Source organism: Chanos chanos, chromosome 4 (genome assembly GCF_902362185.1).
Source record: "Chanos chanos chromosome 4, fChaCha1.1, whole genome shotgun sequence".
In the NCBI taxonomy this organism is placed as follows: Eukaryota; Metazoa; Chordata; class Actinopteri; order Gonorynchiformes; family Chanidae; genus Chanos; species Chanos chanos.
This window is the reverse complement of record NC_044498.1, coordinates 8850460-8992976: the sequence shown is the minus strand read 5'-3', so window position 1 is coordinate 8992976 and position 142517 is coordinate 8850460. Positions and strand designations below refer to the sequence as shown.

Genomic DNA, 142517 nt, shown 5'->3' with positions numbered 1-142517 from the left:
CACAATCATCCATTTATTTAGCACTTGATAAAGGTGAACAAAGACAATTGTGTAACATGAAAAACACAGGTAATGACCTGTGTTTAAAGTAGCGTAACGTTGCAGAAAAAATGTTGAAATTGTTTAAACTGCAGAAAAAAAATATTTCTTTTGATCCTGATACACTCTCTCAAAGACACAAGATCACACCCACTATTTGCTCTTTGTCTGTTATTTGTGGAATGTAAATGGATACTTTAGAGAAAAAAATTCTTTGGGATAATTTCTTTGGGATAGTTTTAAAACATTATATTTGTTGGGTTAATTCTAGAGTGTACTGCTTTCAAAATGCTCTTATTCTTACCTTGATAATACACACTTTCACAATAACAACATCAAAACAATCAGTAAACCAGGCATGCCACCATATGTCAAAGTCAGTGTCTTGGTGTTAAGGATTGTAGCGACTGATTGTGACTTTTCATGTACCTTAAAATGAGGTTTAATATTCAAAGCTATTTCAAAATAAACAGCTGCTCCCAGACCATAAACATCATAAGCATGATGAATTGTGCTGTGAGAGTCCATAAAGCAGTGTGAAACACAATGCTGAGCACCGCCAACACACAAGTGAGATTAAAACCCATTGTGTTTGGTAATCCACGGGCTGAATTTAAGTTGTTTAACATTAATCATTTGCAGAGGTGTGCTGGTTATTATTATATTTTGTTTTGTCATTATTTCATTAAAATAGCACATTACGTTGGGAAATATTTTCTCTGCGTATTGGAATAGTTGTGCAAACGATATGCACTGCTATGAAAAAATGCTGCATTGATTTTGAATAGGTTTGAAGTGTAACTTATGTCATTGTAAGGCTGGTGCGGTTGTGTGATTTGCTCTGTCCTGTAAGATGTATTGACAAATTTATTGATTTATTGATGAGACATGGAGTTTTGAGTACTATGGCATATCGTCATATCAACACAGTAATGACAAGTTAGCACAGAAGCAAATATTTCCTTCGTGAAGAGGAGAAAAACTAACTGGTCTCTGTTATGAGTCAAAACCGTGATATCGTATATCCGTTTGAATTCACGGCAATGCACAACTAGTTCAAAACTAGGAGCTCCCTGAAGCAAAGGAAAAGGTGGGGGGAAAAACTAGACATTCAGGTTCCCTTTCTGTTAACTCTGGGAACCAAAAATATTGATTTTAGAAATTTCCAGATGATTAAAAGCTTGTCCTTATAAAAGGTTGCCAAAATCTTTTTTAAGCTGTGTACAAGCGCATGAACACACACATAAACACATACACACAACACTAAATCTTTGCACTTAAAGGAATAATGCAGATGGGGACACAAAACACTGTTCCAAAAACTCTGGTCCAAAGATCTTTTCGTCATTATTTTGCCTTTGATAAGACCACAAAATCGCTTTTGGCTCATGTAATGAAAACATACACAAAAGTCATACAGCATGAACATTTACTTACCGGAAACATAGACTAGACTAGACAAGACTAGACTAGATGGACTAGACTAGTCTAGGCTATGTTGTTTCCTGCAGGTAAGTGCTCAACAGAATAGAACAGAATCTGGAGTAAAATCACTTTAACTGTATACTGAGATTCACAATGTGATAACAAGGACACACACACACACACACACAAACAGACACCATATGTTGGCCACTGGATTGACAGCTCAGATGCAAATAGTTCAAAACATATCTAACCACATTCTTGCCTTTTTGATCTGGCGCAAAGGGAGAAAAGGACCTGTTCCTTACCTTTTTTGGCTTGAGGTCCATAGGCGTGATGGTGGACACGTCCACTATGGGCTTAGGCCTCTTCAGAGTTTCGATTAGACTCTGCCACTGAGGGGGCAAACCCACGAAACATCCCCGTTCATGGTCAAACGACGTGTGGACTCTGTGGACAAAATTCCTTGGAGCTGAGATCTCCGGTCTTCTCTTTTTTTTCTTCCTCTGGAACATTCTGAGGCTTGGAAAGATGAGGGATCGAGGAAGACATAAGGTTGTTCTGTTACAACAAGGCGTCCCGAACATCTTTACACCATTAGCCACAACAAGAGGACATGTGGACAGCAGCAACTTAAAACACCTCAGCAGCAAACAATATTTGTTTTCTTCCAGGAAGGAGAAAACAAAAACAAACAAAAAACAAAACCAAATGCTGTAATGGGAATGTGACCGCCCACATGAGCCTGTAGTTCTGCGCTCTTCTGCAGGGCCAGAAGGGCAGGGCAAGGCCCTCATGCCACACCCTCTCCACAGACACTCCTTCACCCTGAGGCAGGTCAAAGTAACTCTTTTTTTTTTTTTTCTTAGCAAGCTACCCGTTTGTCACCACCTCTAAGTGTCTTCAGTGAAGCAAAGCAAAGCAATGAACGGCATGTCCCACGTATGCATGTCATTCAAGACCCGGGAGCACAGAGCTTAATGTGGACGCGAGGGAATAACATTGGAGATCTATGCAGCTTCTCTGTGTGGGGGGTACTCCCCGTGTCGGGTGATCAATTAAAGTGGAAACACCACCAGGGCTTATTCGATAGACTATAAATAAACGAGTGGAACGGAGAGTCCATGAATAGCTGATGGAACACTGTGAACATAGGCTGCCATTTGGGGCAAATCAATCCGCTTTGTCCTTATTTTTGAGTTCGCTGATTTTGTTACTGCATTGGACATGCAACACATAACAGCAATTAGCATTATATTTCAATGGCAGATATAGAGCGGTAAACAAAGTGCTCATTTACAGAAAGTGCCAGTGTTTAAATTTATCGCACGATGATAGAAATGCTGTATTTTGTTCGTGTCCAAACCGTTCTGTTCCTTTTATAACCATATCATTAAAACATTTATATTACCCTGCAAAGATGAAAGGTGATTACCCACACACTACTAAATAATACTGTAGTTGACTATAGTGACATCTTTGCAATATACAAATGCCTACACAAACTCAAGAGAGTGATTGTTCTTATGAAGCTCAACGCATAGTTGGTTTGTTTAAGATTACATCAAAAATAGCCCAAAAATCCTCAGAGCCACTGAAAGGCTGAGACAGGAAAAAATACCCAGTAGCAAACATTAAATAGTTAACACTAAGTGAATTGCTGAAGGAAATGAGACATTATATGGTCATATCCGGGTTGGAATGTCAAGTTACAATGAGTCATGAATGGTGGTCTCAGTGAAAGAGTGTGTCTGGGTAGGTTTTTATGTTCAATCCTGCATTAACACTGAAAAGCTTACAAGCTTTGCAAAAAATCCTTCCACAAATTGAAAAAAAAAAAATGAAACAACTAGCCCTGACAGCTTTTATTCTAGCTGTAAGATATCACCCAACCATATTCAATGAATGAAATGAATGAATTAAAACAAAACAAACAAACAAACAATCAAAAAACAAAATCCGTATTCTCCATCTTATTCAGGTTTCGATTAGCTCTTCTCTTGTAGTCCAGAAAAGTTATCGAGTTTGTTTTTTTCTGAGAAACGTAGAGGAAGGAGAATGGCAATACTCCTCAGTTAAATTTTAAATATTATTTAGATACCCATCTCATGGATATAGCGAAAATATGTTAATGCACAAACTCCGAGTTCCTCTACTATTTACATAGACATGTTTGAACAGCGTATCATGTGGCATGGGCATGAATAAGTCTGGCAAGACAGTCTTTACCTGTGTTTCTCCGGTATCCAGGAGACGTTCTGATAGTTTGATAGAGTTCCTCCAATCTGTGATGGTCTAACCAGTCTCTAAACCACACACTACGAGAGAAGACAATACACACATATTTATCTCACTCATTTATCGTGAAGTTCTCACTGTTCCTTACCTCTGTCTTGTTGTCTTCCGGTTTTATTGTTTAACAAGGGAGTGGAGCGATGAATATATGTACTCAGCATTACAATTTGGTTAGGCGTCTGTGTGCACAATTAAATGTTTGCATGAATAAACGTCTGTGAGACAGCATGCACATTTGAAAGTAAACGGCATGCACAAATGCTAAAATTACTTCTTTATCCCATTCATCTTAAAAATAGGATTCATTAATGACTCATGAACAATTATAATAACTATTATAACAATGCTATTTTAGTACATTACTCAGTAAAGCACGCAAGTCACTTTTTCCTACATCAAAACAACATATCTGCAGGTTCAGCAAGCCATGTTGCCATTCTCCAAAATGTGCATATTGTTGTGTGTGTGCCATTCACACAGGAGGAATAAACAGATGCAAGTGTATTTTTCGTAAAGTAGTATTGCACTGAAGGGGGTGGCTGATACTTTTTATGACTATGATGTGTATAACCCCCGCCAGGTTTCGGGAACTTGTGAAATCTCCTTTACATGCCATGACTTGATTATAGACATAACCTTAAATAACTTGGCAAATGCTCACTCCTGCTCACTTCACTTAGGAGGAAAAAGAAACAAAGACCTATATTAATTAACTGTTTGAGTTGTATGTAGTCCAAGGCCTCTCTAAACTGTTAAAAACAAGTTTATTGCTAGATAAAAAAAAATCACATGAGAAGAGCAGAGGTGTTAAGATAACGATATATATTATGTTTTGAATCTGAGTGTTGCAACACATGAGTCACACTCGCACACACACGCGCGCGTGCACACACATACACACAGGGGAGAATGATGACACATAATCTGGAGAAACGCCCTGGCTCTAAAACTAGTTTTTATGAGGAATATACTGTGCTACAGTGGCCAAACTGGTTCAATAACTGAATAAAACAAGGAGGGAATCCATGTCATGCTCTTTGTGCTGTGTAACGGTTGGTAACTCTAGTAGCGCCGGCGCTGTGGTCTTTTCCCACAGGATTCAGCTTAGAATCAGGCTCCTCTCTGCTGTCTGTGACTAAATTCATCTTCCTCATCTTATCGACCTTGTCTCAACTGCTTTTCAGTTATGTTTTGTTGTTAGGTGGTCTGAAATCACACAGAGTTTGGAGGTTCACTTGTGTAAAAGCAAAAATCAGTTCACAGCTACCAGCAAAACTCTGCCTTTAAAGTATACTTGAAACATTTAATCATATGTGCTTGGCCTCAGTAGACACTATGCCTGGGTGTTACTGTACTGTCTTCAGATACAAGTAAGCACTGGGCTATGTTACAGCAAATATAGGCTAAATCTTTACATTTAACCCAGTTTCACTCTCCTGTTTGTGTGCATTTGAAACAACACCGTTGACCTATATATTTACCTCTCAGAGAGAAGGTATGACCTGCATAGGCATGTTTAACATGGATTAATAAGGAGGCAGATAAATTAAGAAACAATTTCATAAAGGTTGCAATCGTAATGCTTTGTATTAGTAATAGGGTAGACAGGCCAAACAAACTGTAGGATAAGGATAAGGATTCCTGAGAATTCCAAGGAAGATTTTTACAGGAGAGAATTCCTTGCAGTCGCTGAGGCAGAGCTGTACAAAAGAACAAATTGCTACATGTTTTATAACTAACGCTCGGTTTTCAAAAGGAAGTAAATCAATGCGGGGGAATTTTGTAGCTTTGTCTGGACAAACAAAATCTCAGCCTTACCTGTCACTAACATCACCTTGTTGTTAAGTCACACATAGAGCACAGTGATAAACTGGGACAACGTGGACCCATCTCAGAGAAAAAGTCTAATCCTCTAAATTCCCGACTCAGAAATTCCTTTGTCTTAATTCCAGTTCACCAAAGTAACTTGGTTATTTTTTGTTCCAGAAATTTAGTTTCATCTTCAAAAGTAACTGATTTTTTTAATGATTCCCTCGGAATAGCTGTACAGAGATATCAGCAAATAGAATAGATGGTTGGAGCCTTACAAATGCCTTAAAACAAGTTCTTCATTAACTAGTTACAACTTACAAAGGTCTGAGAGATTTCGGCTATTACAGGAAGAGCACTCAAGCACTCCTTTTGACTACATGGTCTTGACTGCATTCATTCTAGTCATTCTCTGTGTGCTATATCTCTTTTTGTTTCCCTCCCGTTCAACCCCTCCCCCATTACCTTTCTCCTTCCGCCCACTCCTGAACGATTCTCTTTAGAGGAGGGGGGAGCTGGTACACCTTACCTTTAGTCTGGTGGCGTGGTATCCAGATAAAGCTTAATAGGAACTCAAACCATAGTTACTGTTACTAATACCGAGTTTCTCTGTATCATAGTCTCTGTCTATGTCTGAAGACAGACACACATTCACACACACACACACACTCACACACGCACATGCAGCTGGTGGCTGCAGCACCGCGTCGACAAGCCACACAGTGCAAGCTGCCACATGTTTGAATGATTTGGGTGCGTTCTTCCCTAGAGGCTCTTGAATATCTGGTAGTCGCTTAAAGAGTGATTCACAGCTGCAGACAGGCAGAGATCTGGTTTATTCTTTTTTGAAATATATAGTTGTTTAATATGCGATCCACTTCAAACCCAAGAGTATTACAAATGTGAATATTGGTGTACTGTGCGACATACTTTCCCTATGCCTAATTTTAATCTTTATTTTCTTTAAAGCTCTCTCTGTCTTTGTGTCTTATTCCATTACATTCATTTTTAATGAACGCATTTTTTTTGATGGCAGGGAACAGAATGAACTGGTTCCCTCAGTGTCTTGGCATCTGGACGCTCCCAACAGTAAACACCTCAGCGGCTGAGCGATTGCCAGGAAAACCACAAGCATGAGGACACGAAGAATTTTTCAAAGTATTACTTCAGACCCGCCGTTCCCTACAAACAAGACCCCGTGGCAAAGAGGACATATCACTTGATTATGAAAAAAAAAGATCAAAATGGGGATTTTGCCAAGTCTCTGTTGCCTGGATCTCCAGGTAAAATATGATACCTTGAAGGGAAGACCTCTACAACATGTCGTATTCTGAATACAGCATGTGTAGTACTAGAAGTACTCTGTTGGGGGCACTATAGTACAATGCCTGGAGGTGCAATAGGAGAGCAGTTACTTCTTAAATACAAAAGGAGATATTGTTAATCTGTTAACTGAGGCTGTTGAGAGTAAATTATGTCATTGAGGAAAAATATGTCATTACAGGGCATGTAGAAAAATTTTTAATGATTCTGATACATACCTTGATCATGTGCAGAAACAGAACATTATGCGGGCTTGACAGAGAGATAAGCCATCTCAGAAATCATCTTATAGAAATATTTGAGGAATGTATTATGAGAAAGCTGCAGGCCAGTTTTTCTCATGACATAACATGCAACTTGCATACAAAAATCCGTTAGACAGGATGTATTTGCTATTCCCTTGCAGGAGTAGTTGCTGAGGACCCCAAGAGGTGAGTAGGATAATTGTACACTGCATAATCATGTCAAAATGGCAATGTAATGTATTCACCACAAAAAAGTATTTCATTGTAACTGGTATTTAGCAAAATATTTTGTGGCATTGAACATCAAACCTCCATATAGTGTTAGTCAATAAACTCAAAAACCAGAGATGTTCACAAGTTTTTGAGCTTGTCAAGTTTGAAATCTTTGAACTTCAGACTAAGTCGGGTCTGAAGTCTCTCACTGTTAAGTCCAATTTAAGTGGTACATCTTCGGTCACAAGTCCAAGTCAAGTCTCAAGTCCCCAGACTGGTTCAGCCTAAACGTCAGTATCGTTTAAAGAGACTTCCTAGTTAACGTATTAGATTTAATAATAAATGAGAGTATATAGAAACCAGGAGTATTTGACTTCGAGTAGGTACTTCAGCATCTACAGCACTAACGGGTCATGTGACTGAAGTGTGCCTCGAGTCTGGCTTGCATATGTGGCTCTTTGTCTCTGTCACGATCCAGCAAAATCAGTTGGTTTAAGCCACACTAGTACATTCTACCACAGACGGCTATGTGCATGATTACTTATGAATTTATTCATTTGTTTATTTTCTTTATTCTGTATAGCTATTTTGTTAGACAGCAGTCTCACCTACAACAGATTGCTCAGATTACTGAAATATAGCAAACCAATCAAAACGAATTTCTTTGGTGAGTGCACCAATGCATTTGGACAGGAACAGTCCTTGGCATTCAGCATGAAGATCTGCTTGATGTCAGATCTTCTTAAGCAAGTTATTTTGAATGAGTAAATCAAACTGTTATTATTATTATTATTTTTTTTTTTTTTTTTGCAGTTTTACATGCTGAGTTCATTTTCTCTCAAATCTTGGCACAGATCAGTGGGATTAGTTGCAAACTACTGATGCAAATGCTCCTTTTACAAGACAGCGATAGCAAAGCTAACTATTTAGGCCAACCATATGGAGAGTACAAGATCATAAAATTGGCAGACATGCCTGAAGCCACAGCTTACGCATAGCTACTGGTCACTGCTACAGTGCTATGGGCAATATGCATTTCCATTTCATTAATAAACTGCCTGGAAGATATGTCAGCAAAACGCCAACTAATTTTTGCAAAACAGTAATACTTTGTCATGTTTTGTTGGCTTCAAATACCGTCTATTCCCTCACTTTCCAGAAAATCAGACTTAAAACCCAACATTTGCTATAAGTGTAAACACAAGTGGCTATATAGAAAGTGTTCATGAACAAAAGTTTTGGATAGATTTACCAGGGGCAGGGGATGCCCCGTAACACAGAATAAAGAAATTCTCAGACAAAAATGCGAAGTCAGTTCTCCAACAGGGTGTCTATTGTGTGGATATGAGGGAAAATTAAATCACGCATAAGGGGAAAATGAAGTGAGTTTCCTTCCGCTGGCTGAGTTTTCTAAACTGGGCAAATCCAGGAGGAGGCAGCATCCTCTGGCTCTGAATCTGCACGCGACACAGAGGGGAAAAAAAGCAAAAGAAAGAAATGCTCCGTCCTCACATCAGGCTGTCCCCTCTGTTATGGTCACTAAAGAAAAAAAAATGACATCTATATAAATATGTTAAATATATAAACTGTTAAAAGTAAAAACAAAAAGCAGCTGTGTTCATTCATATACACATATACTAATACACATACTCATATACATGCTCATATATACCCACCCATATAGCTGCATACATACCTACATTCTTAAAGGAACCCTGGGTTTGATGCACAGCCATAAAACAACTTACAATTATTTTTCTACAAACCAAACCTCCTCCATGTCTCAGCTATAAAAGCCTATCAAAGGCCTTCTCTTCGTCAAGGGTCAGGCAGACTGTTTGTCGTGTTTCTGCTGAATAATCTCTGATTATAGTGCATGTGACTTTATCAGTGTATAATCTGTTATTAGTAAATCTTGTTAGATCCGTATTAAATACAGTTGGGACAATCTGTGCCAGTCTGTCGGCCATTATCAATGTTATTAGTTTTTGATTTACATTTAAGGGTAATACAGGCCTGTATGACAAACAGTCAGCTTGACCTTTACCCTTTTTGTTCTTTGATTAAAACGCACCCACATACTTGAGATTTTGATATTTTTTTCTTTATGAAGTAACTGGTTGTATTAGTTTTCCAGTCTAATCAGTGATCTTCTCCATAAAACAATGAATAAATGACTTCCCTATTTTCAACTACAGTCACTTTTTCACTTTGCTTCTTTTTTTTTTTTACGTTTTATGTGTGAATAACTTAAAAATCTCAGTGTTACCGAGGTAAAGCTTTTGTTTTATGATTGCCAGAACTTTTTCTACTTTATTTACAGTGTCTGATGATGCCCTCGTTTGCTGTATACTTCATAATGCTTTAATTCCTCCTTCACTTTTATGTTCATTCTGCAACTGCCGACTTTTTTGGTTTATCCTTTTCAGGTTTATTCCTTTTTCTTCTTTTTCTCCCTAGTTTTTGTTCAAAAGAGGAAGGTAAGATTATCTTTCCTCAGATCAAAGCCTTAAACCACTCTCATAAAGTAATTGGAAAGATATCCTCACCTCCGCTGAGTTCAAAACTTAACAATATTCTGTTTGAATCTTAATCTCACAAATGGGAATCATTTAATCTCCAAAAGCTTCTCCTTTTCTCAGTTCAGTAGTTATAACCACTGACTCTGGAGTATGATTTGATATTATAATTGCGAATTTCATATCTGTTCTGTAACTATACTTATGTGATAAAGTTCTCACTTCACTTCGGAGACTATGGACTAAGCTGTGATGGAATCCATAAATATATGTCTTTGACCAGCTGAATAGAGGACAAACCTGTGTAAATGAGAACCTGATTGCGTACTGCAAGTCTGATGTTCCCACTCTTTTAACTGAACTCAGCAGCTATGCAAGTCTGACGTTCCCACTCTTTTAAGTGACAGCTGTCATCAGGAACTCAGCAGCTAAGCGCTGTCCATGTCCTGGCCAGTGACTTGATGGCACCAAGAACTGGAGTGAGAGGGGATACACGGAGGAACTACCTCTAAGTCACGATATTGAGACTCTGCATGTACGTGTAGGGCCACGTGCACGTGTGTCCGCAAGTATATGAATGCATTTGTGGACCCATACCAGTGTATCTACGTGTATGTGTGTGTGTGTGTGTGTGTGTGTGTGTGTGTGTGTGTTTGCGTGTGAATGTTACACCTCTGTCCAGTCTGTCCTCAGGAGTCTCTGAGTTGTGGCAGAGCCAGTAGAGGGCACAGGAGATGTGGCAGGGCTCCCAGTGAACAGCACTAGTGAACAGGATCTCAGTAGACATCAGGCTGGGACACTGGGCCCATACATGGGTTCAGTACTGTGACTGCAGCTGCTGCTCTGGCATCTGAAACAGGGCTGGGTATGACAGAACAGACAGTTTGCCACATTTTGCTCTCTTTGTATATTTTGCTCTCTTATAATATTTGCTAAATTTTATGCTTACAAGCTTTTTAAAAAAAAATTTCTTTTTTAGAGAGGAGTAGTGTTAACAAAATAACTCTACAATAAGAGTCCCACTGCTGCATCTAACAGCATGTATGAGGTTCCATTTTCTGTATTTAAATTGGTAGGTGCAGCAGGTATCATCTAAATTAGTAATCAGTCTCATAAAATTACCACAATGATTAAACTAAAATTTTACCTCAGGGTGAGTTCAAATTCTCTCATGTCTCCAGCATGGCCACTGCATTTGTGCACTCCGGGTTACGAACGGAGACAAGAAACCTCTTGCCTGTCAGTTCTCTCCTCAAGTGTAACAAGAATCAACAAAATATTGAGAAACACAGAGTGAGCGATTCAGCAGGCTGACAGCCCATAGAGACAATCAGACAACTCCTCAGCATCTGGATAGGAGCCTGTGGTTCTAATGGTAGGGCAGGGACAACAAACAAGGTTTGTCAGGAAGTCTAGGCGGTTTTCATGACTGGTTTGTATGATCGGTTTGGATGAAGAGATTATGGATTACGATTAAAACACAATCCAAAGAAGGAAAATTAAACATGAATATAATTTAGGGTTAATCACAGAGAAACATATTCATATTTACTGTCTTTCAGTGCCAGCTCTCTAAGATTAGAATGGAGAAATAGCAGGACTGGTGCCCTCTATACACAGGAACACTCTATAAGATTATAAACATGCTGAGTGTTGAATGGAGGAGACAAAATACACTCACATACAGCCACACATGCAGAGTTCAAGGTTACTCCATACATTACATTGACTCTATGAGACCTTAGGAGCATGTCAAGCCCTGACTGAAGATAGGAAAAGAGAACTGAACAGTCACAGTGACACATATTGTACAGAAGCATTGTTTGGATGTACTGTTTTGTACAGATTGGCTGCTTTTTATTTTATACCTGCCAAAAGCACATGTACAGCATGTAATGAAACTCAAATATGTCTTGCAACCTCTCACATGGTCATGTCAAATCATTACCGAAAAATAAATAAAAAGATAAAGATAACAAAACAAGGTCTGAAATGATATTTCACAGGTTCTTCTTTTTCTTCTTTTTTTTTCATCTGCATTTCTTTTTTTGTACTGCGCCATTCCTAACCCTGTGGCAATTCTCCTACTGGAGGACTCAGAGGGGTGCAGGGCATCTTCTGGGGGAGTATTTCTGAAATCCTTCTCTCAGCTTTAAGGAGTTCTAAGTCCACAGAGCCACAGCATAGAGCAGACTTCCTCTGAAATGTGGAGGACAACCTGCAGAGACAATCAGAGAGCACCTTAGTGTCTGGGTTGGACCACCTGGGAGATATGATGATGGCTGAGTTCCTGAGCCATCTGAATAAAATGATTTACACCACTAGAGGTCACTAGTCACTCAATGGCTTACCCGCGTACCAGCGCAGCCTACAATGTTGCTAGCACATATAATCTTTCATTTTGCAATCCTGTTCACATATTGATTTGCTGATGTCAGGAAGGTCACATTGGTTTTTGTCATGTTAACAAACCACAACTTTTATTAATTTATGATTGTGATTTGCAATGCGTACTCTGTAATTTGTAATTCAAAATGTACTGCGTTCTCGTGTTCACTCAAGATAAAATAATTTGGAGGACTGCATAATGGTAATGAGGGAAGCGGCACTAATGTTTCACCAACAACTGGAAGCAACTACAGTCTTGAGAAGACTGCAGAAATAGCTTTAAATAGTTGACATGAATACTGACCAAGCCTCTGAATTTGTTTCTCTCTGCATGTTTGTGTGAAGCCCAGTGGGGGGCAGTACTTATCCAACATTGAAACCAAGTTCACTGTAAGTCTGACTTGTCTCTCCTCTATTCTTACTTTATTCAGTACAATTATACTGCCGTACCATCTTCTTACCGTTGAGCTGAGCTGTACTGGTGGATCTGATCACCTGGGGAACTATTCACAGCGAGATATTTGATGAAAATGACAAGGGACTCATGGAGCTCTCTGAAACATAGGGGAACAAGCTTAACCACCTGGACCACTTTGTGCTTTTGTTGTTGCTGTTGTTGTTGTTCCTCTTGTTGTTGTCGTTGTAGTTGTTGTTGTTTTTGTTCTTCTTCTTCTTCTGTTTCTTCTTCTCTCTCTCTTTCTCCTTCTTCTGGATCAGTTCTACACTGACACAGATGATTCAACAGTTAATTATCAAGTGCTGGATCAGTTGAGTTGTATGTTCTTGAATAGGGCTAAAACAAATATGTAGTGTACCTAAGAGCCGGGCTGAGAATCACTGGCAAACACAATAACTCAACTCCTCAATTAAATCTTCCCAGAATTCTCTGCTTTTTGTATTGACTTTATTACAACAAGTCTTGAACCACAACTGCCAGCATCTTGGCTTTAGTGCCCTCTTGGATATAGACCTATACTTTGTGTCAAAGGTGTTGGAGGTCCTACACTTTGAGGTATACCAAAAAAGACATTTCATCATCTGTAAATATGCCATTTGCAAACATTTGTTTGTAATTGACAGTGATAATGGAGTTGTCAGAAACATCTGTCTAACTGCCAGAGAGGTAAACTCTCAAAAGTCTTATTAACAGTGTTGGTACTTAATGTAGGTGTCTACCTGAGCTGTGAGGTCTTTCTAGAAAGAAATCCTTTTCTTGGCATAATCTAAACTGGTGTAAAGATGTTACATTTAAATACTTGGGGCATCAGTTTACGCTCAACACGTCAAGAGAGTGAAGAAGGTTATAATTTTGTGATTTTACAAAGTTTTTTTCATGTTCAGTTATGGAATGTTGATTCAAATTTGGGTATATCACCTGTATAGCATCCTCACATTGCTCCTTAATAATGTGTTGAATTTGGCTCTGGAGGGAGTTTAATACATCTCTTCTCTTTCTGGACAGCCTCCACCGCCTCCGTCACCCTGAGAGTGGCTAATGACTCATTAGTAAGGTTTGAAATTAAAGCCTTAAGGGTGCAGGCAAAAATGTGTGTGACATGAAGCGTGTAAGAAAGTAGTTTGTAAAATATTATCTCAGAATTAGAATATAAGAATAGAGTTAGGCGTTATTGTAAGGGTTTGCGTGGAAACGGCGTAATATGAAATGCCACGCACGTGAGTTCTCTTGATTTTACGGTCATATGGATGCAGTGCCAGTGCTTCAGAGGTATTTTGATTATTTTGAGAACTGTTTTAGAGCCCAGACTCTGTGCATTCACAAGGTTTGATTAGAAAGCCAAACAACTGATTGCAAGACTATTTCTCCAGTAAAGTGCATGTGAAGCAGAACCCACAGAAGGACCATGTCTTTGAGCAGTATGAAAGCCATAAATTGTGCGTTCGGCTCTCATACTGTGATAAAGCTATGGGGCACTAGATTAGAGCGCATTTGGGCAATCATGCCCCTGGGTTGAGTAGTATAAGGAAAGGATCCATTTTACCATGTGCTTGGCAACATTCGACGTCCATATGACTTTTTTACATCCTATATGAGATAGCATGTTCTATGTTCCATTTTGTTAAAATAATTCATTCCAACAGCTCTCCCTTTTGGATGGATAACATATCACATTAATAAGGTGTTAGAAATGGCATTTAGTAATTATGTATAAGCTCATGGGGAAAGTTTCATCAGGCTGAAGCTTGGATATGATCTGTGGGTTTATAAACACACAGTATAAAAAGTACCAAGAAGCATTGTCATGCAGATTAGTGGATTGATTAACACAGGGTGCAATTTACATATGATTACTGAAGGATTGCTTTGATGTTTTTATGAGAGCAACAGAAGATGCAAATCGGCTCACTAATCGTACATATAATGCAGGATTGAGTCAGCATGAATTTGGAGCCAGTGCTGTAGCACCAACACGACAGTAGGTTGTACTTTGGTTTCTGAGAGGATTTTACCACTCAAATGTGACACTTTGTTATTTTTTTTCCACTATCACCTGGATGGAACAAGGCAGAGCCTGATCCTTGATTTTCCTCCAATCCCTTTGCTCCAGAAGCTGCTAGAAACGACTGTGAAATTCTTTCGGCCATTTCAGTCCTGCCCTACACCTGGAACCATTTCACTCCCCTAAATAAATCACAGAGATGATGTTATGATGATGTCACAGTTGTTGATGGATTTTCAGATGAGGTGTCAGATATAGTCTACTATATCACTGTAGAAGATTGCTGTGCAATGCATCATTTGTAAATATTTGTTTTAGGAATGCAGAACGTTAGTTAATTACTATGACATTCTGAATTTTTCCTGTGTAAAATTTTCCAGAGATCCAAAACAGCAAGTTCAAAGGTTAGAGAGGCGAGACTGGTACCGAAAGGTTACCGGTTCAAGCCCCAGAACCGGCAGGAAAATGCGGGCAGGGGCGGTGAATAAACAGTGTTTTCCCCTCCCACAATATACACGGCTGAGGTGCCCTTGAGCAAGGCACCTGACCCCCGAACGCTCCCCGGGCGCTGCACTGCGGCTGCCCACTGCTCTGGGTGTGTGTGTGTGTGTGTCTGTGTGTGTGTGTGTGTGTGTGTGTGTGTGAGTGTGTGCTTGCATGTTCATCATCACTACCTTGGATGGGACAAATGCAGAGGTCAAATTTCCCCATTGTGTGGACAAATAAAGTAAACTTACTTAATTTACATTTGTGGTGGATGACATGACACTATCTGATGTTAACCAAAATTATATGGCCTTAATGACGAGGTTAAATATTTTTGTCAGTAACTTTCTATATCACCAACAGGAAAAGTAGCGCTGCCTTTTTTCTGGGCTCTTTTTGTTGAAGGAGAAAAAAAGAACTGGAACCAGGATATCAGACTGCTTGAGTCCATCTCTTTAATTTGGTTCCAGTTCCACATGGTTGTGAAAAAAAAACAGAACTGGGCTCTTCACTTCAGCTAACCGCACTTTGCTATGTATAAAACTAGTCTTTCTCAGGCCATCCAGACTCTTTCTTGCAATCTCTCTGCAAACTCTGACAAAATGTGTATTTGTATAGTGTCATCCCATTATATATTGCCCTTTTTGTGTGCTCATGTGTTTCATTTTTGTTTAAAATGTATTTGTTTTTTGGTTTTGTTTTTTTGCCCTTGAAAATTCATAATATTTCCCCTTTCAGTCATATTTCTACTCATTTAGTGATGTATATGGTGAAAATGATTCCTTTTCAAGCCTCTTTGTATTAGCCCATTTTTTCCTCTTCAATTGTTTTTTTTTTTTTTTTTTTTTTTAGAGGTGTGCCTTACTCCCAGTACTGAACACACGGCTGATGTAAGAACCCTGATGCCCTGCAGGCTTTACAGCGTGTCTTACATGGCTTATAAAATGATTCTGGAGAATTTCCCTGAGCTGAGAGCCTATGTCTGCACTATGGTCAGAGAACACTTTGCTCAACCCTCTGCCAGCAGCCATTGTGAGCCTCCCAAAAGCTGCAGAATTTCTGTTGTGTCCCATAGCAACTCTTCTCATCTGTTTAGATTAAGAGCATTTTAATAGAGGATGTGTTGCTTGTGCTATTTGTTTGTGTCGTCTTCATAATAAATGCAGTCAAGTATTTGTTATGCATTTATTCAAATCTCATTTGAAAATACATTAGGGAACTGTCTCGATTTTTTCAGGTCAATGTGCTTCATAGGCTGTGGTTTTTTTTTTGTTTTGTTTTTTTTTGTCTCTGTTATTTTCAGGCAGCTCCAAGACAGAGAACAAGGATGAAGAGGGAGAAGAACTCCTCTAGAAATTGTGGAATCCGGTTTCCACAGAAACACAGAGTTAGCCCGTTGCAATCATGAGAATTTTATGTCCATATCAAGCTCTGGAAACAATGAAGGAGCTGTTTCTCACAGCAACGTTTGAAAGACTTAATCATTACAAGCCCTACAGCAGTGTTTCATCAACATGTCTTGTATCCTTGGAAACAACAACCTTTCGAGGAAAAATGGCTCAGCAGTTTTGAGCTTTGGGACAGAGCTGCCAAACCCGTTTGTGGTTTCACAACCACTTCTTCTAGTCTGTTATGAGCTGTTCATTCCTTACATATTTGTTGCTTGTGTTTGAGCTCATTCAACCTTTGGTATAATGACAGCAGTAACACCCTCACTTTCAGGTTATTTTTTTTTTTGTAAATGCATGCTCCATCTCCAGCTTTCTGGAGTAGCTAGGGATATACTGAACTGATCACTTTTGTTTATCTAAGCATTAATAAGCAAGCTTCAAGGTAACTGCTGGGTTAAATTGCAATTATGCAGTTGACCGAATGCTCAGGTCAGACCTTGAGTCCTCAATAAGTCCTTGGGAGGACCTTCCTATTACACATATTTAATCTGTTCCACCATTAGCTTATCTGATCATTCTGATCTACGGCTTGATGATCAAACGAGTCAGTTTAATCATCAGTCACAGAGTCTGTTGTAGAGATGAACAAATATGTTGAAATGCTGGGGGTTGAAACACGGTGTGTTGGTAGCAGTGATTTGTGACTTTAATGTCAAAGTATAAACTACACTTGCACTCCTTGAATATTTAATGGCAAAACATACGGAATTTGGTTTTACAAGCATAATTCATTTTGGAAAAATTGGTGTAACTTATGTAAATTATACAATGGTTAATGGTCCACTGTGCTTTGAACGGAGCCTGTATCAGATACGCCGCGGAGAATCAAAACATTCTCTTTGTAGGTACCCGTCTTATCTTTTTCACAGTCTCACAGTAGCAACCTGTTTGAACTCCCTCTATAATTTACAGCTTACCTGGAGGAGGCTTGGGGGAGAGAAAGGGACAGAACGCTTGCCCTGCCAAGCCTCCCCAAACAACCATGAAAACACATGTACTCTTTGGTGTTGCAGAAAAATGCTTAACAAAGATCTGTCTGGCAGTACAACACTGACCCGTGGTCTTATAAATCATTTATCTAAAGCAGGCGAGGAGAAAAGCCCATTTCAGAAGGTGCCAGAACAACTTAACCTGTGTCTCGACCTACCACTCAGCTGATTAAATGATTGATGGGAATTGCTAATAGATAGAAAGATACTGTCTGAAGAGTGCTTGGAACAATGGTATGCTAGCAATACAGTTGTCATGGAGGTGCATCTGAGCCAAATGCAATTGACCTACCGTATTGTGAGAAATACCTTCCTCTGCTTTGTCAAATCACGTCCCAAATCATATCTAATATCTGTTAACGTAACTATACAGAGAACAGAAAGAAAAAACAAAAACAAAAACAAAAGCAAAAACAAAAACAAATGGAATCCATCTACTCCTTACCAAGAATTCAGTGCATGTGTACAGGTTAAAGGTACATTTCAAGAAGATGTGGATAAAAAAAATCAACCACTATTTTGTCATACTGGTCCATTTCCACCTTTTTTTTGGTCCCATATCTCTCTCTTTTTTTTTTTTTTTTAGACTGTCTGTGATCGGTTTAATTGCCCCGCTCCATCTGTGCAGAGTGAAGAGAAGAAAAGAACAGATTGACCCCATTTTGTGCCTGGCTTGAAGGTCACATTTATGGAAATCATGCTTTGTGGTCAGGTAGGTTTTTAATTAGGATTTGAATAGATTGGGTTTAAATCAGCCAAGTATGATGTCACACTGTGTGTAACACCGATTGCCAGGCAACCATTCGTTAACACATTAAGGCAGCTGCCAGTAAGGAAGGACAAGTTATTACGAAGTAATGAATTACTAATGGTGCAAGTAATTCAGTGATTATACTCTTCTGTCTCTGTTATGTGCTGAATTTTAAGTAGGAGAAGGAAATGGAATTTAAAAAAATACATATATAACAGAGCATATATAGCTTGAGTTAAAAAGGCTTACACCATAATTGCATTTTCCACTTGTTTGCCAAAATTTTGATTTCTTTAAGATGGACTCAATATTTGCACAATATTGTTAATTAGTTCAAAAAGCTTCATATATTTTTTTTGACGTACGACGGTAAGAAGTTGCAGATTTTACGAAAGGTTCTTTCTTAAAAGGGAAGGGGGGGTGGTCAAACGCACTTAATGATTTTACATTTGAAATTGTCTTTTTTCACATCTGCCTTCCAAGGTAATGAATAAGGTTTGGCTGATCAATTGTTGAGTTCTGCCAACAGCGAAATAATCAGCATGTAATCATTCTGTTGTGATAACAGTTTGCCAGGTTCATTCAGCGAGAAATGGTACCCCAGTGGTTTGGAGGCAGTCAATGTTTTGAACCACTTGTAATTTTGACTAATGGAGAAAAAGCCCCCAAGTACCTCAGTGTTTCGACTAATAACATCATATCACAAATACCATATGGGCCCCTAACCTAATCACTTTTGCAAATAAATATCTGCACGGTACATAGCATTGTAGTATCCTGTTGAGTGAATTGCATTGTTAGGCCACAAAGAATGTGAGAATATATCAGAAATGCTGATACTTAAAAATCAATTATTTCTAATTCAAGCACAATTGAATCTTTGTTACATCCTCTACCAGAGCGTCAATGTCACCAGATTTTTTTATTTAAAGAAAAAAAAAATGTCACAGCTGTCTTGTTCCTCAAAAATTGCTCACCTGCATTTTAAGGACCCTTTACAGCATGCCTTTAGTCAGTCACTCCTAGACAGAAATATCCATATCCTTTGCTTTTAATACATATTTTATTTCGCAAAATTGCTTTATCTTAAAATAAATAGACAGTTACTTTCCACCTATCTTGAGAAATTGCATTCGGTTTTTTTTTTCCCTCCCCATTTTTGAAAGGCCTCAGAAATGCCTTCATGCAAATGGAGGTCCAATAGAATATAATTGCTCCTGTGTGATAATTACGCTGGGAAAACTAATGATTTCCCTCTGCCAAGGTTAGGCGAGGTTTAATTAGGAAAAAATGCAATCAGCGTCACTCTTCGCACTCTGGCTGCTGTCTGGACTTGTGCCAGCTCAAAGGCTCATCTGAGCGAGTTTGTTCATCAAAGGCCAGCCGCCACCTTGGGCTGCCACGAGGGTGTTTGAAGTGAGGCGACACAGGGAAGTGGTTTGAGAACAGAAAGGTCAACATGATCAGCATCAAAGGATGGTACTTGTGACAGATCAGAATTAACAGAGCCTACCTGGAAATAGCTGACAGGTTGCCTCAGTTAAAGAACATTACAAAAATATGTGGGCGCCGTTTGTATTTGTTTATCATCTGAGATTGGGTGTAAATATTCTAATGCCAAGGATGATTACCTTGGATCCTAGGTTAAAGTTTGCCAAGATTGACCTTGCTTGTGCTTGAACGACATCTTATGTGAAGAGGACTTTACAAAAGTCTAAAGTCGTGAGCAGGGGTCTGAGATAGAAGGAACAAGATCTGTACCTTATTAAGTTGTGTACGTGGTTTATGAGGCCACAGGTGCGATGGGTGAAGTTGAACTGATCATAGTAAGATGTCGCAAATTCCTTATTGGCTTACCTTTTTATGCCTACCAAAATCACCATCAGTTCACAGTTTTGCTTTTGACTCTCTCTACTTCACATGCATAGGTACCTCCCATGTGTGAAAATTGTTTATCTTTTTCAAAATGTGCATGCCATATTTTATCTCACAAATACCATGCATCTTTGCACAACCTGTTTCTTTTCTCTCTTTCTTTTTTTTTTTGGAAATATGGGAATCTGTTCTTCATTGCTCCATTCTTTATTCTGCATCATGTTTTGAACGGGTAGAGAAATGTATATACACAATCCACTTTACGCTTTACTATAATCTACAGACATTTCTTCCATTTGCCCTCCTTAGGGTAACCCAGCAACTTATCTTCACCCCTCTAAACCTATCAAATTTATCGCTCTTATTTGTTCAACCTTGAAATTGAAAGCCTGTCAGTCATGTTTTCAGATATATCCAGAAAAAGGTGTGTTCACAAGAAGTACTTTGCTCAGGGATTCTTAGAGGAGAGCAATTTTGCAACGATGGGATAAAGCTTGCAGTGTCAGTACTTTGCTCTGAAGCTGTGCTTTAGCTGCTCTTGTGGGTTTTGTGTCTGACCCACTTTCTGTGCTTGGCTTGACTGGGCTGCCGCCACTGCTGCTAGGGGAGGTCCCTTAATAAAGGAGATGACTTGCACAGGCCAATTCGTTCTCCAAACTGTTAATGTATCTCTCTCTCTCTCTGTTACATACACACACACCCTCTTATGCACTCACATGCCTATTCCAAGCCCTCTTATGTGGTTTCAGAGTCCTAGTAGTGACATCATATAAAATTGAAATCCATGTACTATGCATGTGAGTGCACAGAAAAAATCCAGACCCTGGGGCTGAAATTTATAGTCACATGTTTTATTAGTTTGTGTTAAATACTGTGAACAAATGTATTTTTAAAAGCTTTGCCCCGATGTCAGATTCATGTTTGTGATATTATTTACACTGCTCACTGCTTTTTGATCTTCCCTACAAAGCCCACAAGGGGGCTACATTTGTGGTCACTGGGTGAAGATGATGTTGATGATGATGAAAATGATGATTACAGACACACCACGTACCCATGGGAAAGACAAGGTTAACGACAGAGTAACGGAAGATATATGGGGACAGGTACTAAACCACTACATCATAGTTTTGTCTAGGCAAGGTATTGTAGCTTCCAGTTTAAAAAGGGGGCTTCTGGTGATTCAGTGATTTACCTTGTCTTATTATGTGCACTGTCCACGAAACGTTTTGTGCTCATGTTTCTGGATGCTTGGAGCTGCAAAGCACTGATGCGCGATGGACTTCAAGAAAAGATGATCTGGACATCGGAATTTCACGTAAATTCCGATTCAGAATCTTGTTGTAATTTTATCATGCTAATAAATAAAGTGTAAAGTGGTATATAATTTGCCATTTACAAGCAAGGGTAAAGTGTGCCTGAATAAAGCTATAAAAGAAACGTTGTAAAAAAAACCCACATACGTCTGTTCTTGGCTTGACATTTGAGGCAAGTTTGGCTCGCATTCAAATTGTAAAATTCGAAGGGCAAATCGATACATTTAACAATAACTAAGATTAGAAAAATTGTGTTGATAATTCTTTTGTGGAATCCAGTCCGGGTTTTCCCTGAGAGGCACAGTGAGCTGGATAGATGGTGGAGCTCTCGATAATGCCATGCCATTCTGGGTAGAAGGGGCTTCAATTTACCACTATCCGGGTTTATAGTGAGAGAAAAAGTTTCTTTTTTCACACGTGAAAACTTTCATGCGACAAAAACAATGAATGATATTTAACTATACTGTATGATAAGACTAACTAGTTTAGAAAGCATATTGCTCTGAACGCAAACTCAAATCGCCCACTCACTGTCTCTTATCTTTTTTGCAAGCCTGCCCCGCAAGCCTATTGGATTTTTGCCTGAAATGTTAACATGATCATGGCCGCTGAGGTGGCAACGGCTCGAAGCACAAATCACAAAAATACATCGAATATACCCAACAGTTTGAACCAAGACTTAAAATCTGTGAGGGCTGGAGGAGTAATTGATCATGGATCTGGGCTTGGGGCAGCAGAAGATGGGAGAGCGCAAACACTATGAATAATGTAGATCGCCATCACCATGAACTAAACCACACAAGCATAGCTCGCTCCTCATCCAAGAGCAACAATTTTAATTCCGTTGAAACGGAATGTGGAAATCAGTCTGCGTCCTTCTCGACTTCAAATACGAGTGTGGCTTCGAGCATGGAAACAGGTTTGCTGGCGAATCATAAACTGAAAAATGTTGGAAGCGGAGATCCCCCTCCTTCGTCTCACCATCACACACCTCCACAGCAGCAACAGTCGCAACCATTCAATCAATTCCAACAGCATCACCACCGTCAAATCCAAAATAACACCAATAACCAGCAGCCTGTACAAGGAGACTTTGCGAATCGACAGCATGGTGGTAAAGAGAATATTTTGGGTAACCAAGTCGAACGCCATCAGCAATCGCTGAATAAAAGTAACGAGGAAGATCAGCCGTGCAAAGCAGGGGGGGATCGGATGGGCAGCAGGTACGACCACGCCAACTTAGGACCGACGAGTAACAACAACAACAACAACACCGCCAACAACAACCAGTCTCAAGGTGGGAACAGTTCAGTTTCTGAGTTTAATAATTATTATGGGAATGGAAGAGGAGGGCCTTGCTTTGATCAACATGGCGGACAACAAAGCCCTGGGACGGCTATAATGCATTCGGCACAGAACAACATGGATCAAGTACAAAACTCCCACGAAGGGTACCACAACAGTCCGTATAACCACTATCCGAACTACCGACCTGGATACGGTGGCACTGGATATGGTATGATGAGTCCATCACGACAAGGGAACATGATGGGCCCTGGTAGCAATTCGGCTGCAGCTGCTACTCATGGCAAATCTGCCATGGCTGCTGCCTCTGCTTCTGGGGGTGGTGGAAATGTTGGGGGATTTCAGAGATTTCCAGGTCAAAGTCAGCAGCATCCTTCTGGAGCTACCCCGACTTTAAACCAGCTTCTGACATCTCCGAGTCCTATGATGCGAGGTTATGGCGGTGGCTACCAAGATTACAATAATCCCACCGCACAACAACAATCAAGCATGGGTCTAAGTAAAGACATGAGCTCCCAATACAGCCCTGCGACTCATGTTTGGGGAGGACAACAAAGAAATCACCCAGCAATGAGCCCTGGGAACAACGGACAAGGAAGCATCAGAGGCCAGGTATACATGTTTGATCTTACACTCGTTTGTGCCAAAACTATCTTTGCTGAAGCGTCTCTCTGAACTCCATTGCTTGGTTAGCTGGCTAGCTAACTAGCTAGCCAGTTGTCAGTAAGTGGCCTTGTGTTAGCTATCGTAGCTTAGCGCCTCTTCTGTAGCCGCAGTAATGCTAATAGGAGCTGTAATGTTATTTAGGTTCGTTGCACAGTTCGCTTTCAGACTATATACTGATGTCCAGTTACTTTATAATAAACATATCTCGTCTTGTGTAACCACTCTTTTCAGATGTAGACTATGGGACCGTTGTCTCTTAATTAAGATATCGCCAATTTGTATACAGAAATGGGCTCTCCGGCCTTACTTTGCCCAAGGTGACTTAGCCGCTAGGATAGCTAACGTAAGGTAACCTAGGATAAAATCAAGGATATTGCTATCGTTAGCTTTGCGTTGATCAAAACAAAAGTGTTTAATTCTTGCTGGTGAGCTGTTACACTCTGCGTTATTAATCACGAGTCAGAAATAGTCGTTGCTGAGCCCAAAGGGTTGACTTATGTGTAGTCTGGGATATGGAAAAAATATTTTGTAAGAGACTACAATAATATATGATTTCTATGGGGATAGATGCCATGTCTGTCAAACTGGCATCTGGCACCATCTTGACATGGCTAACTAGCTAACTGTTAGCTGGCTAGCTAACTCGGGTGCTATAAAATTCATGGAACGTTCTAGCACTAGACTGCAGCTACGGCTAGCTAACATTAGCTCGCTAGATTGCAAAATTTAACATTAGCAACCATTTTATGTAACCTGTACGTTTTCGAACAAATCATGTGTTATTCATATATTTATTGGACGTCAAGATTTAAAGGTTATTGTCTTATGCAAGCTAAAAGTCAGCCATACATAGCATTCACTTTCCTAACTAACACGCGCTAACTAATTCTAAAATCACGTAACGCTAGCTAGGACAGCTGTTAACATTTTCTTAGCGGTAACTAGGAGACAGGAAGGGTGGCACTGACAGTTAGCTCTGCCAGCTAGCAACGTTCACTGCACAAAGTAGTCCTGCAACGATAGCTATTCGTGTTGAAGCCATTGCACCGTGTTTATGTTCACGTAGCTAGCTAATTTAATATCGCAATTAAAGTTAAGAAGTAATGTTGGTTTGTTTACTTGCTGTGTAGAAATCAGTGTTTGTGGATGGGTTTAGTTGGATTTATGTCCGGTTTTCACTTTTAATTTAGTAATGTCTAAACTTGTGATTAGTGACTTTTAATGCTAAGCAAATGAGAGTAACAATGGGGAATGGGAAACACATTGTGAATTGTGAAACTGTTGATTTTCATAGGCATGCTCATCTGAATTTATATTTGACTAGAATAGATGTAGATTTAAAATTAGATTCAGTTCACTTTTTTCATTTGGAGACTGTGAAGCAGGCCTTGTGAAGTAATTCACAAAAAACGATTGACTTATTCCAAAGCAAATGTGTTTAAATATGTGAATCTAGTTGACTAACATTAGGAAACACAGATTTTGAAAGAATCAGTCCTATTTTTTAAGCTCTTTTAACAGTTTGTAATTGTGTAACAGTATATACTAATATACAGCAGGCTAGAATATGAGAAATCAAAGCATTCTATGTTAATTTAAATTTCATTTAATACCAACATATCTCTCTTTCTTGTGGTGTTAGTTTCAGTCAGAGTATGATAAATATGAAACATTAATGCAGGCTATAGTAACCAGCTGCAGCAAATGTACTTTACAGTGCAGATGTCACTCTTTATGATTTAAATTGATGTTTCAAATTCTACATTCGCCTTATTAGACATCGAGGCTAGGTTCAGTGACAACACTCTCTTGCGCTCTCTGTTTGTCTTGTGGCATTATTGGTGATCTTATACTTTTTGGCAGGGAGCCCTTTCTAGTCTCACCTCTGTGGGTGAGCAGCCATGACCTTCACACATGCAGATTAGCCATGTGCTGACTTTTAACGTCAGCTATCTCAGTGGGAAATGTCAAGCATTTGTGCTCCAATGCCCAGGGTATTCCCTGGGCCTGCCCAACCACAACCTGAGTTAAGGAGGGGCCAAGATACTGGATAACTTTGAATGAGTGGAAGAAATGTGTTTTCCCCTCTTTTTATTTCAAATTTGCATTTTATCATTGTATAATTGTCTGATTATGAAGTGAGGTGATTTATAAGAAGACTGGGGACATCTTGAACATTACCCAAGATAGCTAAATCTGCAGTGTTGTCAAATCTGCCAAAAAATAATGTGATGATGGGATTCGCTGTTCTTACGGTCTCCAAGTTTATTTGTGGTGTCTATTAAATGAATTGTGATATCTAGATTGTAAATTGCCACAGTGAAAATGGCAGTTTAACTTGTTTTTCCTTTTTTTTTTTTGGCCTCCTCATTGCTGCTGATAATGTTGTTGTGAATGAAGCATTTACATTCATAATACTAATCTCATCGTTAACTTGTAATGGAATTATGTGTATTTTCTCATTTTTGGAATTTATGTGTGTGGGGTTTTTTTTTTTTTTCAGCGCTAATGTTTTTTTCCCTTCTCAATGTGCACATTATCATTATTGCCGTTTTTTTTTTGTGATTTTTTTTTTCTCAGTTTAAGCCTAATAGGATTGGAAAAAAATAGAGTTGAGCTCCTGCATTTTGCCAACGCATGTTGCTAAGGTTGGCATGCACTAACATGAAGCTGTGATTAGATATCCTTATATAGAACCACTGTGTAGTAGCTGCTCAAACACAGGAAATGTTGTGTCAGTTAACTACAGTGAGCATTCAGCTATTTGTTTCTATTCTAGAGGTCAGTTAAGGACTTTTTTTCATGATTTTTTTCCTCTCGTCATAGAGCTTGAATAGGCAGCTTAGTTTCTTAAGTGGCCGAAAAAAAAGGCTATATTTCAAAGAAAATGACATTCTTTGATGATGAATTGCTGTTATGCCGTTCTGCAGTGATGCAGCCCCAGTAGGAAATTTCATTTGAATGGTGGTCATAGGTTTTGAGCAGGATAGGTTCATTATGTGGAAGAGGAGGGCTGTCATTTGCACAACTGCTGCATTTTGGAGAAGTCAAATCCTCCACCCTCCATCAGATGGAGGGAATCATGTGGCACCATGTCCTGGAATCACAGAGCGAGAATTAGTCTAAGTTACTGTCACTTGATGTTAGTGATGAGCCCCCCCCCCCCCCCCTTGCACTGTCTATTAAAGCACTGTTCTGTCCGATATGTGTTGTTAATCGGTGCAGAATAAATGGTTGATATGGAGCAAAAAATGTCTCTCTTTAAAAAAAAAAAAGTTTTTTGTAGCAGAGTCTGCCCCCCTAATCTACGCAGCTTTGCTCAATGTGGCGTTTGAGAGGGTTTGTGTATGGCTCTTCTCAGCCTCAGTCACATCTGCTGAACATCCAGTGTTGGCCGCGCTTGCTGGCAGATTGCACTTGGCCTACATTCTTTGGCTCAAAGCAACTGAGTTTACAGTGATTTTTTTTCTAACCCCCCCCCCCCCATTCTTTTTCATTTCACTGGGTAGCTTTATCAAGAATGATAGAAGCATGCCAAGATTCTGTTAAACTGTCAGATGTTTCTTATGACTACACTTCCCTCTAGCCTTCAGTCTGTCCCCCCCCCCACCCCCCCACCCCCCACCCCTCTATCTTCCGTGTAGACCCTCAAGACTTATTTCCCCAATGTTCTTTGTCTGAACGTTGAAAGCACCTCGAGTTTGTCAGGATTGGAATTAGTATAGCTGGACAACTAGAATACTTAGGGTACTGCAGTGATATGCTATTCATTTGTACCGTAGACTTCACCTTTGTGGCTTTATAGATGTTTTTGCATGTTTTTGTTGACCAAGGTTTAATAGGACCCTCTTGTCAGGTGTTGCATGGAGACACCGGCTCTACTATGGCTAATGGTCTTGGTAAGATATTCTGTCATTCACACTTGGCTAAAGCTCTCTCCTTGGTTTCTTGAAGATGAATAAAACTGTCTTGTTTGCTTCTGCTGGGTGTGATGCTTGTTTTGTGCCCTCTGTGGGCTCGAAAACAGAAAACAACTTCCTTGAACACTTGATTTGTGTCTTTGAAAAGGGGAGATTTTATTCAGCATTGGGAACTTGAGAGATCTAAACAGTTTTCTTCAAACACAAACAGAAAGAAGTTTTTTTTTCAAATGAACATGTCTGTTCAGACGTATTGTGAATGTTAAGTCAGTGCAATAGTATGAGTGTGTGTGTGTGTGTATGTATGTGTGTGTGTGTGTTCGAGAAAATTGTAGACTGTCAGGATTTGACTGCTCGTTTTGAGTGGCCTCCCAGGCTTTCTCGATTGCTCACATTTTGTGTAAGTGCTGCTTCAATTGGACTGAATTTGGCAGTGACGTGAGAAGATTAGCTTGGATAGCTCCTGCTCTTTTTTGGCAAAGCCAAGTCACTTGGGAGTAACCTGACTCCACCATCAGTGGATGGCATATTGCCCTGTGTTTCTCTATGTGCTGACCTGTACCTATGATTACCATCCTCAGTCCCAGAGTAGGGTGAGGATGAATGGATTCATCATGAGGAGAATGAATCACAAATGTGAAAAAGCGTCACCTCAGAGTGTGCCGTGTAGATAAGTACCTCCAACTCTTCACACAGGTTGCACCCATGGATGCCATGACGATGAAACGCTCTCAGCTCTATGGAATGGGCAGCAGCCCTTATTCTCAGCAGCAGCCAGGTGGGGCTTACCCTGGCCAGCCGTACGGATCGCCTGCTCCTCATCGCTACCCTATGGGAATGCAGGGGCGGGGCCAAGTGAGCATGGGAGGAATGCAATATCCTCAGCAGCAGGTATGTGTGATCATGGTTTAGGTTTATTCATGGTTTTACGTGATGCATCGTTTACAAAAAGTGATTAATGCACGATTTTGTAAAAACAAACAAAAAAAAGAATTCCATTCAAATTAAACCCAGTTCAGCAAGTTTTATATCTTTTTATAATCTTAATTCTGTCGTCTTAAGGGTTTTTTTGCTGTTGTTTTACTTTGAGACGGTTGATGTTTGTCACAGACGTTCTCACCTCTAAACTACTTCGGCAAATGTTCTCTGTGGAGTAGCCACTAGATCCCGGCGTCTGTACTTCTGACTCATCTGTGATTTGAATAGAAATGGCACCAACAGTCCTCTCTCTACTGGCCCCAGACTGAATACCAGAGGGAGAGGGGACTTCTCACTGCTCTGTAGCAGAATAGAAGTCGATTAGCTTTACAAAACTGTTAACTCTGGTCTGCTAATGACATAGCTGTGTTCTGGCCCTCACAGTGAAACCACCGTGCTCGCTCAGTACAACAAAGAGGTTGACATGATGTGTGCCTGTTGGAATAGGCAGGAAGGCAGGGCAGAGTAGGCCTATTCTGGGTGCAGGCTGCGTTGCTATATTTAGCCTTGACTGCTGGTTGGGGTTTTAATGCCTTTCTTGAGGCTGCCTAGCAATCTCTAGTGGGCCACGGGTTGCAGCTGACATATAACGCATGTACAAAAACGCCAACGTTAACCAAACGCACACGCCGTAGAAACACACAAAATACGGAAAGAGCTTTGGATGTCATTTTTTGGCAGTCTCTGATTATAATCAGCTTGACCAAACTGACGAAGTTGTCGAGATTTAATCGGATCTTCACCATTTTTTCCACCGTTTTTACGTTTTACTCTGCAAGAAAATATGTCTGTTATGGAAAAAAAAGGAATAAAAAAAATTGAGACTACTTCAGCATTTTCCTGCTTCTTTGGTTAGACACACACACACACACACACACAAGCCTGGATTTGATGCCTCACTACATATATGAGAATTTTTTTCCCCCGACAGGGTGACAGACTTTATTATGGCCATGCAACCTGATCTCATTGCAATTCACTACCACTCATATATTGGTGTTAGAAATTTAGAGAGCGTTGAGGGCACAGCCATATTCAGTGACAAAACCACTCCTATCACTGCCATCAGTCCTTGAGCCCCACAGTCTCTCTTGATGTGTTTGGCTGATTTCTGGTGAAAACATTGTTATTACAACATTGCCAGCCCGCCTGCTGGTTCTATTCACTTTCATGGTGTTATTTCCCGGGGGCCTCAGACGCTGCCTTTTTTAAAGTGAGAGATCAGAATCTGCGCTAACACCCTCTCCCCATGGCGCAGAGGAATGGGGGAGAACGAAAGTATTGACCCGAGGACAACGTCGTCACAGAGTGACCATCACGTAATTAGACCATTACATGGTAGTGTGTTTGTGTAATCTTTCACCCCCCGAGAGAGCATAATGTGTCCACGTTTGGTGTTATTCACTCTCTCTCTCTCTCTCTCTCTCTCTCTCTCTCCTTCGACCAAGAGGCATCTGGTAATGACTTTTTATTTGCCGGGGGAGGCTCTCAATAGCCTGAGGACAGTGTTTTTATAACCTCACCTGAAATTGGATGCTTCGGCTATACTGATAGGAAAGGGACACTGCTGTGTTAGTTATATTGATTTTTTTTTAACGCGGAGTGATTGTACACACCTGGCCCAAGAAAAGGTGAGAGAGAGAGAGAGCAGGTGAAATTAAAAGAGGTACAGGAAGTTGATTGCGGTAGAAAGTAAGGAATGACATTGTGGAGTATCCCTTAACCAACTGTGATGTGTTCCTGTTGTCTAATCGTATTCTTTTTCCATTCTGTTTGTTAATTTAAAAAAAAAAAACGGCGGCAGAGATGCTAGCACTCGCGTCCTGCCGCCGTTACATTATTCAGAGTATCATCGTTTGTGACGCTCGCTGTGAAGTAGCTGCATATTTTTAGAACTTCCACGTGGACCCAGATAAAAAGTTACACACGCGGGTACAATGCATGTAAAAGTTAACAGAAATCTGAAGAAGGAAGTGGATGGATAGCACGAGACATTTAAAGCGTGCGGCAAAGGGCGGCCCAGGGAGATGTTTGGACTGCCGTGGGATTTTAATTTCATACGATTGTCTGTGATTGGTCTGCTTTGGACGTGAAATCGCGCTGGCCGGGACACGAGATCGCTCCGCGTCGTCCCTGTTGCCGTGCTATAGTGTTGACGTGAGCCGGTGCGGTATTTGTGTGTGCAGGTGGATGCATAACATGAACCTGGCAGGCGGCCGCCCTTTTCTCCTAACCCGCGGTGCGAAGGCTTAGACAGCCACCGCCTCCATGCTGTCACAATCAGCCTCCAGTCATCAACCCCCTAAGGAGCTGCCATTACCCTACGCTGCTGTTCTCCCCCACCCCTCCCCCCCACCGGCATTGCCTGACCAGTCCGCTGCCCTTAAGTCTTGCCCATAAAGCACTGACAAGCACTCAGGCAGAAAACAGCTTTTGAGAGGTGGACCAAATACGCTGAAAAAGTGATTGCACTCTTACAGTCACAGCTGGACGTGGCAGCGACCGAATCCGGTTTCTTTTTTTTTTTTTCCCCTTTGTTTGTTTGTTTGTTTGTTTCAGTCTCCCATTGAATCGCCAAATACGATCCTCTCTTCCTGTGCTGTTTTCTTGACTTAAGCTGCACGAAACATTCAAAGACCTGCTGATTCTTGTGGGGTCTGGTTGTTTCTTTTACTTTGTATATTTCTTCTGAGGACCTTAACAGCTTTTTGTAAGTCAGCTAAGCCACCATTAAGCTAAGAGTGGTTTCTTGTATTCCAGTACAGCATAATTTACCTAATAACTTTACTCGGGTGTTATCAGGAGTGAAGCTGCTCACTACAGTACGTTCAGAACCTCTCTGTGAAGGAATCACAGAGTTCTGCCCTCATGCTACTCAGGTTTCTTGTTGCAAGTTACTGTGGCCTCTGGAAATTTTCAAGCCACATGTGAATAGTTCAGGAAATTACTTTATATCAAATAAATACGTCTGAGGAATATTTCTTGAACAACAGTGGGACTGGAAAAATAAATCAAGACTTTCAGCATAAATGAAATAAAGTCACTCCAGTTAGCTGGTTATGTATACACTCACACACTCACACACACACACACACACACACACACACACACACACACGAAAGTGAATCTTTCAGCTTGTCAGTTTTTACACATGTGAAGTGTGTGCATGCTTTGATAAATATAACAGAATATAAGAAAAAGAATCGCGGTGCTGCTTCTTAACTGGCTGTGTCATTATCGCGTCTTTAATCTCACAGCAGTTCAGTGGCTTGAACTCTATGTCCACAGTCATAGCACTTTCAATCAGTTTTGCACAGAGGACTGGTCAGAAATCCCCCCCTCCCCTTTCTCCAGCTCTTAAGTGTCTTATTCATGTTCGAGGAGGAAGCACAGACTGCTGACTACGGGACTGAGAGTCGTGGTGATCTGGGATTTCCACACCATGTTTCACAGAGCTGTGAGAATCAGGCTCGTCCTCGGATGACCATGAATACACCCCCCACCCCCCCCACCCCGCACCGGTGCCAAATACCTACTTACTGCACATCCAGCGTTGAGAGGGCCTTGGAAAACACTAGCGTTTTAACCCAGATCCGAATTCTGTGTTAGGAGGTGTGACTTCAGAGAGCAGCTGATGCATCTATTGATGCAATAAACACGTGTAGTGAGAAGTGGAGAGGGGGGGAAAAAAAAAAAAGCATCATCATCATTGCTGGTGTTTTTGTTTGCTATTTGGCCAGAGTTCCTAATGTAAATTGCTCCAGATGAGGCAAGGGGATGTGCCAACAACAGCTGTTCCACGAGAAAAAAAAAAAAAAGTGTTACGTAAGACTGTTACAACGACAGCTTGCACTGATTGGAAGGAGGGGCAAAACACTCAGCATTAGGATGTCAACAACATGCCATAAGGGACAGACTCATCACCTCTCATTGTGAAATTAGTCAGTCTGGAAGGTGGAGCTCTGTTGGAAAGCTCTCTTTTGTACTCCCTTCCCGGTAACGGCAGCACCTGATTTTAATATCGTTGGCCATCAGAGAGAAGCCAGATTCAACCGAATGTATTACTCATGGGTAGCGAGTCAATGCCAGCTACTTACCAAATGATGCATAGCACATGTCTTGGAACGGTAGCTTTAGCCGTTGTCACCCCTTCGGATAACAGAGCCCCGTCTCGTTAACGTTGGCTGCCCTAAGAGCGTATAACTTTCTGAGTGACATTTTGAAACCGCTCTCTCTCACTCACTCTCCTTTTCTCCTCGCCTCTCTCAGCAGATGCCAGGCCAGTATGGTCAGCAGGGCATGGGGGGTTATTGCCAGCCAGGCCAGCCTCCCTATTTTAGCCCCCCGCAGCAACAGCAGCAGCAGCAGCAGCAGCAGCAGCAGCAGCAGCAGCAGCAGCCGCCTGCCGCCCCCACCCAGAGTCACTACATGCAGCCGCGTCCTCCCCCCCAGCAGGTAAGGCCACGCATTTCTCCACACCTGTCAAGGCCGGCCAGAGTTTCGAAGAGTGACACCAAGAAGTCTGTTTGGTAGCATTTAAGTGAAGAAGGTTTTTGGAAGTCGGCTTGTTTGTGGCTCGTATTGATTTAATTAAGTAGAGGTGTCCGTGTCAAGTGACTGTGAATGAACCACAGATACACGTAAGGATGAAGAAATACCCTTGATGAACACACGGGTCCTGTAAATAGATTTATAGCAGAAAAACCCAGCTCTCGCTCTCTTTCTCTCTCTCTCACTCTTTCTTTCTTTCTTTCTTTCTTTCTCTGACACACCCATACACACATTGAGTGGTGATTGCTGAAGTAATAAGAAATGGACCTTGAGTGAAACTCTCCAGGGGGAGCATGAGAGCAATATCAGAGTGGAGAACACACTGTGGCTCTTCTGTTCATATTGCTAAGGTTCTGTTTATTCCCTCACCCTTTAAGGTATTATTTTCATTTTCTCTCAGATGACACCGAATGCTTTTATTTGTTCCCACCAACTCCTGATGAAAGTTAGTAACGGAAAAGAACTGCAGACCAAAAGATGGGTACTTTCAGCAGTAGTTTGAGATACGCTGTCAGTTGTTATGGTGATACCGGGACCCTGACAAGTAGGACCTTGAGTTGGTAGCTTGCTGAAGGACACTGCGATCCAACACATATATATACGTACGCGCACGCACACACACACACACACACACACACACACACAAACCACTAAATCAAAGATGCAGCCTCTGTCAGAGGACAAGAAAGCAGAGGATCAGTGACTGCTCTCTGTGTGAGTCCCAAACTGCCGCTCTCTCTCTTCTCTCGCCTGCTTTCCAGCATCATCAATTAGCGTGGTGTACCGTCCGTGAAAGGCGCTACGTGCTGACCCACCAAAGCGCGTCGGAGCTGCAGACTGAAAGCGTGGGGGTAAAAGTTAGTTCCAGATAACATTATGAACTCTCTCTCTCTCTCTCTCGCTCGCTCGCTCGCTCTCTGAGGAACAGCATCCTCTGTAGGAGGGGGAAGAGAGGAAAAAAAACTCTCCTCTGCCAAGGTCCAAACAGTGCGTGACTGCAGGGGATATAAATGCAGCCGTCCAACTAGCCAAGGCTCCTTTTCATCTTGCCCCTAGAGGTTTAGGGGGACGTAACATTTAGTTGGAGGGATGTTGTTGGCCTCAGACGTTGTTCAGAGCCATGAAAATATGTTCTGTTACCCCTTTTTTATGGGTTTTTTTTTTTTCTTTTATGAAAGATAAGGAAGGTGATGAAGGAATTCATTGAGTCTCTGATTAACGCTGTCTTAATATTTTCTTGGATCGTTCATTAGCACACCCACCCAACACATGCACATTTTAGTCACAATGTAGTCATAAATTAGAGGCTTTTAAGGCCCAGAAAATCTGTGTTTTCAAGGAGAGGGACATTTTGTGGAGGAAAAAAAAATACTGGGAAAATTTAAATTTGGTTCTTCCACTGCTCCTGAAGGAAGAACATTGAACTGAAAAACAACTGATCAATATGTCCACTTACATGAACACTGTGTGTGTGTGTGTGTGTGTGTGTGATCTTTTACTATCCAGACAGCAAAAGCTTTCTTTTTGCACTTATTTTTTGCAAAGTTCAGCACGTGTAAGCTTCTGTTCTAGTGTTTTTGAAGTTGCACCGATGCCTTTCGTACTTTGCGATTTGTGGTGAGGCTTAATGTTGAGACAGCCTTTAGCACCAGTCTAAAGCCTGAGGGAAGTGAGCTTTCACACAGGCCTCAGGAGCACTGACCATAGCCTGGGCTATCTAATCCCTGCTCTGGAGCCAGGTCAGCAATGTCTCTCTTTATATATATGTGTGTGTGTGAATGTGTGTGTGTGTGTGTGTGTGTATATATATATATATATATATATTTTTTTTTTTTTTTTTTTTTGTTATTTTGCCCTAGGTTCAGACGGGCCATGGTCTCCCTTGGTTTTTTTTTCCCCACTCGCAGTGGGACTTACCTGTTTGAATAAAGGATAAATAAGACCTTAGATCAGTTTACAGGCGCAAACATGGTTTTTATTTTGCCTTATATTTGCAGTGGTGTGAATGAAGACGACCGCTGTTAAATTGTCTCCAGTTCGATGAATAAGTTGTTCACATGGAACAGTTTCTTCCTTGGATATTTCATCACTTGCTGGTTTGGCTACTCAAGAGCAAATGATTGGTTCTTTAGCCTGTAAAAATATGCGTGCTTTCTTTGCAAGACGAAGCCTAAGAGAGCATCTTTAAACTCCTGAGCAGTGAAATAATGGAAAAACTGACATGACTGAAACATCTCTCCACACCATTTCTGTTCCACAACACGCTCGTGTCATAAAGCGAGCACATTCACAAACTGAACTTGCAACCGCGCCGAGGGTATGACGGCGGCCAGAGTCGATCCTACTGTGCTTGTAAGTAAGTGGACACATCTGTTAGACACAAGTGGGAGGAGTCCTCATCTCACAGGGCACATAGTTTTCCTCTGACGCCTTCCCGTCTCTCTCTCTCTCTCTCTCTCCACGTCGCTAGCGCCGCCTTTATCGCGGCAAAGCAGCTGTTCCCATGCCCAGCGCGAACGCTCCAAAGCCATGATGTCATCGACAGGCCGTAAACGCGCGACCTGGCCGTGACCCAGTCATCACAGCACTCCACTTGAGTAAACACTGGGTCTTAAATAAACATCTGACTTTGGCATAACTGGGATCCCCCCCCCCCCCCCCCCCCCCTTCCAGTGTTTGTCTGTCTGTCTGTCTGCTCTCTCTCTCTCTCTCTCTCTCTCTTAACCTCTGCTGTCCCTGCCCTCTGCTTGTTTTCGCTGCTGCCTTTTTAAAGGCTGAATAGGAAATGTGGGTTATTTGTAGGTGACGTGTGTGTGTGTGTGTGTGTGTGTGTGTGTGTGTGTGTGTGTGTGTGTGTGTGTGTGTGTTTGCGTTTGTGTTGACCTAAAACAGTGTTGTTGGGATTTTGAGAGAAAGAGAGACAGAGATTTTTTTTTCTCTCACTGCTTTGGAAATATTTGTTTGCTTAAGGAAATGAAGCGTGCTAGCTAGGGGAAATGCTGTAGTAATACATTTCTCCTTTGGATTGAATTGTGACTGAGTCATCAGGCCCCTGACTCTTCAGATGCGCGCGCACATGTGTGTGTGTGTGTGTGTGTGTGTTTGTATAAAGATGACATATAATGTGTGTGTTATGCCTGGGTGTGTTTATGTACAATATAAATCAAATAGGTCATGGACTCCAAAGAATCTGTATATATCAGATGTTGTTGCCTACGTTTTTTTTTTTTGTTGTTGTTGTTTAAACTTGACCCTCACATTTCTATTTGTTATTAACGCTCCTCATTAGCTTGTATTATTAGCTCGCACACGTGTCCTGACATTTCTGCTGTTCAGGTCGTTCTGCTCGTGTTAAGTACGGTGTGCTGCCAGTGAGGCAGATTTTTTGGGATGGCTTAACCATCACGCTTCGTCTGTGTTCTGAGGGAGCTAGATGGCTCATTGCGTGCATGAGCAAGGAGGCCATGACTCAACACGCACGGAGGAGGTGCCGCCGGAGAACCTCTGTTCCAAAGCAGTTGTGGAACGCTACAGTTGGCTGTTTTTTAAAAAAAAATAAGGAAAAAAAAAAACCCAAGGGTTTTTTTTTTTTTTTGTGGGGGTGGCGGGGGGGGGGTAAACAATACTTGTGTTTCTATCTACTCCCTCTTCTCAATCCCTCTCTCTTCCCCCCCTCTGTTCTCGATCTGTTTTTTTTGTGTAGGATGCTCCTCAGGAGGGCTATGGCGGCAGGGGCCAGCCTGCTATGACTCCTGGGAAGGTCAACCACGATGACATGGGCCTGGGTCAGCACGACAGGCCATCCAGCCTACCTGTGAGTGCACAGAGACATTCCAACTTTACCACATACCGTTTTTTATATATATATATATATTTATTTAACCATTCTCAGTAGCGACTGATGAAACCCCAACCAAAATTCCACCTTTTCTCTACAAAGTTATACACAGTACTTTTTTTAATGGCCAGAGTAAGAGTATGCTGATATGGTACGACAGTGAGAGTGTACCCATGGCTTTACACTGTGCCTTGACTGGATTGACCGAGCTGGAATAGATTAATGGAGTGTTTCTGGGCTCCTTGTTGGGGTTTCACACTCCCACTGGGAGAGCTAAGCCTGCCCTCACAGCCCCAAAGTGTAAAATCACAAAGGTCAGTTTGCCCTGTGGTGAGAGCAGCTCTCATGGCGACTTTATCGGTCTGTCAGTCACACGCTGTTCTGAACTTTCTCAGGGTTCCAACGAGACATGAGACATACTCGCCCTATTTTTGGCAGGGTTTTTATGTTAAAGAAACAATTGAGAGGTTGGAAAGGGGAGGAGAGAGAGAGAGAGAGAGAGGGAGAGAGAGACTGAGAAACTGAATGTGTTTTAGAGCATTCCTTCTCTCTGCTGCGGCGCTTCCTCTGCTCTGCCTCTGCACAACACTGAGCTGTCGATATGCCATTGGACAGGAGGCCTGTCTGTCAAAGGTGGGCTTAGAGCACCCCCTAGCCTATCAGGCTCCTCATATTTGAGACACTTCTTACATTTCAGTTTCAGAAAGCAAATCCGGTAGATTTCACTGTCCAGTTAGTTTCTAATGACCATATCTGACCCCTACAGTGTTCTGTAGGGAGTTACCCACGGAGGTGCACGTTTGAATCAGAATGTTTCACCACAGCTGGCAGTGGTGAAATTGATTTCTTCTGCCCTTCTGTTCCTCTCATGCTCAGTAAGGAGTGGGATAATTATGAAGGTTGAGTTTTAGACAGCTGGAAGGAGAGTTATTACAGAGGCATTTCATTGCTTTGCGTAAGCTCTTGGAGGTCATCATAGTTAGGTTGTGGGACTGCATCTGATTTTAAACACTGTTCTGAAATAATCTTTTCATTTCAAAAGATAGCAAAATTGATTTCATACATATACGCACACCCACATACGTGTAACATTCTTGTTGGCTTTTACGTCTGCTGGCGGAATCGAAGCTGTAAAATTGTGTTGAGTTTTTCTTTTTTTGGTCTACGTTAGACGTGTATCCGTAAAAAAAAAAAACGAAACCTGTCCGTTTCTCTGTGGCTTGTGGTTTCGCTGCAAGTATTGCCAAGTCTACTGGCTTTTTAAAGGTCCTCAATCCTTGGCACACTTGAAGAATTCTTCATCTGCGCTTCCTAAATTTAAAAAAAAAGAAGTCCCTGGGGCTCTGAGAGCCACTTGGAAGATATCCAGCTGTGAGAGACATTAAGAAGCATATCATATCACAATGATAGCTTTTCCCACAATGCAACGTGGCACATTAGCTCCAGCCCAGCGCGACCCCCGTCATATCGCTGTCATTTACAGTCGAGTAGTTTATACTGAGACGGTGAGGTAACACGGTGCTTTTAAAAGCCTGGGGGCTGGATCTTATGTCAGTCAGCGTGGGCTATTTTTAAACCGCTCTGTGAGCGCGATCATCATCACAGTACAATGGCCCAGTGAACTCTGCCAAGGACAAGCAGCACGGCGGGGAGGCGCGTAGAGTTCATTATCCAAGACCGGTCAGCCCCGATTGACTGTCGTAGGTTAGGAGGACAAAGGTCCCCCAGGTGAGACGGAGTTATGTTCCAGTTAATGGCTGGATGGCCCATTCATACAGACTTACAAATTAAGCTTTAATGAAACCGTTTTAAGGCTCAAGTACAGATAGGTTTTTTGTGTACTTGTTGGAAGCTCGTCGCTTGCCAATTATTCCGGGCATTGTGAATTAGCATTTGTCACGGTACAGGTCCGTTTGGCACGGAAGAGGGGACGCTTCGTTGTTTTTTTTTTTTTGTCGGAGCGGTTCGCGTCGGCTTGATTGGATTTGGGGTGGAAACAGAAGAGTTTTAAGCCGTGCGGTTTACGGTGTCACATTCGCATGGGTTTCACTCCACGTTCCCCTCCGGCTCTCTGAAGTCTGAAGCCTGCCTTTGAAGTTAGGGGTGCCGATGGCGTTTCCATGGCGACTGGTTGCAACAGCCCACTCAGAAATGTGCATAAGGCTCCGATTGATGTCTCATCAAATTATTCCTCTAATGGAATTTATAATCACGGCTTGTATTTTTATCTCCGTAAATGGATTTGTTCAGATTTAAGAAAAAAAAGGATTTTTTACACTACTCTAAAATCTAAGACAATTAAAACTGAATTGATTCTGTGTGTGTGTGTGTGTATGTATATGTATGTGTATATATATATATATATATATATATATATATATATATATATATATATAGCAGGTATATACATAGATATATATTTGGAAATGTGAAAAAACCTGCATCTTGTATCTTAGCATTAAGCTTGTTTTTAAATAGAGTCAAGTAACCGACCAACGGAGAATTAACATCTCTCCCTAAATCTTTAAGCCAAACAACATCGTTTTGGCCCTCATGGCTTTCCACGCTTTTAATGAGCTCCGTACAAAATCGAACACAATAGTAAACATGTGCAATTCTCTTATTTTTATTTTTTTGCTTTCCCATTTTTTTTTCCCCCCCTTGGTTTAAGCGAGTCAGCCAATCCACCTCCGGATGTAAACAACGTTTGGTTGAATGCACAGCTATCTCTAACACTTTTGAGCAGGTCTTGTAAATCATTTTTGAAGGAGGACACGCTGATGCTCCCAGAAGGCACTGCGTGGGAAGATATGGCCTTTTCCAAAACGAGAGGATGCCCACCCCAGAGACACTCCAGAGCAGTCTCCCTAATGGAGATGAGGGGAATGCATGGGCTCGAAAATCGCGTTTACAACGTATGATAAAAGACATCTGCGAGGATTTAGGAATTTTTTTTTCTTTTTTCACAAGGAGAATGTGACTGTACATAGTCATTTATCAAAATTTGCAGCTCCTTTTTAGCATGATAGGACATTGGTCACTGCTTTCTATCAAGAGTACAGAAATACGTAGTCGTTGCCAGATCCGCGTTGCCAGAAATATGAGCGGTCGGTTGCTTGTCAGATCAAAAGACCAGAGTTATTGTTATACGATCCACGGGTCATATGCATAATGACTGGCGGGTAATCACGCAGCGTTTCAATGCAAGGCTGGGTCACTTGTGTCCTGTAACCCTCTTCCTGTCCCTTGGCTCATATACTTACAAGGTCTTTTTTTCTTGTGTCCAATCCTGCGTTAAGTTGCCAAAAGCTTCTCTGGAGAGCTCACTGGCAGTATCGGTTTGTTATATGAGACCTGATTGGGTTGAAATCTGCTGCTCTGTTGATCGTCTTATTAGAGTAGCGGTGATGCAACAAAGGGCTCTCACAGTGAGTTGTGTGATTGGTCACAGTGTGGGAGAGCTGGCCAATGGCCAGGTGTTGTTTTCACTGCACCCCCCCCCCCCCCCCCCCCTTTTTGCATGGTAAAACGGCAATCTCGGCCTTCGGCTTGGGAATAAGCATGTGTCTTCGAGTCTTGCGAGAATATTAATGCAGTGTTTCATTGTAGGGCTTTTCAAGTGGGTTTTTAAACATTTTGTTCTTCTCATTTTTAGTTCTCTGCCTTGGATATGACATATAGTTGCCTGTGAAATATTTACAAGGTCTCATAAAATATATTAACATTTTTTTTAGATGCTTCAGCACACCAGTGTGAGACCAGAGAATTGCGTAGTTAATTTTTTACAGACCGAAAGGGACAGGGCAGCTTTGTAGTACTGCATGACTTCTTAAAAAGAGTAGGGGAAAAAAATTGCTAAAATACAGGCTGATGACAAGATATTTTATTTTGTGGTAGGGCCGATGTGTGTCTTAGCAGACAGTCCATGGGAACTTCTCACAAGTGCATCTATGGATTGCTTCTGAGAAACGGACATGTGGAAGGAATCTAAACGACTATGAACAAGTTTTTCTGAAACCAGGTTTGTTTGAAATAGCCCAAAATATGTTCTCTCGGGTTGAGGTCAGGACCACTGTAATGTTCTCCTCAGCCCACATGTTCGCATTTCTTGCTCTGTGACCTTGGGGTTCATCAAGGTCAAACACCACAAAATTCTCAAAAGTATGAGCCACAGAATTCCTGAATGCATCACGGCAGCTCTAACGGATCTGTATCAGACCCCGGTCAAGTACGTCACGAGTGAGTGACAACACCCAGTCTCACTTCTCTTACATGACTCCTGTACCATAGATCCTTTTCGACTAAAGCTCCTACTGTTCTATCCAAACCAAAGTTGTTCTTCCTTAAAACTACATTTTACTCTGACACGCAAGGTCGTAAGCAGAGGGAGCACCGTGGAGACCTGGGATAGGGCCCAGACATTCAAAATACTTATTCGACCGGGGTTCTGCTGCTAATTTTGGCCCGTGCAGAGAACAAAACCAACATCCTCCAAGAAATCCTGCAGCATCGAGTCGGCGGGGTCGTCGTGTTGTTTAACACGGGAACAGAGTCCGTTACCGAATGTAAAACGCGTTCCCTGCAGTTCAAATATTAGATTTGAGTATGGAAAATGCTGCGAAGACAAGATATGGATTTTTTTTTTTTTTTTCGCAGCGCGCAAACACCTGGACCCCTCCGAGTCGCCAAGAGCTCACACAGGCACGAGCAAACGGTTCCACTGTGGTTTTCTCTGTGTGAGATGCTTTGTATTGCGAACCTGCGGGCCCTGACTGTTAATCCAGCCCACAGAGAGAGAGAGAGAGAGAGAGAGCCCGAGCCGTCTCATTGACTGACTGTCGTCGTCACTCCACTTAAATTATACTCTCAGCGCGGACGCATTTGCATTCTGTCGGAGCCCTGCAGCCCTGCGTGTTGCTGGATGTTTTATGCGCCCACTACGGTTCTTCATAAATGCCTGCTCGGGGGGGGGGGGGGGGGGGGGGGGGGGGGTGGGGTGGGGTGGGGGGGTACGGCTGGCTCGCTCTCGACAAAATACGAGTGAGCAGTCTCCGAGATCAGGAGGGATGCCATTTATTATCGCTCTCAGGGTCTCGAGATGACTAACATGATTGGAAAAAGGACTTTGGCATCGCCCTCTTGTCCTTTTTGCTCTCGCTGGATCTGATTTTGACACTCTCTCTCTCTTTTTTTCCTCTGCCTCTCTCTCTTCCCCCCCTCTCCCCTTCTGTCTCTCCGGCTTCCTTACTCTCCTCTATATTGAGCAATCTAGCGTTGTCAGATTGATTAGTCATCCTGGATCATGTGTGATTATGAATCCTTTGGGGGGGGGGGGGGGGGAGGCAGAGACATTTTTCATAAATGGAAAGTGCTAGAAGCTCAGTTCCCCCTCCCCACAAGCTCAAGCTTCATTTGACCCAAAGTGAGGCAGACAGAGAGAGAGATGAGGAGCTAGGATCTGAGATGTGGGCTTTGATTAAAGAACAATAGGGAATGAAAGCACGGAGGCACGTGTTCACCTTAATCTCATCAACGCAGCCTGAACCGTGCCGTCCGCTTTCCTCTTCCTCCTCTCCTCTCCCTCCTCAATCTCTCCATCTCTCCTCGCTTACTCCTCATTTAAGTCGTCTGTTTTTTTTTTTGTTTTTTATTTGTGTGTGTGTGTGTGTCTGTATCTGTATCTGTGTGTGTGTGCGTGTGTGTGTGTGTGTGCGTGTGTGTGTGTAGCCTCACAGTATTTCCTCCCTCTTTTTTTTTTTTCTCCTCCCATCCACAGCAAAAAGATTGAGCTGTTGAAAGATTGTATTCTTTCTCTCCCTCGCCCTCTCTTTCTCTCTCTCTTTCTCTCTCTCTTTCTCTCTCTCCCTCGGTGCCCCCCCCCCCCCCCCCCCCCCTTACTGGCTGTGCAGTGTGACCTAAAGTAAGGAGTGATGACACTGACCTTTGACCTGCCTGTCAGGGCCTTGTATATTTTTCTCCTCTCTCATGGTTTCATTTCGTTCTCTGCGCCTGACAACACTCCTCTCCACCATCCCCTAGATAGTAAACACTGCCAGGCTGACATGAAACCTTGACGTGTGTGTGTGTGTGTGTGTGTGTGTTACATGTGTTTGTGTGTATTCGTGTTTATATGAGCTCACTCAGCCTTAAGATATTGTTTGGCTCCACAAGCACGTTCTTTTATTTTTTCTTCCTTCTTTTTTTGTTTTCTTCTATTTTGGTCAGTAATGTGAAATGAAATGTGCAGGGAGAGTGGTATGTTTGCATTTTCCCCTTAGCGATAAAACCCCTGTTTGGCTTTCCAATCACACACTTGTATCATTAGTGCTCAGACTGATCTGAGTCATCTTATTGTCACAATGACTTCTTCTTCTTCTTCTTCTTCTTTTTTTCTTCTTCTTTTTTTTTTTTTTTTTGACACCCCCCCCCCCCCCCCAAGTCTGCCCTGTTTCCCTCAATTTACATGCCGCGCTGGCGGAGGAGAGCCCCGAATGTTTGGCTGAACATAAAACAGACACACACACACACACACGTTTTTCCACTCCAGTACTGTTCCTGACAGCCAAGGGTAGTCCCCATAGCTTCTTCCTCCTGTCAGTGTGTGTGTGACTGAGTGACTGACCCCCCCCCCAGGGGATAAACTCCTGCCTCTTAAGGCATAGGATTACTCTGCTCTCATCGCTGTCTTATCTCCTCTCCCACCGGCATGTGACAAAGAGGAGAAAATAAGAGAGGGAAAAAAAAAAACGATGCTGGATGAGTGTAATACCTGCATATCAAATCTGCTGTCACACACCGAATACTCACTTTTAGGAAGGGGGGGGGGGGGGGGGGGGGGGGGGATTTGTAAAGTCAGATGTTTTTCTACGCTCCTGCTTTCGCACCTGTTAGTAAAACGCAAAAGAAATCCTTCCGTAATGTGTGACATCTGCATATAAAGGATGTCAGGGGTGTAAATGATTTTTTTCTTTTGCTTTCTGTAAGGCTGCGTTGTAGTGCCGTTGGACTGTCACGCCAGGAGAAACCTGTGCTACTGTATGGATTTTACCGCTTATAGAGGCGGTGCATTTACATGAAAGGAAATTTCAGCGTGTTATTTAAACATAGCACCGTAGGCCATATCACTTACTACGTCATGCGTAATATAAATAATCAAAACTGTCGTCCAGCACGCAGTAACATGTTATACTGTTTCCCTTCCTTTTGCCTCTACAACTCTGAAATCACTTAAATTCTCTCTCTCGTGTGTGTGTGTGTGCTCACATGTCCCCAGAGGAGCACACACACACACACACACACACACAGCCACACACACAGAGCCACAGAGCGCAGTTCTTCCACCCATGCTATTGAAAATACATTTAGAATAACAAGGACAGAATCCAAGGTGTAGTAATGTCAAGTGTTTTTTTTTTTTTGAATACCGAGGCAGTATTCTTCGGCTGAATTCTTTATCCTTGGTCTCATCTCGATCCTTGTAAGGACTACGTATTATTCAACCAGGTGTGAGCTGCGTTTGAATTCGCACCGTCGTTTTTCATGGGGATAAAAACCGGTGAATGAAAGGAGTGCCGCTTTGCTTTTTGAAATATGTATTTTACAAACGAGTAGTTCTGTGGGTATAGTTCAATATCCCCCAAATAGACAGTTTTTACCTTTTATTATTACTCAGTTTTATAGAGTAGCGCATTTTTGATTACCTAATGAAGTATGCTACGTTATGCAAGGTAAAGTGTTAGGCCTAATACAGCATCACTCAAATCACCGAGAGTCCTGGTGTCATGTAGAATATCTCATCATAGGGTGTAATGTCCATCAACTCTGAGATTTTTTTGGAAAGTGACCAGTACTTTGGTGTGAGAGAGGATGGGGAGGGGCTTCCTGGGCGACGCCGGAGTAACACGCCCCATCTCTGGGTCACGAGTTTCAGTCTCGGGGATAGCGTTATATGGGACAGGCATCACAAGGGGGGGGGGGGGGGGGGGGGATCCAAAGGGGAAGAGCATGGGCCTTCCGTACTTGTTATGTTTCCATGGAGACGGCAGTAAACTGGGCAGGGGAAGAGAAGCGGTGGCTGACTTGGCATGTTTTGAGGTCACATGCACTAATCTTCACTCTTTCAGACTGACGCATAGGGTGCTGCCGTGACAGTGACTTAAAACAGAACTGACAATTGGTGGTTCTAAAATGGGAGGGAAGGGGTTGGGTTTTTTTTTTTTTTTTTATTTCTTTTTTTCAAGGACAAACACTTGACAACATAAACCTTTATATAAATATGCATATAGACGCTTTTTTTTTTTTTTAATTTAGCAAATGAAATGCAAATAAAAACCACGGCAACATGTGTTCAAAACAGTTCAAAACTGAAATAGTATCGGGACGTGAACATTTGGCTAAAATGCCTGTTTTCATTTCCCGGTATTTTTCTGCTTCGTCGCCACTGTCAAAATGGAGAACCTGTAAAGACTGAAATGTTAAATTTGCAGTGTTACATTCATAGCGAATATTTTTTTCTGTATGATTTATATGGACATAAGCTATCACGAATGGTTTCGAAAATGACGTCGTCCAGGCTGTGTCCAGCATACTCCCACGTGATTGGTAGTATTTTAACAACATACCTCTCTCTTCCTCGTGAGTCAGTTGAGAACTTGTATAAAATGATTATTTTTTTAGTTTTTGCTTTGCTTGGTCGTCCCCAGTCGTCTGCCTCTATTGAATGGGGTGGGGAGAAATTCTCTTTCGTTTGTTGCACAAAATGCTTTTGATTTTTAGTTCGGAGGTGACGCTTCAGAGTAGCAACAAAGATTTTTGTCATTCTTAGACAGCAGTGTGGAAGTCTCAGATCAACACTGAAAGGGGGTGTGTGTGTGTGTGTGTGTGTGTGTGTGTGTGTACGAGTACAGCTCTGATGCAAAGCATTGGGAGTCTATGGCATTTTCCTCAAACAGACTGTTTTACACACACCCTTACTCATGTCTCCCACAGCGAGCTTGTTTCTCGCTCTGAACAAATATTGCTTTTGTGTTCACCCCCCCCCCGATCTCTTAAGCGCCCGAAGTGGCCTATTTTTTTGGCCAGTGGAGAATTGGTGTGCAATTTAGCCCTTTTACCTGGTGCTTTGAAAGTCTGTTCATTTCATGCCCTCACGTCAACACTAGGTCCCTGGGTGTTAAGTGAGTGTGCGTGCGTGTGTGTGTGTGTGTGTGTGTGTTTGTGTGAGAGAGAGAGTGAGAGTCTGAAAGCTTACGTTTGAAGAGCTGTCCAGGCCTGAGCAGTTGCTTTTTCATCATCTCCCCATTAAAGAGAATTTGAAATGCTCTTCCTGGCTACTATTTATTTAATCAAGAGGTTTCCTTTAAACAGGGAATCAAATAAACATGCAGTGGACCTCGTAAAAGTAATTGGGATTCTTTTTCTTCCTTTCTTTCCTTTCATTCTTCTTTCACTGCCTCTCTCCCTCTCCCTCGAGTCTGTTAGCTTTTTTTTTTTTTTTTTTTTTTTTTTTTTCTTTCCCTTGGTTTTTTTTTTTTTTTGTTAATGGAGGGAATATCAAGGTTAAGGCAAAGCTTGGTAAAAAAAAAAAAAAAAAAAAGAAAAAAAAGAAAGGAAAAGCAATGCAATGTCTTGCGCTCTTAAAGGTTTTTGCTAATGAAACGTCAATATCGAGCATCTCCCGCTCCTCCGCCCGCGCGTTAAGACCGGCGAAGTAAAAGCTCCTCCTCAACCGGCGCAGGGCGCGAAATATTCGAGGCGCCGTCACCTGTATCGCCCGAGGAGTCGCGCGGCTGCCCAGTACATGAGAATAATTATAATTTTCTCCCTGTTTGTTTTCAAGTGTATATTGTGTATTGATATCCAATGACAGTCAGAGCGCGCGTGCGTGTGTGTGTGTGCGTGTGTGTGTGTGTGCGCGCGTGTGTGTGTGTTTCTATCTCTGTCTATGTGTCTGCTTTGTGGATAGGGCTGTATGCTCATTACCAAGGCTGGCTGTCTCTCCCTCTGTGCTACTAATTAAAGAGCTGCAAAGGATGAAGAAGCCAGGGCCCTGAGAGACGGAGATAAAGAAAGAACGGGGAAGAGACTATATTCATATCAAAGCTATCCCTTTAATGGAAAAAAAAAATGCAGTCTAACCTTTACGGTCCCTTTGTCATAACTCTTTTCCACAAAAATATATATAGGTTAACAATTAGAGAAAACACTTAAGTCACCCACTTATAGGAGTATGTGTTTGTGTGTGTTTGTATTATATTTATTTGTTCATATGCGCATGCATATATTCTCTCTCTCACTCTCTCTCTCTCTCTCTCTCTCTCTCTCTCTCTCTCTCTCTCTCTCTCTCTCGTGTTCAGAGCTCAGAGCCTCTTTTGTGAACATTAGAGGTTAAAGAAACAGAGGCATTTGAATTACAAACAATAGATCTGACTAATGTTTACATGAGAGAGAGAGCGTGAATTAGAGCAAGAGAGAGCGAGAGAGAGAGAAGCAGGCAGCAGAGAGAGCGGAGTAGTGAATGATGAAAAGCTTCAGAGGAGGATAAGTGCGCAATGCTGCTTTCTCAGGCTGAATATTCACAGCAATAAATAAACGAATGAAGGGTGTGTGTGTGTGTGTGTTTGTAGGGTGGGGGGGGATTGAATCTAGGAGACTGAAGAGGGGGGGGGGGGGGGAGTGAGAGAGAGAGAGAGAGTGACAGGGCGAGCTGAGAATTCTCAGAGCTCATGTTTCTTTTCCTGTCTTTCTGTGCTGTTTTTCACTCCCTCCAGTTACACATCTTTGCTGGGTTTGATCTTTTCCTCTCTCTCTCTCTCTCTCTCTCTCTCTCTCTCTCTTTCTCTGTCCCTCTTTTGACTTTGGCTGCCATTCTCTCCTCCCTTGGCTTTCTGTCTTTCTCACTTTCTTTTTTTTTTTTTTTGCCTCCACTCTCTCTCTTTCTGCCTTTTTTTTTTTATTTGCTCCTCTCCCCTGTGCATAGACTGTGATGGTGAGGAGGAGGCTTTTCTCCTATGAGAACACAGCTGCAGCGAAACAGGCACGACTGGCCCTCACACACACACACACACACACACACACACACACACACAAACACACAGAGCCCTGCGCTGCATTCTAATCTACTCTGAGCTTGAAAGGAGCGTTGTTTATCCTCTAGCCCCGGAGGCTGATCTGCATCCTGTCAATGTGGCCCCCACACGCTACCCCTTCCCTCCTTCACTCCCTCCCTCCCTCTGTCCTCCGATCTGTCGTTTCTCCTCTCTCTCTCTCTCTCTTCTTCCCCCCGCTCCGTCACTCCTTTGATTCGACTCCCTCTCTGCGCTCTGCGGCTCATTCTCCATAATTAGAACGAGCATGAGAGAGATGGAAAATGAGGGAGAGAGGAAGAAGGGGGGGGGGGGGGGGGGGGGGGGCGCAGCGTCGAGAGGGGGGCGGACGCTTTGCTGATGAAGCACATAGGACCGGCAGCCCATTGGCTGAACGGTTGACGGGGCGTGGTGGGGGGATGGGCAGCTGTAACTCGATTGGCTGTAGAGGCTCCTTAGGGGCTGTCTGTACATGGGGGTGTGAAGAGATAGGATAGAGACCCTAGCGCGGGTGCCATGCGTGTCTGTGTGTGTGTGTGTGTGTGTGTGCGTGCGTGCGTGCGTGCGTGCGTATGCATTTCTCTCTCTCTGAGCAACTGCAGGGAGCCAAGCACCACTACTCAACAACTCATCAAATCAGCCCCTGCCTGCCACCAGACAGTGTGCTGTTCCAGTTTGCCGTAGCTATGTTAATGCTCCTGTGCGTCTCTGGGTCTTGACATCTAAGGGAATTGTTCTCTTTGTTTCATCAAAGTCTTTCATCAAGCTTTAGTTCCATCTTGCTTATTCTCTTTCCCCACACACAAGCACACACACGCACACACGCACACACACACACACACACAAACCTGTGTTTTACAGTGTGTCACACTGACTCGTAATAGTTTAGTGAAAGGAAAGAGTTTTGTTTATGTGGACTACTAATAGATCGGGCAGTTTGTGTCTGGGGTTATATGGAGTCGTGTAAGCAGCGTGTGGCTGGAGACATCGCTGCCTTCTTTTGTTTTGGACTTTGTTTTGCTTCGATGATCCGACTGAGTCATGCTAATTGCTGAGATTGGGTATCCGTAGAAAATGAAAAACGTCAGGTTGACACTGCAGTAATTTGATGTACATTCATTTTGAGAAATTAAAGAGATATTTTATGCTGTTCCTTGTCTGAAAAGTAGAGAGGATATATCTTGTTGGCATTAATTTAACAATTTATCGGTGCCCGTTTGAGCATTGATAAAGGAATTTTCATATCAGGCGTAGGCTGGATGACAGGGACACCATCCGTTTTTGTCTAATTTTTATTGTGCTTCTAAGCTTTGAGAAACCAGTTCTTATATTTATATATATATATATATATATATATATATATATATATATATATATATATGTGTGTGTGTGTGTGTGTATATATGTATATATGTGTGTGTGTGTGTGTATATATATATATATATAAGTTAGATGTCTTTCCGCCCATTTTTACTATAGTTATGTTCCTTTGGTATTGAACCGGAACAATGAAGGAATCTATTACCGACTTAAGTTAGATTGACTTGTGTGGTCAGAAGGCTATTGAATCTGAACCAGCCACAAAAACACAGCTCTAGCCCTGACCTCTTCCCCACCGTCAGGGGAAATATTAAACGGGCTACACGCTCGTTCTTTTTACTGTCTCTGGAACCTTCATACTCCAGTCACCTTGGCACGCTCCAGCCCTGGAATGCCGAAGAGCGAATAAGGGCCCTCGGAAAGTCTGACTGACAGCGGACTAAGCCAATAAGCCAATGAGATGCTGAGGCACGACATGCCCGGTCTATCTCCCAGGGCCCCTTGCCACTTTGCAGGAAATGAAAGATTAATGTCTGCCTTTAACACAGATCAGATTAGTGGGTCACAAGCTCATGAGTTTCAGTGCCTCTGAGACCATGAGTGCCTAACCCAACACCCCCCCCCCCCGGCCCCTCGCGCCCCCTTCCCCACCCATAACCCCCTTATCCAACTCCAACTTCACACAAAAACTAATTACAGCTCTGTCCTCTTTCGTCTCTCTCTCTCTCTCTCTCTATCTCTCTCTTTCTCTCTCTCTTTCTCTCTCTCTCGTCTTCCATCTTTTCGTGGCTGAAGTGTTCTTGGTTTCCATTTCAAAGTCTCAGAGGAGAGCGGGCGCGTTCTTATTCAGTACTACAGTGATGCACTCGAGGTGAAGTGTGGTTGGTGTCATCCTTTTCTTTAGTTTTTTTTTTTTTTTTTTCTTTTTTTCTTCCCTCCTTCCATTGCCCCACACTCCTGCATCACCAAGACAAAGAACAAACACTGCACTGAGGGAGCTAACGCTCCATTCCATTCAGAAGGGTTTACTTCATAAGAGACTCTGTGTGTGTGTGTGTGTGCATACCGTTTCATTGTAGAATAATATTCACCAGACTGTAAGCAATTGAAACATTTGAAACACTGACTTCAGACTGTACCTAAGAAGTAATGTAAATATGTTCACTGACTTTATGCGAAGTAAAACACAAACAATAGCGTTTTTTTTTTTTTTTGTCAACTGGGGAAAAATTGAAAAGCACTTTTTCTGGGGATTTTTGTGTTAGCTGGATGCCCTGTAGGATAAAAAAAAAAAGATAGGCTGGTGATCATTTTATATATTCATTCATTCACTCATTTATTCATTTATTTACTGTTGTCGTTAGATATTGGGGTGGGGTAAGCATTCGATGTCTTAGGGGTACACATGCCGTCTAGACCTTCAATTTGAGGAAAGGGAACGGGATGGAGGCATCCCGTACACGCCTGCCCCGGTAACCAGACTGGCGGCGACCGTTACCAAGACACCAGACAAAGGCGGCAGAGACGGAGAGACAGAGTAGAGAGAGCAGAGTGGGATTGGCCCCACAGCGTTGGGCCATCTCTCAGACTGCCTACCTGCCGCTCCCCTTTCTCATTGATTAGCTGCATTAGGAGGCCGAGAGAAGGCAATTAAAGTGCCTTAATTACGCTTTTTTCATGGTCGACATCAAAGATAATGAAAGTCTTGGACACATCCCAAATTTCTCTGTTGCCTTTTTTTTTTTTTTTTTTAAATTCTCCCACCCTCTCTCTCTCTCTCTCTCTCTCTCTCCATCTCTCTCTTCTTTGTTCTTGATTGCACAAGCGAATATCATACTCCCTTCATACAGTTCCTGTGGCGCGAAGTGAAAGTCTACAACCGCAACATTGTGATAAATAAAACATTTTTTTTTTGAAGTGGTTGGTACTCCCCAAAATACCAGGGATGATTTGAAAACGCAAGATGTTTATACCCCCGCGGTCTCTGTCATCCACGTTCCAAGTCTTAGGCTGTCCCCTCTCAGATGATGTCATCGGTTGTGTTTGGGTTAACCGTAAGATGTCGCTTCGGTGGCTTGGGAATCAGGAACACACACACACACACAACGGGTGAGGTGCCATCGTTTGATTGGCTGTGTTGTGCCACCTGCTGAGATAACAGATCTCTCGGCGGACGTTTCTCCTCCATAACACGCGACGTCTGAACCGCCGACATCAACCGCAACAGGGGAAAATAAAAGGAAAGAAAGAAAGAAAAAAAAAAAAAAAGAGAGACACCGCTGATGCTTAATATTTAATGGGCCATAAGTGTTCGTGACAGCTAGTGACAGTTTTGTGAATCTGTGTGAGGACGAGTATGCTTATGGACGTGTGCGAGAGGAAGACTGTGTGCATGTGTTTGTGTGTGTGCTGTGTGTTAGAATGGCATGAATATGACTCACACTTTGATGCTGCCCTTTGATGATGACTTTGATGGGCTCATACGTGACAAGGAGACAGGAGGCCTGAAGGACTTGAAGCATTCTCTCTCTCTCTCTCTCTCTCTCTCTCTCTCTCTCTCTCTCTGTCCTGCTGTCTTCTTAAGACCCACTGTGTTCCCAGAATTACTGGTGCCGTACTCTGACAGGTAACTGCTCTGTGCCAGTGAATTCTTTTTCTCCTTGTTGGATATTCTTGAGAAGCAAAGTTCACCTCTGTCAGCCTGCGTTCTGACACACAAACGCAGACACACACACACACACACACACACACACACACACACAGTAAGAGTGGAGAGACACATACACACGCCTTTCTCATGGGAGAAGCCTAGCTCATTACCATGCGGCACAAGCTCCTGCATCTTTTGTTTTTCATCTCTCTTTCTTTCTCTCCTCTCACCCGGCTGCTTTGTAGCCGTGCACCGTTTGAAAGGGAGGGAGCTTCATTCATCTGCCTCTCCCTGCACAGGCACTCACACACACACACACACACACACACACACACTCACTCGCGCACACAAACACTCCCACCGTGGGGCCAGATGGAGAGGTCATAATCTGATCCTTTAGCGTGTTTCACTACCCAGGCCTCCGTCTGTCGCCCGTCCTCGGCTGCCTATTCCTACGCACCCTCTCCCTCTCCACGCTTTTGACTGGATCCAGGTTTCTCCTGTCATATTAAGGTGGTGGTGCAATTGTGAAACTCCTCTACGTGACAGCTGATGAGGGGAGGCAGTCTTTGAAGGTGGTGTGTGATCATTCTCTCCGTTTTCAGAGAGATGGAGGGAGAGAGAGAGAGAGGCAGTGTTCTCTCCTCTTGTGAGCTTGCCCTAATCCCCCTCCCTTTGCTGAAGCTGTGCTCTCATTGTCTGGGGAAATCTCTCTCTCTCTCATCAAACTTAATATGTCAGGCTTTTCTCAGATTGTCAGGCCTCTCAGCAGGAGGGGAGAGAGGAATTCTCTGACGGCTCTCAGGAACGTGTGTGTGTGTGTGTGTGTGTGTGTGTGTGTGTGTGTGTGTGTGTTTGTCCGCACGACACAATATTGGCTCAGAGCTATTCCTGTTGGTCCTGTTGCGTTGGCTGATTTCCACATTGTCCTCCCTGTTGACTCACAGAAATCCAGGCAAGGCCCAGACTTACAAGCTATTATTGATGTCTCCTTACAGCAACTCCCACAGCGAAGTTAGACTGAAGCCTCTTTCCATAGACATTAAACTAGAGTGTCAGAAATGGGACAGCTGCACTCAAAGTAACACGTCACAGATAACGATTTGTTGAGGTGACACACAGCCTTTAGTCAGGTAGCATATTTAAGCTATGAGTGCCAAATCCTGCATCCTCATGTTCTGAGCCAGACTACTATGAAGAATAATCAGTATTTGTAAAAGATCTCAGTGTCATTGCCAGGAATCGAGATAAAAGTGAGTAAAATAAAGTTAGTACTATCTTGGAATAGGACGCTGGAAATGTGTGATTGTTTTACTCCTGTTTTCAAACAGGGAGTAACATTGAGTTCTGCGAACAGTTTTAAATGGAGGTTATTACAAGTAGTGAAACAGCAGTCCGAGCTGATTCTTCTCACTCATTTTGCCCAAAGCGTCATGAGGTATTCCAACGTATTCCGACTTCTAAAGTAGAAGAGAAAAATTGCATTACCCTCAGACCATTTGGGCGTTTACAACCAATTTTCTACTCTTAGAATACCACACACACACACGCACACACACACACACACACACACACACACAAACACACACATACTTACATCTATCTATCTATCTATCTATCTGTCTATCTGTCTATCTATCTGTCTGTCTGTCTATACGTGTGTGTCTGTGCGGCATGTATTTTTTATTATTTTTATGGTGACATCACTCAGCATATTGCATTGGACATTTCATGGGCTGGCTCTTGTGTGACTGATTTTGAGGTGTGAAAACATAAAACAAAGGAGAAGTAATGGTTAAGATTTCCACCTTTATCGTTTCTGTCCGTCGGGCATTGTCTGGCCGTAATTACGCACAGAGTGATGAGCTGTGCTGTTTGTATGCCCTTCCTCAGTCTTCTGTCCGCAGCCCTGCTGACTGACAGAGAGAGACAGAGAGAGACAGAGAGAGAGAAAACAGGAGCAGTAAAGGCATTGAGCCTGCAATGCTTTACTCCCCCAGTTGCTCCCCCCCCCCCCCCCCCCCCCCCCCCAGATTATTTCTCAGTGTTTTAATTGGCTTGGGAGGGAGGGGGTGTGGGGGGGGTGGGGGCTCTGCCGGTCTGTCATATGCAATGATGAAGGATGAGCGTGCAGTGCGTCACATTATTCACCTCAGTGAACGATAGAACAGCAGACAGAAGAGGTTATGCTGGAGGAGCAGTTCACACAGAGAGAGAGAGAGAGAGACTACATTCATTTATTTATTCCTTGCTTTTTAAATGTGGCACAGAGGAGAGGGGAGAGAAAGGGAGAGTGAAAGCTTGAATGGCCAATGAGGCTGAATAATTACGTTCATCAATTAAGGAAGCTGGAACCTTAACGAATCCTTAACGAATCTGAATAATTAGAGGCATAAATCATTCAAGCAAAAGTCTTTGCAGATGGGTGTGGGTTTTAAGTGGTCCTTCGATGCCTTTCAGTGAAAGGACTGAAAGCTTTATTGGTTAAAAATTAATCACACACTCAGAAATACACAATGTCATTAACATGTACTTTTAATGTTAATTTGTGAAGGTTTAAAACATTCATTTAGAGTTTTTGCTGTCCCTCTAATAGGACTGACCGACAGAGGTTTTCGCTCTTCATTGTTGTTCCATGCAAACCTCACTAGCCTTTACAAAACGTCGGAAAAACCACATTGCTTTGAATGGTGTAATGGGCAAACGTCTGTTGCTGAGCCTAAAATTGACTGAAAATGTTCTGGTGATTAGTAAGCTGTCTGGTTTTCTCATTGAAAACTGATCTGGTAAAAACCAGCACTGAAAATGAAATGGACCATAGCGGAGTAGCATGTCTTTAACCTCCTTCTATTTGAATATGCTATGTGTCCAGAGGCATGTTCCACTTTTTTTAAGCCATTAGGCCAATGTGTCACAGACACAATCTTTCACTTAACCCTTGGCTTTTGTGTTCATACTGAGATCATACTCCCTCCTGGACCTTGGAATTTCCAAACATGCCCAGGGGATTATCAGCCTCATTCCCGCTCCTGGAAAACCAGTGTTCGCGTTACACGGAGAAAGGTCATCACGCAGAACAGAGAATGTCAGTCCGTACGGCTCATCAGTGCCAGAATGATGTAGCCGACGTCTTCACAGTCTTTTGGGACTGCTTATGCAGGGGAGAAAATGATTTTCTGATGGCTTTCTTAGTCATGGTGTGTGTAGTACCCCGAGTGAGAACCCTGAATAAGTAGTTGCGCAAAAGCGATGGAAAGAGCGACGGAGTGGACAGTCATAAATAGAAACAGTGGTTCTTCAACACCCCCCACCCCCTTATCCTGTAAAAACAACCCTTTCGCAGGAAGTCGGTCTCTTCAGGATGAAAGTCGGCTTCTGTTCCCGCCATTTGTGACCTCATCTCTGCTGGGCTCGTTAGTTTGCCAGCTATCTGGAAACACGGTTTGCATAGTCTGTGGCACCCGAATATCCTTGGAGTCAGTCTCCCTCCTGGCAAAAGCCTTTGGAGACAGTGAAATTTGCGTGTTAGGAATTGGCTGAAACGCTTTTATTTTGGCAGCACAACTTCTGGCTGTATACGTGTGAAGTTGTTCTTGGTCATGTTAAGCCTTGATCAGTAAGCCAGTGCAGAATTGCTTTCCAGCGGTTTAGATACTAGCAGAACCAGCTATGAGGGAAGACTCTGGCTGGTTGGAGGGAAAGACTAGTTTCCATTGGACTGATGATTACTGCGGTCTTATTTTAATTACGTTAATGCTTCCTGAACTTGAATGAAGTCTTGTAGCTCCCTTTGGTTAACTGTAGGCTCTGTCTACATGAGACATTATGTCAAACATGTCAAATCGTTGCGAAAAAGGTTTATTACCTGCTGTTGATGAATGTTTGAAATGTAGCGAAATGACCTCAGTTGGATTGTTTTGGCTTGTAGTCCTCCTGCTTGGGCTAGTGTCTAAGTTTAAAAAAAGAAGAAAGAAAATTCCCCATAATGAGGCATACCTCTCAGGACTCCCTTCTTAACACCTCTCTTGTGGTTTTTTTTTTTTTGTGTGTGTCTGTCTTAGGACCTGTCTGGCTCCATCGACGACCTGCCAACGGGCACCGAAGCTGGTCTCAGCTCAGCGGTTAGCGCCTCTGGTTCTACTAGCAGCCAGGGCGAGCAGAGTAATCCAGCTCAATCGCCTTTCTCCCCCCACGCCTCACCCCGCCTCTCTGGCCTGCGCAGTGGACCGTCACCCTCTCCCGTCGGCTCTCCCGTCGGCTCCAACCAGTCACGTTCTGGACCTATATCTCCTGCCAGTGTACCAGGTAATGAGCCCCCGTCTCTACGTTCAATGCTTCTCCGTAGTGGATAAACTTAGAAAATGTGAAATTTTGGCAAAGCCACTTAAAGGTATGCTGAAGTATGTTGCGTGTGTTAAAGTTAACACGGACAATTCAGTTCGCTTCACTGAGTGTTGTCTTAACACATTTCTCTCCTGTTTGGTGCACCAGTAAAGACTGGTAAAACTTGAGAAGTTGTTTTAACCCCAAAAGGGACACTGAGTCACGCCGCCATCAAACCGTGTCCTCCGCAGTAAAAGAAGTCGGAAAAGTCGCACCCACCAGTGTGCGTCTCTGTTAATAGGACATCATTATGTTTCCCTCCATCCAAAACTGTTGATGTTTCCTCAACAATGGCTTACTTTCACTGTTACTGAAAGCTACGATAGATGTCTTCTTTGACAGAAAGGCAAGCAGAAGTACCTATTAGTACAACCTGCAACCTTGAATTTTTTCCTCTTTTCCCCGTCCGCTTGTTCATCATGCTTATACCACTGCTGCTTCAGGGCAAGGACTGTGACTGAACTCACAAACAAACCACCCAGTCATTAAAATAGTTTGGAAACTCTGTTAGCAGTTTGGAGTCACTTAAACGCGATTACTCTCCCACAGTAGGCTGCATTGTTAGCCGGGTTTGTTTGATAGCTGGGCAGTGGATGGCTTTGTGGAGGCTCCAGCTGCAGTTTTTTGTTTTTTTTTTTCCCCTTCCCTCGTGCTTGCTCTGTCTCCCTGTTAACGGCACTGCTAACGAGGTCTGCAGGAGACCATTTACCCCTCTGCACATGCAGACTCCTCACCCCCACTGGGAGAACCATTAAACCCCAACTCTGGACCAGTACTGACGCGTGATTTTGGGTGCAGTTCACATGCACACGCAAACACACACACACACACACACACACACACACACACACACACGAACAAGTAAATGAAAGAGTCAGTTTGCTGAAAACACCTCCCACAGGACTGGTCAGACACTGGGCTAATCAAATAACTCAGCCAAATATCGATTAGTGTGGTATAGCATTTCACATTGTTTGTGTCTGTGTGTGTGTGTGTGTGTGTGGTGTGTGTTCTCACAGGTACACAGATGGCTCCGCAGACCCCAGGGAACGTGTCTGACGTTGGATCCCATTCAACCCTCAGTCAGTCACCCATGTCTCAGGAGAGGGGTGAGTTTACTCCGCTCCACATTATTTTGCCATCACACACACACAAAAGAACTATCATAACCTGGCTGTAGCAAAGCCCTTTTTTAATGGTCCATCAGAGTGAACCTTCCTCATTTCATCACGTCTGTAATATTTGTCTTCTCCCCCTGCTTACTCCTCTGCGTTTTTTTTTTTTTTTTTCCGTGGGCACCTCAAACAAATGGCCTCATTTGTGTGACATATCAACACCTGTTACAGCTCTGCCATGTGCTTCACTGGGCTGCAGTTAAATGGAGACCGCTCTCTGTCTGTCACAACACCTTCTCCACGGACGTAAATAACAGCCCTGCGACACCCCCCCCCCCCCCCCTTTTTCTCTCAGCTTGGAGAATCTCCCTTTTTTGTATTTTGTTTTTTGAGCTCTGCTGAATGTCATCAATATTACACTAAACACAAACACAGCTGTGAAATATAGAACAGCAAAACGGTGTTTTATTTGTGATTTATATATCTGTGGTCTGATTTACTAAGGCTAATACCAAGTGCCAAAAAACTATTGAGTGACCTATAGGTTACATAATATATGACACTGCTTGTTCCTGCTTTTCGACAAGCTAATACATTTTGCGCAGGCTAAGTGCTTTTTTTTTTCCAAATTGTCATTGAACCGCAATAATATTGTCTGTTGTCTTTTGGTACCAATTGCTAAATTGTCATCCGTTTTGGCCTTAATATACCGCTCTTGTCACCGGAGACCAGAGCACAGAATGCTGCTTGCTAACGTACGTGCTCTGCCGCTCGGTTTCACAGCCACTCTACACAAACAATGGGGACAAAAAAAAAAACTTTATTAATTCAACGAGGGAAACATCCGCACCTGCGCGAACGAAAATGATTTCTCGATCGGTCAGGTGCTTGCGGGGGCCTCGCGCATGTGAAACCGCTGTTTAATCTCGCAAGTCGGCGCCTAGCGCGTCCAGGGCCCGGAGAGCTGTCGTCATCTGCAGCCTTTTGTTGTCGTCTCGTTAAAAGCCCTGACTGGGTCTGCAGAATCCCCGAATGTTTAATGGGCAGTTTGCTTTTAGCACTATGTTCACGGCGTCTCTCTCTCTCTCTCTCTCTCTCTCTTGTTCCCACTCCTTCCACCGCCCCCACCCCCAACTACGTGCATTTTCCAGGCGATTTGAAAAACACACTGCATTTTCACAGTGTTCGGGGCTGTGGCTAATAGCGGCGGTGTATTGCAAAGATTTTTTCCCCCACCTTCTCTCTCTCTCTCAGTATTCACACTCACTTTGGCCCAGTCAGCTACCCCAGACAACAGCAGACAGAACTGAACAAGCCTGGTGAATTGCTAAAGCCAAACACAGAGGAAACCCAAAAAACGGTGTCATTTCTGTGCTATATTTCTTCTCTCGCTCTCTCTCTCTCTTTCTTTCTTTTTTTTTTTTTTTTATTAACTTTGGCTGTATTTTATATACAGAGAGCAGTGGAAAAAAAAAATTCTTCACCTTCGCTATGTTTACCTATGGAAACATGGGATGGTCCATTTGCTTTTTCGCATTAAATATCCATTTGTGTGCTCTGTATAACACTTTAGTGTTTTCATTTGGCAGGATTGTTAGATTTGGCATTAGCAAAGAGCTTCCACTGCCTTTCAAAATGGCATTTTAATTGTCCAGAATGTTCTTCAGAATGCCCTTTTAAACGGCCGTCCATTTTAGCATGATTGTTGAGGTCCTCCTTTGCTTAAGTGCCTTTTGGGAGTGCGCGTTACCTCGTCAGTTTCCGTGCTTCAGCTCTTCACTCTCTCTCTTCTGTTGTTCTGTTTGTGCAGGGTTTCCACCTAGCATGCAGAGGAACGCCCCTGGCTCTCAGTTTGGCCCCCAGCAACCTGGACCTCCCATGTCCCCACACCCCTCCCCAGGTGGCCCCATGCACCACAGTATGGGTCCTTATCAGCAGGGCGGCCCTTCTTACGGACCCCAGGGCGGTCCGTATGGCCCCTCAGGTACTGAATCTGTACTGCTTTGTTAGAGTAACTGTTCCGAAGTTTCTCATCCCTCCAGAATTCCAGCGAAACAGCCGGGCTCATTATTTAAATTTTATTTGAACATTCTGTCTTTTCCTTCCTTCCTTCTTTCTTTCTTTCTTTCTTTCTTTTTCTTTTTTTTTTTTGAAAGGGATGTTTGGTGTTAATTAGCGGTTCTGGAAGAGGCCGACCTGGGATGGAGCATAGCTTGAAGTACTCATTAATCTCCTCTGTTGTTACAGCTGAGAATAAAAGTGATTCAGTAACTTGGTTGCTGTGTGTGTGTGTGTGTGTGTGTGTGTGTAGCTTGAAGCATCTGGTGCTTATCCTGAAATGATGGTAGCGTGAAGATAATCTATTTTGGGATGTTTCCGCGTCCCTTCCCGCTCTCTCTGATTGATTGTTTCGGCCACCTCGTTGTTTCACCTAACTAACTACTGGCTCTAGCTGGCAAAACCAGAACAAAAGTGGAACAACCTGCCGCCACCACATAAGAGACCCGAGCATGGCTGAGCTGCAGTGCCGGTCAGGCACTGACGGGGCGATGGGAAGCAGCAGCGTATTTTGCTTGAAAGGAGAAAAACCCAGGACCGATCTGTCGGGAGCGCGTGTGATATAACGGCAATTTAAACTTGAAGCAATGAAGAGAGTGCTCTTCTCTGGGCCAGCTGGGGAGAGAGCCATCTGCCAGCCCTGTTGTGCTTGGCATTAGCTCTAACTTTAGTTTGGCCCAGAATAGTGCCCAAGAAACCTGTTGCAACATCATGGAAACCCTGACTCCTAAGACCTGCGGGAGGTTGTCTGTAGCTACGCGGGCGCGGGGAATCGTGTTTATCAAATTTCTCATCGCAAGGGTTCTGAGTGACAGTCCGTATTCTTTTTTTCTTCTGAAATAAATTCCATTAAACGGGTCGTGCGGAGGTCATTCCGCGCTCTTACGCTTGATGCATATTGACCCAGATGTGTATTGATAACGGTTTGAGGGAGAGCTTAGTTGTGTCTTGCTGGAGGTTCTGAAGGCCTAAAATCTCATAGTTCAGTGTCACCATGCCCCCCCCCCCCCCCCCTCGCCCCCTTTCTTCCTTCGGGGGGAATTCTTGGATTATCCGCAGCTCAGAGAAGAGCTGTCATGGAGCGATGAACTGAAAACGGCAGAGTATTCCCACATAATTGGCAGCGCTTCAGGGGTACAGCCTCACTCAGGCAAGGGGGTTTAGACACCAGCACGAAACAACCCCCCCCCACCCGGCGGCGAGAAAAGCCTGTCGAGGGCGAGGACCAAGAACAACTGCAGGAAAAAAGGAGGAGAGGAAAATAGAAACTCTTTCGCTCTCTCCCCTCATCTGACATCGCCTTGACCTGGTTCACGTATTTTTGGAATCTGTGACATCAAGTTTGAGATTTTTTCTAATTTTTTTTTTGTCTCCTATGTCAAAGAGAGGAATATGCTGTGCTTTTTGTTTTTCTGCGGGGAACTGGCGTCGCTCCGATGCGGTTCTCTTATTTGTTGCAGCTTTTTTTTTTATTGACTTTTTTTTAAACTGAACCAGAACTAAAAAACCGCTCCCAGTTCATTCTTCTACGTATCATCTCTAATGCAAAAAAAAAAAAGTGCAAAAAACGTGACATTTGACCCGACCCAGAAAGGTTTTGGCGGAATTTGGTCAACGTCTTATTTAGAGAAATCTCGACAGGTCGGAACGGCTAGAGCTGTGTACCCCATCGAGGAACGGGCGCACTTTTTTGAAGATCATTCCAGCCTCTGACGACTGCGCCTGAACCTCAGTTTCACAGAAGCATTTTCTAGTCATGTGGAATATCATTTCAGAGCTTAAACCTGCTGACAAAGAGCCCCTCTTCTCCCAACTCCAGCTTCTTCTCCCACAGAGCGCCTCTCATCCAGCTGTGTCTTTGCGTGTAATTTAGGGTCTGAGGGGGTGGGAGGGTTGATCCGCTGTTTTTTTTTTTTTTTTTTTTTTTAATTTATTTATTTATTTTCCCCCTTCCCAAGCTGACTTCCTCCCTCAGAGGATCAGTGAGAATGTCCTAATGATCTCCTGACTCTCTCTCTCTCTCTTTCTCTTTCTCTTTCTCTTTCTCTTTCTCTCTCTCTCTCCAACCCCCTCTCTCTCTCTCTTAAATGTTACTGCTTTCTCTCTCGTTTCATGATCACAATGTTATTTTCTCGGAGAGAAATTGTTGTGTTGCACTAAGGCTTAGTCTGGTATGTTTTTTTTTTTCCCTCTCTCTCTCTCTCTCTCTCTCTCGCCATCTTCTTTCATTAGAATTTCCAATTCTCAAAGTGCCTCAGGGCAAGAAACAGTTTCATTTTACTTTGAGGGGAAAGAAATCAGTTTCTATAATGCAAGTTTTAAATTTTTTTTTTTTTTTTTTTTTTTTTGTCTCATTACCATCAACATTTCCTCTGATATTTCTTTCTCTGATAAGTTCTGTCCTCTTTATTTGTCTATAGGTAACTACCCCCGACCACCCAATTATGGTGGAGCACCCAGTGCTAACTATAGCGGCCCTGGGCCGGGCATGGGAAACAGCCTGGGCATGAATGCCAGTGGCCCGATGCATGGGCAGGGCCCCGGGCAGCCCTGTGGCTCCATGCCTGCGGGGAGAGGGCCAGGCCAGGCGGCAGGTAGCCGTCAGTATCCTGCAGGGTCCGGCAGCGTGGCGCCCACTTCTCCCAGCATGCCTCAGACGGCCGGCCCGGGAATGGGCCCCCCGCCACCCAACGTCGGACGTAAACCCCACGACAGCACTTCGGCGGCCTCACAGACCCCCACCGCGTCTGGACAGGGCAGGTAAGAGAGGAATCCACCGTTAGGTATTTAGAGTCTTTGGGGTTTTTTTTGTTTTTTTTTGTCAATTTATTTTTCCATCTGTCACTTGAGCCTCAAACTATGTTTTTTTTATTTATTTATTTTTTTCCCCCCCCAAACTGCTCTTTGGGTACTTCTCCTGCTGTGTCATATTTGTACTATCCCTAAATAAACACATCTGAGTCTTCCTCTCAAAAGCTAGACAGTTGGTTTGCTATATAAATCAGATGACTGTGACCCTGTCAAAATATACCCTGAGTACCTGAAGAGTGGAATTGGGGAAACAAGCATCTTTTTTTTCATTTGTAGTTCTTCTCATTAATGCTCTTCTGGTTCAAATGAATAGGAGCTCAACCAAAGAGGCTGTTTTTTCATCATCGCCCCCCCCCCCCCCCCTCCCGTCCCTCCTTCTATTACTCCAGGCCTCCCTTTGCCAGGTCTCCTGTGTACCCTGGCCTGTCTGGGCCAGGGGGACGAACCACCCCCTACCCTACCCCTCACCCTCATCATCCCCCTTACAGCAGCGGGCAGGTGCCTCCGGGGCCACCACACCCACAGGCGGAGCAGTATGGGTAGGTGTAGCGGTTTGCGCTAACCTGATACCTGCCTGCTTGCATTAACTGTTTGGGCCATTTGACCTTGACAAGCTTCTCACTCTCTCACATGGATACAGATACACACACACGCACACGCACACACACACAGACCTGCTCACACTGCTTGTTGAGATGCAAAGCTACCACACTCTGGTCATCATCACTTTCATGTCTGTAGCTGCATGCCTCAGCCTGACACTGGTTTGTATGGGGAAACCGACTATAAAAAAGGATTTGTATTTGAGTATTTGTCATTGAGTGACACTTAACAACTTCCTGTCTCACTATTCCAACTGACTTCTTCTTCACTGCTTTTGCTGTCGAAAAACTAATAATGAAATAATTAACCACATCGGCCTGGAAAATGTTTCACGGATAACTTATCTTGCCTCTGGGTACAAAGGCAAAATTAAACATGTATATTTCATATATCAAAAGGAAATGAGGAAGAAAAAGTAGAAGCTTAAGGCCAAATTCTACAGCCCATAATTTATTTTCCAGCCCCATAGTGAGTCCATTTACACGACAAATAAGAATAAATGTCAGGGATTCTGCTGGAGTCTGTCTCCATGTAAAAAAAAAAAAAAAAAAGCGTTTGATGCATGAAGATTTGGCAGGAGGAGCCAATCCAAGCTCCAGCTCTGTTTTGGTTGGCTTCGTCCTTTTCGTTTTAACGCTATTCAAAATCAACAAAATTTATGCAGTACATATGTTTATTTTAGGTGAGTTTGTTTTTTTGGATGACTTAAAAAAAATTAAAAAATTCCCCAATGATTGTCAGTATAATTACACTGATTTATTTTTCCTGTGTTAACATTTTCCTCTCAACGTGTTTTTTTTTTTTTCCCTGTGCTTAAACGAAAGTCCTGAACGCTTGAAAAATGCACTAACTGCTTATTAGGATGCTACGGTGAAGAGGCCCTGCGAGAAGGATGCAAGCAGCGTTGTCGTTCAATTTGAACGCGAAAAGCTTCACTGGATGTTGAACTCGGTTTTCTTACTTTGTGTTTCACAGACAGGGTGGATACCCTGCACCCCCCATGGGCGGGATGGGTCCTGCTGGACCCTACAACCAGCCACCTGGCAGCACTTCGGGCAGAATGACCCCCCAGGGCCCGCCCTACAACCCCCCACCCTCAGGTCAGCACAGACACTGGCACGCCCACTACCGCAGTATCTAATTGGAGTGTATCTCCTGTTTCTTGTATTACTAGCAGTAAACTAGAGAGAATCCTTTACCAACACTGTTACTCTGACCAAATGAGAAGTCTGCACAGCTGTAATTTTATGCAATAGGAAAACTAAGGCGCTGTGATTTTATTTTTTAACTGCGTTATGAGAGAAAAGAGAGGAGAGGAGAAGTCTATAGTTTGTCTGGTCTCTGTTTTAGGACCCATGGTGATGGCAGGAGATGGCATGGTGTCCGCTGACCCCAAGCTGCGGGCAGACCACAAAGAGGAAGGGGGCATGACCAGCACAGAACCACCCAAACCCAAGGTATGAGCTTACTCTCTTTCATGCGCTTTCTTTCTTCCTCTCTCTCTCTCTCTCTCTCTCTCTCTCTCGCTCTTTCTTTCTGTCAACTGTTTTGTTGAGCATGTGTGGGCCTGTACTGAAGCATGTGCTCAGAGTTGATACTAATGCTTGAGACGCGGCGCCCACGGGCAAACCCTCCCGAAAAAAGCCCTCACCACCGTCTGCCAGGTGATGGATAAGCTTCTGGCGCTGTCTGTGACCATCATAAGCCGTCTAATACTTCTATATCTAAGCACAGATACTAACACTATTGCGTAGATTTGTTCTAGTCTTATAGATTGTACTTACTCCACAGATGAGCTGTTCAATAATAAATTTAAAACTCTGTTTTAGAAGATTGACAAAGTTATAGACTCTCTATTAGTGGTTCTTCAATACCGATAATTCACTTATAACAAATTAATGAAATCTCTATGGCTCCCTGAATCTAGTCATGAGGTACAGAGACGCTCAGTAAATAAGTAAAGGATTTTGCTGTTTTGAACACGCATTGATCAACAGCCGGGAGTTCGCACAGAGAAATGAGATGTATGAGAGTCATGGTTTGTCAACAGCAAACAGTAAAGGATTTCTTTCTTTTCAACAAGTTATTCTGCTCATTATCCACCTCTTCAGTGCCTACTTTCTCGCAGCGTCTCGTTTGAGTGATGCAGATATGACACAGTGTGAAAACAACTGCGTGTTTTTTTTTTTGTTTTTTTTTTTTTTTTTTTTAGAACTAGTTACTATTCCCGATGCTCTAGACGCAAGTTCCTGTCTGCTGTTTTTTTTTTTTTTTTTGTAATTTTGTTTTTACTTTCTTTTGTTGTTGTTGACGTTGTTGTTTGTTTTCTTACTTTTTGCTTGCTTATTTCAAGTCTCTTTAGCGGAGGTTTTTTTTTTTTTTTTTTCCGTGCCTTCTCTTCCAGATAGTTGTAAGAATTGTTGGGCTTTCTTGTGTGTCTGTTGGTATGCACTTCATTACCGAACTGTTGAAGAGTGAACTGATCAGAGTGGGTGTAAGGCTCCTTTCAGTTGAGGTTTTTTGTTGCTGTTTTTTGTTTTTTTTGTGTGTGTGTGTGTGTGTGTTTTGTGTGTTTTTTGCCTTAAAGAATTTTTTCTTTTTTTTTTTTTTGTGCTTTCATTCTCTTTGTCACTTAACGATCGTTCCTGTACTTTCCACCCCTGTGCTTGCGTTGTCATGGCAACAGCCAGGCGCAGTAGCATGGCTTAATGTTTTGCCTGGGAAAAAAAAAAAAAAAGAAAAGTTCTCGGGGAAAAAATGCTGTAATCTCCTCTCAGCTCGGGCACACTGGACCTGTCTGGCTGTCTGCCATACACACACACACACACACACACACACACACACACACACACACACACACTGCATGCTGGCTAGTGCCTGTCTCGCCTGGATGGCTCTGTTCACCTGTTGTCATTATTGTTGTTTTTATCTGCTCATCCTCTCTCATAATTTATTTAGCTATGTGTGGATCCTACACAAAAGCAGTGCGATTTTGTATCTTTTTTTTTTGTCTCCCAAAGAGTCAAATCTATATGAAATATGATTGTGGAGCTTCCTTAAAATTCTTAGCAGTGCCCTTAGAGATAGTGAATTCTGTTTTTATTATCAGCTTGATTCAAGGTTGCGTTGACTGGCTCAGACAGGCTGCTGTTTAGGATCCATGCACGCTAAGCTGGAGGTTGTTCCATGCTCATATCAGACACAGGAGGTCTTAGAACACAGCTTTTTTTTTTTTCAGCTTGTGTGCGTGTATTTGAACGAATGGTTTTCTGTGTTTGTGTGCGAGAGAGAGAGAGAGAGAAAACGCAATAAAGGATAAAGAACAGCTAAAATCCTACATCATTGCAGCCAAATCGCTCACTATGTGGCCCTGGTTTGTGTGTGTGTGTTTGTGTGTGTGTGTGTGTGTGTGTGTGTGTGCGTGCACGTGTGTGTGTGTGTGTGTTTGTCCTTTTGTCCCCTTTTTATTCTCTGTCACAGGACAGCTACAGCTCTCAGTCTATGTCCCAGCCCCCCACCCCCTCCCCTTTGTCCCCCAGCCCTGCTAGTCTGTCCTCTTATCAGGGGGATGACAGCGATAGCATTAGCAGTCCTGCCTGGCCAAAGAACCCCAGCAGCCCTGTAAGTGCCACAAGCACTCTCCACCTTCTCTCCTATATCGTGTGTTCTTATCTTTCTTTTTTTTTTTTTTTTTCTTTTTTTTTTTTCTTTTTTTGTGATTGTTCTCAGGAGGGTATTTTTCCCGCCTAATTCAGCTAACTTGTTCACTTGAAATGTTTTGTAATTTTTTTATCATTTAATTCTATGTGGATGTTTTTGTTTGTATTGAATGTAAGTGATGTGGTGTTTTGTTGTTTTTTTTTTTCTTTCTTTTTGTATGAGACTTTCTCATTAAGACGCTTGATAGCACAAGGAGCAGCACACGACCTTGCAGCAAACAAGTTTTCTCTCTGCTCCCGATGTGAAAATGTTACCTTTTCTCTCCTCATACGAAGCCATGACTATCGCTCACGACAATCACGCCATCCCATTTGAATGGGGGAACTAAGCATGCTAGCATGCTAACACAACTCGTTTTGCGATTGACAATCAATTTTACTTCCTAATCTCATCTAAATCCTGTAAAGTCCTTTTAAGTGAGTTGTTCACCCGTTTTTTGGGGGAAATGAACTGGTATGTTATATCTGTTACTAACTTCAAGAATGAGGTGTTAATGAGAAAGTCCGCAGTGAGAGTCATATTGGGAGGTGTCTCTTGTTCCAGAGAGGATCTTTCTCTGTCTAATGTCTATAAAGACATTAACTTACCACATTTCACTGTGCTATAAGGTGCCCTGGTGTGACACAAACTGACTGGGGGGTTGGGGGGGGGGGGGGGGGGGGGGGTCGTCAGCGGATCTTAATGTTTCCAATCTACGGTTTTATGTCATATTGAAACATGGTACCTTCATACAATGCAATGCAATGTGGACGTTCTTCTCCCACTCTTTCCTTGAAACAAAGTGCTTTTCCTTCTGGACAGTTCTGTGTCGTTTCAGTGTCTGTGTTAGCACCGGCAGCGTTAGCTTGTGTTTCTCACTTTTTGCTTATTAACCGCCCCCCCCTGCTCTGCAGAAGCACAGCTCAGCCACCATGACCAATGAGAAGATCACGAGGCTATATGAGATGGGCTGTGAGCCTGAAAGGAGGGCCTGGGTGGACCGTTATCTGGCCTTTATGGAGGAGAGGGGCACACCTGTGCCCAACCTGCCTGCAGTGGGCAAGAAGCCCCTGGACCTTTGTCGCCTCTACCTGTGCGTGCGTGAAATTGGAGGCTTGGCCATGGTGAGTGAGGGACTTTTTTTTTTTTTTTGCAAGAAATGCTTTCTCAAGAGATGGGCTTGAGCGAAGTCTGTCTTTTTTTTTTTTTTTTTTTTTTTTGCCGCTGTTTTCAACAAATCTAAGTCTGTTGTATCCTGTGAGAGACACCTGTGTCCAAGGTCCAAGCGAACGGTTAGTCTCACAGACGCCGTCCTGGAGCTACGGGCGCATCACCGACACAGAGAGAATTTTAACCAGCCCCTCTGTAGCACAGAGTTGATTTCTGGGAATTAGAACTTATGACCTTCCGCCCGCGGACCTTAGCTTTTCACCTCTTACACTGTGTTTCTCATCTCAGGTCTTGAGGTTAGAGGCTAGACAGTGTATTTTAGTTAATGTGTTAGTACTAGTATTTCTGGTTCCAGAAGAAGCCAAAGGTGAATCAGGTCTGATATGGCTTGGCTGGTGCAAACATTTGCTGTCTCGGGAGTTTATATTTATGGAGTAGAGAGCTACTGCTCTAAGCTGCAGAGACACCAACGTTGAAACTTTTTTTTTTGGCCCTTGTAAAGTAAAGCAACAAGAGTGCATTCTGTTTTGTAGATCACTTCTGAGAGCTCATTTTAGTCGTAGTATAAATAACAATTTGCTCTTAAACATTGTAATTTTGTTTGTACTGTGAGCGTATTTACAGAGCTCATAAACTAAATATAAATAATTCGATAATTATGCTGTCAGCATGTGTAAGTAGGTTGTACTCGTTTTAATGCTACCGTTTTGTGTGTCCTGTAGTGCTTTGACGCTGTGTCCCTCTCTTGTTCAGGTGAACAAAAATAAGAAATGGAGGGAGCTGTCCACTCATTTGAATGTGGGTACGTCCAGCAGCTCAGCCAGCTCTCTGAAGAAACAGTACATCCAATATCTGTTTGCCTATGAGTGCAAGGTGGAGCGTGGAGAAGAGCCTCCGCCCGATGCCTTCATCATGGGAGATGGCAAGAAACAGCAGCCGCAACAGGCCAAGGTCCAACCGCCATCACCCGGTGAGCAATCTCTTAAGAAGCCTCCGTATTCATTTTAACCTCATTTTCGTGACCGTTCAGCCTCCTAAGAAAGGGAATTCTGTGTTTGGGAATTGATGGGAAATATCGGAGATAGAAGTGGTTAGGCAGAAAAATTCTCCGATCCCGCGCGGGCCGCGTGGATTTCTGAATTCAGAATTGCTTGTGAGCGTTTGCTCGTTTCAGAATCCTCTAAACAGAGGTCTTTAAATTTTGAATAGGCGTGTCACGTCCCCGACATGTCTTTTACACTTGTCCATTATAGCTTTTGAACCGCTGGCCACAGTGTGAATCAGAGGAGGTAGATGTTAATTGTACTAGAAACTTATCAGGTGGCAAACGTCTACATACCGGACTAGAGAAGATCTTTTCTCTGGATAGTCAAGCTCCAAGAGACTCAATAATACTGCATCCTTCACTCATCAGCCTGTAAACTCACTCAACATTGCCCGTGCCTCTGGCTATAAATATCTGACAGGTGATTGTGTCATGCTGAGCGAGAGGGAGAGAAAGGAGGAGGAGGCAGCAAAGGGGGAATGAATGAGAGAGAGGGGGAGAGAGAGCTGTCAAGCGGCCAGCTGAGGGATTCCCCACCCCCCACCTCACCACCACCACCACCAACCCCCCTCCCCCCTCCTCCTCCTCCCTCTCCGGCTGATGGCTGGTTATGTCAGAGAGAGAGAGAGAGAGAGGAAGAGCTGTCAAGCCGCAAGGGGTGGGGGTTGGGGATTCCCCTGGAGAAGATTAATGGGGGGAGGAGTGTGGGATATAAACAAAAGTGACCTCTGTCTGACCTGCTGGTGCACAGCCGACCAGTGAGCCAGCACATTTTTTTCCCCCTTCTTCCTCTGTGTGAATATGGGAGTGAGGTCACTGGAGTTCACAGCCAGGAAGACAGAGCCAGCCAGAGGCTGCCCTCCCATAACCCCCCTGCATTGTTTACTATTGGAATTTAAAACACGTTTGTGGCAGCTGGTAGCAGACCAGGAAATATTCCTATTGAAAAACTGACATTCTCTTCCACTCGCTCCACCGTTCCATACAAACAAAAACTCATTCACAACTTCACAGTTTTTTTTTTTCCCTTCCCGTTTTTGATTAGCTTTATGTTAGTCAGAATGATTGCTGATGCAAGTTGTGTTACTTGGGGGGGGGGGGGGGGGGGGGGGGTTGACAAGTAATATATGAATGTTTTGTCTTGGGTTTCTTCTGTGCTGCTGTGTAAACAAAGAGTTTTGATGTTTTAGTTTTAACACTGGAAGATTCACTGGTCTCCTAAAACAATGAGGGTATTGCATGCAAAGAGATCAGATTTATCAAAGTGATGGAGGACAACCAAGGCAATAAAGGGTGATATGATTAAAAAATATATAGTCATGGATTTCAGAGCTGCTCCCGTTCACTTCCACTGGAATTGCTTTACTTTGGTATAAGAGGGAAATTTAAGTTGATTAAATTTAAGTTTGTTTGGTTTTTTTTTTTTGTTTTTTTGTGTGGGGTTTCTCTCAAGATTTATACAGTGATATAAACAGAATGCATAACTTCACCAGTTATGTTAAATTTCATTTAAAAAAGTCATTTTCAGACCATGCGTTTTGTTGAGACTTCATTATTCATGTTATTGAAGTATGGGTGTACAGTCCCAGGTTATTAGATTGAACACATTTATCCTTATTAGATCGACTTGACGGTCTTAGTTACTTAGTTTCTAATAGCTCTTTTAGATTTGACAATTATGTAATAACACAGGGCTTCAGTTGACTTATTTTTGAGTTGTTTTGATGGTGGACAATTACTATAAACTGCACAGTGTATCCGTATAAAGGAAATTAGTCAACACTGAGACCAAGATTATAAAAATGCCTGTTCCTCATGTTCCAACAGTGCCATGCTGCAAAGGTAAATAGCCACAGCAAATGTTTGGTCAAATGGCCATCATCACTGTCATAGGTTGTTTTGATGAAATGCAGGGGCACTCTCTATGAGCTGTAGTAGCCTTCATGTGCTGAGACTCCTACATTTGTCTTCTCTGTTCTTTCCTGTGGAATTGTCTCTTCACTTTGAAGAGCTCTTGTGCTTGCTCTGTGATTTCACTGTAAAAAGCACTGGTCCTCTCAGCTTCAAAACCCCGTTTTGTTCTCTCTCACATACACATTCTCTCATCAGTGCATCCCCCTCTCTATCTCTCTCTCTCTCTCTCTTTCCCACAGCTAACTCTGGGTCACTTCAGGGCCCCCAGACGCCCCAGTCAACAGGCAGCAGCTCCATGACAGAAATGCCACCAGACCTGAAGCCACCCACCCCAGCCACCACACCCCATGGACAAATCACTCCTCAGCAAGGAGCCAGGTAAGATACTACTACTACTACTACTACTACTAATAATAATAACAAACTGGTGTTTAATTGTGAGTCTGGCCTTTTGTGTGGCTGCTATTATACTTTGTGTGTTTGTATTTTTTAATTGTGTATGTATACATTTACACTGTCTAACTTCTGTGCAGGAACAGTGGTGTCAGTTTGGCTGACCCTTTCTCAGAGGGCAGTGATCCTGCCTTCCACAAACGTGGCACCATGCCTCCTGGGGCTCCATACCAGCAGGGCACAGCTGGTGATGCCAATATCAGAATGCAGTATGATGCCAACAAAGATCACTATGGACCCCCCAGGAAGGGTGAGTCATGTTTACAAAAAACAGAATGTGTGGTCCCAGGAAAAAAGGGAAATGTTAATGTGATTCTCCTACAGTTCGTAAAATGCACAGCGAACAACTTCCACTACAAGTACTGTTATAATAATATATTTCATTATATTATACACGTTCAGCATATACCCACTACTGGGCTTTATACCTAGGATTAAAACAACTGTCCACATGGACTGATGAGTACTTTTTTAGATTTCTTTAGATTTCAGGTGACTGCATTATATAGTGCATTCACATTTAATTCTTTTCCTTCTTTTTAAGGCCTTTCTTTTTGTTGGCCTTATTAGTTTGGTGATCTATGCAAAATTTCAGTTACCTTTGTGGAAAATTATGACTTACCTGCCATCAAACACTTAACTAACAGATTGCCTTTCGTAGTTGGCAGTTATCTGCTGAGCTTTTGTGGGAATAATTGCTATGTTAATGTATTATATACGAGGTAAAGCACTCAAATCATTCAGTCAAACAGCAGAGTACTGTGAACAAATAGACAACATGTAAAACTGTCGTTTAATATCACTAAATTTCATATTTGCAAAGGAAAGTCATTGCTGTAGAATGGCGTGGCTTTTTTGAACAACAAGTCTGTTACTTGCACCATCTCGTAGGCAACGCTGCCCCCTAGTGGCTTTAGCTCATAGTCCACAGTCATCCTGATATACTGAGGAAAAACATGCATTTTATGAATTGAATACATTTGTGCCAGGAGTTGTGTAAGTAATTTCTAGAGCCTAAATTAGCCACATAATTGATTCATTCCACCAACTGAACATACCAGATTCATAAACTTTCTCAAGTACCAAGCTCTTTGAGTTTGTTATATGTAGAATCTAGTTTGATTCATGGCTTGTTGTTATTTCATTGATGGAAGTAAAAGATGATGGATAAGTTTGTTCTTTGACACACAGGTGGCACTGAGCCTTTCATGCCAGGGCAGATGCCCAGCAGCGGTATGCAGGATATGTACCCGCGTGGACCTCCATCTGGCTTGGGAATGGGCCCTCGACCACAGTACCCCTACAGTCCTGGCTTTGAACGCAGGTTCGTCCACATCATATCTCATTAGGCTTGGGTATGAGGAGGCAGCCGAGAGTAAAATTAGTTATTTCTGATTTTTTTTTTTTTTCTGATTTTCTATTTATGTGTATGATCTTTGTCTTAGCAGGCCAGACCATGTAATGGGGCTGGAAGGAGGAATGGCACCACCTGGGGGTCAGAACAACATGGTTCCTTCCAACAGTGATCCAAGCATGTACCCTGTCAATCGATACCCTTCCCATCAAAGGTAAGGACACTATTGTGGAGAGTGAAAGTCAGGATTGGTTATGTGTGTGTGTATCTGTGTTTAATTGTCTTTGTGCTCTGCCATAGACATGGTCATGATGGTTATGGCCAGCAGTATCCTCATGGCATGCCATATGGTGCACATGGAATGTACCCTCAGCAGCAGGTGAGTCCCATTCAGTACTCTAATAGCATTATGACATTAGAAAATTATAGCCAGACTGATAACGATGTTGAGTTATTGACAAATTCAGTGCTACTGGACTTTGTGGCAATATGTTTACCAATGTATTATCTATTTAGCTACACTGTTTGAGCTGCTCAATTCAGGTTTTCAGCACTCTCTGCTCACACCTTGTAATTGCATTTCCCTGCTTTTTTTCCTGCATGTTTCTGTTGAAGCAGTGCCTATCAATTGAACTTCATGATCTTTCCTCTCAGGGCTACAAACGGCCAGTGGAGGGCATCTATGGCCCGCCATCCAAGCGGCATGAGAGTGAGGCTTACGGCATGCAGTATGGCGCTGGCCAGCAGCCTGACATGTATGGCCAGTATGGTGGCCCTGGATACCCAGATCGCAGCAGAGCCATGCAGGGCCAGTTCCCTTACCCGTATGGCCGAGACCGCATGGCTCCTTCCAGTCAAGGACCTCCCCAGCACAGCATGATGAGTGGAGGTCCTCTCCCCTCCTCTGCTGCTGCTCCCACTGGAGGACCCCAAGGGGGCATGTGGCACCCTAGGACTGATATGGGCTATCCTTACCCAGGCAGGCAGGTTCACGGTGCCCCTTATCCTTCCATGAGCAGAGCAGATGACCCTGAGGCAAGGTCAGGCCAAGATGGTCAGTGGCCTGCTCATCCCGGTCAGCGTCAATCCCCATACCCACCACCTTCCTCATCCTCCTCTTCCTCTTCTTCCAGCCCTATGCCAACAATGCCCAGCCGGCAGCCCCCATCCTCCTACCAGTCACCTCCAGCAATGCCCAACCACATCTCTCGTGCCCCAAGTCCAGCACCCTTCCCCCGGTCCATTGGTGGTTCTATGTCCCCCAACAAAGCGCACTACATGCCCTCCATGAAGATGCCCAAGCCGGGGGTTCCTGGATCCATTCCATGCTCTCAGAGTGGGGGACTTCCTGGCCAGGGCCTCCAAACCATCCACCGGGAGGTCAGCTTCCCCCCTGGTTCCGTGGAGGTTACCCAGCCCCAGCTGAAGCCTCGGCGCAGGATCACCTCCAAGGATATTGGTAAATGTCTCTCTGTGGAAGATACTATATTGTGACAAAGAGTCACACTGGTGCTTTAAGTGCCACAGAAGTGTTCCCTACTTCTTGGGTCAAATTTAAAGTCCCAGCTGTGGCTGTAGCTGCAAAGGAATGCAACTTGCTGTGCACTCTCCCCCTTCACTGTTTGGTCATGATCACTTGAAATCTGGTGTCTATGTAGCTGCAAACATCACCGTGCTAGTAACATTATTCTGTAGGGACACTGTGCTGTTCAGTATTACTGTTCTCCCTGTAATATTAGAGGGATACAGGACTGGCTTTACTTGTGTTGAGGGAAGGTTTTGCTAATTTCGCTTACCTCACTGAAGGGGCTGCCAGGTGAGGAGAAATCTGTGAGAAGTTATGAGTGATTGGGCAGTGTAAAAGTAGAGGAAAATAAATGTGTGTTTGGGCATGGTACTTCGCTGCCTTGCTTAAAATTCGCCTTAAGGGGGCAGCAGTCGCTAAAAAAAGAGGTTAGAATTAAATCGGCAGAGTGAGATTAGCCAATTGCTCATTAAAAGACTCAGAGTGTGTTTGATCATTCTGGTTACTTCAGAGCAAAGTGGTAGAACTGGCTATAACTGCTGTGATCTCTGACCTTGCAGGTACACCAGAGGCCTGGCGGGTAATGATGTCTTTGAAGTCGGGCTTGCTGGCTGAGAGTACTTGGGCCCTGGACACCATAAACATCCTGTTGTATGACGACAGTACAGTGGCCTCTTTTACTTTGTCTCAGGTGGGCTTTAAACCAAGACCATAGTTCACACCTGGGGGCTTCACTTCCGGTGGTTTTTACCAACTAAGTAGTTTGTTCAAGGTTACATAAAGGATGGTTCATCTGGAATAGGTTTATACTATATGTTTTATAACATTTTAATTTCCCCTTGAATGTGTCCCAGCCTAGGCCAACTTTGCCCTCTATTACCATCATGAACACACTGTGTATGGCTAGTCCATGAGATTAAATTTAACAAGTTGTCACTGTAGGTGATACTCCCAAACTAAACTGCCAATTCGTAGATGGGACTAGGGTATTGCTGTCTAAGAACACGGCTGACAGACTTATTCACTCTCCCACAGCTGCCTGGTTTCTTGGAACTCATTGTGGAGTATCTCAGGCGATGCCTGATTGAGATCTTCGGGATCCTGGAAGAATATGAGGTTGGGACCGAGGGCCAGAAAACACTCCTTGGTCCACTCCCAGAGCCCCCTAACGAGGAGGAGCTAGCCAGCCTAGATATGGACAACCAGTCAGATGCAGACCAGACAGAACAGAGGCCAGAGGTGAATGCAGAAGGGCCGGCCCCCAGCAGCTCACAGGATGCAGACTTGGAAGAGAAAAAGGAGAAAGCCGGGGCAGTAAAAGAGGAGCTCGAGGAGGTAGGCGTGGCAGTATCTTCACCTACAGAGAGTAGACCTAGACAGGCTAGCAAGTATGACAAGCTACCATTGAAAGTGGAGGAGAGAGAAGCAGATGTTGACCTGGTGGAGGACCACTTGGAACATCTTGGCCTGCTCAGGGAATTCACTAGCGGGCTGCTGCACTGGAAGGCTGGTGGAGGAGACTCTACTGCTCACATCCAGACGCACTTTGTGAGACAGACCGGGGAATCTATCAAGTGTGGCCCCTTGGCAGCCCAAGAGAATGACCAGGTCAAGGAAACGAAAGAGACGGAGGAGGAGGAGGAGTCCAAGAAAGAGGAAGAAGAGGGACCTTCTTCAGCGAAGGGTGTGACTGCCACTGTGGATGACATGCTGTGTTCAAGGCCAGGCTCACTCCCTGAGGGTGAAAGCCAGCCATTGCCCTTCCGCGATCGATCAAGTCAGAGTCACATCACGCTGCTGGAGGATGAGGCGCGCTGCTGGGATGAAGCCCCTCTATCCATTGTAGAGCCCTGGCAGGATGAGCTGGCCAAACGGTGCATTTGTGTCTCTAACATTATCCGTGGTCTCTCTTTTGTGCCTGGCAACGACGGGGAGATGGCACGCCACCCGGGCTTGGTGCTCATCCTGGGTAAACTGGTGCTGCTGCACCACGAGCACCCACAGAGGAAAAAGAAAGCACCTCCACCACCTCCCGTCCTACAGCGCGAGGAAGAGCGTAGCCTGGCCTGCAGCAAGGATGAGTGGTGGTGGGACTGCCTGTCAGCATTGCGCGAGAACACATTGGTCACGCTAGCAAATATGGCCGGCCAACTGGACCTGTCGTTGTACCCTGAGAGCATCTGCTTGCCCATCCTGGATGGCCTGCTACATTGGATGGTGTGCCCGTCAGCCGAGGCACAAGACCCTTTCTGCACAGCAGTGGGCGGCATCTCATCATCGCTCACACCCCAGCGACTAGCGCTGGAGTGCCTCTGCAAGCTAAGCATCCAGGACTGCAACGTGGACCTACTGCTGGCCACACCACCGTTCAGCAGGCAGGAACGTCTCTACGCCGCACTGGTGCGCTTCGTGGCCGAGCGCAAGAGCCAGGTGTGCCGCGAGATGGCGGTGGCGGTGCTTTCCAACCTGGCGCAGGGCGACCCCACGGCGGCACGGGCTGTGGCACTGCAGAAAGGCAGTGTAGGTACGCTCGTGGGTTTTCTGGAGGACTGCGTGGCCATGGCACAGTACCAGCACAGCTCCCACAGCTTGCTGCACGCTGGTCACCCCGAGCCGCCCAGCGTCAACATGATGTGCCGTGCCGCCAAAGCCCTGCTGGCCATGGCTCAGGTGGAAGAGAACCGGCCCGAGTTCGTGCTGTATGAGAGCAGGCTGCTTGACATCTCGCTTTCGTCCGTGCTGAACTCTGCTGTGGCGGCCATTTTATGCGAGGTACTGTTTAAACTGGGCCGCTCGTGACACGTACAGACATGCTGGGAGAGCCACAACCAATAGCGGCCAGAAAAGTTGAGCAACAGAGATCACGCAGAATTGGCAGCGTTATATTTTTATTTAAACGAAAAGAACACAGACAACAAAAAAGTTTTTACAGACAAATAAATATATAGAGAATATATATAGCTCTTCTGCCCCATTCACGATTTTCATTTGGGATTTTTAAATAATTTTAATACAGATATTTAATACTTGGTGTTTTTTTTTTTTTTTTTTAATTTTTTTTTTTTTTTATGTTTGTTCTTTTTGGTTTTTTTTGGATTGTGTTTTTCATTTGTTTTAACCAAAGTTGACAATGGATAGAAACGGTCTGTTAGTTATCAGAGTATTTTGCTCTTGAAATGTTTTGTAATTGTTTGTGGTTATTTTTTTGTTTTCTGTGGGGTTTTTTTGTTTGTTTGTTTTATGGGGATGCAGATTTATTTAAATTGTGAGACATGTTGTAGATAGAACTTCTCTTGCAATGTGTTAAAGAAGAAAAAAAAAAAACACTGATTTTACTCGAGATATACATGTATCCAGCTCTGAAAAAAAAAAGCATTGTGCAATAGGATTTTAGTAGCTTGTTGGAGGGGAAGATTACCAAATGTGAATGAATTTTGACCACAGGCAATATTTAGAAGCTGACCACCAGTATTGCACTGCATAACCGAACCAGTATACAAGGGTAAAGTGAGTGTTTTGTTTTTTTTTTAACTGACTTGCTTCCATACCAGTACGACCGCATAAACAGCTGGATCGACTTTCCTAAACAGTGAACTCCAAGTGCTTTGGTTTTTTTTCCCCTCCTCATCATTCTACTCGTGGGCCGATTTGTATATAGGATCTGTACATTCAACGGGCCCTGTCATTTTTCTTTTTTTTTTGTTTTCCCACCCCCCCTGGAGATGTGGTATCATACAAACTGATGGTAGTTGATAATTATAATTATTGTTATTATTATCAATATTAATTTTGACAATGAATATTTAGTTGGCATCTTCGGGTGAGGGTAGCCTTCTGATGTGTAAGACGTTCCCATGTGTCCTGTAACTGCAGATTTAGGAAAGACTCCCTTAGATGGCCTCCAGTGTTTTAGCTCATGAAGTGACTTATGAATCCAGCTGGATTTTCTTACTGGAATGCCACATGGGCGTCACATATTTCCAGGATAATGTGGATTCAGAATTACCCCGGAGTGACTGGAGATCGCAATTCCAAAAACAAAGCAAAAACAAAAACAACAAAAAAACAAAACAAACAACAACAACAACAACAAAAAAACACAAAAAAAAACAAAAAACAAAAAAAAAGAAAAGAAAAAAGAAAACAATGTGTAAAATCTTTCTGTAAATTGTTTTTCTCCATTTGATTTGACGACCATTGTTTATTCAGTATAAAGTCTTTATACTACATGTTCCACATGTTAAAAGTAAATGTACATGAAATCTGGTTGAGCACTGTGAAGGCTGTTTTTGGGTGTTTTTGTCCTTTAATATATTTTCAAGTGAAAAGTATCTCCACAGTTTAACCTCCAAGCAAATTACCAAACATAACAGAAGACAGATTTTCATCCAATAACACAAAAATACAGGCATGATTTTCCAAAGCTTCTAAAACCATAATCCATCTGTAACTCTCTTGCATGTCACTAAGCAGATTGTGGATGCAAAATTTAGTTGATTCAGCGCCCTGGGGAAGCATTTTCAAGTTGCCCGAGAGACACAAATCAATGTATCCAACCAAATACAAATCCATAATTATAAAACGTGGCTTAAAGCGTCGCTGTGTCACACTTTTGTGGAGATCCTAAGATAATGGTTTCTCCTCTTCTGCACAATGCTCCCCTAAGCAGCTGTGTTACCACTGTTTGCATGAGGTCCTTCCTTAAACTGGATTATGTGTGCTAAATGTGAAGAAAACATCAGGAGGAGCAGTCACAAGCACATTTGGACTGATGCACACATGGGATTTCAACATTTTTAAGTGTGACCTAAATGGGTGTGTTTTGTGTGCAATTTTTTTTTTTTTGGAGGTTTTCTCAGACAGAGAACCAAAGCCAAAACATTCCATATGGGCAGTCTTTACTTTTGACTTACCAATGAACTTGCTCTCTGACAAATTTTTCCCCGATGTCACAGTAGGCACAATCACACGTAACCAAGGCACATCACACATAAACACAGTTCTTCCAGCTGTAAACTGCCATAATTTAAATTCAGCCACCAACATGTGTTGCAGTATGGTATGCCTTACACAAACAGCTTTTATTGGACTTGCTTGCAGCAAAAATTATTGTTCATATACACAACGCAACTGACTGCCCTGACACCGGTGTCTCTATCGACAAATTCTACAAGGTGCTTGAAATCTAATGAAAACAAATGGCATTCAGCTTCAGAGCCATGTTGGCTCTGATAAACTGCTTTGTACCTTGTATCTGAGACCAAAAGTAGCACCATCTGAGGCAAAGTCAAGGTCTCTAGTGGCTCAGGCACATCCCAAGTTTGTTGAAAATGCTTGGTCACGGGCCACACATTTTAGATTTTATTACGAGACATCATGACCCTCAAGAAACATGGATAGTCCAGGCGGTGACAGGGAGAGGTCACGTCCTTCAAAAAGGAACAGTGTTACAGAGTTCGTCCATCCTTGTTTCCGATTTAGCTTGATGCCTGACTCCTTGCCATCATCATCACACTGATTCCTGATTGGATAAGTGGTAGGTAAATATGTCCATGACCCGGAGAGCAACAGCGATGCTATTTTGACTCGAAGATGGAATTCCAGTCAACAGGCTCTGCATTTGCCTGTGCTTCTTCGTTTTTCGGGATGGCTGGAAAAATGGACTGCATTTTTTGCCGGAATTCTGTCAACTGCAAAAGAGAAGCTACTGAGAACCATGCGAAACACAAGGTGTAAAGTAAATTAAGGATATGAAAAATTCCATATCAATGATATCCCTTGCCTACAAATTTCCATCCATTTCCTGTATTATTTCTGCCACTGCAAGTACTTGTACAATATAAAGGTTTGTGGGGTTAATTAAGTGTAATTATCAAAAGCTTTAAAGCAGACAATGGTAGGTGGGAGGTGAAAAATCATGATTTTTCAACAGCGGTCTTGGGAAGAAGCAAGGTCCTAGAGAACAAAAAAATACTGGTTTGCAGAAAGAACAGAAGGAAAACTCTTAGAACTGTAGACGTGGTCTTAATCCACATGCAGTCAGATCAGTGGCTCGAATCCTTAAGAACTACTGGTTTTATCAATATTCTGTTGACTACTGTTGGAGAGTACAGGCCAGTCTCCCATGAAGTATTATTGCATTATTACATATGTATTACAATTAGATGTATTACTAGACAGCAAATATTAAGGGGTTAAAAAAAGATCTCTTTCCTTTTATTACTGGTCTTCAGCCTTTGCTGAAGGTGCACACTGATGTACTTACTGGATGTTATAATGTAACAACAGAAATACTGGTTCACTGAAATAACATTTTAGAAACACGGTCTCAAAACATTTATAAAAGGAGCTTATATGCTCCCCGCTAAGGGGAACTTACGTTTTAAGGCAATAGATTTCACAGGACAACACATTTTTACGCTATCAAGCAGCTGCACAGCAAAGTGACCATGACAATAGGTAACTATGGTAATATTTCTAATTCCTGTTCATGGAGTGCCACAGCAGTGTACATTTTCGCATTTTATTGCCTAGTCATCAAGCGTTTGATAAGCTAAAACAGGGCCATTAGAGCAGAAAGAGCCCTAAGATGAATAGAGATACTGTGCTCTGTGACCCGTGGTTGGAAACCCTGAAGCAGGGGGCAGACAATGCATTCATAAGTTAAATCAGGTGTGTAAGAGCTGTTTGCGACCCAAACATGCAGTGCAGTGGAGTCCTAGGATTAAAAACTGTGAAACACAGATATAGGCAGTTACTTACACTGTGGACACCCAGAGCCTTCCAGATGGTGAAGCTGAGGAGACCGACTCCACACCAGGCGTACAGAGAGCCCCAGCCCAATGCCCGCAGTGCCAAAGATGCTCCACTCTCTGGTACTGCTGCTGTCCCAACAATACCCTAGGTGCACAGAGGACAGGCAGTGAATCCAACATCCTACATATCAATACACTGCAAGAAATTTCAAGTGCTCCTAATGTTAGTTGTCAACAGGGATTTTGCACAGTCTCATTGTTAAATGATGGGTGTTGTTTCCAAGGTTATCAAATTAATTACGAAAGGTCAGTTTTTATAGACTTTCAACACCATTAATCCTCAGCTTTCAACACCATTAATCCTCTCACACTCTTCACCGGGTTTCAAGACATAAACATCAACCCAGCTCTGTGTTACTGGATACTGGGCTTTCTGAGAAACAGAATTCAATCTGTCAAGGTTAACAATGCTACATCACGCCCTCTGACCCTCAGTACTGGTCCACCACAAGGCTGTGTGTTATCTCATCTTCTTTACTCCATCTACACCAATGAGCTTACATCTCACCACAGCTCTGTGAAAATGTTCAAGTACGCGGACAACTCCGCTATCGTTAGACTTATCAATAACAATGACGAGATTCAGTACCCCCCCCCAAGAGATGAGTCGGTCTGTTCATTGGTGCAGCAACAACAATCTCTTACTCAACACCTCAAATACAACAGAAATAGCTGTAGACCTCAGGAGGAGGACAAACATCAAGGCCCTGGTTCATATCTCTGAAAAACCCTTAACCCCTCAGATTCCTCTGCACTTACATGAGTAACACTCTGAAATGGAACATCAACACCAACCACATCATCACAAAGGCCCAGCAAAGACTGTACTTCCTCAGGCAACTGACGAAGTATCATGTCAAAAAACACCTGTTGGTCCACTTTACAAAGCCATCATAGAGAGCATCCTCACATTATCTCTCACCATCTGGTATGGGAACTCAGACAGTCACAACAAGAAGAAACTGGAGCGGATTGTCATTAAAGCCTCTAACATAATTGGTTGTGACCTTCAACTGGGCAGCTAAAATAAACAGTGACCCCTCCCACCCAGCCCACCACCTCTTCCAGCTTCTCCCCTCTGGAAGGCGCCACAGGTCCATATTAACCAAAACCACTCACTTCTGTCCAACAGCAATCAAAAGACTTAAAACACCTTGCTAGTCCCCCTTGCCACAAGATCCCATATATTGACCTGAATGCATTGTATGGACCAGACTGAGCTCAGACTGGACTTGTTTACAGGGGTACATTAGTCATTGTACTTTCTGCCTGTTGGTCTACATGATATGCTGGGGAACTGAACTGTACATATCATATTTATTCACTGTACATATTCTCACATTCATGTGTTTCCGTATTTTGTGTGTTGCTGTAATGGCTTATGGTGCCTGTATGTTTGTTTCTCTCTCTTTCTTTTTGCACTGGAACTGAGCTACCATTCTGTACCAAAACAATCAGGGCTGTCGAGTCGGTAAACAAAATCTTCGACTCCAACTCCTCAGTTTATGTTACCACCAATTCCGACTCTGACTCTGACTCCACTAACCCAATTTTGCTTCTGACTCTGGAAAACAATTACCACCAACAATGTTGCGTGGTAATAATAAACTATCTATCTATCTGTCTATCTATCTATCTATCTATCTATCTGTTGGAGTTAGTCATCACGAAGGACTCTTTGGACTTGTTTTCGTAACATCTGATTTGGAGCTAACCCAAACCTTCTTCAAAACACTAATGTAAGCATTGAGAGATATTATCCATCTTAATGTAATTCCTCCCCTTGTTTACAACTGCACAATCTTTCAGACTGGCTATTATTACTGCGTAATGCATCTCATGGTAGTCGTACCAGTCTGAGAAAACACATGTCAGTGCCACTTTTTAAATTTATAAGCAACACCCAAGAGTATATAGTGTTTTTTTTTTAATTATATGGAACAATAAAAGTCAATGAGATGTAACTCCTTTGATCATTAAAGTGCGTAATGAAATGGGAGGGAAAGTATTAAAATAAACTGCCGTGTGTGTGTGTGTGTGTCCAAGACAAAGAGCATGATAAATATGAGACTGGGAGTTATAAAAGCTCTCAGTCATTACTCTACTCTTATTAAGGTAGCCATAAAGAATAGGCTAATGTTTTGGTCACAGTGAAGTTACTGGAAACCTAACCAAGTTTACACTGTTGATAAGGCTGATTTTTAGAGCAGGAAGCAATTCAAACTAGCTATTACATCAATCTAATCACTGACAGTTAAAACAACAACAAAAAATCTCTATTTCCATGAATAGATTCTATTTCTATGTATTATATCTGTATAATGATCTGTCTGGTCACGCAGTCTGGAATGTGAGCTGCTGGGAGAGGCGTCACTCTGACCTCACAGCTACGTACCACACGCTGCTAAATCTAATTTGACCACTTTAAAAGGCATATTTGGCTGAGATGACTGTTTACAAAGATGGGACTATGGCTTAAAAATAGAAATAGAAAAAAAAAAAAACCAAACAAAACAAAAGGACGACTGTTTGCCTCCTCAACATTTCTTCAAAACAAATATATGCCCGAGATCCTCAGATGGATTTAGTTAGTATCTCTAATGAAGTCCCGTGAGGTGACCGAATATAAACATGGTGTGCCATGCATTAAATTCAATAACGGGCAAATGGGACCGCGATTTAGCGCGCATAATAAGTGAGATCTCTTTCAACACAGCAAACAACTTATGTGTAGTCTGACATAGAAAGATGTCACAGATACAGAAGATATATCACAACTCAAAAACCACAAAAGGACCCACTAACACTGTAGAGGTGAAACACTGGACTGTGAAGTAGGATTTCTCACTTATCTGGATTTATGTTTAGCATTATGCCAAAATTCAAGACTGCCCAAACTCATAATGCTCCTACCTCGTCTCCTATGGGGCAATTTGACTTAATGGTGACCAGCTGATTTGTAGTAAGTGTAACCCCCATACATTACAGAGATAAAAATACATAAATGACTTGTGGTTCAGTCTCGCTAGTAGTTTGAGGAGAGACCAGAGGAAAGACATTTGAATATGAGCAGTACAGGATCCTTTATTTCTAAATCCTTCAGCGCAAAGTCACATAAACATCAGACTTTATAAATGTAATGCCTGCCTGGTGTATTTTAATAGTGTGGCGTGTGTGATTCAAGTATCACTGTCTGTGTGTCAGTGCAGTGTGCAATGCCTGGGAATAACCTAATATCAAACAGCTTCTGTGTATTCACACAGGATAAGAAATGGCACATGTATGACTATGACATATATGAGACACACTTTAACAGTAGTTCACGAATATAGCCACTGAGAAACCTCAACCAGTCCACCTAATTACTCCAGTTATTCTAGCTAACTACTAAATCAATCCAGGCTGTAATTTTTGCCACTTCCAGTGTGGGAACCTGAAATATTACTGGTGGCCTTTGAGGACAGGATTATGACCAATTCCTTCAGATTATAGTTTTCTGAGAACACGCCTGGTCCTTTTCGGTGGGAGAAAAGCTTTAGATGGTTTTTGATGACCTAGGGATCATCTAGAACTGCCTATAACACAGCTCTAGCACACCAATCAATCTATCAACACTTAACAGCATCAGTAGACCTATGAAAAACAAAAGCACATAATTATGTTGCTCTCCAAGACTGGTGCTGTGCGACACTGGTACTCGTCCTTGAATGTATGATGTTATTAAGAAGAAACACACAAGGGTTTATAAAAGATTATTCATGTCCAGTTGAAGCCTGGACTATGTAATTCATAGACAAATGTCATCTTTACTATACATATAAAAGCTAAATGTGTCATACAGTGTTTTACGCTTGCAGTAGAGTCCTGCTCTTCACAGTTCTTACCTTGTTAAACCATTCGGGACTCTTCTTCTTAGCCATGGCTAGAGTCGAACCAAATCCGGCAATCATACCAGCAGTGGCGACACTTGTAAGAAAAAGACCACCTGCAATAATTTATGAATAAATTTATCTGTTCAGATGACTCGTTAACTCATATTACCCAGAAGGTAACGTCTATTTAAAGCTAGAATCGCTTGCTAGTGTTTATGAACCGCATGATGAAAATGATCGTAACTATAGTTATTAAAGACCTTATTAAAAAAAAATGAGGCCATGTCTACAGGATGAAAACACCGACCTTTTAACACCTGCATCTTTGCTTCATCCACGTTCTCATTCACACCAGTGGGGTTGACTTTCATTCCCGTGTGCTCCTTCTCAGCTGTCATCTTGAATGTCCCCTCCTGAAAATCATCCGTTGGAAACATTTGACTAGGAACCTATCTTTATGCCATGCACTGGTACAGCATCATATATGGTTAGCAGTAAAACGTGATGGACAATGTTTCCTGTATCTTCATGTATTACTGTTCACGAAACGTTTGTGTTAACAATTCCGGATTTTCAGTGAACGTTTTAATAGATATTTCATAATATCCCGGCGGTGGTATAAACTCAGGCTCAGCATGGACCACTGCAAGAGTCAACATAACACATTGTAAAGAAACTTGTCCATAAGCATGCAGACTTAATCTGAATATGAGCATGCTCTGTAAATGTACACGGGGAAGGAATTTCAGCTTGCTAGTTGTCATATTAGTTAAATAGCTTGCAGCGGACACTCAAAGTGGAATGGTACAACAAAAAGTCCATTCGTGCAACCTCCTCACTTTCCTTAGGGGTCTTAGGAGCTTGTGGTGGGCAGTGCGTGAGGGTGGCGGATTTACGTTGCATCGGTATATATCTGGCCGTCCTCGCCTACCTAGTAGCGTACTAACGGGTCCCGCGCACCGCTGACTGCGTACAATTCACATCCAAGTCAGTGGAGGCGTGTGTTTGTTCTGTCTTTTTTACTATTATTATTTTGAAGCACATTAATCACTGTAATTTTCAGCAAGACTCTTCGAGATTGTGGACCCGGTACACATTCTTACGGTAGTGTCTTCTGGTTACGTCTACGTCTGTATATGGAGTAAGGGTGATCTTCTGGATGAATCCTTTCTAACAAAGAGTGGCGCGTTTTTATCACAACCATCAAGGCTGACAACGAATTTAAAAGGACGTTCGAAGGACGTGTTTTCCCCGTGAGGAGATGCTGTCTCTCCTCGAGTCATAAAAGGTCCATCAGCTTTCATGCTATCTTTTTTTTTTTTTTTTTTTTTTAATATCTCGAGATTTCAAAGATAGGATGGGAAAGAACTACAGCAAACATGCAGTAATTTCACGATGTTAAGGCTGCATTCCTCTTAATGTCGGTCTGTTTACTTTACCTCGAGCGCATGGACCATTTATTGTGATTGGGAACGGTGTAAACACAATGAAGGAATCATTCAAGAAAATATGTGGACGGATCACCATGCATATATCCATTTCAGAATTCCTGCAATGATCATAAACCTTGATGCTGTTGATCAGTCACAACCTGTAAATAATTGTTGATTGTTGCTTCCAAACGACCACCCCTGGAATAAACAAAACAACAGCGTACCAATTTCAGGGCAAAATCTGGGATGCCGCTGAACATTTATATGTTCCTCAACAATTATCAGAAGTGGCGCTCTGATTCTCTGCTACCTTCGATGAACCTTCTTGTCTAAGTAAAAACGATTGTTTTACGCAGCTGGGCGAGAATCGGGCTACTTTTCTGCGTTTACAGCGTGTTTTTGCAGAATTACTGATATTATTCATAGTGTTAATACAAGTGCCCCAAATGTATCTCAAAGGGGAGAACGAGCCTGTTCGGGAATGTCAGTACAATCAGATCTGCACGCGGACCTCGTCACCCATGGAGACTCCGCACCAAAAGAGAAGGAAAGTCAAAAGGAAGTGGCAGGTTTTTCCCGGCCGAAATAAGTTCTACTGCAATGGGAGAATCATGATGGCAAAACAGACAGGCGTGTTCTACCTCACCATGGTACTCATCCTGGTCACCAGTGGACTCTTCTTTGCCTTTGAGTAAGTGCAGTAAATGATAGCTCTACTAAACCTTTGTGTGCATTGGACCATCTGATTTATTTTTCTTACCCTGCACTATATTTTGAGAGCGACTGTTTGTGCAGATGCTATAGAAATGGTGATATCATAATTAACATGTTATTTAAGCAGAGGTATGCAATCAAGTTTGAAAACTACGTGACCCTTTGATCTCAAACAGTTTGTCTATTGCCCTGAAGGCTTTCATGTCTTTTACTGTTTGCTCTTCGCTTGGTCTTGTCACTGTCTTTTTATGAGAATGAAGCAGAATATAAATGTCTGCAAGGCCTGAGCAGTGTCTTTAGGCATTAGTAGCAAACACCACACTGGGTGTGACATTGAGAGGTTTTTCCCTGAAAAGGGCTTGTGTGTGTTTGGTTGACGTAAACATTCCAGCCTGTTAAATCTTTCTGTCAGAAGCTCATAATGCTACTCCCTGACATCAGATTTCACGCATATCACACCGTGACTCCTAAATGCTGATATTTTTAACTTCTTATGTGTCAAGATTTTATTTCCCATGCCAAGAGATCAGAGACAGTAGCTACCATTTTGGCGTTAGTTGGAATGGAAATTAGGTTCCACTCAAAGAGTAAGCAAACTGTCTGAATCCCCACACGTACACATCAGAATCTGCATTCAGTAAAAGGAACATTATTGAATTTGTGGATTCCCTCATGGGGAACCACAGTTACCCTGCAATGGGTTACTTGTGTTTTTTGTGGGTCAGCTGAAGTAAAACTAAGTGACCTTCCACTGTTGATGTGGGGGGTTTTTGTTTGTTTGTTTGTTTTGTTTTGTTGAGTTTTCTTTCCATTTGGATGGACAACATGTACTGACATGAATGCAGAGAAATATTACACGAAGAAATCATGTGATGTCTCTTTTGTCTGTAGGACAAATGAGGACAAGAGAATGTGTCTCACATTAGTGATACCACGCTAACATGTTTGCCTCGTCTTTTTCTTTGCAGTCAGTCTATATCAATGTTTAAATAGAGCCCTTCAAGTTTTTCTGGATTTGCCCTTCATGATTCTGTGTTTTATTTTTGAATTTAATCTGTCTGGTCACCTTAAAATTCTTTTGACGTAGACTTGCACTTTAGATCCTTAGCGCAAACTTGTTCCTTGTAAACAGCATCAAAGAAGTGAAGCAAATCTCTTTAACCGCAAGTTGCAACTGAATAACCAAACCTGACAAAGAGCAAAAACATGGTGCTCTCCTTCTCCTTGTACCAGTGTTTTTAAGAAATGTTCTCATCCTCACAGACACAAAACTCAGCCTGTTATGCACAGAGAATGATAAAAGCAACCCCTCCCCCATATTTTATCCTCATATGTTCCTCTTTACATACCACAACTTCCATATCATGGCACTCTGGAGTACTCGTTTCCCTGGTAACAGTTTCCCTCTCCAGCCCTTTGTATGCCGTTGAACAGCATGTATCTCCTAGGCAACAAGCAGACATCCAACCCCCAGGTTTGATTTTTTGTGCATTCATGTGGATCTTGGAGTTTCTGACGGTATGAGAAGTAATCGCAGTGACCCATGTGTCATTTAACAAGTCATAGACAAAGGATTTGCTGATTATACACTGGGATTAAGGGCTTTGTTTAGGGTAAACAAACGCGGTAGAATGATTCTTAATAAGAAAAGCTTATGAAGTTTCTGTATACTTTATGAGTTGACTTTTCTTTGCACCTTGGGACATGTCGTAAAGCACAGTCTCTCAGTTCATGAAAATCATGAATAAATGTACTATCAGAAGTTAGGACTGTACGTTAGGAATCCTCCAAATGTCTGGTCCGATTAGACAGATCTGATTTTTGTGTCTGTGGAATCAAAGCTTGTAAAGTCAAACCCTAAGGATCGGTGTTTTGTTGTGAGAGTGAAGGACGAAAACCTTGGAGCGAGTGTGGACATCTCTGTGAGTCACTGTTTACTGTCCTTGTGCAACCCCTTGGAGCCCAGTATGCTCACCCATGTGTTTCCTCAGAAGTTCTCTTGATGGCGTTTCAACTTCAAAGGGATCCATTGAGATGTAAAGCCCGCAACAACATAAACTATTTACTGTGTTAGCCACAATGTGCCATTTACAAAAAGATCTCTTTGAGAGATGGAGGACTATTTTTAAATCTCAGCTGATAATATCCAACCATTTGGCCTAATTTAATTCTGGCATTACTTTCTACCAAGGGCCGATTAAAGAACCCATGCCACTTGCACCAGTTCATTCTAATGTGTTCATTTGTTTTGTTTACTCATTATGAAGTCTATTCAGCTCCATTTCTCTAATTTAATTAGGGTAAATGGGTGGATTTTATCAGCTGAGACTTAACAATAGCTGCTCCAAAAAGTTTCCTTTTCAATGAGAACAAGCATTGGCAAAAACTGAAATGGATGAGGAAATACAAATCCTGCCGCTTCAAACTTGTCTCTGGACAGTTACGTAAGAGAGGCTTGTGTAGAAGACCTACACTGAAATCAATCAATTATTCATGATTTATTTGCAAAGCACATCTCTTACAAGAGTGTAGTGCAATGGGGTTCAACGGTAAAAGTTATTGGAGAACAACTTAAAAATTAAGCGTATTCGGTTTTTTTCCGAAGACGCTTCTAAGAGGCCATTTAGTGGAAATATGGGCCTTCACAGACACTGTTTCTGGAATGGTATTTCTCCATTCAAGATTCACATACAATTTAGTCCATGATTCATTTTTATCCCTTATTTTTGGGGAAACCAGCGTGAAGATCTGTATAGCATTTAAAGGGCTGTTTTTGAAGAGTACTGGAATCTTCAGAAACATGCCTGCCACTGAGACTGACTGACTGAATCTTTGTAAAAATGCAGAGGAGAGAATGACCTCCAGCAGACAATGTGTGTAAAAATGTGGCTGAATGGATACCAGCGACACAAAACTTTGGGAGATTTTTTTTTTGTAGGTTCAGCAAACAACTAACAAGCAGGTTGTCATTGCCTAATTTAATTTGATGACACATTTGTTCTTGATTTTAGGATGTATTTTCTTATTTTGTGTAATGCAAAGTCTGTCTGAAAAGCCCCCCCCCCCAAAAAAAACCCCCCAAAAAACCCCCAAAAAAACAAAAACGAAGAATGTGATTGTTTCCACTGCAGGATGCATTTCCTCCAGTGACCTTAAGGTTTAAAAATATATGGCACAATTCCATTTCAGTCAGTCAGAGTGGCTGCTAATTCATCTTTTGGTTCATTTTTCCTCATCTTACTCCTGCAAAAAAAAAAAATGTAGACTTTGCTGACATTTAAGGAGAATCTGATCTTGCCGTTCCTCTGTATAACTGGAATCGTCCGAGAGCGTCTCATTGATTTGTTGTCGGAATCGTAGCACCGAGCCAAGAATAACAGGAGCTCTTGGTGCCTTCTATGAGCCTTGGAACAGAGCTGCTGAGAGGAGCAAAACAGACAAAGCTTGTCTTGGATTGAAAGCATTCTTTGATGTTATTTTGGCACAAAATGCAAGTTATGGTAAAACTGAACCCTTGTCAGTCATGCCTCATTTCACTGAGGACTAGCTGGAACGAGAGGGCTAAGATGGAGTTCAGACTAAAAAGTGTAGATGCTGCTTCATCACTACGTGTTGCGTAATCATCGAGAATGAGGACTGGCGAGACATACTTGTGGATATGCGTAATAAAACGCATAGCCAACTGCATCCTTGTAGATTTCCTGAAGTGCTAATTAAGAAGTAGGTTGGGTGCTGCTTAATGAAAGAAAGCAACATGGACATGGGGAATATAGTAGATTATAAAATCTAACAAAGATTGGTCTTATACAGTCATTTTAAAAGTATTCTGCTACTTTAAAAAAATAAATAAATAAAAAACTGTAAAAAAGCAAGCAGCCCCCCACCCACCCCCCCACCCCCAACTCATTTCCTGTACTACAGCTCATGTTATTTATACTTTGGGTCCAAATCCAGACTTTAGCACTCACTGTCCAACCAATTCTAAGAATAATGCTTTAGGAGATAACAGTTTCTCCTCTCCGTTGCCTGCACTGTTATGTTTTTATACAGTATCTGATCTAATTTTCTCAGGCTAATGTCACCACTCCCTTTTTTTTTTTTCTTTTTTTTTTTTTTTCCCCGCAGCTGTCCGTTCCTTGCCTCGAACTTGACACCGGCTATTCCGGCGATCGGAGGTGTTCTGTTCTTCTTTGTAATGGGGATGCTGCTAAGGGCCAGCTTCAGTGATCCCGGGGTCCTGCCTCGTGCCACGCCAGATGAGGCAGCCGACATTGAGAGACAGATAGGTAGGCTGACAGTTCTGCCCCAACCACGCTCCACATCTATTGATTCATATTTTTTATTTTTGGGGGGGGGCGGGGGGGTTTGTTCCAGGGATTTGTCCAGCCCTAATAGCATATCATTTAATCAGATGCTTTGACTGACTTAAATATTATCTCATTTGTCTCTAAAAATTAGTTGAAGGATTGAAAGTAGAAAGTACGGGCGTCAGCGTCACAGTATTTTTATTTTTATGCGAATGCAGAGAAAACAAAGTTTGCCTGAAGAAATGAGTGCTTCGAGTGTAGTCAGGTGATCCTAGTTTTATGGCATGTATCTTTTCATCCTCTGCTCCAGTGAAGAAATTCATCTCTGTCTCTCCTTCACGTCTAATGCTCGTGGTGCTTTAGATGAAACTGTAGTGTTCACTTTTACATGTGCTTCTGAAGCAGGGATTTATCACCCACAGACTCTAGCGGAAATGATCCCGTTTCTGCTCTGCTCTACATTCTTTTTCACGATCCTCATTTCAAATTCTTCTGTACTTCTTTTTTTCATTTCATGGGCTTCTGTTTGCTATATGTGAAATTTTTGAAGTTGCAGAAGAACAAAGTCTTTTCTTCCTTCCTTTCTTTCTTTCTTTCTTTCTTATTTTTTATTTTTTTCTTTCTTTCTTTCACTTTGTATTCAGGCTCCCTACATAGAAATTCATGGTTTCCCTCAGTATTATAAAGTAACATTTGAGGAGATTGACTGTTTTGCATTCTGTTCTCGGGATATGCATAATATATGTTTTCCTTTCCTCTCCTGTCAACATCTTTTGCCTCTTTTAATCCAAAGACTGGTTAAATATTTATATCGAGCAAACTCCATGGTCCAAGGTCGTTTTTTGGATCCGTTTGACCTGTCATAATATGTGATTTTAAACTTTAACTGATGTTTTCTATTGACAGTATAGTTTAACTCTAACCAGTTACCAAAGCAGCTGCTGTGTCATTTTCTGTTGTTTTATTGCATGGTTGGAGTCATTCTGACTCCACTCGTTTGAGAAATGGGCAGCCATCTCGTTTGGGTGGTGTTCCCTGCAGAACGGTGGAAGGCGCAGGAGTCCTCATACAGCAGACAAATCACTTTGAATCAGGGAAGTGTCTCAGCATCCGTTCCGCACGGGCCCCTGGGAGCCATTGGAGAATGAACAGAGTTGTGTCCATGCTGAGCGAATGAATAATGTAAAGCCAAGTAAACTCTGGCACTGTGCCCCAAGGGTTCCAAGCTGGCAGAGACAGAGATAGAGAGAGAGAGAGAGTGAGAGAGAGTTGTGCTGACTCTGTTGTGTCCTGTGCAAGAGCATTGGTTTAATAATGATTTGGAGTACAGCCTAGGGTCAGACAGGTGTGTTAAGTATCAGAATGACCAGGGCGATACCACAAGCCCTGCATGAATGTACTGTCTAGAGTAATATCTGTACTCATTACCCAGTACAGGAATCATCTGTCAAGCCGTTGAGATCCAGGGTCAAGACAGAAAGCATACAAAGAAAGTGAGCTTCAGAGAACTGGGGCGTGTCCAGTTCATCAGATATTTCAGTTTTTTTCTTTCCTTTTTTGATTTTGTTTTTTTGTTTTTTTTTATTTGCTTTGCATGTCCAAAAATAAAGTGGCTGATTAAGGGTGCAGCAGTGAAGATATAAAATCACAGCTGAATGTCTTTATTTAAGAATTTATTGAGTCTCTTTCTATGCGGAGACCCTGCTGAAACATATTGGGCTCATCTCTAGGAATGAAAATAGAAATCCACAGCCCTCTTGACTGGACTCGTCTCTTAAATGATTCCGTCCCGGCCTTCTTTGAATACCGTTTCTGTCATTGGGTTCTGGTGCGTTCTGCAGATGCAGCAAACGGGCCCAGTGGACCGGGGTACCGACCTCCCCCGAGAACCAGAGAGGTGGTCATCAACGGCCAAACGGTTAAGCTCAAGTATTGCTTCACCTGCAAGATTTTCAGACCGCCACGTGCCTCTCATTGCAGCCTGTGTGACAACTGCGTGGGTGAGTGTGTTAGTTACGTACGTGCCGTGTGTGTATAGGCATATGTGTGTATGTATGCGTCTGTGTGTGTGTACTTGTGTATGTGTGGTGCTGTGTGTATAACAGAAAAATGCCAAAATCTATAAAACACCAACAGAAAAGTGTGTTAATAGGGTGTCAGGGCACCATGAACCACCAGATGAGATTTAGCATAACTTGCCACAAATTCGGTAAGTGTCTTGAAAGCTATTGGTTGGGTTTAAAACGCTGATGTTCATTGCAGGATTCCATCGTTTGGTGTTTTCTGTTTGCTGATAGAAAATGTAGTCTTATATGAGGCAGAAAACTCTCCCATAAATGTTCAAGTGGGTCAGGATGTGGTCACAGAGACACTCATGGCATTTGGTTGCAGTGGTTTCAAGCCGTCAAACCATTCAGAACACCCATGACTACCAAGGGAGACGCCACTCACAGCAGGATAGAAATACCTCACCGTTGGATAAACGGAATCACTCAGAATGGCTTCGCGTTCCCTGGCATTTATATTGCCCGCTAAAAAGTGGACCTTAACTTCAGGCATACCGGGACAATGCAACCCCCCCCCCCCACATTAAAACAGAGCTGCCAGAACCCGTCGCTGTGGGAAGCAAGCACTCACGCCTGTAGGTTCCTTTTGGCATGCTCCACACACGCAGTCTTCCACAGGGTCAGAGATGACTCATCTCGCCATATGACTTTTTCTTTCACCGTTGAGTGGACCGCTGCGTGTCTTTTTCAAAACCACTTTATGTACAAATGGGCATTTTTTATACGTAATGGGGGTTTAATGCACCAATACCTGACCATAGTGTCCCTCTGTCTGTCTGTCTGTCTGTCTGTCTGTTCTGTTTGCTGGATGAATATTTATGATCAACTGATTTGTTGATCAGCTGTTTTCGCCTTACATCTCGAGCCAATGCACAGGCATGAGGATTTAGGAGCGTCTGCCTTGACCACAGTTGACCCTGTCTGATGATGTGTTTCCTTCAGGCTCTCATACCAACACGTTAACCTTTGTTCTTCATGACACACTCAGCAGATCAAACAGTGTGACGTATAGGAACTCAAGCATGATTGGATGTTAATTGCACAGTTAAAAGTTAGGTCCACACCTTAGCAGAAACACCTGCTTTTACTCAAGCCTTTTGTTATTTTTGCAAAATGTCTTTACATTATGTCTTTTGTATATATGTGTTCAACATGTTTGTGTGTCTTTTCTCGTTTGCTGTTTTATTAATGTGAGCCTCTGTGTGTTCGTGTAGATGTTTAAGTTTCCACGTTTCATATGTTGCTTGCTTTATTGTGTTATAGTGTTATTGTGTGTGTATTGTATGAGAGTTTTCATGCTGTTTTTTTTGTCTTTTATGTGTCTTTTCATCATCATCATCATCATCTGTGATCTGATTTTGTCTTGTACGATTGTTCCAGAAGTGCTTGTGAGTGAAGATCTGTCTCTGATCTACTGTCTTCATCTTTTTTCCTTCAGAACGTTTTGATCACCATTGCCCCTGGGTGGGTAACTGTGTGGGCAGGAGAAACTACCGCTTCTTCTACTTGTTCATCGTCTCACTCTCCTTCCTCACGCTCTTCATCTTCGCCTTCGTCATAACACACGTCATCCTGAGTGAGTAACGGTATTCCTGACTTAAACGACCAGCTTCAGCCCCTCAGACCAAAATTCGTTACAGCCTGTTGACCGGGAAACCGTAATACGGTGACCGTGGAACCAGTTACTCTCACAGTTTGTCATTAACGTTTTTCAATTCATAAAACTGACTGACTTTGCGTGGGCGATAAAGAGTTCACAAGTTTGGCTACGAAATTAAAACTGAAGAGTTGTTGGTTCAGAACCAAGAGCAGGTGCTAAAAGATGTATGTGTTTAAGTAGGGCCATGTGTTCATCATTCTTGTCTCGAGTTCCTCTCCGCCCTTGAACAGCATCCTTAACCCAGGCTGCTTCAGGGCAAACGCAGAGCTGCTTTCCTTTCAAGTCAAGTTAAAGTCAAGTCAACTTCTTTCCTCCTGTGGCATCCCTGCAAAAAAGAAATTTGTTCTGTTGTTCTCACTCTAAATGTGATTCTGCTTCTCCATACAACCTTCAGATCTCCTTTTTGAGCTGTAATAACATATTCATACAAAATCTACCATGCAGCACTGTTCTTTCTGATGTTCCTCAAAAAAAAAAACCTCAATAACAGTTTGTTTCTACTGGTTTGACTCAGAGCCTCTAATAGCAACTCCCAATGCTGGAAAAGCACACGACAGTTCTTAACTGACTCAGGGCTTCATGGAAACCTTGCTGTAGACTGTACTCCTCTCTTTTTAGACAGTGTCATTGCTGTGTGTGGAACTGTGCGGAAGTTCATGCATGTAACGGATGAGATTGGGCCACTCCTGTTGGCCTGCTCCCTGGGTTTTGATTGGCAAGGGACTTGGGGCAAGGAGTAGCTGCTGATGAGGCAGTTCCTCTCAGAGGAAAGAGGAGGGGAAGTATCTCTTCCCCCCGGGCTGAGCTTGGTTGTTGTTTACAGCTTTTCTCCAATCAATCAGGCCGGGCCACACCAGTCCTGTCTGGAGACGAATGACTCCGTAGCGAGCTGGGGCCAGACGGCTGATTTTTATTTATTTGGCTTTATTTACAAGTTAACATTTGCTTACACTACGTTCTCCTCAAATGCCCTTGAAAAAACGATTAGCGATTAAGAACGGCGAGTGAGTTATCTGACAGTAAAAGCAATCAGTGAGAGTATTGGTCACAGGCAACAGTTCTCTGTTTCTCGGAGAACGGATGGTCGAGGTTTCTCCACCGTATAATCTACAGCAGTAGTCGTCGTCACTCCTCCGTCCTATCACTGAGCCTCACTGAGACTCCTGCTGGATTGTCCTCCCCACCTAATCCAACACGCCCAGTTTTGCTTTTCAAGACACTCCTCGGGGCCTTAATGACAACAATCAGCAGCGTTTGTGTGGGATTTAAGCTGAAAGCCTGCATGCGCTTGCTGGGTCTTTTTTTTTGCAGTAACTTGACAAATAGTTTTTTTTAAAAAAGACTTAATTGTGTCAGCACAGAGACTGAAAAGATTTGGCATTACTCGGTGTTTCAGACAGATTCAGACTCTCAGAGTTTACCTAGAAACCACAGTCCGTGTCAGGATGAATATAAAGGAATGCTAATGAATGCTAAGGCTGTCACTTTTGTTCAACTGTTCCTTTTTTCCCCCCTCTGTTTTATTTTTTCTCAAGTCATATGTTCTCACCTCTCATAAAAACCTCTCAGATAGGCCTACCTTTTTATTTTTTATCATTCAGGCCAATTTTTATATTCTGCCATAATAACCAAACTGGGCCTTTCTAAAGCTTTTATTCAATTATCCCATATCCTGTAGGCAGTATAGAATGATTCAAAATTTAAAGGGATTCGGTATTTGGCATTTGATTATGTGGAATAGCTCGGCTTTATGTTTTTTTAGTGTTTCTATGACCATTCTCTTCGTTGCATAATCACTCAAATCCCCACAGGATCCAACCGGACGGGCTTCCTCAGCGCTCTCAAAGACAGCCCAGCCAGATATCCTTTCACTGTGCCTGAGTAAGAGTGGGAGGACTCTCTCTCTCTCTCTTTCTCTCTCTCCCTCTCTCTCTCTCCGTGTCTCTCCCGCACCATCAGTCTATTTCTGGTCTGCTTTACACCTCCAGCTCCCTATGACGACAAGGAGTGGTAGGCAGTAGCTTAGTAGGCTTGTCAGGACATGTAATGACATAGCCACATACACCTACACACACGAGAGAGAGAGAGAGAGAGAGAGAGAGAGAGAGAGCGGGAGAGAGAGAGAGATGAAAGTGGTCTGTTCTGTGCAGTTAGACTATAGAAGCGCTATTTTGTAGCTAGTTTGATATAAATGAATAAATGGTGTGTCTGATGATATCTCTTCTCAATCTTTGGATATTTGATTACCATTCCTGAAGGGATGCTGTTTTCATTAGCTGCTGCCAGCCGGCTGCTTATGGTGAATCATTTGCTTTCCATGCATCATTTATCGTCTGATGGCTTATTGTCACACACAGGCACACACACACACACACACACACACACACACATTCAGATCCCACACCACAGCTACATTACAGGCATCATTTGATCTGAAGTCCAAAATGGAGGAAGCAAAAGGACTGATGCATGCGTGTGATGTGTTTGAGAGAGTATGTGTAGAGTAGTCTGCTTGTGTGTGTGTGTGTTTGTGTACCTCCACTGAGAATCTTCCCACCTCTGTTGTGGTTAGAGCAATTAGTTTGTGTAGCCAGTATATCATTATGTAAGTAAGTGCAGACAAGAGCAGGCTTTTCTGAGAAAAGAGATCATATTGTTGTGTTTTAGAACTACTCATCATGTTCCCTCTCTCTCTCTCCCTCTCTCTCTCTACCCCCCTCTCTCTCTGTTTATGTCTGCTGTAGTCATACTTAGTCTCTCCACTCTCCAACAGTACAGAGAACATATAGCATAAAACTGTGCATTGTGCAGAGTGAAGTGTCTTGTCAGTCAATAGCTATGGTATATATAGATTTAGAGGTTATCGATTGGCTCTAACTTACATTACCAGGGTCAATTCTGTGAGTGGACACACACACACACACACACACACACACTCATTGATCCAGCCTTGTTGCTGCTTTTTCATATGTATTGACAGAGAGTTGACTGATTGGATTGGATAACGCATGAAATGTCTTTGTGTGTGTGTGTATGTGTGTGTGTGTGTGTGTGTGTGTGTGTGTTTTGGTTTCATAATGGTGCGTTCTCTCTTTTCCTTGACTGAGTCACTGTTCTAGAGGTGGTGGTGTGTTTTTTCTCCGTCTGGTCCATTGTGGGTCTGTCTGGGTTCCACACCTACCTGATCAGCTCTAATCAGACGACCAATGAGGATGTGGGTACCAAATCTCCACCTCCTCGCACACAGAATTTCACGTGATTGGCTCAGTAATCGATGGACATGTGGCATTTCCTGCAGTTCTATCACATTAAAAAATGAATTCTATTCTCAAAGTGTTTAATCTCTAAGTCAATCAAAGAATTAACTATGAGGGCAGAACGCTCACATTATTTCGAATTATTTTAGATTAATGTCGTGTCTTTTAGTGCCACACAGCTATACAACAGCTTTACACTTACAAACAGTTCTTCAGTGCAAAATTCACTTCCATGGTTTCATTTAGTCTAACGGTGCTCTGAGTGAAAAGTGTGAGGAGTAGCTGGTCTTTCCTCTGTAAATGTTGTTGGGTGACTGATAAGCTGTGCTGTAGGGCCAGGAGGGATCCAGTGCCACCCCCACCCCACACACACACACACAAGCGCACACACACACGCACGCACGTCAGCCACTGCTGTTCTGACGTGTCCTCTCGCTGTTTCAGATAAAAGGGTCATGGTCAAGGAAAAGAGGGAAAGACAATTACAATCCGTACAGCTACGGCAACATCCTCACCAATTGTTGTTCTGCTCTGTGTGGGCCGATGCCACCGAGGTGAGTTGAAGACCAGAGAGAGAGAGAGAGGGAGAGAGATAATCGATTTGATCGCATCTCTCTTCCCGCTCCTCTCTCCCCTTTGCTCGATCTGTCTGCGTGTCTTTCTGTCACTTAACTGCTGTACATGTGCCTCTCTCTCTCTTCGCTTATTCCCTGTGTTTTTCATCCATTCTCTCTGGTGCTCTCTCTCTCTCTCTCTCTCTCTCTCTCCTCCCTTTCTGCTGCCTACTGTATAACTGCTCTACCCTCTGTTTCTCTCTCTCTGTCTCCCTCTCTTACTCTCCCTCTCCCTTTCTCTCCCTCTCTCCCTCTCTCTCTCTTTCTCTCTCTCTCTCTCTCTCTCTCTCTTTTTCCAGTCCTTTCCTGGCAATTCCCCTTGTCTTTCTCCCTGTCCGTTTCTGCATTAGTCAGCTCCCTCTTTGTGAGATAAAACCAAACTGCTGCTGTATAACGGGGAACTTTTTATTTTTTTATTTTTTTTTTTTCCCTCAGTCAAGATACTCATCGGTGCTCTCTTGCAGTAATTACACATGCCAGGAGTTATCAGGGGAGCAGACTCAGTCTTGTCTTACACACAGTGATGCGCAGTGATGAGTTCAGCACTTTGCAGCTCCTCCTGATCTGTGTGTCAAGGAGACCGAGAGGCCTTTTAAAGGGCCATGTTGTTATGGAGAAACCACTCTTTCAATTTGAACGCCGGCAGTTCTCGGAGCTTTATGGCGTGGACCGAAACTTGGGAGCCATTTAATATCAGTGGATTAATTATCGTGATATGATTGCTTTTAAACTGCTCATCACTCAGGAATGCCTGTTTAATGTGTTCAGTGACTTTCTGTGTGCGCGTGTGTGTGTGCGTGTGTGTGTGTGTGTGTGTGTGTGTGTGTGTGATTTGGAGGGATCGGGCCTGGAAGCTAGACTTGCTGATGTTGTGTTCCACTTCCTTGCGTTTCACACACCATTAATAAATTTCCCTGTAAACCAGTGTAGGAGCCACTGCAGAATCATCAATAAAGGTGACTTCACTGTGTGCTGTGTGGGCTTGTGGTGTGGGAGGTGATGCATCTGCTCTACACACAAAGTCCAGATTCTCTAACTCTCTCACCCACACGCAAAATAAGTCAGACACTCATTTTTTTTTTTCTATCTCTCACCCACACTCACTGATTCACTCAGCCCATTGAATGATTGATATATTGGATTTTTTTTTTTTTAAGCTGTTGTTCTATCTCTCTCTCTTCAGTTTGATTGACAGACGAGGCTTCGTGGAACCAGACACTCCCCAGCCTGTCACTCACTCCAACGGCACCAGTGTGTACTCCTCTAACCCGGTCCACAGTCATGTGGTAAGAGTTCCCCTGAGTGTGACAGAAGGTGGGGAGGTCGGTGAACTAGTCTGTATGTGTTGTTTATGGGGTGCGAAAGGTCAATGAACACGATCACAGTTTACCCGCAGTATGCGTCTCCGTACGCATTTGAACCCGTCGTTCGCACTCGTTTGTGATGACACATTCTAAAACATTTCTCACTGTTCTGTGATCAGTTCAAATAAGAAATTCATCCTCAGGACGTCTCTCTTTCTTCAATATCTCAGTTCAATTTTTTTTGAACTGTTTTGGATTTGATGGATTGATCGTGTTTACATTCAGAGCATGAAAAAGGGATTGAGTGTATTTGATAAGTGTGAACTGTTAAAATGATGGAGTGTAATACAGAGCCATAATAGCATATATGACAACGTTGCAGAAAAAGGCAGTAGTCAACTCAAACGGATTTTTACCCGTGTTAAATATGCAACACTAAATGGCATGTATGTGACATAATGTCATATTTAGCTTTAATCTCTTTATTAAGTCACTGTTCTCAGTTCTCCTTTTGAATGCTTGTGGTTTCATTGTTTTGGATGCCAGTGAGGTGTGTGTGTGTGTGTGTGTGGCCAACCTACCGGTTACCACACGTTTTATGATTTATGACGGAATCCAACCTGTCTGGATGCGCTGATGCCGCTCTGAATTTATCGGTCTTTTAGTCCAATCTGGGCTGAAAGAGGTACGCAACACCGATGAATACTAATACAAATTCCATTGCATCATTAATGCTGGTCCCCTTTCAGTGCTCTCTGCAGTAATGTCATCATTACTTTACCTGTCCTTTACAGGACACTTTAAAACAAACAGACAAGGATCAAAAACAGCTCTTGTCTGTGAGTGCTATTTACCTTGTCCAGTAAGTATTGACACAAGACAGTTGCATCCCTCTGGAATACAAAACAGCTGGTACTTTTTTTTTCCACCATGTGGAAAGTCTGTACAAGGTCAGTCTTTAGAAGACTTGGGGTTTCAACAATTGTTTAGTAGATTTTGAATGATTGTCTGTGGTTTCACTGTTTTGTACGTGTTGTTGATTTAGAGACAAAAACACTAGAAATGCCAGAAGGCGCATATATGCCATTTAATCCAAATGAATGTGATATTAACCTCTTCCATCATCTTTTGGTCCATAATTTTTTGTCTTTTTAATGCTGTTTAATGTGATCTCATTGACCTCGGCATGTCCGTGACTGTCATAACTTTATCACTAATCCTCTGAAGTGCAAATGAAAAATTTGCACTTTTGAATTTCCCACTAACTCCCACTAGCTCCCTTCGCTCCGGCCGCTCTTAATTCTCACTCATTTCTCTTTGTATCTTCTATTTGTGTCTGTCTGTCTCTCCTTTCTTCCTTTCCTCTCTTTTTTTTTTATTTCTCTCCCTTGTTCTGTCTCTCTCTCTCTCTCTCTCTCCTTTAGTGTGACCAAGATCAGTGCATTCAGAGCACCAAATTCGTTTTGCAGGCTGCCGCCACACCGCTCCTCCACAGCCAACCACAGGTCATCCTGACTGGGGCGGGGGCCCCCACGTTACCCGAGGGTAAGCTCTCTCTGGGGGGCCCCTGTACGTCCGTCGGCCCCGGTCAGCCGTCGCTCCCGTCCTCCATCCCCAGCCTGACGTGCGCCGGCGAGCTGCTCGCCCTGCGCGACACGGACGCCCACTGTCGCCACCACCACTTCATCAGCCCCGAGGAGACGCCCTCGCCCCCCGCCCACCCGCCTCCGCCCATCCCCTGCGCCGCGCACGCCGCTCACGTCCACCCCGCCCAGCTGTACGACCCGGCCAGCCAGGACTCGCTCCACGAGGACTCGGTGAGGGGACTGGTCAAACTCAGCTCCGTGTGAAAGGTTTCGAACGGACGTGTTCATCGAAAAAAAAAAAAAAAACAAACCCTAAAAACAACAGCAATTCAAAGCTGCCAAATTAGGACCAAAGCCATTTATGCTCCTAATCAAACCACAAAATTGTCAACCACTCCAAATGAAGCTTCTTAAAGACTGGATTAGACGCATTTAAAAAAACTCAGATTGGGATTAAAGTGATTTGGAACCTAAGAGAAATCTCTGCATCCACTTTAAATGAGCTCTTGTCTTTTACAGACAGGAAATTTGTGAGGATTTAGTAGGACCGCAGCCAGTCTTCCAATTCCTGTCTGTTCAACAGTGTGAAAATGTCCCCCATGCCTTGGGCCCAGCGCGCACAAAAGATTGTCTTTCTCCAAAGGACTGTGTTTAGGCCTGTGTGGACCTATGGACATCATGTTAAAGGACCCTCTGAGTACAAAATGAAATAAATGAGTCCTTCCCTATCTCTCTGGATCCCTCCAAATGTAGGTGTGTCCAGTACACACTAGAGAGAGGGTTTGAGGGCTCTGTAAATACAGCCTATGTGTTACACATGATGACTGTTCTGTTTAAGACTGTCTTAAGACAATACAGAGACAAACAGAGGAAAAAAAAAAAGTTTACTGCAAGTTCACTGCCTTTTTTTTTTTCCTGTATCTCTGAGGTTATGTTCACACAGTGGTGTAATCAATCAAAATGCTCACAAGATGTGTTCCAGTCCAATACTACATCAGACTTATTGATTTAAAAAAAAAAACAACAAAAAAAATGTACGACTTAGGTCATGTGATTCTGTGCCAAGAATTGTTCACTGATTTAAAGCTGTTACCAGTGATTTACCTGTGGATGTTAATAAATTCACAACTTTTTATGTATGATAACTATATATCCCTTCATAATTTCATGGGGTTTTTTTTCAGGCAACGTTGAAAGGTACCTAAAATGGTGACATTTTCTATATGTGTAGGGCACATTTTCTATATGTGTAGGGCACATTTTATATATGGGGTCTCAGCTTTGTAAACTTGTTCTATCCTGCAGCGTTCTTTTGTGTATCAGTTTCGAAATGAATTGCACAGAGCTTAATCATCATTCTTCAAACAATAATCTTGTGCCTGTACCAGAATTACTGCAGGCAAGAATCCAGTGCACCCTGAAGGCCAGAGAGCGCTCTCTAGTGGAGGAGAGCTCAAGGTATGTGGTATAAAATTATCCCCACCCGAACTACAGACCAAAAAAAAACAAAACAAAACGCACACACACACACAATAATGTTTCATTTAGGAACAGCTTTAAGACTGGATATTAGTAATATTATTATGGAAAAAATCATGTGTTATTGAACATTATTTTTACATACTGTTTTCTTAATAATGTAAGGAGAAAAAAAGTGAAACAAAACACTCAAGAAACATACACACAAAAAAAAAACCCCAGACAGACCCATGTCCAATACAAGGATTCAGCATAGTCCTAGACCAAACTGCATTAATCTGGTTCTGGGCAACCGGCCCACAATTTAAAAAAAACCAACAGGGCCTAACAGTTGCATAGTGCGATTGTGGGTAAAACTTGCAGGGAGGAATCCGAGATGGACCTCTGGTCAAATTCGAGCTCCCTGATTTCGGAATTTTCTCTTCACCTCCCAAACCAAATAAATAAGGAGAAAGCGACGCACCCAAAGTTCCTCTCCTTTTCTCATGTCACTTCTTCCTCGTTCGGCTAGCTCGCTTGCTTGTTCGGTTTGATCTTTGAATCAAAATAATTCATTGCTGACGTGATTTGATCGTACCATTATGAGACAGACACAAATGCACTGCGTTTAACAATTCAAAAGAATTCTAAAGTAAACAACCACTTTAAGGGTATCAAAATCACTCTTAAAAATTCAATGGTTTATGGCTTATTTCGCAAAATCCTAGCTAAACTTTCGAGCTCACAGCATGTTCAGGTTTGGTCTAATGTCACTGCCCAAACTTGAGACTGTAGTGATTAAACTAAGAGCTGATTATAGATATACTGTTTAGATATACTGTTATTATAAACAAAAGGAATTTTTGGTGCTGTTGTTTATATTCACCAAGAGCAAAGCGTTTCAATGCAAAGAAAGAAAAAAAACACTAAAACAAAGAAAGAGAACTGAAGAAAATAAACTAGGTAACTTGCATAATCATTCCAAATCTCACAATTAAAATCCTAGGTATTAGTATTAACCTTCTAATGTAGTCAAATTTGACATTCTTCTGTGAAGAACCACTTTAACAAGATACAGCAGATCCACATGTCTGCGTTACCAACACATACAAGTTTACTTCATTCCGTTATAATTAAGCAGAACTTTTCGTCAGCGCTCGTAGAAAGATACTGTGCAGTATGCTCGAGTTAAGTTAAATACATTCATCTGACCAGCGAGTGTGTGTAAACTATAGCTGGTAAGACCACCTAGAAGACCTCTCGTACAATACACTGAGGAGTTGAGCTAAAACAGCAGTCGATTACTGAGGAGTTTCTGGTTAGAGGTGAAGGAGGTGTTTTGAGGTTCTCCTTAAGTGTTCTTTTGCCTTCACCACAGCAGGACACCCGTCAACTCCAAGTCTCCGAAGATCTCCAACAGGTCCACGGTTTTCAGGTCCTGCACGCGGTGCTTGTAGTTTAGCTGGTGAACACCGTTGACTGCCACTTTGAACCCCTGAGCCTCGCACAGAATGATCATCTAACCCACAGCAAGGACGAGGAGGGAGGGAAAAAAATAGGTTTAAATCAAATGGACTTCATGTATTGTAAAAAAGGCTGTAAGAACTTCAGCTTTTTTTTGACTGATAATTTTCTCTCCCAACAACGTGCTTTTGATATGGTACTTTCTGCTACACCTGCTCATTATAGTAAATTGTCGTGTTTTTACGTCTGACTGACTTCAGTTAATCCACACTACTCAGTTCTAACATTGGCTGAAAATCTTCAGCCAGTTAAGGCTCTAATAGTGAACCCGTATTGACTGTCCCATGATTACTGAGCATGTGTTGGTGATGCCTTGGACTCTGCTGAAGGATTCTGTGAAAGTGTCCCAGTGTAATTTACAAAGGGCCTTGGACTGCGCATAGATTGCTCGTGAAAGTTAAAAACATGTGTATTAACGTCACTCTCTGAGCACAGGATGTACTGAATAGCCTGTTGATGACAATATGAGATGAGTAGTTAGGGGTATATCAATGCCCTATTGATGGTAACAAAGATTTATTGACAGAGCTGGATTTACTCTAATACCTCAAAGTATTCCCCAGGGGAGAAAGGAAAGCTGGGGAGAGAGTTCTCCTCCGGGCCCCAGCACTCGGACAGGTAGGAGTTACGGATGAACTTTCCGGAATTCAGACGAGGGTTCAGATGCAGGGCGATGTCCTCAGAGTTACTCACGCGCAGATTCACGGTGAAACTACGTGCGTCAGTAAGCATAAAGTTATTAACTCGTATTTCATACTTCTTAAAAGCACCGAAAGCTACATTTACACCTGTTACTAAATGGGAATCACTTTAACTGAGAGATATGCTTTTTAGAAATGCAATATTAGTTCTGTATCAAGCAGCACAGATATGACAGCACTGTAGTTTGGTAAACAAATGAGAACATGGCAGACAGGGTGCTTTGTGTTCATACCTGAGTGGATGGGGACTGATCTGACCCTTGACTGTGATGGTCTGCCCTGGACTCAAGCCCTTTGCAATTTTACACTTGTATGGAAGGCTCTAGAAGAAAATAATCACATGACGTGTCAGGTCAGGAAGATACAGGAAACAATCTTGAGAATCTGTTCATGCCTATAAATACTGTATGATGATAATTTAAATTAAAAAAAATCTCAGACTAAACAGATGCCAACAGTACTGACCTACAACTTACAAAAATATTTTAAAAATGCCATCACTTATGTGTACTTGGACTGATCTAAACATTTACAGTTGGCTTTGATGCTGAAGGTCAATGATCTTTTTAAAGTATTAAAAAGGTTCCTGGTACTGAGAGACTACAATTCCTAATTTTTTTTTCTACTTCGCTAAAACGATGCTGCCTTACTTTAAACCACCAAAAAAGTTTAGAGGGGGCGATTCTGTGTTCGGTTTGAGCTTAGAGGGGCTGACAGTCTCAGGGGCAGGGGATTAAAGAATGTCCTAAACCTTTTTGCCCAGATGTCCCTGCTAACCCTCCTAAATCTAAATTTGATTTTAAAATCATTCCAAATCTGCTTTTCCAGTTTCGTCCAAATCAAACATAATGACGCCCTCATATAGACAGCTGTGGCATGTGACATGCATTTTTATACATTTGCCCTGAGGTTACACATCACAGTGCCACGTATACTCACCAAGTCACCTGACTCCGACTCTGCCTGTGAGGTAAAAAAAAAAAAAAAAGAAAAAGAAAAAAAGAAAAGGGAAAAAAAAGAAAAAGGAGTATTTTATAAGTTACATCTTTGAAACTGCTTGAAACCAATGATTAGCAATTAGATATGTTACTAATACTATATATTTATATACATACATATACACACACACACACACACACACATATATATATATATATACACACACATACATATATATATATATATATATATATATATATATATATATACAGGATACACACACACACATACTATATATATATATATATATATATATATATATATATATATATATATATATATATATATATATATATTTTTTTTTTTCCTCTTACATTAACTTTTTCTCCTTTGCTCAATGCAACATTTGCCGTGGGAGCGGGAACTGGGCTCTAAAAACGGAAGCAACAACATTTTCACTCACAGAATGCAATTAAATAAGGCTTGTATACGTCTGAGCTCAAAGGCTTGCCTTTTTCCTAATGACGCACTCCCACTGTCTACAGGCTTAATGATATTTCTTAAGCAGAGTGTAAAAGTGTCTGCTTCCATAAAGTCTGTCACTACGCCATTGCGTGAGACGGTAAAGTGGCTCCATAATTTGGTTTACATACATTAAGTGCCTGAGATCTCGACGGAGCCGAGACTTGAGAATAACAGCGCGGGTTACTGACCGAGCTTGGGATGAATCCGATGGCTTGGATTTGAACCTTCCCAGATATGGCCAATGTATCCACTTTGCTCAAGTCAACTCGGTGTCGATACTCAAGCACATGGGCACCATTCACCGCCACCTAGAGGAGAACAGAGAACCAACAAAAACATATTCTGGAATGTTCCATGAAAAACAGGATGAAGAAAATTATTATGAACTCTAAAAAGCTTCTTAGAGTCGATTGCTAAGTAATTAAGTTTGATAAAAACGAGAAACAGAAGGTTCTTCATCATAATGCAATCATAGAATTATGATGTACATATCACAGTGCTAAGTGAGTTTCTCTATGAGAAAGCATAACCCATAAGACTCAATACATTCAGATGTACAAGACTCTCCAAGTGGCAAAATGGCTTTTTTTTTCACAGAAACGTTATGATCATTTGCCAGCTCAAAAGTGACTATAATGTGGATGGTAGCAGACCATCATGAAAGTGAGATGGTAGCATATTATTTCTGAAGAAACCTGCGTGACAGAAATAACTTCCTTTGAAGAGAATTCTGTGCTTCTCAATGCAGGAAAATTCCAGTCTCCTTCAGTAGTTTCAGTCATGGCAGGGCCGATTGGGCAATACCAATATAACAGGCTCTTTCTGTGAGCCTTTGAGCCTTTCAAACTCACAATACGTGATTTCATTGTGCTTAGAGCATTCAGACCAGCCACTCTGGTCGATTCAAAGGTAAAGGATGCTTTAACAGCAGTCATTAGTTGAGTCACGAGGAATCTATGTATCAAGTACTTGAGCAAATTAATTACCAAGTAAAGCCTTGTCAACTTCCACTGCCTTACATTTTATTTGTGCAGTAAACACTTTGTCCCGGCAGCAAAAGCAAAATCATGCTTTGTCCAGTTCACTGCTGTTGAGCTGGTGAATTGCATATCGTGCTCTCCTACAACAGCAGTGTACCTATAGATGACATTATGTACCCTGTATAGCAGCGTTCCTCAAATCCAATTCTCAGAGCCAGAGTTCTATTGTTTTTCACACTAACCCAACACAATACTAGAATATAGTACTAATCTCTAGCCTACTCCTACAGTAGTTTGTTCCATCTCCAAACTAACACTCAACTGTCCTCAATATTTAACTGCGCCTAAAAACCGCAAACAGTTGAATCAAATGTTCTAAATTAGAGCCAGTGTAAAAATGATCTCGAACAGTAGGATCTTCAAGAAAACCAAACCGTTTAACTGGAAAAAAGATTCTAATCTGTGTAAGCATTCAAACCTGGAGCTAAACTAGATTCAAATGAAGGGACCTAAAGGCACGGACATAAATACACACAGACATCCTTGTGATGCCTTTTAATGCTTAATGTATGTAATAACTTGTCTTGGGGTGGTGATCTTGACATCTACAGCCTAACCTTGTATAAGTCTTTCTGCACCAGCACGACAATCTCAAAGCCCGCTCCCTTTGTGAAAGGCATTTTGTAGTGGATCTCCTCCTTGCCCCAGCGCTCCTGTTTCAACGTGTTACAGACGATACAAGGTGACCTTTTGAAACGCGGATTGAAGTGGAAGGCTACGTCGGCTCTAGGTTTCGTGCTGTTTCCACACGTCAGGTCAATCTGAAACCTTAAAGAAACACCATGAGTATCGTTTTCAAGGCACTGAGGGCTCAAAATATGAGGTTTGTTTTGGTTTAGACGTTTCTTATTTAAACTGTAAAACATGGGAACAGTTACCTACACTGAACTTTGACTAAGGTAATGAACCTCAAAATCTGAACATATTGACTGCATTACATACAGCGTTATTTGGGTGTCAGAATCACTTGAATGTACTCGTACCTTTCTGTATCATTTGGAACACTGCCTTGGATTAGAATCATCTCTCCCGGGTGGAGTCCTCCCATGATCGTCCCAGCGAAGGGAATAGCCTATGAAACACCAAACAGGGTACATGATGAGAGACGTTCAGTTTCACCACTGAACTAATATCAACTAACAGTTTCTGCATGCCATGCATTACATGCATTGCTAAAGCAATCAGTTCGCATCAACACAGTTCACATTGTGAGCAAGATCAAACCATCACTTACCAGCTACTATTCTATTTACACGAAAAGTGTCATAGTCAAACAAGTTTTAAAGACTGGTGGCTACCATATGTACGTATCAGCTTACAAAAAAACGTAACTATGTAGCTACATTTTTCGGTCAGCTGTCTAACATTAACAAGCCATTTTTACGTCAAAACATTTCTCACCGGGTTCAGCACAGTTTGTTTCGGATTAGTAATGGACATGTTTGTCAGAGATGAAGAAAAATGGTCTTCGATCTTCCACGTTATGGATAACCGAACAATTAAAACGTAATCGCAGCTGACTGCGATGAGCTCAAAGCTTTCACTTCCTTGTTTTTGCGGAAGCCAATGGGGAGAGATGACGCCACAACGGGTCTGTTCAAGGTACATAAGTGTCGCAGAATGCATCAGTGTCCTAAAAACTTTTGGTTAAGCCGTTATTCATTCTTGTGCTGTCCTGAACGACCACCACATAAAATCCTAAGTGAGGCCCTAATATTGTGAGACTGACTGGCCCATTGGAGGAACTGGACAGGTCTGACAGTGATATTCAGTGCCAGCAGATACATATAGAACAAAAAGGACATTGTGCAATAAATTCACGCGCCCCTTTTTCGACAACATGATTTTAAATATAAATGTCAAAGAGAAATAACCCTTCATGGTCGTGAAACGTTTTTGTATGGCTTTGGACTGCCGTCTGTGAGTTCAGCTATAGACTTTTTAATGCTGCCATTTTATTGTCATCTCTGGACACAAAACTGGCGAACAACCCCCTTAAAAGCAAGGTTCCAGTTCCTCCATCTCAATTTCGTAGCGTCCTCATCAACGCTGAATTCCTCAGTGTTATGTCCTTGTGGGCCCCTGCCATTAGTGTTATCATGTATTATATACATAGTAGGCCTTTTATATCCTGTTTTCTCAGGATATATTGTAGAGAACTATGCATTAGCATGTCGTGCGAAAATTTTGGGATAAAGCTTCACTACCTGTGGCATACTGTGTACAATTTAAATGAGAGCCAATAGAAAGACGTGTCCAGCATCACGTTGCTAAACACGGAAGAAGGTAAACCGTAATAACAGCATGTGATCGGGTTTTCTTTTCTTTTTTTCTTTAGCGGTTTATGGCTTGCTAGAATACGTTAAGTCAGTAAACAAAATGGCTGTAATGAGCCACTATTTAGTTGCCGGGATTCTTTCGACGTTCTCACTCTTGTGTGCTGCTGAATTTTACGTTTTAGATGACAGGGTTGGACTAGGGAGACGGTTTGATGGAATCGGTGGTTTAAGCGGAGGAGGGGTGAGTATTTTAACTTCAGTTTCCTTCATGACTTCATTCTCTATGGCAATACCATTAAACCACTTTAACGCGTTTCTTTTTTCTAGGCTACCTCACGACTCCTCGTCAATTACGAGGAGCCCTATCGCAGCCAAATATTGGATTACCTTTTTAAGGTAATACAATCTAAATTGAGTAGCACCGCAACTGATGACAACATTGCGTTGAACTTTACAGAAACTAGCCTGCAGTAACCTGAAATATATTTATTTTATACCTGTTTGCTATCATATTACAATACTCATTTTCTGCTACGTCTCCATCTTTTTGTAGCCAAACTTTGGGGCTTCCTTACACATTCTTAAAGTGGAAATAGGCGGAGATGCTCAGACAACAGGTAAGAGTGATTCCTGTCCCTCGAGCACGGTGTAAAGCTGAGAATGTGGTAGTTCAGTAAAATCACTGGCATGACATTCTAAAATAGCGAAGAATGTATCGCATTTTAGTTCACAACTGCACTCCTGTATTCAAACGGGTAGTTGGTAAACCACGTGTACTTTTAATAGCGCACTTGTTGGTAATGAACTTCTATTTCTGACAGATGGAACAGAACCCTCCCATATGCACACAGAGGGAGATGAAAACTATTTCCGGGGATATGAATGGTGGCTTATGAAAGAGGCCAAGAAGAGGAATCCAGAAATCACTCTAATTGGTAAGAACAGATCCTGATTTACCATATATACCTCTTCTGATATGCCACATTTTCATACTGTACCTCTGAAATTATTCATGATGTTGCAAGCTATGTGAGTGTGCATATCAATGCAAAGTTCAATATAGATCCCATTAAGTGAAATAACCTATGTAAGCATTTACTATATATATATATATATAGAGAGAGAGAGAGAGAGAGAGAGAGAGAGAGAGAGAGAGACAGTTTATACAATAAAGTCCAGAATCTTAAAACTCACATGATAACCTTGCAGTTGACATTTATTGATTTATGGCTGCTAACACCTGTGTCCATCCACTCTTGTCAGGTCTTCCCTGGGCATTTCCAGGATGGATTGGCCAAGGAGGTAACTGGCCTTATAACTTCCCAGATGTCACAGCTTCTTACATCGTGTCTTGGATCATTGGCGCAAAGCAAAACCATGATCTGGACATCAGTTACATAGGGGTTTGTTTCTGATTTTGTTGATTTCTGCATTTATTGTTATATAAAGCTTTATCTGATGCTGATACCAATTTGTATGTTGTTGATTTTCTTTCTGTGTTTTATATTCTTTTTTTTTCCATGCAGATATGGAATGAAAAGGATTTTGACGCAAAATATATTAAGGTGAGAATAAATATGATCCCTTCCAGTTTTCAGCCAAACAATGAGATTTACTTGAAGGCAGATTACTTGTAGGCTAAGTACCTGACGTCATGAAAAACGACAATAAGGGCTCCTCTAAAGACTTGACTCATTGTTTCAGGTGCTTCGAGACATGCTGGACCGAAGTGGTTTGGAAAGAGTTGGTATCATCGCAGCAGATGGGAACTGGGCCATTTCTAAGAACATTTTGGTAGATCCGTATCTCAACGATGCTGTTGAGGTGATCGGGTAAGGACGGGATGCACAACACATTCCCCTTCAAGAGTGTGGTGCTGTTAAACTTCCAAACTGATAATGTGAAATGAAAGATAGCAAATTACAAGTACACTTAAATACAGCGTAGAGTTTCTTCTCAAATATGCACTGCTTTTGATGTTAGAATTTAGCATTTGAAAAGGTACAAAAGTCAGGTTGTTATTTTAAGCAGAGGCATTACATCTTTTCCGAAGTTCATGATCAAAAGTAATGAGTTGGCTAGCATCTTTAGGAAAAGATGGCTAGCATCTTTAGGCACTGAGAGATAGGAAAGTGATATTCTTTTGCCAGTGTGCACTACCCAGGCACTATGACTGTGAAGGAAGCCCTGTGGACAGAGAAGAAGCTCTGGTCATCTGAGGATTATAGCACGTTTAACAATGACATTGGAGGAGGATGCTGGGCTCGTATTCTCAACAAAAACTATGTGAACGGCAGAATGACGGCGTAAGCAAACTAACTCTGTCTCCAAAACGTAACACTTCCTGTAGGACTTACAGAATCAGATTCATGTATATTTGATTTTATTTATATAGCACTATATCCTGGAATTTGGTGGCTAGTTACTATAAGGACTTGTCGTTTGGCGGAGATGGACTCATGACGGCAGAGGAGCCATGGAGTGGAAGCTATGTGGTGCAGTCGCCGATATGGATAACTGGTATCCAGTCTGCTTACAAATTTACAGTGAAGCACTCCTTACAGTGAGAAAGTGGAAATTTGAAGAAAAATTTATATAATCAAAATATTGCACTGTCCCACCAAGCGTCATGTGTTTTTGTCTTTTCAGGCACTGTGCATACAAAGGGTATTTTTATGTCTTGCTTGTGGCAGGGTATTAATGTTTGTGAATAATGCCACTTTGTTGATGAAGACACCTGCTAGTCATTGGTTTTTGTTTTTTGTTGTTTTTTTTTTTTTAAACTCTAAGTGTGATAGAAATAGAAAACATTTTAGTTCCTCTTAAGTTTTTAGTTTATCCATTTATTTATTTTGAGACACGTAGCATTTTAGAAAAGGACAGCAGATACGTTCTGTCTTTTTCTAAAATATTTGATCTGCGTTCTTCTCTATCAAGAAACAACTGTGAGTAATAAACCCATATCAGGCAAACAAGTTTTTACGCAAGGTTGTTTATTATTAATCACTTCGGAGTCACTGTGAGGCATCTAATTATGATGTGCATGTGAAGATTTAGAAGGAGATTAGAGAAATACAAGTAAGGCAAATATTGTTACAAATGTTCCCAGTGGACGATGAGATGCTTTGGCTTGCAGTATTGTAGACAAGATGTTGTATGATTGTGTGCTATTTACCACAGTACAATTTGGTTGACAAGTTGCTCCACAAGCACAAAGACTGATGTTCACCCAGACTGATCAGTGATGTTGTTGTGTTGTAGCCCACACCACACAGTTTGCCAAGCCAGGATGGACCTATCTACAAACAATAGGAAACCTCACTCAAGGAGGGAGCTATGTTGCTCTTACTGATGGCAAAGGGAACCTCACTGTCATCATTGAAACTATGGTGAGTGGGTGACGATTTTTTTTTTTTCTTTCTCCAAACAGACCTTAAGCATATCTGATGAGTATCACGAGCCTTAGGTTTCCATTTGGGTGAATCATTTACAGATCATGCCATAATGACAATTTAGAAAGTTCAAGTCGTGTTCACTCTTTCCTCTCTTTTTGTTTTACAGACACATAATCACTCACAGTGTATACGCCCTTCCCTGCCTCCTTTCAGCGTCTCCCCACAAACAGCAACATTTAAGCTCAAAGGTTCTTTTGTGAGTGCACTAACTCTTATTCCGATCTTGCACCGACAGACATTTGTAAACACGTTAACCAAGTGACACATTTTCTTGTTACTTCCTGTTTAGGCAACACTCACTGAACTCCAGCTGTGGTACTCGAGATTTGACTTTCAAACCAAAAAAGACACATTATTTGAAAAGAGAGGTCCTATTAAGGTACACAACCAGATATGCCTGCAATAAACTCCTGTTCATCTAATCATTATATTTGTAATTTTAATGCGCGATTTTGCCAACTTTAGATATTGGCTGTTGTAGAAGAGCAGTGACACACAGTGTTTTGTTTCGTCACTCTTAGGTTCAGGAAGGCATCTTCACTTTAGAACTAGGTGTTGATGAAGTGTACACTGTAACTACAATCACCACCGGACAAAAAGGCTACTACCCAAATCCCCCCAGCTCTGCTCCCTTTCCAAAGAAGTACTCTGATGACTTTGACATCAGTGAGTCGTCATGCTCAGCGGGCATTTGCGATCATTCATTTGCTTGGGGATTTCAGCAAAACAGGATTTCTCAGTTAGCCGAAAATCAAAACTGAACAGTGAGACAACCGTCAAGATGTTTTAAGTGTATTGTGTATTGGACGGTCTTGATTTGGCTCCAGTTACCAGGCCAGCTGAGAAATCCTGCCACAATCTACGTCTCAGTCAGTTTATCCTGTTTATTTGTTGTGATAATAATGTACTATAAATACACTGATTCAGTAATTTAACAAATGACTCGTGTTCTTTTTGTAAATTTGTTCAGGTGACCCTCCCTTCTCTGAAGCGCCTTACTTTGCAGATCAAACAGGCGTGTTTGAGTACTTTAAAAACCTCACAGATCCAGGACCGCATGTCTTCACCCTGCGTCAGGTGGTGAACCAGCGACCAGTTACCTGGGCTCAAGATGCTGACCAGACCATCAGCATCATAGGTGACCACGACTGGTATGTTACTTCTCTGGCCAGACAAGGGAATGTATCAACATAATGCAAATCTTCTCTGGGACAGCCTGGTTAATACTTGACATCTAGAGCGGCATTTTTCATCCTTGCCAATTCCTGCTATCTAATTTGTTATACTTACCTAGAAATACTACGGACTGTCATTTTAATTTCATCTTTAATATTATTTTTCATTTCTATTTTTTTGTCACTTTGCAGGCAAGATTTGGAAGTGTCTTGTGACATCTACATTGAAACTGTCAACACTGGAGGCGTGTTCGTGGCTGCCAGAGTCGATCAAGGAGGAGAATCGGTCAGAAAGGCCAAAGGTGTTTTTTTTTGGGTGTTTGCCGATGGTACTTACAAACTGACAAATGACATAGGTAAGTAGTCAATTCTACTTCTTTTTTTTTTTTTATTAGTCTTCTCTGGCCATTCAACACTGTATTTGTCCTTGCCATGCTTTATAAAAATCTCTCAACTGAAAGTTTAAAAAAACGAATCATCCCTCCTTCTGCGTTTAAGGTGGGAAGAAAGTCCTTGCAGAGGGTCTTTCTGGGACAAGAGCAGGCATTTGGTATCGACTAACCCTTACTGTCCAGGTAACAGCTGAGATGTTTTAAATGACTTTTGGTGCCCTTTTCTCGTCTTGCACAGAGACGTTTGTCTGACATGAAACCTTTTGTCTGCAGGGTAATTACGCTTCTGGAATGGTGAATGGCTTTCCACTGTGGAAGAATGCTGTGGTTCTTAATCCAAAGAATGGCTGGGCTGCTCTTGGGACACAAACATTTGAATATGCCCAGTTTGATAACTTTAAAGTGGAGGCAGAATGAGTCCCTGTGCCTTTAGTGGCCTCAACTACTTGAAATCTTTACACTTCATCTCTGCACTGAAAAGCAATCACTAAAAGGCACAATTTTAAGAAATCGATCAAAATATGTACACTAGATAGTACAAACTCTGAAAATGCCATTTGACTTTGGGATGCCTCCATGGAATTTTGTCTACTTTGTGGGAAAATACAGAGTCTGCCTGTAGCCTTAATGAAATGATCTGTGTCTTTGACCAAAGGTTTTTGATTTTATCAGTTATTTATCTCTTGGGAGGTGTAATAATTGTTTAAGTAATCACATTTATTGAGAAAATATGTTCGTGTGTGTGTGTGCGAGCGAGAGAGAGAGAGAGAGCTTTATTTTACTTAAGTGAAGAATGCAGATCTATTCTGTCATACATAAATGTGAGGGGTTTTGATTTTTTTTTTTAATGTTTTGTGTCTAAAAATGGATGCTTGTTAAATGAAGGGAAATGTGCTGTTTTTAAATAATAAATAAATGTTTTCATTGGAACCTTTCTGTGAAAGAGAAAACAATGTTGAAATGTGTCCATATATTCTCGTGACTGATTTTAGTTTAAAATACGCTGAGAGGTTGAAAAAACAATGCAGGATTTTGAACACACCGCAGCTGAGTTTACGTTACCTGGGCAACAGAGCAGTAGCGTCTTACTCAGTCTTACTTAGACCATGACGGAAGAGGAACATGGAAAACCAAGACCCAAACGGGTTTTTATCAACGATATAGATTCGTACTCGTCAAAACACATTGCTAAGGTACATCGATCTCTGACTGCTAGCAGATTTTTTTCGGGAGGTCTGTAGCACTGTTTTGACACTGAGCGTCATGTTATGCTTGTATCTTAGTTCTTGTCCACTTGCATCGTTGGCAAGTCTTTGGAAGACGTAGAAGAAGAGGATGAGGATGAGAACGTCCCTCAAGACGAGTCGACCCCCAAAGACGAAACTTTTCAAATAGTCGGTACTATTTCAAGTAAAGACGGGACTAAGCAGAGTTTTGCAGTGGAGCAGTATTCAGTAAGTCCGTGCCGTAGGCGGTGCAAAAGTTTACCCAGGTGCAACAGGTTAAACTGTACAATAGTCGTCGTAACTAAAACTAGACTATTCAGGCCTGCATTTTCTTTTTGTTTCAGTCATCTAATCGAGATGAGCTTCTGCAGCATCTGATGCAATGTGAAGTTATTGTGTACAACATCACAGAACGAGCTGACGTAGTTGATGAAGCCTGCTGGGCCGTATCAGGTACCCAGTTTTCCCTTCATTTCATATTGATATCATACGTAATTTAAGTTTATGTATTTTGTCGTTGTCGTTGTTGTTTTCTTTTCTAAATTAGCTCTTCATTCCGAAATTGAACATTTTCCATCTCCGAAGACATTCATTTTGGTGTCGACGTTGATGACATGGGCCATGTCCAAACCAGCTGATCCTGTGAGTGTTGTTCTGGGTTTATGGATGCTGACACACAGGGGAACAAACGAGCAGATAAATATACCTACATGTATTCGATTATCCCCAGGATGACCCCGAGATTCCTTTAACGGAGGATAACTACAAGAGAAAATTACCGCATCCGAACTTCAGAGAGCATTCGAGTACAGAGAAACTGGTCCTTAAATTGGGAAGAACGGTAGGACGGAGATCAGATTTTCAGTTCTCATGAATTTATTCTTATTATCTACCTTGCTGAAAAACATATTGTGCTTTCTCTCTGATGCACTTACTTTTTCTTTCAGAAAAAGTCCAAGCTGACCACTTACGTAGTGGCTACAGGGTTACAGTATGGAATGGGAGAAGACATCTTTCACTATTTTTTTAAAGTACTGTAAATTATCATGAAACAATATTAGTTTTTCACTGGTATGTCGTGATGACAATTCTAATTGAAGTGATATTGATGAATTGAATTGAATTGATCTGGCAGTGGACAGGTAGGTGGTTGTTTAACACATCTTTTCTCTCTCAGGCATCATGGCTTGGAGAGATGAGTACCATTCCCATCTTTGGGCCAGGCACCAATTTTGTCCCTACCATACATGTTAATGATCTTGCTGGGTTGGTAAACTGGATATACATTATTTTTTCTCCCTGTCATAATTATGCTCTTCTAGTAATTTTCTGTTTGTAGTGTTTTTGTAGATTTCTGGCTGTTATTTTCAGTGTATATATTTCTGAATCAAATGTTCTTTACCTCAAGGATTGTCCAAAACATTATCGATCACAAACCTAAAACACGCTACTTCATAGCTGTGGATGACTCCAAGAACACGCTTGAGGATATAGTGAAGGTGACATGTGACACATATTGTTGATGATATATTGCCTATGGATGATATCTTACCTCATTTTATGCATTTTATTTAACACTAGGGTATTTCGGTTGTTTTCCTCATTCAGACTATAGCCTATGTGCTTGGTCCAGGAAAAACCAAGAGAGTGCCCAGAGAGGAAGGCTACCTTTCAAAGGCACTAACGGTACGCCCTACATGAATTTGTCGACTTCTTATGTGAAGAGGTAGCAATGCATTTCTGCACTTGCATCATGTTTTGCGGTATGCTCCTGGAGTTTTGCCGTCTGCACAAATACATCTGACTGATTCAGTAAGAAAACGTGGAACAGTTTTCCTACTCAGGTTTTAGACTGATGCTGTAACATATCTATATTTGTTTCCTCGCAGAAAATGGATCTTTATTTCCTGAACATCAATCTACGGATTGAGTCTGTTTTCCTGAAGGAAGTCTTCAATCTCCACTTGGTGTGTGAAACTGGAATTGTGGAGAACATACATTATGTTGTTGATGAGTACAAGCAGGTCCGGCAACTGCTGGTGAGTGAGAGCTCATCCATACCTTATGGTGGCGTAAGTTACATGGAGAATTTTGTGCTTTAGTTGCAGATGCATCCATGTGGCTCATCTGTTTGACTGAATTTTGGATGGACGTGCTGTTTGTTTAATTTTATTCATGAGCGTTATTCATGGAGTTGTTTGTTGTTTTGACATCTTTGTGTAATATATATTTATTTTTCTTTAGCCAATCAAAATCTGTCTCCTTGGCCCTCCTGCAGTTGGGAAGACCTCAGTTGCTGAGAGATTGTGCAAACATTACAAACTTCATCATATTAAAGTCAAGGAAGCCATTGATGAGAAAATAAAGAGTCTGGTTGGTAACACTAGATTGATCAGAGATTGATCAGAGAGCACTTCACAGTATATATATATATAATATGCGCGTGTGTGTGTGTATATATGTATACAGGAGGAGATCCTGCAAACAGTTGAGAGGTCAGATGAAAATGAAGAGGCACTTCAAGGGGCTCAGGATCTACTTGAATCTCTGAGGGACAATCTAAACCAGAATGGAGGTAGTGTTCTGTGATCAAAGCAATGGTTTATCACAACGGTTTTTGGCTGACTGAATAGAAACGACATCCACCCCTCAGTGATGTAATGTCTGCTGTGAAATGAACCAATAAATGATTACGTTTGTTAACTGCAAAAAGATGAACAAAAATGATACCCTGTAGAATTCATAATCCATGCGAAACTCAGTTTTCTTATGGTTTCTCACAGGACGACTGGATGACCATTTGGTGTTTAGCATCATTAGAGAGAAACTGAATTCAAGACCCTGCAACAACCAAGGTTTTGTGCTGGATGGTTACCCTGAGACCTACGCACAAGCGAAGGGTCTTTTCTACAGTAAGACACTGTGTTTTCAAGGGTGTCTTTAAATATCATTCTGTCTGCAATCTTTTATTCAACATTTTAATGTCTTTCAGATGGCGACATGGATGACAAAGTTAATTCTTATGACAGAAAAATCATTCCAGGTAATACATTTGAAACAATGTAGACTTTGGTGTATGGCCCAACTTCATTGTAATTTAAATATTTGCCACACATATACTGACACATGGTAAATTTACACTGCGATTCACACTTTCCCCATACTCCTCAGATCATTTCTGCATCATATGTAAGAGCGAGAATGTCTAGGAACCCACCTCAATGTTACTGCTGCTGTGATACAGCTGAAATGATCCTTTGGGCTCTTTTCCTGAACAGAGTACGTTTTCTCACTCAATGCCACGTATGAGTTTCTCAAGCAAAGAGCACAGAACCTTCCAGAGAGTAAAGCGAATGAATTGCACTACACTCAAGATGAGTTTCTTCAACGTCTTGCCAAGTTTAGAGAAGCTAACACGGAGGATGAAACTGTGCTTAACTATTTCGACGAGCTGGAAATTCACCCAGAGCATATTGGTAAGTGTGAAGTTCCAACATGCTAATCAAAATTAGCATGTTCGAAAAGGAAACAATTAGGTCTTTAGCATTCCGGTACAGCTCAGTTTTCTTGTCATCTAAATAACCCTACTTTAATAAATAACCCAATTTTTTTGATCATGGCAGATTTTTTTGAAGCTGGGCCTTTTGAATCTTTCACTGGGTTGTTAATGCTGTGAGATCTCTTGCAGAAATGGACAGTGTGAAAGATGAGGAGAATCACGCTGTGATTGAAAAGATAAAACAGATAGTGGGAAAGCCCATGAATTATGGTCTTACTCCAGAGGAGCAAGAGGAGGAAGACAGAAGGATTGCAGAAGAGAGGAGACAGCAAGTCCTGTGTGAAGCAGCTGAAAGAGAGCTAAGAGAGGCTGAGGAGGTGGCCAGAATGGCTCCTCTGCTGGAAGAGTGGGTAAGGCCTTAGAATACAACAAGGTTCTACGATTCTTAGAATTCATGATATTGAATTAGAATTGTAAAATTCTTAAGCCCATTCTAACAACTGTGAGCAAGCACTGCAATAGAACCCAAATTACTCAAGGAGAGTAAAATGAAGATGAGAGGAGAGTTGTTGAAGACAAAAATCCAGCATGTTTTATTCTCTGATTTGTGTGGGTGTTTGTGTGTTTACTCAGAGAAGGACTGTAACAGAGGTGAAAAAACAGGAACATGAAATGCTGGAGATCCGCTCCATTCCTCTGAGAAATTACCTGATGAAGTTTGTCATACCCACTCTCTCACAAGGCATGATTGAGTGTTGCAAAGCAAGACCTAATGATCCAGTCGATTTTCTGGTAATATATGCTCGCTCTCTTTTCTACGTCTAATTATTTGTAAATTTGTTTATTTGTGTGTGTTTTTGTTTGTGGGCAATGGTCTGGCAGCAATTTATCATTTATTGTTTTATTTCTATATTCCAGGCAGAATATCTCCTTAGGAATAACTCAGAAGATGATTGAGTGCTTCTGCATAATACAAGCATTTGTGATTCAGTTTGATCTGATTTGACTGTTTTATGTCTTTATTAATTGTAGAGCAATTAATAGCAGTAAATACTAAACCTGTATTAACACATGATTGAGAACTGACAACATTCATTTGTTTTCCTTGATGTTAATCATTATTTTCAATTATTTTTTGGATGGGGGCAAAAGCCCACTGTTTCAGTCTTTTTCAAATAAAGTCATAAAATTCTGTCTAATTAAATGTTAATGGTCTCTTTCTTCTCCAAGATCACCATAGCTCTTAATTAGGTTTGACATGACTTCCATATTATTCCTTTGTTGCCCGCTCATTTGAGTGCGCAGGATGATTCGTGTCGTACTATAAGTCGCTTCACATTCCAGTACAGCAGGAGGCGGTACTGCATGCACTTTCTAACACATTAGCTGGAAATAACAGTCAAAGAAGGGGAAGAGGACTTTGCTGTTTCGGCTGCTGCAGCGCCATGTTTGTGGAAACAAAGGGAACCGTTTGCATCCTTTTTTAGCCTCCCCCTCTGTGTGATTCCCGGAATGCGCCTAACTACAGCTTAATAACAACACCAGAATGTAGATTTGAGTGTAAAGTAGCCGGAGGTTTTTGCAATGCCATTGTAAGTATGTTGCCTGTTGAATGTGTTGGTCTGTGTTGGTCTGGCTGGGTGGATTTGGGCCCGCGTACACAACGTATACAACTAGTACAAACCGAGAAGTACAAACGCACGCATCGTCGTCTAAAAAACATCCGCCTCGGTAGTAGTTAGTCCGTTGATAACTTTATTTCAAATTACGGATAATCAGCATTTCTTTGCTGCTTTTATGTCGCCCCACAACATTGAAATTGCGACCTCCTAACAGTTTGCTAGCTGGTTAGCTAACCGGCTGTGTAATTTGAACAGATCATTAGTTTAGATAGCAAGGCCTGGAGGCGAGGGAAATAAATTTATCTTGCTCATGAAGTTAATTTAATAATTTGAACGGTTCATTCGGAAACTTAATAATAAAAATACTGAGAGTGATGTAATAATCTGAGGTGTCCATGCCAAGCAAAATTCAGCGCGCTTTTGGAATTGGTGATATGGTAAATATGTCGCGGTGCACGTTGCGTACCTGTATGCTTTACGTAAATAAGGTAACTGTATTTTACACACAAAATGTTTTCGGCGAGCACTGTGTGGATTGCCCTCAGTTCGTTGTTGCCAGGGAGTCTGTTGAGAGACCTGTGGCAAGCAAGCTCGTTTAAAAAGTAGCTTCAGGTTGGAAATGACTGATTTTCAACTAGTAAACAGAGAGAGAGCTGTCAACGTCCCTTAAGAACATCTTGTACATAACATTGAATACTTGAATTCATGTACTTTATGTTTGTTAGTCTCGGTCTGTTGGACTCGTTTAACATCACGTATTTGCTGTAACCTGCAAACTACAAGATTGTTATGCTTGCACGAGCATATTTTACATGGCGACATCTGCTGAAGATTAATAAAAGAACATACTGCATCAGAAGCAATGAGTCGTTGATCGAATTTCCCAAACTTGAGACCGAAATGCGTTTACCCTCAAATCCAGGAGCATCAACACAAGACTGAGCGGGTGCTAGTGGATGTTGTGCAAGATTGGAGAGTTTATGTAGTTTGTAGTTTTGTGGTGTTGGTTGTTGTATTTTTTCCACGTCTGTTCATTTCATTTGCTGTTTGCACACTCCAGAAAGAACCTTGTAGTCATTTCAGTGTTAACTGCAGTCATTTAAAGTTAACTGCAGATGGCATCATCTAACTCGTGTTCATCTCCAAAATAGGGGTTATTGGAAAAAAATCAACCACTTAAAGAAAATCATGCGTTTAATGGAAAATTTTTCTCCTGTTCTTGTATAATGAACCATGCATTTTGTATATACATTTCATTCTCGTATAATGAACCAGACATTAGAGTTCACTGATAGAGTAACAGGTAGCTCCAGGGGGGGAAAAGTATTACCTGTTGTGCAGGTGGCAGTTAATTCGTTGTTTACAACAACAAATTTCTCTAAGCCTTTGGCTTGGTGGGATAATCTTGTTATACTGTTCGGATCTACATTTTTATGTTTAAATATCAGATATCATACCATAGCCACTGTTATTGACATTGGCTTGTTCAATAACCCAGCATTGCCTGTGCTGTTCTGTCATGGCTTTCTTTACAGTCCGACCACTAATCAGGGGCAGTCAGCCCAGCAGACGCCCAAACACTATGGGATTACTTCTCCCATCAGTATGGCTCTGCCCAAGGAAGCTGACCTGGTGCTCACCCAGAAACTGGTTGAGGCACTTAAGCCCTATGGAGTGTTTGAGGAGGAGCTGGAGCTGCAGCGCAGGTAACAAACCATTTCTCTCTCTCTCTCTCTCTCTCTCTTAAACCAGAAGGGATATGGTAAGTCTATCTCTCTCTCTCTCTCTCTCTCTCTCTTAAACCAGAAGGGATATGGTAAGTCTATCTCTGTCTCTCTCTCTCTCTCTTAAACCAGAAGGGATATGGTAAGTCTCTCTCTCTCTCTCTTTCATTAAACACAAACAAGTGAATTAATTTATCTGAACTGGATGGTGGTTTCACATAATTGTTTTCTGAATTCTCAACAGAATCCTGGTCTTAGGGAAACTGAACACATTGGTCAAAGAATGGATTCGTGAAATCAGTGAGTCTAAGGTATTCTTATGCCTTTGTTACTCGCAAATAAATCTTACAATTCACTTTGCAATGTTTCACTTGCATGAAAATAGAAATTAAGAGACAGTGTCCTTCTCTTTTACCAGAACATACCAGCATCTTTGATAGATAATGTTGGAGGGAAAATCTTCACATTTGGCTCCTATAGGTTAGGAGTTCACACAAAAGGTAACCGAGTTGTTTGCTCATATGTTTTAGTAATTGCATTGGGCTAAATTTTTGTCGTGTTATGTAGTAGCATTAAAAATATGTCACTTGCCACACAGCTTGTTCATTGTGGTTGCTTGGTCTTCAGGTGCTGATATCGACGCCCTCTGCGTTGCTCCACGCCACGTGGAGAGATCCGATTTCTTTACCTCATTTTATGAGAAATTAAAGGAGCAAGAGGAGGTGAAAGATTTGAGGGTAAGACATCTATATCCAAGGACGAAACCCATTTACATGGTGGTGGAATAAAGTGGTGTGCCTTAAAAAGGAACTCAAAAAGTGCCACACAATAGGAACGTTGTGTTTGACAGTTCTGTGCTTTTGTCTTTTAGGCAGTGGAAGAAGCCTTTGTTCCCGTGATTAAACTGTCTTTTGATGGTATTGAGGTAATCTTGTGTAATCCTGTGTTAAGGAACAGTTGTAGTCGCCTAGCAATTTTAATTCTTTTCAGATACATGTAGTTTGTCCTTAAAGCACAACCCCCCCTACCCCCCCCACACACAAAATGATTATATTACACGATGATGTTCATTCTTGTATGTGACTGTGGCTGATGCGTTTATTCTGTGTGTCACAGATTGATATACTGTTTGCCCGGTTAGCACTGCAGACCATTCCAGAGAACTTGGATCTACGAGATGATAGCCTGCTGAAGAACTTAGACATTCGGTGTATAAGAAGTTTGAATGGTAACTTTCACTTTCGCTGTTTTATCAGGCAGTTTGAATGCAGTACAGGTGGCTGCTCAGACAAACAAAACATTTCATCCAATAAGAGACAGAAAGCGCATTGAAAACAGGTGCCTCCTCTCAGCTGTCTGCTCATCCCCTTGAGACAAAACATTCCCAGTAATTAGAAAGGCACTCTGAGTGACCACGTTCAAACTGTGGCAAATCATTTCTGTATTGACTTGGACTGTTAATCTCCAGGTTGAAACTGACCTCATCCAAAAGGTCTGAAAACATCGCTGGATGGTTTGACAAGCATTAGAACAAGATTAAGTGTAGGCCATGGCTGTCTCAAGTAGCAGATCTCAGTCTTATGAAAGACTTGCTGGAGATGCTGTAGTGCTGCCTGAGGCCGCGTTTCCCGTCAAATAAAAACCGATGATGAGTCTGAAATTTCTCATGAACGAATTGCGTTGTATCTCACCAGTGGAGTAACATGTGATAGTGTTAATGCAGGTCTGAAACTTGTTTTGACTTGCTCATCTCTTTATCAAATACTTTATGCAGTTGTTTCATTTATTTTGGCAGTTACCTGTTTATGTTGTGACCATTGGATTGCATGATTGATTGATCGATCACAGCGCAGTAATTATTTGAGTTTCATGTGCAGGTTGCAGAGTGACTGATGAAATCCTCCATCTGGTGCCCAACATTGAGAACTTCAGACTCACTCTTAGAGCCATCAAGCTCTGGGCAAAACGTAAGTTGGATTTTGTTGTTTTTCTTCACAGTTCGAGTACAGCTATGTGCATGAACTGGTATAGGTTTACGTAATGCGGTGAAAACAAGTTGGAACAAAAAATGACCTGTGACGACCCTTTGTCTGAACAGGATTAGTCAGTTCAAAGGAACTGTGCACTTTTGCATTTTGCTCCAGGAATTGCACACCATTTGTTGTCATGGCAGTTGTTTTGTTTGTGTACGCTGCTTAGCCCCCAGGTTTTGTTGCAGCCAAAGCTTACCTGCATTGAGGTAACCAGGAATGCTACCATAGTAGGTGACAAAAGCAGTGTAAACACTCCAGTTAAGTGCTGTATGTCATGAACACACCCCCCACGCACACACACACAGACACACACACAGACACATTAAGTCTGACGAAGTTTCATCTACTGAAAAGAAAATACCCCTACAGTCTAAAGTTGTGTCCCAAGCCTTAGGGAACTCCCTGATGAGTCTGCCTTTGTGGAAAGCAAGGAACATCCTCTGAGGATAGCTAATTTTGACCAGGTTTTACAGAGTATCAGGTGGCTCCCCTGCAAAAGTAGGGAATTCCACGGTTTGTAGAAGCTAGGCACAAAGAGAGTTTTCAGTATTTTCCTGCTATAGATATACCCCGAAACAGATTTTTTTCAGCTGACTGTTTCTACCTCTTATTGGGTCATCTTAACTTTTGGCTTCATTTTGTTCCAGCTGAGAGATCCTGCTTCATGGTATATCCATAGCTAATTAACCATAGCCAGCCTCACAAGTGGTAATTGCTAACTGGCAAAAGTGCAAGAATGTAAAAACTTGGAACTAGTGCTGGGTGGTTTGACCAAAAATTTGTGTGACGGCATTTTCTAAGACTCTGGCGATTTCACGGTACATCACTTTTTTTTTTTTTTGCATGACTGGGCCTTTATATAGGCCTGTAGTGGCTTATTCTACTATCAGGACTACATAAAATATAAAAACATTTTAATTTCATCAAGCATATAATGAAGGCTTTGATTGCTATAGAGTTTGCTTGGCCACGCAAAGTGATACAGTATTTGAAGGAATCAGTATGCATGAAACAGTTGCAGAATGTAAACAATTTTTATTGTGCGAATCGCAATGTAGTAAAAACAGAACTCAAAAATAAATACATATGCCAGCAACTTTAAGGTTGCTTCCTTTTTAAGACAAAATATTTTAAGATAGTTCTATAAACACTGTAAACTGACCTAAAATACTCAGAGTGTCAGGCCTTCAAACCAGAATTCGGTTTGTTCCGAGCGGTGTCGGTATTTTAACGTTTCCGGTTTTGCGTTCCACCTTAAAGTTATCATTCCCAAACTGGTTAGAACCATGTGAAATACTGATTAATAACGTTCCATGTAGGGTCATGTGACAAGACAATATGTATTTTTCACATGGTATAAAAATGTCTCTTGATAGATATTTTACTCTAGTCTCTATCGCTAATGTCACCAAACATTACAAAAACGCATTGCATCACTAACTAGGAGCACTGTAGTCCAATCTGTCCTCGGGCCAAAATCCACTGTGGCATCCCGGTCATTTGATTGGTTTGCGATTGTTGTCAGTCGCTAACGTTTTAAATGGCAAAATGAGAAACTGTCATTTTAACACTACAGTTAACAAGCTTGCTGATGGGCTGTGTGGGGGGGTATAAGCACACGATCCGTCCCGGCTGCCCGGCCCGTTCTACGCATACGCACGCTTGCACAAAAGTCAACTAACCCTATCCCTAACCCTAACCCCAACCGTAACCGTCAGCACGCGATGTGCAGAACGGATCGTGCTTCTGGGGACGGATTGTGCACTTACAGCGCGAGTGACATTCAGAGAAAGACAGGAAGTAAACCCCTGCACCAAAGTTACTGCAAGCAGAAAATATTTTAATTTGTTGTAATAATTGGAAGAATGAAAAAATAACATTATTAACGGGTTAACATTATTCCAAATAAATGTTTCTGTTCCAGAACTTTAAAAAATGTAAAGTTTCTGGTTTCATTTTTGTTCCTAGCAAAATATCGATTGTTTCTGGTTTTCGTTTTCGTTCCTCGAACCGGTTCAAAGCCTTGATTATTAGTGTGACAAATTGTTTGTGTCACAAATAGTTGTTTGTCATGCTGTTTTGCCTTGTTAAAGAGAGTAAGTTGTGGGTGATTAATTGTTGTGTTAGAAAGTTATAACTGTTAGTAAGAGGGTACGCACAGTTAATAGGGGAACCCCTTGGAGCGGCGAACAATATTATATAATTTGCCGTGTATTGAAGCATTACAGCTGTTGTTTCAGCTATGCTCCAGTATGGCAGTACATAAAATGTATACCGTACTGGAAATTAAAACGAGCATACTGGATGAACCGGTATACTGCCCAACACTACTTGGAATTCAGCATTGAATTTAATAAGTTGGCCTGTCGTGGTCTGTCTAGCTCGCTCGTTAGCAGGCAGACAGATTCCCAGTTGCTGAAAGACTCGCTTGCAGAAGACTGTGAAATCGAATTGTACTCCTTTTCTGCACATGTATTGTTGTCTAGCTGTTGTCTGATTTGCTAATCCAGTGCTGCTGCGAAAGCAAAATGAGAACATTTTTTTTAAGAAGTCACCCTCTGTCAAAACAGGTCGTAATATTTACTCTAACATCCTGGGCTTCCTGGGTGGTGTGTCATGGGCCATGTTGGTGGCTAGGACCTGTCAGCTGTACCCTAATGCAGTGGCTTCAACATTGGTGCACAAGTTCTTCCTGGTCTTCTCCAAATGGTGAGTTCTTCACACCAAACATGCTGAAAGGAACAGGATACAGGATACACACTATATTTTGCCTCATTTCAGGATCTTTTGTAATGTGTGTGTGCGTGTGTGTGTATGTGTGTGTGTGTGTGTGTGTGTGTGTGTGTATATATATATATATATATATATATATATATATATATATATATATATATATATATATATAATATAAGAATACAGAACAGACTTGATTTGATTGTTGTTTTATTATTAAAGGGAATGGCCCAACCCAGTCCTTTTGAAGCAACCAGAGGATTGCAACCTTAACCTTCCAGTTTGGGACCCAAGGGTACAGTAGTAGTCATGACAACCACTAGTCATGATAACATTTTCTTCTTTCAAGCTCAGAAATGCATTATATAAATCCATGTAAATGTCATGGAATTGAGGCAAAATGAGTAAGTTTACATTTCTAAGGTGATGTAGGATTAGTTAATATTGCTCCTTGTTTACTGTGCGACTGAACGAGCTCCTAGGTGATATTTGTTTGTAAAAACTTAAAATGAAATAATGAAAAATACCATAAAATATATGGTTGTTTTTTGAAATCTGATATTGCCTTTTGTGAGACATACGTGCTTGTGACCCATCAATGTGAGAGCAACATTGACTGATCTCAGGGGATTAGCATGTGAGAAACGATTACCTGCTAAAACTGATTTTGCCCATTTCAGGTGACCCCCAGTGATCGCTACCACCTCATGCCCATCATTACCCCAGCGTACCCCCAGCAGAACTCCACCTACAATGTCTCTGCCTCAACTCGGGCTGTCATGGTCGACGAGTTCAAACAGGGTGAGTCAGGGTCGCCAGATGGTTCCTCTCTTGCATCTAGCTACTGCATAATAATCAATAGACAGGGTTAGGGTTAGCCTGCATCTCTGCATAATAATCAATAGACAGACACATATGAAGGAATGAAAGTAAACAGTGTATAGTACATTATGGTGAATCTGTTGTTAAAATGGATGGATGTCATAAAAGGGGTAACAGATCTTGATGTGGTTTGCCGTGACTCTTATTTCAACTGAAGTTATTTGCCTTTTTTTCTTAGGTCTTGCCATCACAGATGAAATATTGCAGAATAAAGCTGAATGGTCCAAACTATTTGAAGCACCAAACTTCTTTCAGAAATACAAGTATGTATTAAGCTGCTTATCCTGTTGGACACCCATGGTGAGATTTTATTTCAATAAAGATTTATTTTACAAAACAAGCACACACTTTCATAGTATTTGCAAAATGATGTGCGGCTGCATATGTGATCTACTGAATCAATTTGAACGTGAAAAGAAAAAAAAAATAAAAGCGAAACGGCCGATACGAACAGGTTCTTACATTCTTGCGACGCAGAAATGGTGGGCTTCAAGTAGCAATTTCACATTTTATTTTGTTCATTGAAGTAAGTCTACCTCCTACTGAGAACTGTAAACTGTGCCCACATTGTACAAAACTCAGCTTTTGAGATGGTTGTATGTGTCTTACCAAAGGTAGGTACGAAGGTGTGCAAGGATTTTTGTTGAACATTGATTTTTATCCACTGCTTTTTCTTGTGTCTTAAGTTGTATACAATTCCAAATAAAATGTTTTAGTTCACAATTTGTACAATGTATTTCTTGTTAGTCTGTGTTTTTTATAGAATTTTTCTACCATGATCCACATATCTTTGTGGCTGAGAATTGTAGCTCATAAGATTTGAACTTAAATGCATTCAAATTGATTTTTCAAATTATATTATTTGCATTAAAAACAACTGAAATTAAACTGAATTGAAACAATCCTTCGCTGTCTCTTTAGACATGGGTAATTAGCTGAAATAATTACTTTAATTTTATTTAAAAAAAACAAAAAAGAAGAAGAAGATGAAAGAAAGAAAACAAGTTAGTCATCATTCCTGTAATCACCCATTTTCTCTGTTTGTATCACGTTTGTCTGTCTTTGTCTCGATATAGCAGCAGTGAATTTGATCATTTGCATTTAGGACATCTCAGTCTAGAGGGGCATGTTAAGATTTTTGTTTTTATTTCTAACCTTAAAGTTAAGTTCAGCTTCACCCTTTGACTTTATGGACTACATTTTCAGGACTTTGTTTTGACATTGCAAGTACACAGATTATTTTCAATGTACTCAATAGCCTTTATACCCCCCACTTAAAAAAAAAAGAAATAGAAGTTGTCTATTCTACAAAAAAGGAATGGCTATTGGAGAAAGAAATCAAACAAAAGCCATGCATTAACAGATGGGGTGGTCTAAATAACATGATATAAGTATAAAAACATTTAGATGCAGTTCTATTCAAATAGACAAGCGGTCTTTAGTCCCATTTTCTGTCTCTTAAAGATGTCATTGTCTTACACAGGTCAAGGTGATCAAAGATTATTGAAAGTAATTTGGTTATCCCCCAACTTTTCAGACTAACCAAGTTTTTTTTTGTTTGTTTGTTTTTGTTTTTTTCTTTTTTGTTTTTGGTTTTTTAATGAGCTGTCGTTATGAAAAACTGTGATGCAGCCCTTCACCACTGGATGCTTTAATTTTCTGCAGACTAGACTCAATAGACACACATCCTGGCTGCTGAAACAGATTTTTAACAAGCATGTCCCTGTTCTGTGCTGGAAAAATGGCTTGCCTCTTAGCTTTCTTTATCCTTCAAAACGATTGACTGGCTTGTATGGAATTAAGCAAATAATCTTGGAATATTGTGCAGCCATTGATGACTTTTTAAGCGCCGCCCCCCCCCCCCCTTTGAAAAATTGATCTTTGACCGTATGTACTGTTTTATTTAATAAATTATGTCTCCTTTGGACTTGCACTGTTTTCTTATTGAGAAAGATCTGTCCATTCTAGCAGTGGCCCTTAAATGATGATGTCGAACGTGGATGGATTCTGACCGTAACTTGACAGAGTACTTTTTTTTTTGTTTGTTTTGCATCATCTTCCAAATACAGCTATGTCAGGAATGTTCTGTGACCAACTCATTCTGGAAGTGTGCATTGGCATTGCTATTTGTGTTGACGCTTTGGAATGGCATATACAGTTTTTAGATTTGATTTTGTTAAGTAGTTAGCTCAGAATTGTTTGAAATACAGTTTGAGTCATGAGTTTATGAGCTGTGAGTTATTGTTTTCTAGGGTGTCAAATACATGGTTTTATGTGAGCTAGTATCGTTTTTACTGTCTTGCGGTGATGATGTCTCAGTGATAAAATGAAATTGGAACTCTTCCTGGGATCTTTCATGTTCTCATTTTCAAAAGGCTCCAAAGAATGTTTTGTTTGTAGAATTGAGATTGTGTTCCTGGTTGACCTTTAAAGCTTTAATCAGTCATTTGATGGTGGTGTTGATTAGAAAGACAGGTGGTTGCCTTTTTTTTTTTTTTTCTTTTTTTCCTGCGGACACTTGCTCAGTCATGACTTCCGTACTCGTTTTAGCAACCGAGCGCCGTGTTCCTTCTGGAAGCACATGTCTGATGTTATTGTACCACTTGTGAGATAACTGTTGCTACACAATCACGTCTGGATGGCCCCGGGGGCTGTAGCCACCTTGAAACTTAATTGATCAGCTTTCTGTCTGAAGGATGTAATGGCATTGTTGTTTTGTTCTTTTTATATTCCAAGGCATTATATTGTGTTGCTAGCAAGTGCATCAACTGAGAAGCAGCATCTTGAGTGGTGAGTACCGAGCTGAAATAGTAATTCAAATTCTGATCTGATGTCTTTAGTGTTAACTTGCGTAGTCAAATTTGTCATCTGTTTTTTTTGTTTGTTTTTTTTTTTTTTTTGTTTGTGTCTCTGTTTGGATTACTTTGAATTAAAGCAGTAAGTTCTATGGAAGACTAGCAGTAAACAATTTTTTTTTTTTTTTTTTTCTGACAGGGTTGGTCTTGTGGAGTCGAAGATCAGAATCCTGGTGGGAAACCTGGAGAAGAATGAGTTCATCACTCTTGCTCATGTGAATCCACAGTCGTACCCAGGACCCAAGGAAGGCAATGAAAAGTGAGATTAGCCTTTAAAAAAAAAAAAAAAAAACTCTTACAGTTTAATATTGGCCTTTGTAATCTTTTATTAAATATTCATAGTACTTAATATTCTGATTAAATGAAAAGAATGGCCCAAGACTGATTTATCTGTCAACACTTATGAACTAAGCCATAGATTTAATTAGACAAGGGAAGAGAGCAATTTCAGCACCTCTTAAACTGTTTCTTTTTTTCCCCTTCAGAACTGTGTTTCCCATTATTTATGAAAAAAAAAACAACAACCACAAAAAAAAAAACATCTTAAATTTAATTTAAAAAGAAAAAAAAGAGGATGAAACTAGATGGTTAGTGTATTTCCTTGGGAAATATGTTGTTTGAATTCATTGTGATTCAATTCAGATGTATTTTAGGGTTGGGGTAATATATGCATAGCTCCTATTGAGCCAACTATATAATTTATTCATTTTTTTTTTTTTTGTAAAAACCTACGCAGGGAGGAATTCAACACAATGTGGGTTATTGGCATTGTTTTCAAGAAACTGGAAGGGTCTGAAAACTTGAATGTGGATCTGACTTTCGACATCCAGTCTTTCACAGACACAGGTTCCATTTCTCTTATTTAAACAGAGCTCAAAAAGAATTCTATGCCAGTTTTTCATTTTGTGCTATTTGTCCTGGACAAATTAAAAAACAAAATGTGTATTTTGTATCCATCACTTGGTATGAAACATTTTTTATTCCTTTTATGCATAAGCACAGTAAGTGTGTCTTCAAGTCATGAAAATCAGAACTTATGACTTTTATACCTAAGGTACCATACGCTTTTTCTTTATTAAATGTGATATACATTACGTCAGAAACCAGTGTAATGTTTTGTGCATGTTTTTCCAGTTTATCGCCAGGCAATCAGCAGCAAGATGTTTGAGCAAGACATGAAAATCACAGCAATGCACGTTAAGAGGAAGCAGCTGCACCAACTACTGCCAAATCTGGTCATTCAGAAAAGGAGAAAGGTCAGCTTGTCTGTGTATTAACTCCCGTTAATACTAAATTACTGCATAATGGTTCAATTATAGCCCAATTCTAATCCTCTGTGTTGCTTTATCCCGTAGCACTCTACGGAGGGCATCCGCTCAGTGAATGACAGCAGTTTGGATTTATCCTTGGACAGTGACAACAGCATGTCGGTGCCCTCTCCCACGGGCACGTCTGCCACTGCTGCCAAGAACAGCCTGCCCAGTCATGCTGCCAGTCCGCAGCGGTAAGCCAAGCACCCAGTCATCTTATGTCATTTAGATTTCCCATAGGACCGAACATTGTTCCCTGAGGAACTTCATATTGTGTGTGTTGCTTTGTAACATGTGAAAAGAGCTTTTTTTTTTTCTCGTAATAAATTTTGCAAATATTGTCTTACGTTGTTGTCCCTATCTGTTTGTCGTAAAGCTCTTCGGGGCCGGCCGCCGTCCTTTCAGATGCGCTCGGTAAAACAGAAATGGCAAAAGGCACATCACCGGCAGTGGGTGAGTTTTTCCCGCGTCTTTATGCAGGTCTTTTCTCCGGACCTAATCGTTGCCTGTTACTCTTTAAAGCTTGGATATCCCGTTTTCCTAGAAGCAGCAGAGGGAACCAAGTCTGTAACTGGTCCGGTGGGGTCCAGGTCTGCCCACGCCCTCAAGAGGTCCTCCTCCAACAGCAGCCCACCGCACCTGAGTCCCCAGTCAGTGAAGAGACCAGGCTCCCCTCTTTCCACTGAACAGGAAAAGAAACTCAAAGTTGAGGAGGTAGGCTACTACAAGGTAGCATTCTCCATGACAGTAAAGCTATTTTTTTTAAATCCTAAATTCAATCACACTTCTAATTGGTTTTCCATTGTTCTTGTAAAAACGTCCTAAGCATGGTGTATTTTGAATTAATGCATAATTTGCTTGAATTTAATGAAAAGACAAGTGACAAAAGGTGATAACGAGGCAAACAGATGCTGTTTTGTGTCAGTCTGTGAGTTTAGAGGATCGTGTAAATGAATGCGTGAAATAAGTGTTTTTATTTTCCAGGATGGCCTAGTGGCTGAGGATAGTGGCACTGCCTCCATGGAGATGCAGGTATTGTTTTGGTTTTGTCATCAAAAATGGAAATCGTTTGCTGCTTCTTGGTTTTTTTTTTGTTTTTTTTTGTTTTTTTTACGACGTTCTTTTTCTTTTTCTTCCCCCCCCCCCTCTCTTTTTAATTCTTTATAAACACTTTTGACGTTGTAATATTTTTATTCTATACAATAGTATGTTCAAATCGATTCCAATATTCCCCTTCCCCACGCCCCACCCCCAACTGTGACATTTTTTTGGTTGTTCCGTTGAGCAGAATGAGGAGGATCTGAAGACGGATACAGAGATAAAGGTAGGGACCTCAAGACTGTGGCATTCACGTTTTACAAGAATTTATTTAGTATTCATCACCAGCTCTCACAGAATCGGTTATGGATTCAGTGCAATGAATTCTTGTTTGCAACCGTTGACAGGAAGTGGACTCAACGGGGGAGAAGATGCCTACAACTCAGGTGGGACATAACTGAAGTCGGAATCGTTTAAGCTCATCTCTTATGGTCCATGCCGTAATTGCTATTTCATTGCAGGAAGAGCCTGTTTAGTAATGGAGGTTTTGTTACTAACTTTAGAGAGAGATACTTTGTGTGTTTCTGTTTAGGGTAATATCTTTGATTTGTCTTTCAATTTTTGTCAGAGAATGCCCAGCGCAGATCTGTCAGACGTTGCTCTGCTTCCTGCCAATCCCATTCCAGTGGTGAAAAACTCCATAAAGCTGAGACTCAGCAGGTAGAAGTCCTGAAACGACGCCCCTACCTCTCCCAGTCCGAGGATGGAAAGACGGACAGAAACCGCGCCCGCTCACTTGCGTTGTCTCTGAATTCCTCCCGTGCAGTCTGGTTACGTATGCCAGGACCCTACCTGTAGTACAGAGCTCTTACCACAAGGGGGCGGCACTGCTCTTCTGCAGATACCCCCCTCCCGCCCCACGCCGCCCCGTTGGTCCTACCCCTCTGTCTGTTTCCCTCAGAGCAAAGCAACAATACACGAGTATGATGTCATGTCCTCACATCCCTGAATGGGACATTTGAGCATATGTATGTGCGCATACGTGTACGTAGACACATACGCAAGACACTGACAGAATTTCCGTTCAATAGTAAACCGTGTGGGTGTCATTTTTTTTACTTTTTCCTTTTGCTTTGTGCATAAATATGTGGCATGTTTTGATTTTAAAATGTCACTGATCATGACGCCCCTCAACTGTAACTGTTACAGTAGACTAGAGTCTGAAAGGCATTAGTCATTGGGGAGATTAAAAGAAAAATTAGACAACAATAGACATGGGTTAAATGTTCTTGCGTTTTTTTTTTTCTTTTCTAAGCCCATCTAAATATACAATTTGATCAAATATGTGTAATTGGAGAGGATTGTTGTGAAAATGTGTCTCTCTGTGGTCTGTTCTGTTAATCGGTGCGAGTATACGGGTCTGTACCATAGGAAGAAACCAGTGAATATTCCCAGCTCATTCTTAATCTATGCTCAAGTCACTCTTTCTTTCTGTCAGGAATTTTCATCTGATCATGTTTGGGATCGTCAATGAGGTATCCTGTTGCGGGCCATTATTAAAAAAAAAAAGATATATTTAGTGGCATTTAACCTAATCCGTCTTGTACAAATACATCCGAATGAAAAAAAAAAAAAGAGGGAATGAACACACATTTATTTGCTTTGGAAATTAGGTTTGAGACTTTTTGTTTTTCTTGGGTACTTTTATTTTCAAATGCAGCATACTGTAAATATTGCATTTTCAGTAACAGACTGCTCTAATAGTTCGTTTTCATTACGTTAGATCAACTAAATTTCTTTTGGTTTAGCTCGTCGTGAGTGTATGGACATGACTACGTCAACTGAATTGGGGGAGAGCTTTGATTTAAATTAGCGACGGCCAGCCAGGTTATCTCCGTTGCTCATCGCTGCAGGAAAAAAGAAAAAAAAAGTTTATGAAAATTGTCAATGTCAGTGTTTTGTTGATTAGAATAACAGACATCGATTTTTTTTTTTTTGGTCTTAATTGTAATCACGTGGAGAAAATGTATAACAGGACTGCAGACCTCCAGAACACTGTTAATTTCACTGTATAGCTCACTTCAAACAATGATTCTTTACTTACAATGTTCTCTAAGTTCACAAATTTTCATAGGCTTCTTTGTAAAGACAAGTTATTGTACGTTTTTTCACAAATAAAGGTCTAAGTTGTTGCAAAGAGATTTGGCGGTGAATATGATCAGTTTGGTCTCAGTGACTTGTGGGAGTGAAATGTGGCCTAATGCTTGTGAAAATGGTGTCGTGAAATAAGACAAAATGATAAAATGCTCCCTCTGGTGGAGCAAGATTTTGAGGATGTAATTTGACAAATATTGTGTTTGCAATAAAATTTGTGCAGACTCTAGGCCCTGCTGGGCATGTCTGATGGATTCTGGGAATGAAACGGCTAGTCGGCGATAGGACGGTTTCTGTTTTTGCGGTTTCTGCTGTTGGACTTCTCTTCACATCTCCTATGGTGTAGCTGACATTTTTCAGTTATTGCAACTTTTAATGTGTTTTCTCTTTTTTTTCTTTTTAAATATGATTTTCGTCACCATACACCTGTACATGAAAATAGCAGCACCGTTGAGAATAAGCTGATTTTACTACTCAAAAAGGCGTTCGAGAATGTTATTTAATCAAATCTGAAGTTTTGAATGTTCAAATTACCCAGAGCATGTATTGGGACACCTTATTCAAATTTGCCTGCACACGGTTGGACTGACGGTTAGCCTGCTGGTCCTTATGACTTTTCCACATCTCCCATGCTTGACACCAGTATCCATGTTCTCGTCTGAATCATATTCCCCGCAGCCATCGTGGACTTGTTTGCTTTCATCCACAAAGCACAAAAAAAAACCACATATATAGATCATTTTTTGTGTTTCTGCTTTATTTCACTGTACTTCACAGTGAATAGACATGATGACACTGCCTGCTTAATCTTTCCTTTTTTTCTTTTCTTTCTTTTTTTTTTTTCCCCCTTAACCATGGTGTTGTCTCTCATCTGCAACACAAGCGGGACAATTTTTCGCAGCTCTGCTTTTAGGAGATGTATTTTGTTGCTAAGGAACAGCTTTCATTTGGCCTCAGTAGGTGGTCTCCTTATGAATGTCATTATGTTCCATCATTTAGGGACAATACATCAGAGCTTCTCCCTGCTCTGAACATATTTATTAGCTTTTCTTTTCTTTTTTTTTTCCTTTCCCCCAAAAGCAGATGTCTCTTTATTTCATCACATTTTTTAACTGCTCCTCTCCAGTACTTAAAGCACTTGTGACCAGGAGAGACATATTGAATATTATACCAGAGTGTAGGTCCAGCAGTGTTTTATCAGAGAATAATTTGTGGTGTTTGTAATTGACAAATACAATTGAAAAACGTCATCTGTAATGACTGGCTTTCATAAACTGCATTCTGATTTTGTAGATTCTCTTGGAAACTCAAATCCACCTTTCACACGTGAAAAAATATTCAAAGCCGTTTCCAGCGTACAACATGCTGGAATGCTGCACGTTAGTATACACGTATAAAACCAACGGGTTGGCGGTGGGACTTTGTCGTTAGATTAATATTAGCATCGTCGGCACTGCTTCCTAACCCTCATTAGTCAACATATGATGGAACCCCGGCTTTTGGCATCACCTCACAAAACCTCTCCTTCCCAGAACACGAGACTCTCCAGCCCCATCCTTTTTCTCCGTGTGTGGGATATCGACAGGGGGTGAACTAGGCGGCCTGTTCTCCTACAGAGCTTCCATCTGCTAAGCAGTTAGCAGTAAGACAGATAATGGCAGTTCCAGATATGACTGGCATCCCCTGTAGTGACAGAGAGGCCTCAGTATTCACTATGGCTTAGACCTACTCCACTGCCCACGATTGGTGATGGGCCAACCCTCATTAAAGGAAGTTGCCCAACTGGATGGTTGTATTTATACACACGGAAGGCCTGTTCAGTTCGGTGCCAAAGTCATTGTGTCAGACTGGAAGACTGCTAACGTGCTGTTTCCCTAACTGTTCACTCATCCTTGAATGTTTTTCGGTAATGGTATTCAGCTCTAGTCGGCGATTTCAAATTCAATCCTTTTTTCTTTTTTTCCCCAAAAAAATTTCAGTTAATTAAACAATTAGTACTAATGATCAACTTAATGATCACATTGTCATCAAATGCTACTCCTAAGTAAAAGGAGGGGGGAAAATGTCTGATACCTGGGCCTTAAAACCCTGAGTTGAGTAGCCCTGTTTTACAGTGTGAAAAATGGTATGACAGCTGGTAGGTTATGTGAAGTTTAGAGTCTGGTATTTAGAGACAGGTAAGTTAAGTTTGGGGTAAATGCTTTGGTCAACCTGTTTTTTGAACAACTTCTATAGAGCAAAACATTTTTTTTTCCCACCCTGCATTTGTGAACAGATCTTGTTTACGATCTGATGACAGTTTGCTTCATCGACTTCTCTGTTCTCTTACGGAGTTAGGAAGACGGTCTTATTCAGGGATCTCCTGACTTCACTCTATATACGTGGGTTTTTTTTCTTTCTTTCTTTTTTTTTGTTCTTCAAGTCTGTCTATCCAAAAAGCCTGTTTTCTTCTCTCCCTGACGTCTCCGTAACAGATGATAAAAGCCTAACCTTCACATTAATGAACCACTCAGTGATAAGACATTGCAACGTTCAAAGAGAAATGCCATGTTCCTGAAATGAAAGCGCTGTCTCTTTTTCTCATTTGGATCAAACCATCCGTGAGTTTAAAAACACACCTTACACTGACTGATCGGACCAAGGCTGCTAATGAGAGCCAAGCATCATGGGTAAGGAGGAGGATTGTTGCATCAATAAGTTGCTGAAACAAAGGTCTGTCTTTTTTTTTTTTTTTTTTCTTTAGACATTTTGTCTTTTAGTCTGAAACTCTGTTTCAACTTTTTTTTGAGGGCTAGTTAAGAGAACAAGAATGATATATCTCCTCTAGAAAAGTGAACTGCCTGAACCTACAAGCTGGTGATGATTTTTCTGAGTTGAGGGGCCACATGGAATATGGATACAATGCTTTAAAAAAAACAAAAAAACGCTGATTCAGTCAGATTGAATACTTATAACTCACCATATAGTTTATACACTCCAAAATGTAATGCTTAAATGTACATATAACTGTTGAATTGGGCTGATATGCTACAGAAGCCAGGGTGGCTGAAGACAATGAAGACTACTCCAACCACAGACCTGTCCAACTCCCCTTCAGCACACAGCCTTAGGCTTACAGGCGGCGTCTCTGTGTGTGAAACCGTGAAGCTAACAAACCAAGGGCTCACAGACAATAAAACAGTATGAGGTAAGGCCTGGGTCAAATTAGTATTTGATGTGAGTGATCATGACCTGTCCCAAGTCTTGTTCCCTTTCCATGTGACTTTGCTCTCTTAATTAACATGGTAAGAGGCAGTTTGGATGTAGGGTCTGTCAGACGTTCATGTGATATTTATTTGCATCAACGTAAATGCGATCAATCTTATTAAGAGTTTAATAATTTCAACAGAAAATGACACATGGTAAAGAGCACAGAGACATACCCTCGACATTCAAATACTTCAGCTGTTTATTTGACTCCGGTCTGCAGGGGGGGATGGGATAAGACATCACACCCTGAGGAAAAAACTCCAAAATTTGTTTATGAGTAGTTTTTTGAGAGTTTCCCTTGCACTCATTTTGTGATGAAAACTGAAGTGTGATTAACATCTAAATAAATGTGACCAATAGGTGTCACTGTTGCTCTCAATGTCAGCCGACTGACCAAGGACGGAGACTGGACGGATCGTTGTATGTCTTGAGCTTTCGCGACCCCCTTGTCTTCAAATGCAATGAAAGCAAACTCCTTTTATTTTTTACTGATAATCAAATCCAAAAATGATTCTCGCCCATCAATTCCCTACAACCACGCTAACCAGACGTTTACCGCTGTCATATTGGTTGAGTTCTTTTCATTTTGCTGACAGTACCTGCTGAGTGCTGGGTATTAACAGAAAATATCATGTAAATTGCCCTTTATTTGCTTTCGATGGGCAAATACTGAAATGGTAATATCCTCAACATTTGTGAATCGGCAAGACCTGCTCTTCAGGTGCTTCATTAGAACTAAAAAGCTTTTGTAAGAGGAGATGTAATTGGGCCTCTAGCCGTAACCTCACAGTATCGTTTGCCAAACTCTTGTTCCCATACTCTTCACATCTATACATCATGTTTTTAGATGGTCCCCTCATGATAAACAACTGCTATTTAAAAAGAGTACACCTGTCTGTGGGGACGGACGATGCTTAGATAGGATTTTTAAGAGGTGCTCACTGTTTCATGCTCTGTTCTGATGGAGGCAGATAGGTTTCTGATGAGGCCAGAGAGAGAAATTAAAATGAAGAACAGTTTGTTTTTTATGCTGGGTGTCATACGGAGAAAATTGAATCGTTGTCAGGAAAACAATGATGACCCTTGTCTAAACGAGTTTTTTTTTTTTTCCCTTTTCTTTTTTTAAATGTATGACCCTTCCGCATTTTACCTCAGGGTGTAAATAATGAATAACCCTCCCCTCCAAGTATAAACAGGTCAAGAAATTTCCTGAATAGTTTGAAATCACCTCCTGGGCCTGATTGTAAATGTTCTGACACCAGTCCAGAAACTCATACTCTTATGGCCTGTTGATACTACTACTAATTCAGTCTCATGTTAATACGTGACAAGTTAGGTGTTCCAAACCATTCGTTTGTGTAAAGGTTCTCATTTGCCCTGAATGTGAGGAGAAATCCAGTGGAAAGAAGAAAGCACAAAGCTAGAAAAAAAAGAAAAAAAAAAGAAGAGGGTGGCCCAGAGAAGACCGGTTGGATGGGATTTGCACTTGATCAAACATACGACTAAGCAAAGATGTGAGTACGGCCGCACGGCTGGATGGGGAAAGCCTGTATTGAAAGGGAACGCTCGTGTTACCAGTACTTAAGTGCGTGGTATTATTACATATTCAAGTAATTCTAAAAGATTTATGTACAGGTAATGGTCACCCATTAGAAACTGTGTAACTTTTCCCACACAAAACAGAAATATTTTAGACCCTCCTTCAAATTTACAAAGAGCATGACCCTCTTGCAAAGTTTCAGCCTTACCCCTCACCATAAATAGCAAAAAGTCCCTTAAAGCTGTAATTTTGGGATTGAATTTCAGCTTTGACCCAATATTTACCTTCAGTGTGCCAGCGTGTCATAGCGGAATGCAGTAACCAGATGATGCAGTTTGAGCCTGCCCTTCCCCTCAAGGCAGGCGGTACATTCACAAACCCTGAGGAATATTGCCCCGGTCTAATTGACATCATATAGAGGGTTTATCGTTTGCCTATGTAGACATGTTTCCTCTTCTTCCCCCCTCCCCCGGCCGAACAATGGCACTCAACGAACGAAGCGGGCCCTAAATCCCCAGTAGTCTACTGGGGCGCCTCTCCTGCCCCCAGAACCTGACTCTTTGCCCTGCTGTGCCCCTCAGTGCTCCATGCCTGTTGGTCACACTCTCCCCGAGCCCTCCCAGGGCCTAATTAATGCTTGAATATGCAAATGAGCCCAGCTGCCAAACTGACATGTATGGGTTTTTCTTTCTCTGAACGTTTGTCAGAAATGAAACAATGCCTCTTGACGATGATAATGATGACAATAAAACGGATCAGAGCATCTCCATCTGCCTGGAACCCCCCCCCCCCCAAAAAAACCCTCAAAATATGAAATGTGTCTTGGGATTCACTACTTCATGTTGACCAGGAAAAAAAACCCCAAAATATCGCGGAACTGATCGATATCGGCCCCTTTACTTGTGTTTCCCCCTCCCTGATGATTACCCTCTGCAACTTACTCTCCTTAATGACCCCATGTCATTGCCAGTCTATTATGTGCTCAAGGTTGTGATTGGAAATCAAAGCTTTTGTGAGCTCCTTGGATGATCCTGTCTGCACAGTCAATTAAACAGTCACCTTCCATCAGTCAAGCGCAAATAAGCCCATCCATGCATTCAGCAGCCACTGAGGTGGGCCCCATGATGGACAGAGAGAGAGAGAGAGAGAGAGAGAGAGAGAGAAAGAGAGAAAGTGAAGAGTTGAGAGTACATTGCTTTTTGATTTTCTTACCCTATGCCAATAATAAAGGTTAATAACAGTGTTGTCTGTGTCATATTTGACATGACCAGTCATTGCAGTAATTACAATCATTACAAGTCCAAAGGATGTCTAGTTATCCCTCTTAAACACAGTATACGCGAGAAAATCAATTATCCAATCAAGATGAGTTTTTTTTTTTCTTCTTTTTTTTCTTATTCCCTTCTCTATCTTTATTCAGCGGTTGCTCAACGGAGTTGGTTCACTTAATTTTGGGGTCCTGTGCGAATTTGCTTGTGGAATGCTTCACCCTCTAATTTCAGACCCTTTTT

The 142517-nt window shown here is 41.9% G+C and overlaps 8 protein-coding genes across 8 annotated transcripts in view; 5 read left to right on the top strand and 3 right to left on the bottom strand.

The window, feature by feature from the left end:
* Positions 1–1979, bottom strand: part of pak6b (p21 protein (Cdc42/Rac)-activated kinase 6b) — a 6461-nt gene extending 4482 nt beyond the window's left edge. The window contains exon 1 of the mRNA XM_030771965.1: positions 1773–1979. Within this exon, the coding sequence (XP_030627825.1) occupies positions 1773–1979 (207 nt within the window). The remainder of the gene's footprint in view (positions 1–1772) is intronic.
* A 20513-nt stretch (positions 1980–22492) lies between these two features.
* On the top strand, positions 22493–76855 carry arid1b (AT-rich interactive domain 1B). The gene is made up of 22 exons (XM_030770909.1): positions 22493–23500; positions 28171–28365; positions 32722–32807; positions 32838–32907; positions 36707–36817; positions 55957–56200; positions 57298–57387; positions 59204–59377; positions 61872–62211; positions 63841–63965; positions 64216–64322; positions 66346–66486; positions 67479–67688; positions 68488–68704; positions 70933–71071; positions 71227–71396; positions 72338–72470; positions 72595–72714; positions 72801–72879; positions 73155–73959; positions 74586–74716; positions 75061–76855. Exons 1-22 carry the CDS (start codon positions 22493–22495, stop codon positions 76822–76824), a joined length of 6459 nt encoding a protein of 2152 aa, XP_030626769.1. The 3' UTR covers positions 76825–76855.
* Positions 76856–78207: 1352 nt separating this feature from the next.
* Positions 78208–85092, bottom strand: tmem242 (transmembrane protein 242). The gene is made up of 4 exons (XM_030771176.1): positions 85020–85092; positions 84725–84825; positions 80788–80925; positions 78208–79715 (listed from the first exon to the last, which is right to left on the bottom strand). The coding sequence occupies exons 1-4, from the start codon at positions 85081–85083 to the stop codon at positions 79602–79604; spliced, it is 417 nt and encodes a 138-aa protein (XP_030627036.1). The 5' UTR covers positions 85084–85092; the 3' UTR covers positions 78208–79601.
* A 1483-nt stretch (positions 85093–86575) lies between these two features.
* Positions 86576–101917, top strand: zdhhc14 (zDHHC palmitoyltransferase 14). The gene is made up of 9 exons (XM_030771175.1): positions 86576–86836; positions 90985–91145; positions 93008–93166; positions 94671–94808; positions 96704–96752; positions 98004–98106; positions 98594–98703; positions 99947–100049; positions 101492–101917. The coding sequence occupies exons 1-9, from the start codon at positions 86592–86594 to the stop codon at positions 101915–101917; spliced, it is 1494 nt and encodes a 497-aa protein (XP_030627035.1). The 5' UTR covers positions 86576–86591.
* Positions 101918–104078: 2161 nt separating this feature from the next.
* lgals8a (galectin 8a) lies at positions 104079–109383 on the bottom strand. Its single transcript, XM_030770716.1, has 9 exons — positions 109242–109383; positions 108824–108912; positions 108398–108608; positions 106989–107108; positions 106650–106706; positions 106276–106299; positions 105570–105658; positions 105182–105347; positions 104079–104630 (listed from the first exon to the last, which is right to left on the bottom strand). Exons 1-9 carry the CDS (start codon positions 109278–109280, stop codon positions 104481–104483), a joined length of 945 nt encoding a protein of 314 aa, XP_030626576.1. The 5' UTR covers positions 109281–109383; the 3' UTR covers positions 104079–104480.
* An 815-nt stretch (positions 109384–110198) lies between these two features.
* Positions 110199–115771, top strand: galca (galactosylceramidase a). Its single transcript, XM_030770714.1, has 17 exons — positions 110199–110360; positions 110447–110515; positions 110673–110736; positions 110941–111054; positions 111383–111522; positions 111646–111684; positions 111824–111951; positions 112270–112425; positions 112515–112639; positions 113381–113508; positions 113681–113770; positions 113864–113953; positions 114096–114240; positions 114545–114725; positions 114942–115105; positions 115248–115324; positions 115415–115771. Exons 1-17 carry the CDS (start codon positions 110220–110222, stop codon positions 115556–115558), a joined length of 1995 nt encoding a protein of 664 aa, XP_030626574.1. The 5' UTR covers positions 110199–110219; the 3' UTR covers positions 115559–115771.
* Positions 115772–116247: 476 nt separating this feature from the next.
* ak7a (adenylate kinase 7a) lies at positions 116248–120823 on the top strand. Its single transcript, XM_030770908.1, has 18 exons — positions 116248–116334; positions 116425–116595; positions 116712–116820; positions 116915–117009; positions 117098–117208; positions 117315–117398; positions 117545–117633; positions 117776–117866; positions 117976–118053; positions 118257–118406; positions 118612–118740; positions 118837–118942; positions 119151–119279; positions 119360–119410; positions 119646–119843; positions 120056–120276; positions 120500–120658; positions 120785–120823. The coding sequence occupies exons 1-18, from the start codon at positions 116248–116250 to the stop codon at positions 120821–120823; spliced, it is 2097 nt and encodes a 698-aa protein (XP_030626768.1).
* Positions 120824–121311: 488 nt separating this feature from the next.
* On the top strand, positions 121312–135628 carry LOC115809427 (poly(A) polymerase type 3). The gene is made up of 23 exons (XM_030771086.1): positions 121312–121458; positions 123024–123194; positions 123457–123523; positions 123631–123712; positions 123840–123949; positions 124084–124137; positions 124329–124440; positions 125090–125179; positions 127816–127954; positions 128201–128273; positions 128659–128779; positions 129039–129123; positions 131597–131650; positions 131855–131974; positions 132452–132561; positions 132850–132971; positions 133071–133219; positions 133402–133478; positions 133570–133739; positions 134010–134057; positions 134314–134349; positions 134471–134509; positions 134692–135628. Exons 1-23 carry the CDS (start codon positions 121451–121453, stop codon positions 134785–134787), a joined length of 2133 nt encoding a protein of 710 aa, XP_030626946.1. The 5' UTR covers positions 121312–121450; the 3' UTR covers positions 134788–135628.
* Positions 135629–142517: the final 6889 nt, after the last annotated feature.

What these genes read in the sequence shown, in the direction of transcription:
- arid1b (XM_030770909.1), top strand. Translation starts at nt 22,493, where the DNA reads ATGGAAACAGGTTTGCTGGCGAATCATAAACTGAAAAATGTTGGAAGC. An exon ending in TGCAATATCCTCAGCAGCAG is followed by an intron (nt 28,366 to 32,721) that starts GTATGTGTGATC and finishes CGCCTCTCTCAG; the next exon opens with CAGATGCCAGGCCAGTATGG. An exon ending in CTACAACCCCCCACCCTCAG is followed by an intron (nt 63,966 to 64,215) that starts GTCAGCACAGAC and finishes TCTCTGTTTTAG; the next exon opens with GACCCATGGTGATGGCAGGA.
- zdhhc14 (XM_030771175.1), top strand. Translation starts at nt 86,592, where the DNA reads ATGTATCTCAAAGGGGAGAACGAGCCTGTTCGGGAATGTCAGTACAAT. An exon ending in GGACTCTTCTTTGCCTTTGA is followed by an intron (nt 86,837 to 90,984) that starts GTAAGTGCAGTA and finishes TTTTCCCCGCAG; the next exon opens with CTGTCCGTTCCTTGCCTCGA. An exon ending in TGTGGGCCGATGCCACCGAG is followed by an intron (nt 98,704 to 99,946) that starts GTGAGTTGAAGA and finishes CTCTCTCTTCAG; the next exon opens with TTTGATTGACAGACGAGGCT.
- LOC115809427 (XM_030771086.1), top strand. An exon ending in GTGTATAAGAAGTTTGAATG is followed by an intron (nt 124,441 to 125,089) that starts GTAACTTTCACT and finishes TTTCATGTGCAG; the next exon opens with GTTGCAGAGTGACTGATGAA. An exon ending in AGACGGATACAGAGATAAAG is followed by an intron (nt 134,350 to 134,470) that starts GTAGGGACCTCA and finishes AACCGTTGACAG; the next exon opens with GAAGTGGACTCAACGGGGGA.
- galca (XM_030770714.1), top strand. Translation starts at nt 110,220, where the DNA reads ATGGCTGTAATGAGCCACTATTTAGTTGCCGGGATTCTTTCGACGTTC. An exon ending in TGGACATCAGTTACATAGGG is followed by an intron (nt 111,523 to 111,645) that starts GTTTGTTTCTGA and finishes TTTTCCATGCAG; the next exon opens with ATATGGAATGAAAAGGATTT. An exon ending in CAAACTGACAAATGACATAG is followed by an intron (nt 115,106 to 115,247) that starts GTAAGTAGTCAA and finishes TCTGCGTTTAAG; the next exon opens with GTGGGAAGAAAGTCCTTGCA.
- tmem242 (XM_030771176.1), bottom strand. Translation starts at nt 85,083, where the DNA reads ATGAAAGTCAACCCCACTGGTGTGAATGAGAACGTGGATGAAGCAAAG. An exon ending in AAAGATGCAGGTGTTAAAAG is followed by an intron (nt 84,826 to 85,019) that starts GTCGGTGTTTTC and finishes AAATTATTGCAG; the next exon opens with GTGGTCTTTTTCTTACAAGT. An exon ending in AGGCTCTGGGTGTCCACAGT is followed by an intron (nt 79,716 to 80,787) that starts GTAAGTAACTGC and finishes TCTCTTTTGCAG; the next exon opens with TTGACAGAATTCCGGCAAAA.
- lgals8a (XM_030770716.1), bottom strand. Translation starts at nt 109,280, where the DNA reads ATGTCCATTACTAATCCGAAACAAACTGTGCTGAACCCG. An exon ending in TGCAGAAAGACTTATACAAG is followed by an intron (nt 107,109 to 108,397) that starts GTTAGGCTGTAG and finishes GTTCTCCTCTAG; the next exon opens with GTGGCGGTGAATGGTGCCCA. An exon ending in AGTCGGAGTCAGGTGACTTG is followed by an intron (nt 105,659 to 106,275) that starts GTGAGTATACGT and finishes ATTTTCTTCTAG; the next exon opens with AGCCTTCCATACAAGTGTAA.
- ak7a (XM_030770908.1), top strand. Translation starts at nt 116,248, where the DNA reads ATGACGGAAGAGGAACATGGAAAACCAAGACCCAAACGGGTTTTTATC. An exon ending in CGTCAAAACACATTGCTAAG is followed by an intron (nt 116,335 to 116,424) that starts GTACATCGATCT and finishes CTTGTATCTTAG; the next exon opens with TTCTTGTCCACTTGCATCGT. An exon ending in AGCAGGTCCGGCAACTGCTG is followed by an intron (nt 118,407 to 118,611) that starts GTGAGTGAGAGC and finishes ATTTTTCTTTAG; the next exon opens with CCAATCAAAATCTGTCTCCT.